Genomic DNA, 144179 nt, shown 5'->3' on the forward strand with positions numbered 1-144179 from the left:
TAAAGGCTGCGCCTTTATCACTGTTTATCTGTAGTGGGCATCCCCATCTAGGGATGATTTCTTGGGTTAAAATCCTTGCTACAGTCTTAGCATCTTCTGATTTTGTTGGAAATGCTTCTGGCCACCGTGAAAACATATCAACTATGACCAAGGCATATTCCTGTTTTCCTTTACCTGGTATGTGTGTAAAATCAATTTGCAAATGCGTAAAGGGTGTAGTAGGGTATTCAAGATGCTGATGTTTTGCTTTATCAGGATTATTTGGGTTGTTGCGTAGACAGGTAACACATCTACTGACGTAATGATCTACCAGTGTTTTAACATCAGTGATATAAAAGTCTTTGCTTAAAAGTAAGGCTGTGGTGTTCTTGCTATGATGTCCTACCCCATGGTAATGAGCAATGAACAAAGGGGCACTTGTTTGGGGTATACAAGGTTTCCCCTCTTTGCAGATTAATCCTGATTTGGGATTTTTCTGCAATACAGGATATATCCAGTCATCCAAATCCTTGTTGGAGGCTGTGGCCTGTAGCTCCGTGATAAGATATTGATCATTTATGGCAGGGGGGGTCATGACAGCCATATGGGACTGGGCAATGGGTTGTAGAGCTGCTTCTTTGGCAGTTTTGTCAGCAAGGGCATTGCCTTTGGATATGTCGTCCTTGCCACCAGTATGGGCCCTGCAGTGCAAAATTGCAATATCAGAGGGCAGTGTGATGGCATGGAGGAGGTTTGTGATAAGCTGTGCATGGGAAATGCCTTTTCCATCGGCTCCTACAAAGCCTCTTCTTGCCCAAATAACTCCATGGTCGTGGACAACGCCATGGGCATATTTGGAGTCTGTGTAAATTGTAACGGGTTTGTTTTGGTACATTTGGCAGGCTCTGGTAAGGGCTATGAGCTCTGCAGCCTGTGCCGACTGGTAAGGTATGGGCTTTGCTTCAAGAATGTCATTGGGCAGGCGCACAACGGCATAACCTGCTTGGTATGTGGAGTCATTTGGTCTGCTACAGGAGCCATCAACAAAGACATTGTCCGAACCGGGTATGGGTACAGGGGACATGTCTTATCTCGGGGAGGTCTCTGATTCTATTGATGCTGAGCAGTCATGGTTGTCAGGTATGTCATCTTGGGGACCCTTTAGTCCTAGGAGTGCATTAAGAATGGGTGCTGGGCCTGATGACGTGTTTGCATATTTGATGATGAGGGATGGGTTGCTTTGCAATAGGACTTCATATCCACTAAGGCGTTGGGCTGACATATGCTGTGTATGCAAGCCGTTAAGTATTGCTACTACATCATGTGTTGTGTGTAGAATTGTTGTGTGACCTAAGGTGAGTGTAGTTGCCATCTCAGCCACCATTGCACAAGCTGCCAGTGCTCTGAGGCAGGCAGGCATACCTTGGACCGGAACAGGCATTACTTTGGAAAAAAATGCCACGGGGCGCAGTTTGCTTCCATGAAATTGAGTCAGTACCCCCGCCATGGTTTTACAGTTGTCCCTTGCATATAAATGAAACGGCAGTACATAGTTTGGGAGGCCCAGTGCCGGACTTTTTACCAACATACATTTTAGACTTTCATATGCAGTTAACATTTCTTGTGACCATTGAATCTGTTTAGGTTTGTCATTGAGAGTGGCTTGTCTCAAGATATTGTCATAGTAGGAACAATCAGATATCCACTGTCTGCAATAATTAATCATGCCCAGAAAGGATAGCATTTCCTTCTGAGTAGTTGGGGTGACCAGGCCCAATACAGACTGAATGCGTTGTGGACTGATTTTCCTTTCTCCCTGTGTGAGCACAAAACCCAAATAGTTAACATGCTTTTTACACCATTGCATTTTTGTTTTAGACACCTTGTGTCCACATTCACAGAGCCAGTTTAACAGTGATATACCATCCTGTCGGCAGGCCTCCTCCGTTTGACTACAGAGAAGCAGATCATCTGCATACTGTAGCAGGACAGAACCATAGGGGGGGTGCCAGGGAGCCAATGTGGCTTGGAGTACAATGCTATACACAACAGGTGAATCAATCCATCCCTGTGGTAATCTGCACCATGTTAACTGCTTGCCCTCAAAAGAAAAGGCAAAAAGTAACTGTGTTTGGGGGTCCACTGGTATGCTGAAAAATGCATTTTTTAAATCAATCACTGAGAAAAATGCAGCATCTACAGGGATGGCTGAGAGGAGTGAGTTTACATCAGGTACAATTGGTGCAATGGGAACAATTAGTTGATTGATTGCTCTGAGATCTTGTACAAATCTCACAGACCCATCTGCTTTTGCTACAGGGTTGACTGGTGTGCAGTATGGGGATACTACATGTCTAAGAATGCCTTGTTCTAAAAATTGCTGTACCATAGGTCTAAGACCTTCTATTTTTTCTTTTGACAAAGGGTATTGTTTGTGGTACACGGGTTGTGAGTCAGGTTTGAGTGTAGCTTTGTATGGTGTACATGATATTAGGCCAGTGTCATAGGGCCCTTCTGACCATACCTGGGGGTTTACAGTTTCTAACTCAGGTGGTGTGTCAAGGTTTACCCACACAGGTAAATGAGGTGATACAACATCCATGCCGCTACTTGAGGCAGAGGGACTAATTGTGATTTCGAGACGGCTGAGAAGATCCCTTCCCAGTAGGTTTATTGGGCATTCAGGTATTACAGTGAAGTTGTGTCTTCCCATATAAACGCCCTTCAAAGTTTCTATACTGATGGCGTCGGTAATATAGGCTTTTGTGGGTATCCCATTAATTCCCATTGAAGGAGCAGTCCTTTCCAGGTGACCATTGTACAGGTCCTTACACAAAACACTGGTAGTAGCACCACTGTCCACTAAGAAGGGGACGGTTTTTCCTCCCACAATTAGAGTGAGCAGCGGTGGGTCCTTCCAATGCTTTGTGATTTGGGCAAAGGCTGAGATACCCTCCTCCGGGCCCCGTCAATGGGTTTGTTCCTGCCAGTCAACTCGAAAACGGGGAAAGTCTTTAATCTGGTCTCTGGGTTGGCTGCGGGGTGGTGCATCGTTGTGCATAGGGTCATGGGCCTGTCGGGGTCTGCTGGGGGGATATGGACAATCCCTTGCCCAGTGGTCATTTTTCCCGCAGTTGTAACATGTATTGGTCTGTCTCCTAGAAATAGGTGGAGGTCCCATAGGGCCCCTCTGGAACCTATTGTCTTGGGGTGGGCGGAAAGACCTATTCGGCTTTCCCGGGGGGTTCTGGTAGTTATGTGAGGGTATAGTACTGACAGATTTCCTCATTTCAAAACAACCCGCTGCTTCTTTCTCATATAAATGTTTCTCAAATTTTTCTACAGTGTCAGAGGTCCAGCTAGAAACACTCTGTTTTACTGTGAGGCCAATAGAGGGCAGCAGATTATTAACAAATGTGGAAACAAGAAGATTATCATTGTTTACCAGGCTCAACCCTGCTTCCTCGGTCCAACACTTCTTAAATCTTTTCCAGAACTCTGTTACTGATTCACTAGGTTTCTGTTTACATGCTACGGCAATCGGGAGAGATGAACGGGTTTTAAATACCACATTCATGTGATCACTAAGTTCCTTCCACATTTTGTCTATTCCATCCTGCGTATTTAAAGGATAATTAGTGGCAGTTTGATTATCTGCTGTTATGGGGGTGTTAATTGTGGGTACTTTTGTCCAATCCCACCCATTGTAGTGATCTATGACCCCATCTATGATGAGTCTCATGTCTTCTTGTGTGAAACTCCGTCCCTTAGAAGCCTTTTTTAAGTAAGCAATACATCCTAAAGGGGTGATCATTGGTTTAGGACAATTTTTAATTATTCTGTCTAGATCCTCAACTTCAATTGGCTTTTTTAACAATTGGTCTCCCACTGTCATAAAAGGTAGATGTAGGGCTGTTACTTGTTGGCTGCCTTCGGAAAGTGAGATAGGTCTACCGGAACGGGTGTGTGAGGGACTAGTGATTTCGTTGGTGACTATGGTGGAATCTGCTGACTGACGGCTGGTTGTGAAAGGGCGAAGGGGTGATGTTAAAATATTGGATAGAGTATCCCAAGATGATGTGGGTAGGGGGGCGGGTGGTGATTGGGACGGTAATGTCCTGTTAGAGACCGGGGTCACTTGGGTTGTGATGACTGTCTCACGAGGGGCAGTCGGCAGTGGAACATGGGCGGGAGTGGGATTGGAAGCCTGTGGTCGGGTTAAAGCAACGGCTGCCATGATGTCTTCATTAGTTAGTGAAGGATACAGTGGACCATAGGGGGGCGGACAAGTATTTTTAATTATCTTACTTGTTCTGTCTTCTTCTGCCTTATGTAATTGGGTAGTTATATTTTTTAGTTTTCTTTGTTTCTTATTAGTGGAACTATCATACCAATAGGGTGCTATAGTAAGCCACTGTTCCCCTCCTGCTCTCATGTATGTCATATCCCATTGTGGATCATGATCATACCATGGCCAGGCTGTTTTATCTTCTAAACATAGTCCCTTAACCATATCCATATAGAAGGGAAAATTTGTTCCATCCCGTGGGAAAGGTTTGGGACTTCCTACGGCTTCTGTCCAGCCTGCCAGATTATCTACCCATGGGTTAACAAGATAAAAATTTGTAGGAGAAACACGGCCGACATAGTCTTTACATGTTTCTCTGGGGAGGGGCGGGGGATATTCAGTCTTTTTACTCTGACTTGCTCCCATCTCTTAAATAAACTTTCAAAACAAACTAACAACAGATTATACAAGTATATATATGCGATTATATAAAAAAGTCACTGAGGGGGAATATCAGTTTACGTATGCATTCAGCTGATCTGATCATAGATCATTGGTAACATGTTGGATTACACATTCCTACATAAACCAAAGGGACATTGGGTATACAAAATGTTTTTATGATATCAACCATACGTACACTTACCACCCGTATAATTGATATTTTGCAAATAAAGTACAATTTTCTTGCATGAAATAACTGTAAATAGCAATGTTATATGACATTCAGTGTCCGTACACTTACCACCCGTACACTGAATATCCTAATACAAATAAACAATATAATTTTTACAAATATATGGCCATATTCAAACTAACTAGGCGATCAGATCGAGGAGGCGTTGTTATTTGGACCCCTGGTCCATCTATGGTATCCCGGATACCTGTGCCTTTAAAGATTATATGGACCCCTGGTCCTTCTATGGTATCCCTGATACCTTTATGTGGCGCCCGGCGCCTTTAAGAAAACAAGTTTCTTTTCTGCCAAGTCCCGGACTTGGATTGTATTTCTTGTCACGTGTTCCCGGAACACGAAATGAGTTCAGATCTAGTAGTAATCGCAATCCCTGAACGGAAAAGACAGACAATAAAATTCTCTATCTTACCGGGCAGGGGACGATCGCCTAGATCCCGGACTTCGAGCCCCCAAACTGTTGGGAAATCTGCTTAGGTCCCCTCGATATGATGGCCCCTTTGGTACCAGTGAGAGCAAGGCTTAACGTAATATGAAACACACGAGTCAATGGTTAAGAATTACTCTGTTTATTATAAAAATTACAGCGTACTATATAGATAAGAAACATGGGTGTATACAATATGTGCAAGCATATGATTGGATAAATAGAAGTAGCATACGACATTACATGCAGGATATTTAGTAACACACAGAAGTAACAGTTTTGATCTGGTATGTAATTGTCCTTGAAGATAAGACACAAACAAGCCTTATATTATATGAACAGACAAGGGCATCTTGTAGAGAGTGCGTACGTGTCTATTCAAGCACATAACAGTTCATATAGTATGTTTAACCCTTCACTAATATAGACATTACTCAACCTATTTGCCAGATTTAACAACTAGTGGTATTCTTGTCAGTACAGGTTGAGTATCCCATATCCAAATATTCCGAAATACAGAATTTTTTGAGCGAGACTGAGATAGTGAAACCTTTGTTTTCTGATGGCTCAATGTACACAAACTTTGTTTAATACACAAAGTTATTAAAACTATTGTATTTAATGGCCTTCAGGCTGTGTGTATAATGTGTATATAAAACATAAATGCATTCTGTGCTTAGACTTGGGTCCCATCACCATGATATCTCATTATGGTATGCAATTATTCCAAAATACGGAAAACTCTGATATCCAAAATACTTCTGGTTCCAAGCATTTTGGATATGAGATACTCAACCTGTAATGATAAATGGTGCTCCAGCCAATCAGCTCCTGTCATGTGTTTGAAAAATGACAGTAGGGAGCTAATTGGCTGGTACACCATTTAACACTTGTAACAGGGGATGACAAGAATAGCACTTTTCGTTAAATCTGCCCCTATAAATACTTATAAATACTAGCGGATCCATTTATCAATAAGTTTTAGCTATTTAAAACCCATTGAATATGATAACTGGTGCTCCAGCCTGGGGCGGGTTTAGGGGTGATGGCGCCCCTCCCACATACACCTGCAGAGTTGTTGTATTATTTTTATTGATTGGTTATATGACCTCATTTGATGATAGCCCATTTAATAGCATAATTAAAAAAGCCACTATGATTTTCTTTTTGTTATTATATATAAATATTTACTACCAGCTTACAGGAGCAGTATGTGCATGTCCAACCCATTTACACTACATTCACGATGATATATGGTACAGTTACTGGTACTTTTGGGGCTGACCGTACCAACACAAGCGCCCAAATGCCACCCCTAGGCACATGCCTAATTGGAAATTCGCTACTGGCTCCAGCCAAACAACTCCCAACTGTCACATGTTTGAAAATGTCAGGAGCTGACAGGCTAGAGCACCATGTATCATATACAAAGCGTTTTAAACAGCTAACACTGATAAAAGTGCTATATAACACAAAAACCGCAAACCAGCAGCTTATTACATACTGTAGGAGACATGTGACTTGTGACGACACGAACGGACCGCTGAGCGCAGCACAGAGAGAGCTGCAGGAGGAGGAGAGCGCCCAGCTGCTGCCTGGTAACAGAAACAAAGGGAACGTGTGTGCGCTGGTAGAGGGCGGGCTCTGCGACCTGATTGGCCGCTTGGAAAAGTGGTATCCCGCCTATTGATGACATCACCGTTTCAGACAACGGTTGTGTGGAAGACTAAAAGTCCACGAGCGCATGAGCACCGGCACCACTCTAGCGCTTGATTGGTCGCTAGCAGTCTGGGCGGGTAAGAGGAGTTTTTTCGCTGACGCTATTGGTCGAGCATGGTGGCCGTTCGTCCTGTAGCCTGCTGGCCTACGGGTGACGACACGCATGTGGGTGGTGCCGCTGCTGGAAGTGAGGGGGTGTGGATGGTTGTTGTTGTAGCCGGGGATAGAGCGATGGATCCGGGCAGTGCTGTGCACAGTGCCAGGGAGAAGCTCTCCGGAGTCTCCGGTACCCGGCGGGATCACCAGGGCAGTGCGGCCGTGCCGGTGCCCTCCGTGCGGGACATGAAGCTGGAGCAGGAGAAGCTGTCAGGGGTGGTGAAGAGCGTGCACCGGAGCCTGCGGAGGAAGTATCTGGAAGGTACGGCTGGGGGCAGGCCCCGCTGGGGGAGAGTCCCGGTAACCCCCGGCAGCGGTGCACCGATCCGCCTCAGTTCCAGTGAGTGTCAGGGTGTCCGGGCTCAATGCCATCAGAGGCCGCTGCTCCGGGGCTCTGGCAGCGGGTTCATGTCAGTAGCTCTGCCGACACTGGCTGCTGCTGCTCCCCGGGGCTCTGGTGTCCCCTCCCTCCTCTTCCCCAGTGATTTTCCTTCTTCCTCTCCTCAGTGTATGCGCTGCCGCTACAGGAGGGCGCTGATCCTTTCCCCGAGCTTGTTTCTGGTACTCAGGGCTGTAGTCTCCACGGGGTCTGCGTGTTTATCCCCCGCAAAGGGGGCGAACACTCGATTGAATGAATCCCTGTGAGGGTTACACAGCCAGCGGCATCCATCTGTCATGTGCCAGTGATTAGCGCTGCTGCTGCCCAGCATTAGGCCTCTGGGTTCAGTTCCAAGCAGGGCACCATCTGTGCGCGGAGTGAGTCTGTTGCCCTATGAATGTGTGGGTTTCCCCCGACCAGTGGCATGGCTCCACCGGCACATACTGTGTTTTCCTGCTGAGTGTGACTCTGGCTTACAGCAGCAGCTAATAGGGGGATGCAGTCATTGCTGGGTACAGGGGCAAGGGGTGAGCATGACCTCGCAAAGCAGTTAGCACTGTCCTGTTGGGTAGATTGTTGTTCATAATGTTGTCATTCGATATGTTAACACTGCTGCAATAGTGATATTGTTGACATGACAGTGTCGGCATACTGCCAATATCGTAATTTTTGCCAATGATGAACTGTGCTTAAACAGTCAGTTAAATATAGGGAAAATCAATTATAAATATTATGATATTGCTGAAATAGCAAAGAACAAAATAAAATATATAAATATGACTTGGTCAAAAACCTGTAAATGTATTTGTTCTACTGTACTACGTGCTAATAAATAATATGATCAAAAAAATAAATACAATAATAAATTGACCACGTATTCTTGATTAGGACCAAATGCAGTTCAAATCAGTAAGAAACTTGTCACATTCCAAGTAGTTGAACAGTCTCAGTATTGAGTATCAAGACTATTGACTAGCAATAAATTTGACATTACAAGTTTTGATGACTAGAGAGTCTGCAAATGTGTATAGCAATGACGGTAGGTGATGGATCCAAAGTGTTGGGCCAGATGAGCAGAAGTTATGGTTCAAAGATATCCAAGGTGTCCAAATGGGGTGACCACCTTAACTTGTTTCCTTGTGGTAAGGACCCACAGCTTCCTCAGAAGAATATGCTTCTATTCACTGCTGCTCTAACTTCCACCGTACGTCCTTTGGTGGTACACAGGCAGTCTGCAATGACATGCCCTTGTACCAACAGTGAAGGCCGGCGGTGCCTATGCTGGTGTAGACCCCACAAAGCTTCACGCCTCTTTGCCAAACCTTGGTCTTGCATCTAAAACATAATCTCGGGCAATGGAGCCTGCAAGAGGACTCGCTGCCAGGATGCCACTGTTGGTATAGTGATAGCTGGCACCCCGTCTGCCGAGATATCATATGTATTCCTCATCTACATGTGTGCCACGTAGTTATACATTTTAGGAATGCCTTTTTCATTTCAACCACAACATTTTCTTATTTCACAAAATGCAGAAGGAGCAAGATATTTTAAAATCTTAAGAGCAGTATAAATATATAAATGTGTACCTGTAGCAACTTGTTGAGAAAACGTTTAAGCTCTTATACTGTAGTTTAAAACTTTAAGCTCTTATAGTTTAGTTCAGGGTGTGCTGGAAAACTACATCAAAGGGCTCAAAGGTGACTTAAAACTCGTTGGAAAGAATACAATTATAATAAGTACCATTGTGCTGAAATGGTGTTGAGGTAAACCTCCAGCATTATTAATCAATGACATTTGTTAGCAAAAAATTAAGTAGATTTCTTCTAAAAATGTGCACTATAATTTAGATTTGAAGAAGTTTATAGACTGTATGTTTTGTTAAAAAAAATTTTTTTACCACCACACTTCATAGTAATATTCCTATTATCTAATAGGAAAGATTAAACTAAAAAAAAATCATGTTATATACGTGTTATAACAAAAAATAAAGATAGCAATTACTTGTTATGTGTATATTCACATATATGCTGGGAATATGTATTCATACGCATGAAAATGCTCGTTTTGACTATGTATTTGCTCTTCATGTTTTGCGCTTTCAGCAATGCAGTCTCCTGTATTAGTCTTTAATGCAGGGGCGGGGAACCTTTTTTCTACCAAGGGCCATTGGGATATTTATAAAATCCTTCGGGGGCCATACAAAAATTCTCAACTTAAAAAATGACCCTGCCCCCCAGTAGGTCTGCCCCTTAGAGGTACTTTGTGCGCGCGCCGGAGGTGCACGCACCAAAAAAATGGGTGTGGCCAATTAAAATGGGACGTGATACACATATGCCCCCAATAGTGCAGTGCCAGATCCACAAATGCCCCCAATAGTGCAGTGCCAGATCCACAAATGCCCCCAATAGTGCAGTGCCAGATCCACAAATGCCCCCAATAGTGCAGTCAGTGCCAGATCCACAAATGCCCCCAATAGTGCCAGATCCACAAATGCAGTTGAAAAAAATTCTGTTGTTAAATTGACTCCTCAGTGGAATATATTTAATTACACAATCTTTTTATTCATTCATATACCACAAAAAGTACATCATGTGAAACTGTGGTTTACAGCCTATTTTTCTTCATCAGCTCTTTAGTTGCCTGAGGTTTCTCTAAAAATAAAAAAACAGGTCAAAGTTTGAAAATTCTGTTATTATCACACACACAGAAAACATGCTGGCTCTGCAAGAAAGCTAAACAAGTGTTGCACTACAGAAATTGTCACACTAGAGAATTATTCTGTAACCTTCTTTATCTAAGAGATAAAGTTGTTCATAACAAAATTTAGTGTGAAGATGAAATCATGATAACGTGGCTAGTCACAGGTCTGCTAACACTCGGAAGTAAAGGGCAGTACACACGGGGAGAGATGTGTGCCGAGCGATCTGTCACAGACCGCTCAGCACACATCTCGCCCCCCACTCGGCACATGGCGATGTGTGCTGAGGGAGGGTGGGTCGGGGGGCGCTCACTTCACACAGCAACGAAATGAGCGATGTGCTAGATTGTGCCTGCATGCAGGCCAGTCTAGCACCAGCGATAGCGGGGCCGTGCATCGCTATCACTGTGGGGCATACACACGAGAGATCCGTGCTTAAAATCTAAGCAATCTAGTCAGATTGCTTAGATTTTAAGAACGGATCTCTCAGTGTGTATTCCCCTTTATAGCTTGGCAATGCAGTTTTGTTTGACCAATTTTCTGAATTTCCATGTGTGTTCCAGTTATGCCAGATAACTACTGGGTCAACAGTGATCAAGGGGGGGGGGGGATCTGTAAGAAGAGGTAAAGGCCAGTACTCACGGCCCGATTTGGGAGAGATGTGTGCTGAGCGAACCGCTCAGCACACATCTCTCCCGGCGCTCAGCACAGCGCGATCTGTGCTGAGCGTGCGGGGGGAGACGGGGGGGGGGCGCTCATTTCACCCAGCGGGTGAAGTGAGCGACCCGCTAGATTGGCCTGCATGCAGGCCAATCTAGCGATAGCGATGTGCGGGGTCGCGCATCGCAATAGCTGAGGGGTCTACACACGGAGCGATGTTGCTGGAAATCTAAGCAATCTAGTCAGATTGCTTAGATTATCGCTCCGTGTGTACCCCCCTTAAGGGCCGTACAGACTGGGAGGTGTGTGATGAGCGGCCTAGCACAGACCGCTCAGCACACATCTTCCCCCCCCCCCCCTGCTCTGCACAGCGCGATGTGTGCTGAGCGAGGGGGGGGGGGGGGCGGACAGGGAGGCCACTCACTTCACCCAGCGGTGAAATGAGCAACCTGCTAGATTGTGCCTGCACAATCTAGCAACAGCGATAGTGACGCGCGGGACCGCGCATCACTATCGCTGGCACCCCTACACACGTGTGTACACCTCTGTAGTAAGTGCCATGCTCCATAACCATTGCTATTGGACGCAACCAGGTTCCGCATGTATGAAAGCAGATACTGTAGAGAAAATGTACTTTTCTCTACAGAAAATCATTGATATGTGTTAAAAAATGCTAAGCGCACTTTTGTGGGGGGTTTTTTAACATTTTTTTTACTTAATTTTATTTTAACATGTCAGCAGGATTACCTGCCGGTATGTGTGATAACAAGTGGCAGCTGCAGGTAGTCTGGCTACACAGGGGACATCCCACGATTGTTGTAAGATCTGTGCACGTGCAGTGGAGCTGGCTAGGAGGTATGACACAGCACTTCGGCAGTAGGCTGATGTGCTTAGAGCAGAGGTTCTCAAATGCGGATCTCAAGCCACATCAACGGTTCAGGTTTTAAGAATATCCATGCTTGGCCACGGTTGACTTAATTAGTACCTCAGTCAGTTTGATTTAACCATCTGTGCTGAGCCTTGGATATACTTAAAACCTGGACCACTGGGGTGCCTTGAGGACTGCGTTTGAGAACTTCTGGCTTAAGATGGGTACACAATGGCAATATCTGTAGTTCAATCGATCTGAAGATGGTGGTTGGTTGTTCATACACAGAAAGGTACATCAATATATCTGCAGATATATTGGCCATCTGCTATGCTGTACAGCAGATGCAATATATCTGTGAAAGACATCTTTCACAGACATATTGCTTGTACACACCTGCAGATCAGCAAAAGATATATTGGCCGATCAATTGATTGGCCAATATATCTGCCAGTGTATACCCAACATATTGCCGGGTACACACTGGGCGACCTCGCCTAGTTAGCAATCGGCACTATATCACTGATTGCTAATTAGAGGAGATCGCCAGTTCATACACACTGAACAATATCCATGTACGATATTGTCAGTGACGTCATCCCCCTCACTCCCCAAACATGAAGCTCAAAGATATTGTTAACATTGAGCTGCATGTTCGGTAGATAATGGATGAACGAGAACGACCCGCGGGTGCGCGCATCGTTCATCCATACACACTGGCCGATATGAACGACAGATCTTTAAAAAAAAAAAAAAAAAAAAAGATTTTTATTGTTCATATCTTCTATTATGCCGTCCTGTGTGTACGGGGCTTTAGAGTCTGACAGGGTTTGCTGAAAAGGGGAGTTTTCCATCCCCCCACTCTGAGGGCCAGGATGTTAATACATTCTCCTCAACAAGAAACGGAGCAGAAAGAGCTATAGCAGCACAATGAGTGCCGCTGTAGTACATGTTCCCCAAAGTGTCAGATGGAATACAAGTGTGCACATGTGTGTTTACTGTTCACAAGTACTAGTCGGTGCATATGTTCCTAGGTTTTTCTACATATATTTTCCCCTTAGTGCATCATGATGGTCAACAGTGAAACGTCCAACATCTATGCAGAGAAAAATACTGCTTATGTCCATACTTCTTGAAAGCTCGTCCGTGGCGTATAAATATTAATGCATAGCTAATAAGTGTTCTCCATTGCTGAAGTGGTTATAATCCTCGTGTTGTAAAACATATGTGAGCAAGACGTAAACAACTACATTGTAGTATGCGCTCTAACTTCTGTGTTCTTTACATAAGATGGTGGTTAATAAGCCTGCATGGTGTGTTGAAAAAAGACAGGGGGCGTCTTTACATTTAAAAAATGGTCGGGGTGCAGCATCCTGCTGAAACAGCCAATCCGGAATACTAGTGTGCGATCCATGATTAAATTGTAAGTGAAGCAAAGAACAGCTTTAATGTGGCTAGTCTGTGTTGGTTACAGACTGGATTTTCTGTTGCGGGGTACACTGGGCTCCAGAAGGATTGGGCAATGGGGTGTAGAGTAGGATCTTGATCCGAGGCACCAACAGGCTCAAAGCTTTGACTGTTGCCAGAATGCACAGCTCCGCCTCCTCTATAACCCCGCCTCTCCGCACAGGAGCTCAGTTTTGTAAGTTGGTGCTGCAGTAAGCAGGCACTTAACAGAGGGGCTGCTCCAGGCAGCCCTAAGAAAAGCTTTTTATGAAGAAAAAGTGAAGACTTCAAGGGCAGCAGCGGTGGTAAATGTCAGAAGACATTCACTGCTGCAGCTCCAGCTCTCCCCCAGCGGCGCTGTACACTCCCGAGCCCTGGTTGCCGGGTACCTACAGCGGAGGCTCCGGTTTTCTTCACGTTAGACACACACGGCTGGGGCTCTCCAGGATCGGGAGGTGGTGAGTGGGTCCCGCTTGCGCGACCCGGTCTTTATAGCGATCCGGCGCGGTCAGTGGGAGGCGGGCCGCGCGCGCTGGCGGTGGACACTGTGGCAGTACAGGCGATCCCACTAGATCACCAGGGCATGGGCGCAGGTCAGGTTTTCTCTCTAAACCGGTTGTTATATCGCCCACAGTACCCTGTGGTTTTGCCAGCAGGGGGATAAGGCTTAGACCTGAAGCCACAGAGCGCCATTTCCAGCAAGTGTTCCCGCCCTGGAGATGCATTTCTGTCTTTCCCTCACTCCCTGTCAGTGTCTGCGGAGCCATTATCCCTCAGCTCACTGTTCCTGGGACTGCTTGGGCAAATCCTCCTATGTAAAGCCGCCTGGTTGTCAGCGCTGTGCTTAAGTATTCTACCTGCCTTTTTAGACAGTGATAGTTAAGAAAGAGTGCATTTAGTCAGGGTTTTATAGTACAATTACCCTGTGATATACATCCAGTTTCTTACTGTGTAGTGTTATATCTATTGACTATATAGGTGTGTAAGCTAGTCCAGTGCAGTATTATTGTCAGTAATAACCTCTGCATTGTACAAACTGTGACTTTCTGTGTGTGCATTTGATAGCTGAGTGTTGTCCATTTCGTGTCTTTCACTTAACTTGCTATCCCTATATTCTATAACCTGAGGGGGCTTGGTGCGTCAGGTTTTATCTAATATAGGATTTTCACAAAGATATAGGGGTATATGCAATTAGCGGCGAATCGCGGCAATTTTTCGCCCGTTTTTTAATTCGACACAATTCGACCGTCGAATTTCGGCAAGTGGGTGCCGAAATTTACCATATTCAATACAAAACAGATTCGACAGTCCCGCTGTCGAAAAACGGCCGATTTGACGGATTTTGATCCGATTTTTAAAAAACGGGAAAAAACCCGGAAAAAAATGGCGTGGGGTCCCCCCTCCAAAGCATAACCAGCCTCGGGCTTTTCGAGCCGATCCTGGTTCTAAAAATCCGGGGGGGGAAATGACAGGGGATCCCCCGTATTTTTAAAACCAGCACCGGTCTCTGCACCTGGTACGGGGGACAAAGAGTAGGGGTCCCCCGTATTTTTTACACCAGCATCGGGCTCCACTAGCTGGACAGATAATGCCACAGCCGGGGGTCACTTTTATACAGCGCCCTGCGGCCGTGGCATTATATATCCAACTAGTCACCACTGGCCGGGGTACCCTGGGGGAGTGGGGACCCCTTCAATCAAGGGGTCCCCCCCCCAGCCACCCAAGGGCCAGGGGTGAAGCCCGAGGCTGTCCCCCCCATCCAAGGGCAAGTCCCAGCAAGCCTCCCCCGCAAGCTGGTACTTGGAGAACCACAAGTAAAAGCATGAGGGAGAAAAACGGGCCCGCTGGGCCAGGGATGAAGCCCAAGGCTGTCTCCCCCCCCCATCCAAGGGCTGCGGATGGGGGGCTGATAGCCTTGAGAAATTTTAAAGAATATTGGTTTTTCCAGTAGTACTACAAGTCCCAGCAAGCCTCCCCCGCAAGCTGGTACTTGGAGAACCACAAGTACCAGCATGCGGGAGAAAAACGGGCCCGCTGGTACCTGTAGTTCTACTGGGAAAAAAATACCCAAATAAAAACAGGACACGCACACCGTGATAGTAAAACTTTATTACACACATGTCGACACACACATACTTACCTATGTTCACACGCCGACCTCTGTCCACTTGTCCAAGTAGAATCCACGTGTACCTGTGAATAAAATTATACTCGCCTGATCCAGTGTCCAGGTTATAATCCACGTACTTGCAAAAAAATAAAACGAACACCCGGACCAAACGGACTGAAAGGGGTCCCATGTTTACACATGGGACCCCTTTCCAAGAATGCCGGGACCCCATGTGACTGCTGTCACAGAAGGTCCCTTCAGCCAATCAGGAAGCGCTACTTCGTGGCACTCACCTGATTGACCGCAGACGCGCATACAGCCAGACAGCGCATCGCACAGCTCCCTCCATTAGTTTCAATGGTGGGAACTTTGCGGGTAGCGGTGGGGTTACCCGCGGTCAGCGGCTGACCGCGGGTGACCTCACCGCTGACGCAAAGTTCCCACCATTGAATATAATGGAGAGGCTTTGCGATGCGCTGTCTGACAGCTCAGACGCGCATAGCCAATCAGCAGAGTGCCAGGACGTTGCGCTCGCTGATTGGCTGAAGAGACCTTTCTGTGACAGCAGTCACGGGGGGGTCTCTGCATTCGGGGGAAAGGGGTTGGTTCGGGTGTTCGTTTTTTTTTTTTTTTTTGCCAAGTACGAGGATTATTTTAAAAGATCCGGACACTGGATTGAGGTGAGTATAATTTTTTTCACAGGTACCCCGGATTCTTCAGTGACGAGGGGGGCGTGGCAGTCGGCGGGTCAACATAGGTAAGTATGTATGTGTCGGCATGAATGAAATAAAGTTTTACTTTCACGGTGTGTGTCTCCTGTTTTTTATTTGGGTATTTTTTTTTCCAGTAGAACTACAGGTACCAGCGGGCCCGTTTTTCTCCCTCATGCTTTTACTTGTGGTTCTCCAAGTACCAGCTTGCGGGGGAGGCTTGCTGGGACTTGCCCTTGGATGGGGGGGACAGCCTCGGGCTTCACCCCTGGCCCTTGGGTGGCTGGGGGGGGGACCCCTTGATTGAAGGGGTCCCCACTCCCCCAGGGTACCCCGGCCAGTGGTGACTAGTTGGATATTTAATGCCACGGCCGCAGGGCGCTGTATAAAAGTGACCCCCGGCTGTGGCATTATCTGTCCAGCTAGTGGAGCCCGATGCTGGTGTAAAAAATACGGGGGACCCCTACTCTTTTTGTCCCCCATATTTTTTGCACCAGGCGCAGAGCCCGGTGCTGGTTTTAAAAATACGGGTTATCCCCTGTCCGTTTTCCACCTGGATTTTTAGAACCAGGACCGGCTCGAAGAGCCCGAGGCTGGTTATGCTTTGGAGGGGGCACCCCACGCCATTTTTTTTCGTGATTTTACCATTTCATTTAAAAAAAATTATATTTTAAAAATATATAGAAATAATACTTGTGCCTCCAAAATAGACAAACCAATTACCTAATCCCTTCTAATATAAATAAATATGCTATTACCAATAAAAAAAACACCAAAAAAAACATGTTTTAAAATTTTTTTTATTAGATTCCCCCACCAAAGTGTGGCGGATTGAAAATGACGAATTTACTGTCTAAAAGCACTGTTGTCGAATTTCCAAACTTCAATTGAATATACTTTTGGCGAATTGCCGCATTTGTACCATTGCAGAAATGTCGAATTTCAAAAAGTCGAATTTTGAAAGTCCGTTTTTTTGACGGAAAGTACTGAATTGCATTGTCGATATTTTTATTTTATTTATTCATTTTTTTTGGCGAAAAAGTCCCGTTATTCGACAATTTCGGGAATTCGACCGCAATTGCATATACCCCATACTGTATTACGTGTTTTTTCTATGATTTAGTCACCATATCTCTCCTTTATCTCTGCTAGTGCTGACTACACTGTGCAGGGGTTTGGGTTTAGAGGTATAGTGCTGCTGATAATTGTACTGTGTTACCTCATACTGCAAGTTATATCATGTCTGCTTCTGAGGGTAACGGTTCTGGGGCTGAACACACTACAGGTGTTGCTGAAGCCACAGACCCATATGAGGAGAATATAGCAGCTGTGGGCTCTGGTTCTGGGGGCTCCTTGCCTCCCAGTGGGACTGTGGCAACGGAGGCACATTCTGACCCACCGTGGGCCGCTTTTTCCACGCTTCTGCATACGCTAGTTCATAAACTAACACCCCCCTATGGGACACCCAATGCCGGTACACCCGTATGTGGTCCCTGCAGCTAACTTGCCGTGGGCGGATGATTTATCTGCTCAATTGAAGAAGTTGAACCAGTCCTTAACTACTAAAAAGTCTGACCAACGCTCGCCTAAGTCCAAGGGGTCCTCTAAGCGAGCGCTTGTCTCCGCACAATCCACTGCTGTCACTGACACCTCGTCTGATGAAGACGGCACGTACACTGACCCCACAGGTTCTGACTCTGATACGGCTGATGGGGAGGGTAGTTCACATGTGGATGTTCCTGATCTTTTGGAGGCTATTAAATTAATTCTACAGATTACGGGTGATCCCGAGCCATTCGTCCCTCCTAAGACACCAGATAGGTTCAAGCGTCAGAAGGTGGTTAAACAAGTTTTACCTCACTCTGACCACCTAGTGTATATACATCAGGAACCCTGGGAAAATCCGGGAAAGAAGTTTGTGCCTCAAAAGAAGATGCTGGCTCGCTATCCCCTCGTGCCAGAGCTGTCTAAGAATTAGGAAACGCCTCCTCCAGTGGACTCGCATGTGGCTAGGATGGTGGTTTCCTCAGCTCTACCTGTCACTACCGTCACGTCTCTAAAAGAGCCTACGGATGAACGTGTGGATGGTTGTCTAAAAGCGATTTACACCCTCACGGGTGCTGCGCAAAGGCCCACTATTGCAGCTACATGGGCTGCCGAGGCTATTGAAGCATGGGCCTTGGAGTTAGAAGCTGAAATCTCCTCTGACCATGCTAGACAATGCTTGTCATATATTGTCACAGCTTCTCGATATATTAAAGAGTCGGCTTCTGATGCCGGTATCCTAGCAGCCAAGGCCTCTACTACGTCAGTCCTGGCTCATATTGTGGATGAGATCCTGGTCTGTGGATCTGGACTCTAGAAAAACCCTGGAGGTACTCCCTTTCAAGGAAGATATTCTGTTTGGGGAGGACTTAAATAAGATAGTGGCTGACTTGGCTACTGCCAAAACTGCCTGTCTGCCAAATACCGCTCCTTCTGTGTCGAAGGCTAAAGGTACGTCCTTTCGCCCCTTTCGTCCTTCAGGTAAAGCAAAAGGTCAGGCGTACCACAAGCAGGCCCGTACTTCCAAACCAAGAGCCTTGGCTGCCCGTCAGCCAGCTTCCAAGACCGATAAGCCTGCCGCATGACGAGGCGGGCCTCCCACTGGGGGATCCCAGGGTGGGGGGCCGGCTTCTAGGGTATACCCGGGAATGATTGAAGACCACTTCATATGCCTAAGTACGGGAAGTCGTCACTCGAGGTTACGCCATAGCCTTCAAAAACCGACCCCCCTCATCCATTTTGCCGGACAGACGTCCCGTCGGACCAGACATAGGCAAACACTCTGCATTCGGTGGTACAGACCCTCCTGGATACAGGAGTTGTAGTACAGGTGCCTCTTGCTCAGAGAGGTCGGAGGTACTATTTTCCGCTGTTTCTAGTCCCGAAACCGAATGGGTCCTCACTGCCCATTCTCAACCTCAAGGCATTGAACAGGTTTGTGAAGGTTTCCAAGTTCCGTATGGAAACCCTTCGCTCTATGGTTCTGGCTTTGGAACCTGGGGACTACATGGTCTCCCTGGACATACAGGATGCTTACCTGCATATTCCTATAGCAGCGTCACATCAGCAATATCTGAGGTTTGCTATTGGCAACCTCCATTACCAGTTTCAGGCGTTACCTTTTGGTTTAACAACGGCTCCGCGAGTCTTCACCAAAGTAATGGCGGTGGAGACGGTGGTACTCCGCCGTCACGGGGTCAGGATACTGCCGTATCTGGACGACTTGTTAATCCTGGCAAATTCCCCAGAACTACTCCTACATCTGGATATGACGGTCCGGTTTCTACAAGCCCACGGGTGGCTCATCAACTGAAAGAAATCCTCCCTGGTCCCTGCTCAGAGCATGGTGCACCTGGGAGCGCTATTGGACACTCGCAACCAGAGGTTGTTCTTGTCTCAGGAGAAAGTCTTGAAACTTCAGGACAGGATTCGTTGCTTCCTTTCTCGTCCGCAAGTGTCGATACATTCGGCGATGCAGGTGCTGAGCCTCATTGTATCAGCTTTCGACATGGTGGAGTATGCTCAATTCCATTCTCGCCCCCTCCAGAGGCTGATTCTAGCCAAGTGGGACGGCCTGCCTCACCGGATCAGATCTCAAATGATCTCATTGACTCCGAAGGTCCGTCAGTCGCTGCTTTGGTGGCTCCGGGACCAACAATTGTGCAGGGGTCGTCCCTCCTGGATATCCAACTGGGTCCTGTTGACGACAGATGCCAGTCTAAGAGGTTGGGGCGTGGTGCTGGAGCAACACTCCCTTCAGAGTCGGTGGACCAAGGAGGAATCTTTCCTCTCGATCAACATTCTGGAATTGCGGGCGGTCTTCAATGCGTTGAACCTGGGCCAGCATTTAATTCAGAACCGTCCTGTTCAAGTACAGTCGGACAACGCCACACAGTGGCTTACATAAATCATCAAGGTGGCACTCAAAGCCGTTTGGCAATGAAGGAAGTCTCACGGATTCTACGTTGGGCGGAACGCCATCTACCGGCCATATCGGCAATATTCATTCCGTGAGTCCTGATTTGGGAAGCGGACTTTCTCAGTCGTCAGGACGTGCATGTCGGCGAGTGGGGCCTCCATCCAGAAATGTTTCAACTCCTAGTGGAAAAGTGGGGTCTTCCAGATGTAGATATGATGGCGTCTCAACACAATCACAAGGTTCCGGTCTTCGGAGCAAGAACAAGGGATCCTCAAGCAGCATTCGTGGATGCGCTGGCGGTACCGTGGAGGTTTCGGCTGCCGTACGTGTTCCCTCCGGTATCACTCCTGCCCAGGGTAATTCGGAAGTTCAAGCAAGAAAGAGGATATCTGCTTCTCATAGCTCCGGCGTGGCTCAGACGGCACTGGTTCTCAGACCTGCAAGGCCTGTCGTCGGACTGTCCACTTCTACTTCCACAACGCCCAGACCTCCTCGTTCAGAGCCCTTGTGTTTACCAGGATCTAGCCCGGCTATCTTTGACGGCGTGGCTCTTGAAGCTTCCGTCTTGAGGGCTAAGGGTTTTTCTGAAGAGGGCATTAAAACTATGTTGCGGGCCCGGAAACCGGCTTCTGCTCGGATTTATCATAGGGTCTGGCATTCCTACTTTGTTTGGTGCGCATCTAACAATTATGATGCTTCCAAGTTTAGTACAGCCAAACTTTTGGCTTTTCTGCAGCAAGGCCTAGATTTAGGCCTGCGTCTGGCCTCCCTCAAGGTTCATATTCCTGCCTTGTCGGTGTGGTTTCAGAGAAAAATTGCGACTTTGCCTGATGTTCATACTTTCACTCAGGGTGTGTTGCGTATCCAACCTCCCTATGTCCCGCCTGTGGCTCCTTGGGACTTGTCGGTGGTTCTTGCTGGCTATTTCCTCTGCTAGAAGAGTGTCTGATCTGGGTGCCTTATCTTGTAGTTCCCCATATCTGATTTTTCACCGTGACCGGGCAGTTCTTAGGACTCGTCCAGGTTATTTACCTAAGGTGGTTTCTTCGTTCCACCTTAATCAGGAGATTGTGGTTCCGGCCTTTGTCTCTCCTGATTTGTCTCCCAAAGAGAGGTCTTTGGATGTGGTACGGGCTCTCTGTATCTATGTGAAGAGAACTGCTTCTTCTATTCGAAAATCTGATTCTCTCTTTGTTTTGTTTGGATTTCACAAACGTGGCTGGCCTGCTCACAAGCAGACCCTGGCCAGATGGATTAGAATGGTGATTGCACATGCTTATGTGAGGGCTGGTCTGTCAGCTCCTGCTCACATCACAGCCCATTCTACTCTGTCTGTTGGACCTTCTTGGGCGGACCAACGTGGTGCGACCCTTGATCAATTGTGCAAGGCGGCTACGTGGTCCTCAGGGAACACGTTCATAAGGTTCTATGCCTTCGATACTGACGCTTCCCAGGATGCTTCCTTTGGACGCCGGGTTCTTGTGCCCGCTACAGTGCGTCCCCTCCCATAAGAACTGCTTTAGGACATCCCCATTGTCCAATCCTTGTGGAGCCCAGCAGAAAACGAGTTTTATGGTAAGAACTTACCTTTGTTAAAACTTTCTGCGAGGTACACTGGGCTCCACAAGGCACCCACCCTGACGTACTTAGCTTCTTCGGGTTGGTATGGCATTAGCCGCTGACACTTCTCTTGTCGTGAGAGTGTGGTGTATGTGGCTACTAACCGTTGTCGTCTCTTTTCCTGCTACTGCATTGGGCTGGTTAACTAAAAACTGAGCTCCTGTGCAGGGAGGCGGGGTTATAGAGGAGGCGGCGCTGTGCATTTTGGGAACAGTCAAAGCTTTGAGCCTGTTGGTGCCTCGGATCAAGATCCTACTCTACACCCCATTGTTTAATCCTTGTGGAGCCCAGTGTACCTCGCAGAAAGAGTTTTAACAAATGTAAGTTCTTACCATAAAACTCGTTTTTTTGTGAGGGGGAGGAAGGGTCGTCCTTAGGTGTTGAGCGCAGCATAGATTTTGTGGTTCAGTGTAAACTCTGAATCCCTTTGGCCCAGACCACTGAAGATTGGCCATACACAGATGTAGGACGAAACAACATAGTGTTCCGCCCTTCATTTACACTTCACGGGGTCGCTAGCAATATATCTGTCGGCCCTGCTGCAGGGCTGGCTGGAAGATATCGCTAACGTCCCACAGGAGTGCGCAATTATGCATGCACGATGTAGACTTATTACGAAATGGCAAATCGTCATAAGACTAAGTCATAGTGTGTGTGCCTTAGGTATTGCTTTAGCCATTATATCAAACATTCATGCCTATGCAGCCATTCAGACTTATTAACATGGCCAGAAACTGTTGAGCAAGTAACTGTAAAGGAATGTAAACCATATTATAAAATAAATATACATGTTTCTTCAGGATTAGCCATTACGGACAGGCTGAATAGGCCAGACCTCCTTTTTGTTTGCCTTCGGCATAGTTTAAGATGAGATGTTGCATATCTTCAGTTTTGGCTGTTGGCATAACACACCCCAACTTTTCAAACAGCTTTATGCTTAAAATTATTGGTCATATTTTGCAGAAAATACCATACCCTCTAAATCCTTCTTTGAGTGACAGAGGTCCTTTAGTACATAATGTAGGTGTTTACTTAAGTATTTACAGTAGATGGATATAAATATATAGATGTATTGTCACAATATCCTGGTAGGGGATCGGTATGAGATCCCTACGCCTGGGATGCCGAACGTCAGGATTCTGACATCGGCATCCTGTGTGGTGGATTGCCAGCAGGGGGGTGAGCGCAATGAAGCCCCTTGCAGGCTCTGTGGCTGCATGCAGGCTCAATCTAGCACCGGCGATAGCGATTTGCGGGGCCGCGCGTCGCTATTGCTGAGAGGGGTACACACGAGTGATCTGTGCTTAATATCTAAGCAATTTAGTCAGATTGCTTAGATCTTAAGCATGGATCTCTCCGTGAGTACCCCCCTTTACATAAAATTTGGGACCGTTTTAGTGAGGATTCTTACTTGAAGCTTAACCATTTTATGCATAGAGGAATCTACAGTGGACAGCTGTTTTTAAGTAATTGGGGGCAATTCAATGAAATGTGGTATTGAATAGTTCTGGGAATAAGTGCCTGGAGCAATTTAATTAACTGCTCTGTAAACATGCAACTAGAGGATTTCTGCATTATTATATTATATATTATTATATTTTTTTTCTTTGCATATACTTACAACAAGCCTTCATTGTCTTATGTCTTAGTCTCATACTGGAGTTCTAGAAGAGTGGTCAGATTGTATAATAGAGTGAATCTCTGTTTTAGTTAGCCACTGAAAATACCACATAACTACCTTCTGTTTAAGGTACCTATAATAACAATGGTTGTGCCAGTTATCCACTCAGTGCAATGCTTCCCAAACCGTATCCCCACTATGTTATATTTAGAGGGGCCACTAGGCATGACAGTTTGTAGAAAGTGCTTTGCTGAAATTCGCAGTCTTTTACACAACAAAGTGTTGTACCCTCATTGTGGGCCTTATTCTGAATTGGTCGCCGCTCCTGCTGCAGACATTTCTCACGATTAGCAGCAGACTGTCCATGTGCCACGTGCCACAGAAAGCACTTGCACTAAGAGCCAGCCCAGAATCATGCCATATATCTACATACCTACATCCTAGTGGGGTAGGCAGTTGGAGACTCTGTATGGTATCTTATTACTGGGCTAGGCATGTGTGACCGCCGGTTACAATACCGATGCCGGGATCCCACTGTGAGATGGCTGGGGGTGGAGGCGAGTACAACAAAGTCCCTTGGAGGCTCACTACGCTCGCCACGCAGCGGTCACATAACTACATCCCTTATTACTTATAATGCTCCGTTTCATGTTAGGTAACAACAACATTGTTGTTGTTGTTATATTTTTAATAAAATTCTGTCAGCCTTGAGTTTGTCTGTGTTTGATTAATATTAACCTGTGAGGGTTCGACATGGAGCTTATTAGTAATTCATTTTCCCCCATCCACTTTTATGTCATTGTTTAGCAAGCCGCATGACTAAACAGATTGCAAAAACATGTTTGCAGTGAGCCAGGAAATGCCCTTGTGACTGGTTTAATTAGAGTCCTGTTTAAAGGGAAGAGTGTTTTAAAATCAGTAGTGTATATAATCATCAGAAAATCTACTCCTAAATAGGCATTATGTTCTCCCACAAACATTGGTGACTGAAAGGTCCTAAACCTGCTAAAGTTGGACTATTTGCATGAGTTATGTAATAGACTACAAATTATTTTTGGTATAAAAGGGGGGGGTGGAGGGGCTATTCTTTGGTCAGTAAAATGTAGGCATATGTCGGTTTATCTGCTTGTTTGCATTTATTGTGCGTGAGAGCTGCCACGCTTCATTATAGTATAATAAAATATTAGCGACTAGTTTGTACAGGTTGAGTATCCCATATCCAAATATTCCGACATACAGAATTTTGGAGAGAAAGTGAGATAGTGAAACCTTTGTTTTCTGATAGGTCAATGTACACAAACTTTGTTTAATACACAGTTATTAAAAATATTGTATTACATGACCTTCAGGCTGTGTGTATAAGGTGTATATGAAACATAAATGCATTCTGTGCTTAGACTTGGGTCCCATCGCCATGATATCTCATTATGGTATGCAATTATTCCAAAATACGGAAAAATCCAATATCCAAAATACTTCTGGTCCCGAGCATTTTGGATAAGGGATACTATACCTGTACTGTAAATGAAAATATTACACTGTCTATGTCGACAACTGTATGTGTCCATCTAAACAACGGTATGTCCTTGTTTATTTCTCTTTTAAATTCTGTGTTTTCCCAAGTGGGAATGGCATAGTGATGATACAAGATGTCATGTCATACCTTACCAAATTTAACATGGCAATCAGGAAAGTGAGAATGCTCTGCTTAGGAAGCACTATACACCCCCATCCACCGTATTCACTTATATTGTTGACCAGGGCACATCTCCTACCAGTCATCAAGCGTCCGGACTGCTCAATTCTCAAAGAAGTTAATGAAATCCACCAGTCTGGTAATCCAGGAAAACATTCCAAAATGTGGGATTCTTTGGGACATTCCAGTAGAGAAGGTAAGTATGCATCCCTTACATGCCCATCAGACTCTCCCATGTGCCCCCCCCCCCCCCACCTCCCATATATTTACACAAATTTCATATATTTACAGCTGTATCCAGCAGACAATGGTGGTGAGGAAGGAGAAAAAGCTGCATTCCCTCTTCCTCCTCTGATTGGTTGTGCTGTGGGACCACCATGTATGTAGTTTGCAGAGAGGGTCACATGATGTGAAAGCAAGCTGTGCATCAATAGTCTTTTATTCTCTACTTTATACCAAAGCAGAGAATAAATATCTGATTTAGAAGCAGCCATCTGGGGAATAATCTGTCCTTGCCAGCAGCTGCAGCTGGGAGCATCATTTAAGTTTAAAGAACCACAGGGTGGCCACCACTACCTTAGTGGATTTTAATACACAAAGAACACTTACAGTGAACATCTGACTGAATGGCAGAGCAATACATTTTCTAACTGACTTGTGCTAAAATACAGACACATGGTTCTACTGAAAAAAACTATTAACTCAAGTGTATCCTGACTGATAGACTAAAGGCCCATACACATTTAGCGATCTAGTAAACGATAGCGCTCATTTTCCACCTCCTGAGGGATATCGTTTACTATGTCGCCCAGTGTGTATGCAGCGGACGACGGCCAGTGTACAGCCCCGCAGGTCGTTAATAACCCTCTGTGTCGGCCATACCTGCAGCACAATTTGGACTCATCGCCCAAAGCTGCGTGTACAGCCCTGCTGCGACATGATGTCACTGTGTAATATCACTATAGATATCGCACAATGTGTGCCCGCAGAACACATCACCTAGTGTGTACCCACCTTAATTTCTCTGACGTCCTAGTGGATGCTGGGTACTCCGTAAGGACCATGGGGAATAGACGGGCTCCGCAGGAGACTGGGCACGCTTAAAAGAAAGATTAGGTACTATATCTGGTGTGCACTGGCTCCTCCCTCTATGCCCCTCCTCCAGACCTCAGTTAGAATCTGTGCCCGGCCAGAGCTGGTTGCACACTAGGGGCTCTCCTGAGCTCACTAGAAAAGAAAGTATTTGTTAGGTTTTTTATTTTCAGTGAGATCGTCCGTTCCCGGAGCCGCGCCGCCGTCCCCCTTGCAGAGCCAGAAGACGGAAGATAAAGATGAAAAACGGCGGCTGAAGACTCCTGTCTTCATTAAGGTAGCGCACAGCACTGCAGCTGTGCGCCATTGCTCCCATAGCACACCACACACTCCGGTCACTGTTGGGTGCAGGGGGGGGGGGGGGCGCGCCCTGGGCAGCAATTAGTTTACCTTTTTGGCACAAATAGCACATAATACAGTGTATAACACTGTATATGTGCAAAAAACCCCGCCATTAACATTATAAAACGCGGGAGAAGCCCGCCGCTGAGGGGGCGGGGCTATCTTCCTCAGCACAGCCAGCGCCATTCTCTCTTCACAGCTCCGCTGGAAGGACGCTCCCCAGGCTCTCCCCTGCAGTATCCAGTACAACAAGGGTAAAAAAGAGAGGGGGGGCACATAAATTTAGGCGCAATTTGTGTTAATAAGCAGCTATTGGGAAAAATCACTCAGTATAGTGAAAATCCCTGTGTTATATAGTGCTGTGGTGTGTGCTGACATACTCTCTCTCTGTCTCCCCAAAGGACTATCCCTGTGTGTGTGCGGTGTGTCGGTACGGCTGTGTCGACATGTTTGATGAGGAGGGCTACGTGGAGGCGGAGCAGGAGCCGATAAGTGTGATGTCGCCCCCTACGGGGCCGACACCGGAGTGGATGGATATGTGGAAGGTATTAACCGACAGTGTCAACTCTTTTTACATAAAAGGTTCGATGACGTAACAGCCTTGGGACAGCCGGCATCTCAGCCCGCGCCTGCCCAGGTGTCTCAGAGGCCATCAGGGGCTCAAAAACGCCCGCTAGCTCAGATGGCAGACACAGATGTCGACACGGAGTCTGACTCCAGTGTAGACGAGGATGAGACAAATGTACAGTCCACAAGGGCCATCCGATGCATGATTACGGCAATGAAAAATGTGTTGCACATTTCTGACATTAACCCGGTTACCACTAAAAAGGGTATTATGTTTGGGGAGAAAAAGCAGCCAGTGACTTTTCCCCCATCTGATGAATTAAATGAATTGTGTGAAGAAGCGTGGTGTTCCCCGGATAAGAAACTAGTGATTTCTAAGAGGTTACTGATGGCGTACCCTTTCCCGCCAACGGATAGGTTACGCTGGGAGACATCCCCTAGGGTGGACAAGGCGCTAACACGCTTATCTAAAAGGCCGCCCTAAAGGAGCCTGCGGATAGAAAGCAGGAAGCAATCCTGAAGTCTGTATATACACACTCAGGTACTATACTGAGACCTGCTATTGCTTCAGCATGGATGTGTAGTGCTGCAGCAGCATGGTCTGATACCCTGTCAGACAACATTGATACCCTCGACAGGGATGCTATTTTGCTAACCATAGAGCATATAAAGGACGTCGTCTTGTATATGAGGGATGCACAGAGGGACATTTGCCGGCTGGCATCTAGAATTAATGCAATGTCCATTTCTGCCAGGAGAGTATTATGGACTCAGCAGTGGACAGGTGATGCTAATTCTAAAAGGCACATGGAGGTTTTGCCTTATAAGGGTGAGGAATTGTTTGGGGACGGTCTCTCGGATTTCGTATCCACAGCAACAGCTGGGAAGTCGACTTTTTTACCTCAGGTTCCCTCACAGCCTAAGAAAGCACCGTATTATCAAGTACAGTCCTTTCGGCTTCAGAAAGGCAAACGGGTCAGAGGCGCATCTTTTCTGCCCAGAGGCAGGGGTAGAGGAAAAAAGCTGCACCAGACAGCCAGTTCCCAGGAACAAAAATCCTCCCCTGCTTCCACTAAGTCCACCGCATGACGCTGGGGCTCCACAGGTGGAGCCAGGTGCGGTGGGGGCGCGTCTCCGGAACTTCAGCGACCAGTGGGTTCGCTCACAGGTGGATCTCTGGGTTCTACAAGTGGTATCTCAGGGATACAAGCTGGAGTTCGAGGCGACTCCCCCTCGCCGTTACCTCAAATCAGCCTTGCCAGCGGCTCCCAGGGAAAGGGAGGTAGTACTGGCGGCTATTCACAAGCTGTACCTTCAGCTGGTGATAATCAAGGTTCCCCTCCTTCAACAGGGACGGGGTTACTATTCCACAATGTTTGTGGTACCGAAACCAGACGGTTCGGTGAGACCCATTCTAAATTTAAAATCCTTGAACACTTATGTAAGCAAGTTCAAGTTCAAAATGGAATCGCTCAGGGCGGTTATTGCAAGCCTGGAAGAGGGGGATTTTATGGTGTCGCTGGACATCAAGGACGCTTATCTGCATGTCCCCATTTACCCACCTCACCAGGAGTACCTCAGGTTTGTGGTACAGGACTGTCATTACCAATTCCAGACGTTGCCGTTTGGTCTGTCCACGGCACCGAGGGTATTTACCAAGGTAATGGCCGAAATGATGTTACTCCTTCGGAAGAAGGGAGTTATAATTATCCCGTACTTGGACGATCTCCTTATAAAGGTGAGGTCCAAGGAGCAGTTGTTAGTCAACGTAGCACTATCTCGGGAAGTGCTGCAACAGCACGGCTGGATTCTGAATATCCCAAAGTCGCAGCTGATTCCTGCGACGCGTCTGCTGTTCTTGGGCATGATTCTGGACACAGAACAGAAGAAAGTGTTTCTCCCGGTGGAGAAGGCCCAGGAATTGTCATCTCTGGTCAGGGACCTCCTGAAACCAAAACAGGTGTCGGTGCATCACTGCACGCGAGTCCTGGGAAAGATGGTAGCTTCTTACGAAGCAATTCCCTTCGGCAGGTTCCATGCAAGGATCTTTCAGTGGGATCTGTTAGACAAGTGGTCCGGATCGCATCTTCAGATGCATCGGCTGATCACCCTGTCCCCGAGGGCCAGGGTGTCTCTGCTGTGGTGGCTGCAGAGTGCTCATCTTCTCGAGGGCCGCAGATTCGGCATACAGGACTGGGTCCTTGTGACCACGGATGCAAGCCTCCGAGGTTGGGGGGCAGTCACTCAGGGAAGGAACTTCCATGGACAGTGGTCAAGTCAGGAGACTTCCCTTCACATAAATATTCTGGAACTAAGGGCCATTTACAACGCCCTGAGTCAAGCAGAACCCCTGCTTCAAAACCAACCGGTGCTGATTCAGTCAGACAACATCACGGCGGTCGCCCATGTAAACCGCCAGGGCGGCACAAGAAGCAGGATGGCAATGGCAGAAGCCACAAGGATTCTTCGATGGGCGGAGAATCACGTGCTAGCACTGTCAGCAGTGTTCATTCCGGGAGTGGACAACTGGGAAGCAGACTTCCTCAGCAGGCACGACCTCCACCCGGGAGAGTGGGGACTTCATCCAGAAGTCTTCACGCTGATTGTAAATCGTTGGGAACGGCCACAGGTAGACATGATGGCGTCCCGCCTCAACAAAAAGCTAAAAAGATATTGCGCCAGGTCAAGGGACTCTCAGGCGATAGCTGTGGACGCCCTGGTGACACCGTGGGTGTACCAGTCGGTTTATGTGTTCCCTCCTCTTCCTCTCATACCCAAGGTACTGAGGATAATAAGAAAGAGAGGAGTAAGAACTATACTCCTCGTTCCGGATTGGCCAAGAAGAACTTGGTACCCAGAACTACAAGAAGTGATCTCAGAGGACCCATGGCCTCTGCCGCTCCGACAGGACCTGCTGCAGCAGGGGCGCTGTCTGTTCCAAGACTTACCGCGGCTGCGTTTGACGGCATGGCGGTTGAACGCCGGATCCTAACGGAAAAGGGCATTCCAGATGAAGTGATTCCTATGCTGATAAAAGCTAGGAAGGATGTGACAGCAAAACATTATCACCGCATATGGCGAAAATATGTTGCTTGGTGTGAGGCCAGGAAGGCCCCAACAGAGGAATTCCAGCTGGGTCGATTTCTGCACTTCCTACAGTCAGGAGTGACTATGGGCCTAAAATTGGGATCCATTAAAGTCCAGATTTCGGCCCTGTCTATTTTCTTTCAAAAAGAACTGGCTTCACTGCCTGAAGTTCAGACGTTTGTTAAGGGAGTGCTGCATATTCAGCCCCCTTTTGTGCCTCCAGTGGCACCTTGGGATCTCAACGTTGTGTTGGATTTCCTGAAATCACATTGGTTTGAGCCACTTAAGACCGTGGAGTTGAAGTATCTCACGTGGAAGGTAGTCATGCTGTTGGCCTTGGCCTCAGCTAGGCGTGTGTCAGAATTGGCGGCTTTGTCATGTAAAAGCCCATATCTGATTTTCCATATGGACAGGGCAGAATTGAGGACTCGTCCACAATTTCTCCCAAAGGTGGTGTCAGCGTTTCATTTGAACCAACCTATTGTGGTGCCTGCGGCTACTCGGGACTTGGAGGCTTCCAAGTTGCTGGACGTAGTCCGGGGCCTGAAAATCTACGTTTCCAGGACGGCTAGAGTCAGAAAAACTGACTTGCTATTTATCCTGCATGCACCCAACAAGCTAGGTGCTCCTGCTTCAAAGCAGACTATTGCTCGCTGGATCTGTAGCACGATTCAGCTTGCGCATTCTGCGGCTGGACTGCCGCATCCTAAATCAGTAAAAGCCCATTCCACGAGGATGGTGGGCTCTTCTTGGGCGGCTGCCCGAGGGGTCTCGGCTTTACAACTTTGCCGAGCTGCTACTTGGTCGGGTTCAAACACTTTTGCAAAATTCTACAAGTTTGATACCCTGGCTGAGGAGGACCTTGAGTTTGCTCATTCGGTGCTGCAGAGTCATCCGCACTCTCCCGCCCGTTTGGGAGCTTTGGTATAATCCCCATGGTCCTTACAGAGTACCCAGCATCCACTAGGACGTCAGAGAAAATAAGAATTTACTCACCGGTAATTCTATTTCTCGTAGTCCGTAGTGGATGCTGGGAGCCCGTCCCAAAGTGCGGACACTCTGCAACACATGTATATAGTTATTGCTTAACTAAAGGGTTATTGTTATGAGCCATCTGTTGACTGAGGCTCAGTTGTTGTTCATACTGTTAACTGGGTATAGTTATCACAAGTTGTACAGTGTGATTGGTGTGGCTGGTATGAGTCTTACCCTGGATTCCAAATCCTTTCCTAGTAATGTCAGCTCTTCCGGGTACAGTTTCCCTAACTGAGGTCTGGAGGAGGGGCATAGAGGGAGGAGCCAGTGCACACCAGATATAGTACCTAATCTTTCTTTTAAGAGTGCCCAGTCTCCTGCGGAGCCCGTCTATTCCCCATGGTCCTTACGGAGTACCCAGCATCCACTACGGACTACGAGAAATAGAATTACCGGTGAGTAAATTCTTTTTTTTTGGTGTTGGAACAAGTATTTCTGGTGCTTCTCTAGATTTCAAACAAAAGACAGTTTTTAACTGTAAAATTTGAAAAAAGCCGCCCATCCTTTTTAAAATAGCACTTGGTCCGCAAGAGTCACTCACATGTTCTTCCAAAGGAATCAGAAGTCCTGCTAAAGTATTTAGAAACTGATTTATTCATATAGCAAAGTCCTTAAAAATAATTTATTTTGTCTGAATATTAGTTTGTAAAATTAGGTTTGCTATTTATTGTTCTGCTAATTCATTTGAGAGCATCTGTGTTGGCTACTTGGCAGCCATTTTAATATCCATTCATCATTGACTTCATTATTAATTTACAAAACAGTCTGCATCCAGATAACAGACAGCAAATTCCCTTTTGTTGGAATGTGGTAGATGAAGTGTTTTACACTAGTATATCCTGTGAATGTCTGAAACCCTTTGGGCTAAATTCAGTAAACAGAGGGTATGGTGTCATTTAGAAGCTGCCAGAAACCGCCACAGATTGAAGGCTGTTTTCATATCTGATTGCTAGCCACCACTAAAGGGTGGTTTTGATTTCTAAATATAACATGCCTTCGATCCTCATTGTATTATAAATTACAATGGCATGTTCTATGGAAGCAGTTTCTAATGAAACCACTGTGGATTAGAAGATACTCATGTTCATAGTCATTTATTGGTGCTTTTATGAAGACAACATTCAACTGGCATTATTCTATTCATATGCATGTACTTTTGCTACTCTATTTGTTACATAAAGCACAATACAATTGTTATCATACAAACAGACAGCTGGATAATTTCACTTTTTTGGGTTTGTGAGGAGTTTAAGTGGGGAAGATGTCATTGTGAGCAGGTGTTTTTGTTTTTTCAAAGATGTCGTGTGTGTGGTGATTTTTAAAAAAAAAAAAATTTTTTATGTTTTTGTTTGTGTATTTGTGTTAAAGTCCAGCCATGACTGGTGAAAGACATCATAATCCTCTATAGCCCTATTGGAGGATATTCCTGACAATCAATCTTGCCTGTCAAAATCAATTCATTTACTTTGTCTCACCAGTCACACCTATCTGAGGCTAGTGTTGTGTTTTGGGTTTTTTTGTTTGTTTTTAGGGGTAGGTTTTACTGTGGTTTTCAAAGCTGCTGCTTGATAGATCCTTGGTTTCTGTTCTTTCCATGGTCTAAAACATCGATGGTGGTTTGATAATCTATTCTAAAGTGTGCTGTCTCTGCGGCTTTGCAGATTGATAAGCCGCCACAAAACATCTGGGATTTAGAACCCGCCACTTAGTAAATTAAGCCCTTTGTCTTCAAAACACTGGTACCTGATCCTAATAGCATTTTTAATTGTACATCACAATCTTGTTATAATTAAGCATCACTGACGATGATAAAAAAAAATGATCTGGTAAACACCCATATGAACTGTTTAATGTAAAGCTAGGTACAACCTACACGATGGGGCGATTTTATGTAACTATCGCATCACCATACACACTACACAATGGATCATCTGAAAACGAGACATATCGTTACATGATTCATGTAACAATAGTGTGTTGTCAATGAAATTGACCAGTTGGACGTGCAGAACATCCAATGGGATGATGCCACCATCTAATTTGTCAAACAATTAGTTTGTCTCCTAAACCAGTTTGTTGGCTATAACTCTTGTAATTGCAGAGGATTATGTTTTGCTTAAAACAAAAAACTTAAAATTATAAGTAGACTAGAAACTATAAACAAAAATAAGTTTACTTCTAGGTTGACCTTTAACCTGGAACACTGGTTCTGTGGCTGCTTAAAACCAGGTGAAATGCAGGCTTGTAGTCAGTCAGCCACAGAACCTGTGTAATTCATGAGTGTCCCAGGTTAAAGGGATAATATGGTCAGCCTAACTTAACCAATTGGTAAGAAGAAAAAATAATATACCCATATATGAAAAAACGTAAGCCCTGCACCATCAATTTTGACCAAAAATGAAAATTTCAAGTGTCCCGATTTTTGCTTTAAACTTTAGGTACGTATCCAAAATTTATCACCAAGGTGACAGAAGTTAATTCTGGTGCATGGTTTTCCAATGGGAGTCAGAATTGTGTATGGCACAAAAGAAATAATTAGAATCACCTGTGGATCTTTTGAAATGTGTCAGTGAATAATGAATACACCTGTGTACTTGCTAGGTGACCTGGAAATGTATTGGTGGTACAAGCTTTGGTCAGTCTGAGTAATAGCCTGTTCCGCAGCAAGGATTTACTGCAAGAGGAGAGGGCATGGTCCAGACAGTGCAGGGTTAAAATTACAAGAGAAATGAGATCCAAGATGGAGGAGATCTGGAAGGCAGGCATGGGAATGTTCAGGAATGTAATACTACATCGATCATCTGCATCGTGCCCAGATATCGATTGGGCCCTCCTTCTGCATGAACTGTTGTGGGTCAGAGGACCAAGTTTGGGAACCACTGATTTCGATCAAACTTAATAGCACATGCGTTTTTTTGTTATCAAAGCAAATGCTAATTTTACATTGCTTATTAGAGCTTACCTCATTACCGCATATTTGGCTAACTCCGATAGTCTCCCTGAAAGAGTATCAGATGTATTAAGTGTTTAGTGCTTCATACTTTCTACATAATTTATCTTTATCAGGGGAAGCAACCGCTGGAGTTGTGCAGAGTTCACTAGCTAAGTATAAAGGATCTTTTGGGTAATGTGTGTTCTGATATGTTTCGTGAAATTCATAAAATAATGCTATAGTGGCCTTCCTTTTTTAATTGACTGTAGACATCAGTTGAGGTGCCATATCTTGGTAATTGAAAATGTATTAGGGTTTGTATTTCACTGTACTTTATAACACTTTATTTTATTTGTTATTTTAGCTGTCGATTTTGATAAAATTTGGAAAGAACACTGTAAAGATGAAGAAAGACTTTGTGAATATGCTGCTGCAATGAAAAACTTAGCTGATAATCATTGGGCAAAGAAGTGCGAAGGAGAAGGACGAATTGAATGGTGCCTCGGGTAACTAGCACGTTGCACTTATTATATTGCGGAAATAGACTTGGCAATAAGGCTTTTCAATCTTCTTGTCCCTTGTGGATTTTGCTTGTTTAAGAAAAAGAAACATTTAAAGACTCTTAGAAAAAAATACTGTTTTTAATTAAATGACCATTTAGCATCCCTTAATAATTGTGCATCTTTTAGATGTATGTTATGTAGGAAAGATATGCTTCTAAGTACATTTTATTTTTTCTTATTCACAGTGTTTGTCAAGAATATTTCTTCAATGGTGGAAAGAGAAAAGCAATTGAAAAAGATGCAAGAAGAGCGATGCTAAATAACCACCAGCATCCTAGTTGTGACCAAGTACTTGTTTCTGGGCTTGATATTTCAAATGTCACCACCCCAAACCAAGAGTACGTATGCTTATGTATTCACCTAGTGGCTTTAATCAAGCATCTATCTATTTATCTCCGTCAAAACATTGTAGGCATACTTCCCAACTGTCCCGACTTTGGCAGATCAGTCTGTATTTTATGTCGTTACCATGTAGTCGGGACTCTTCACAGGGCTGTGTCTGGATATGTCTCAGTCATGGTGTCCTAGTGCAATGCATATTGTATTTCCTTCAGGGAGGGTGTGTCTTCAAATGCATCTTGAAGGGCTTGGTACACACTCAGGGAATATGAAATGCCTTTTCTGTGGCGCTGCACAGCAATAATACAGTGCTATGTGTTGGGAGGTATGGTGCAGGAGAGAGGTAGTAAATGAGTCCATGTCTTATGTCAGATTGACGTAGAGTGCTCGCCCTGGTTTTCTGAGGTACAGGTGGAATTACATGTGCACTGCTCCGATTTCATCTCTTATGTGGAATATGCTCTTGCCATTATATGCCTGACCCACACCCCTACTCTCCCAGAATGTTTGGGAAGCTACAACGTATCGAGGAGTCCTCACAGACTCCCTGCAATGTAAACCTCTTTCTTATGTGTGTGAAATAGACAGGCCATAAGGAAATGATTTGTGTATGTTCCTCTTTGTTATTTAAAAAAAAAAATAATAACAGGAATATATTTTCTCTAACGTCCTAAGTGGATGCTGGGGACTCCGTAAGGACCATGGGGATTAGCGGCTCCGCAGGAGACTGGGCACAACTATAAAGAAAGCTTTTAGACTACTGGTGTGCACTGGCTCCTCCCACTAAGACCCTCCTCCAGACCTCAGTTAGATTCTTGTGCCCGGCTGAGCTGGATGCACACTAGGGGCTCTCCTGAGCACCTAGAAAGAAAGTATATTTAGGTTTTTTATTTTCAGTGAGATCTGCTGGCAACAGACTCACTGCAGCGAGGGACTAAGGGGAGAAGAAGCGAACCTACCTAACAGGTGGTAGTTTGGGCTTCTTAGGCTACTGGACACCATTAGCTCCAGAGGGATCGACCGCAGGACCCGACCTTGGTATTCGTTCCCGGAGCCGCGCCGCCGTCCCCCTTACAGAGCCAGAAGCACGAAGAAGGTCCGGAAAATCGGCGGCAGAAGACTTCGGTCTTCACCAAGGTAGCGCACAGCACTGCAGCTGTGCGCCATTGCTCCTCATGTACACCTCACACTTCGGTCACTGATGGGTGCAGGGCGCTGGGGGGGGGGGCGCCCTGAGGGCAATAAATAACACCTTGGCTGGCAAAATATACATCATATATAGTCCTAGAGGCTATATAGATGTAAAATTACCCCTGCCAGTATTACAGAAAAAGCGGGAGAAAGTCCGACGAAAAGGGGGCGGGGCTTCTCCCTCAGCACACTGGCGCCATTTTTTCCTCACAGTTCCGCTGGAAGGAAGCTCCCTGGCTCTCCCCTGCAGTCTGAATACTACAGAAGGGTAAAAAAGAGAGGGGGGGCACTAAATTTAGGCGCAGTATAGATATTTTATATATATATATATATATATATATATATATATATATATATATATATATATAAAAAAGCAGCTATAGGGAAAACACTCATTGATAGTGGGATCCCAGTGTTATATAGCGCTCTGGTGTGTGCTGGCATACTCTCTCTCTGTCTCCCCAAAGGGCTTTGTGGGGTCCTGTCCTCTGTCAGAGCATTCCCTGTGTGTTTGCGGTGTGTCGGTACGGCTGTGTCGACATGTTAGATGAGGAGGCTTATGTGGAGGCGGAGCAGATGCCTGTTAATGTGATGTCACCCCCTGCGGGGTCGACACCTGAGTGGATGGTGCTGTGGAAGGAATTACGTGATAGTGTCGACTCCTTACATAAAAGGTTTGACGACATACCAAATGTGGGACAGCCGGCTTCTCAGCCTGTGCCTGCCCAGGAGTCTCAAAAACCATCAGGGGCTCTAAAACGCCTGCTACCTCAGATGGTTGACACAGATGTCGACACGGATACTGATTCCAGTGTCGACGACGAAGAGACTAATGTAACTTCCAGTAGGGCCACACGTTACATGATTGAGGCAATGAAAAATGTGTTGCACATTTCTGATGTTACCCCCGGTACCACAAAAAAGGGTATAATGTTTGGAGAGAAAAAACTACCAGTAGCTTTTCCTCCATCTGAAGAGTTAAATGAAGTGTGTGAAGAAGCGTGGGCTTCCCCTGATAAAAAGCTGGTAATTTCTAAGAGGTTACTAATGGCGTACCCTTTCCCGCCAGAGGATAGGTCACGCTGGGAAACATCCCCTAGGGTGGATAAAGCGCTCACACGCTTGTCAAAGAAGGTGGCACTACCGTCTCCGGATACGGCCGCCCTGAAGGAATCTGCTGATAGAAAGCAGGAGGCTATCCTGAAATCTATATATACACACACAGGTGTTATACTGAGACCGGCTATATCTTCAGCCTGGATGTGCAGTGCTGCTGCTGCGTGGTCAGATTCCCTGTCAGAAAATATAGATACCCTAGACAGGGACACTATTTTGCTAAACGTAGAGCATAATATAAAAGACGCACTTTTATACATGAGGGATGCACAGAGGGATATTTGCCGGCTGGCATCCAAAATTAGTGCAATGTCCATTTCTGCCAGGAGAGGGTTATGGACTCGGCAGTGGACAAGTGATGCAGATTCCAAACGACACATGGAAGTTCTGCCTTATAAGGGTGAGGAATTGTTCGGGGATGGTCTCTCGGACCTCGTTTCCACAGCAACAGCTGGGAAGTCTACATTTTTGCCCCATGTTCCCTCACAACCAAAGAAAGCACCGTATTATCAGGTACAGTCCTTTCGGCCCAATAGGGGCAAGCGGGTTAAAGGCGCGTCCTTTCCGCCCAGAGGCAGAGGTAGAGGGAAAAAGCTGCAGCATACAGCCAGTTCCCAGGAGCAAAAGTCCTCCCCTGCTTCTTCTAAGTCCACAGCATGACGCTGGGGCTCCACAGGCGGAGCCAGGTACGGTGGGGGCCCGTCTCAAAAATTTCAGCGATCAGTGGGCTCGCTCACGGGTGGATCCCTGGATCCTTCAAATAGTATCTCAGGGGTACAAATTGGAATTCGAGACATCTCCCCCCCGCCGTTTCCTCAAATCTGCCTTGCCAACCACTCCCTCAGGCAGGGAGGCAGTGTTACAGGCAATTCAAAAGCTGTATTCACAACAAGTGATAGTAAAGGTGCCCCTACTTCAACAAGGAAGGGGTTACTATTCCACAATGTTTGTGGTACCGAAACTGGACGGTTCGGTGAGACCCATTTTAAATTTGAAATCCTTGAACACATATATAAAAAAATTCAAGTTCAAGATGGAATCGCTCAGGGCGGTTATTGCAAGCCTGGATGAGGGAGATTACATGGTATCGCTGGACATCAAGGATGCTTACCTACATGTCCCCATTTACCATCCTCACCAGGAGTACCTCAGGTTTGTGATACAAGATTGTCATTACCAATTCCAGACGTTGCCGTTCGGTCTCTCCACGGCTCCGAGGGTCTTTACCAAGGTAATGGCGGAAATGATGATACTCCTTCGAAGGAAGGGAGTTTTAATTATCCCGTACTTGGACGATCTCCTGATAAAGGCGAGGTCCAGAGAGCAGTTGTTGGTAGGGGTAGCACTATCTCGGGAAGTGCTACAACAGCACGGCTGGATTCTAAACATTCCAAAGTCACAGCTGGTCCCTAGGACACGCCTGCTGTTCCTAGGGATGGTTCTGGACACAGAACAGAGAAAAGTGTTTGTTTCTCCCGGAGGAAAAGACCAAGGAGCTGTCATTTCTAGTCAGAGGCCTCCTAAAACCAAAACAGGTGTCGGTGCATCATTGCACGCGGATCCTGGGAAAAATGGTAGCTTCCTACGAAGCGATTCCATTCGGCAGGTTTCATGCAAGAACCTTTCAGTGGGACCTGTTGGACAAGTGGTCCGGATCGCATCTTCAAATGCATCGTCTGATAACCCTGTCTCCGAGGACAAGGGTGTCTCTGCTGTGGTGGCTGCAGAGTGCTCATCTTCAAGAGGGCCGCAGATTCGGCATACAGGACTGGGTCCTGGTGACCACGGATGCCAGCCTTCGAGGCTGGGGAGCAGTCATACAGGGAAGAAACTTCCAAGGACTATGGTCAAGTCAGGAGACTTCCCTGCACATAAATATTCTGGAACTAAGGGCCATTTACAATGCCCTGTCAGGCAAAACCCCTGCTTCAAAACCAGCCGGTACTGATCCAGTCAGACAACATCACGGCGGTCGCCCATGTAAATCGACAGGGCGGCACGAGAAGCAGGACGGCGATGGCAGAAGCCACAAGGATTCTCCGATGGGCGGAAAATCACGTGTTAGCACTGTCAGCAGTGTTCATTCCGGGAGTGGACAACTGGGAAGCAGACTTCCTCAGCAGGCACGACCTCCACCCGGGAGAGTGGGGACTTCATCCAGAAGTCTTTCAAATGATTGTAAACCAGTGGGAAAAACCACAGGTGGACATGATGGCGTCCCGCCTAAACAAAAAGCTAGAAAAATATTGCGCCAGGTCGAGAGACCCGCAGGCGATAGCTGTGGACGCTCTGGTAACACCGTGGGTGTACCGATCGGTTTATGTGTTCCCTCCTCTTCCTCTCATACCAAAGGTACTGAGGATAATAAGGAGAAGAGGAGTAAGAACTATACTCATTGTTCCGGATTGGCCAAGAAGAGCGTGGTATCCGGAACTTCAAGAAATGATGTCAGAGGACCCATGGCCTCTACCGCTCAGACAAGACCTGCTGCAGCAGGGGCCCTGTCTGTTCCAAGACTTACCGCGGCTGCGTTTGACGGCATGGCGGTTGAACACCGGATCCTGAAGGAAAAGGGCATTCCGGAGGAAGTCATTCCTACGCTGATAAAAGCTAGGAAAGAAGTAACCGCAAACCATTATCACCGCATATGGCGTAAATATGTTGCGTGGTGTGAGGCCAGGAAGGCTCCAACGGAAGAATTTCAGCTGGGCCGGTTCCTGCACTTCCTACAGTCAGGGGTGACTATGGGCCTTAAATTGGGTTCCATTAAGGTCCAGATTTCGGCTCTTATCGATTTTCTTCCAGAGAGAACTGGCTTCACTACCTGAAGTTCAAACTTTTGTTAAGGGAGTGCTGCATATTCAGCCCCCTTTTGTGCCTCCAGTGGCACCTTGGGATCTCAACGTGGTGTTGGATTTCCTAAAGTCACATTGGTTTGAGCCACTGAAAACCGTGGATTTGAAATATCTCACGTGGAAAGTGGTCATGTTGTTGGCCTTGGCTTCGGCCAGGCGTGTTTCAGAATTGGCGGCTTTGTCATGTAAAAGCCCTTATCTGATTTTCCATATGGATAGGGCAGAATTGAGGACTCGTCCCCAGTTTCTCCCCAAAGTGGTATCAGCTTTTCATCTGAACCAACCTATCGTGGTGCCTGCGGCTACAAATAACTTGGAGGCTTCAAAGTTGTTGGATGTAGTCAGGGCCCTAAAAATTTATGTTTCCAGGACAGCTGGAGTCAGGAAGACTGACTCGCTCTTTTATCCTGTATGCGCCCAACAAGTTGGGTGCACCTGCTTCTAAGCAGACTATTGCTCGCTGGATCTGTAGTACGATTCAGCTTGCACATTCTGCGGCTGTGCTGCCGCATCCTAAATCAGTGAAATCCCATTCCACGAGGAAAGTGGGCTGCTCTTGGGCGGCTGCCCGAGGGGTCTCGGCTCTTCAACTTTGCCGAGCTGCGACTTGGTCAGGGGCAAACACGTTTGCAAAATTCTACAAATTTGATACCCTGGCTGAGGAGGACCTTGAGTTCTCTCATTCGGTGCTGCAGAGTCATCCGCACTCTCCCGCCCGTTTGGGAGCTTTGGTATAATCCCCATGGTCCTTACGGAGTCCCCAGCATCCACTTAGGACGTTAGAGAAAATAAGAATTTACTCACCGGTAATTCTATTTCTCATAGTCCGTAGTGGATGCTGGGCGCCCATCCCAAGTGCGGATTGTCTGCAATACTTGTATATAGTTATTGCTTAACTAAAGGGTTATTGTTGAGCTATCTGTTGAGAGGCTCAGTTGTTATCATGCTGTTAACTGGGTATTGTATCACGAGTTATACGGTGTGATTGGTGTGGCTGGTATGAGTCTTACCCGGGATTCAAAATCCTTCCTAATTGTGTCAGCTCTTCCGGGCACAGTATCCTAACTGAGGTCTGGAGGAGGGTCTTAGTGGGAGGAGCCAGTGCACACCAGTAGTCTAAAAGCTTTCTTTATAGTTGTGCCCAGTCTCCTGCGGAGCCACTAATCCCCATGGTCCTTACGGAGTCCCCAGCATCCACTACGGACTATGAGAAATAGAATTACCGATGAGTAAATTCTTATTTTACATGTTAAGTTGGTGGTACAGTTGTTTGCTGCTTCTGTAAGCCACCAGAAGGCATCAGCATCACTGAGAATAATTATAGTAGCAGTGTACACAGCAGTGTTATCAACCAACAGTAATATGTTGGTGTAAAGTACCTGGGTATATTTTAGGGTTCAGGATCGCATAGATGAGACCACCAGGAACATACAACTGTATCTTGATAATATTATGCACCAATATCTCTAAATGATAACTTAACTTTCTGCTGCGGGGTACACTGGGCTTCACAGGGAATGACATTGGGGTGTTAGAGTAGGATCTTGATCCGAGGCACCAACAAGCTCAAAGCTTTGACTTTCTTCCCAGAATGCCTAGCACCGCCGCCTCTATAACCCCGCCTCTGTGCACAGGAACTCAGTTTTGTAGTTGGTGCCATGCAGCAAACGGGCATACAACAGGGGGGCTGCACCAGCAGCCCTGAGAAGAAGCTTTTAATGAAAAATGAAGACTTCAAGGGCTGCAGCAGAGACACTGACTCTGTTATATGTCAGTCAGACATCTCCTGCTGTAGCTCCATCACCTCCCTCAGCAGCGCTGTATACTCCCGCGCCCTGGTTGCCGGGTACTTACAGCGGAGGCGCCGATTTCTTCCAGTTAGTCACACACACTACCGCTGTTCTCCTGGATCGCGTGGCTGCACTCAGGGAGGAGGTAAGTGGATCCCCTCGGTGGGACCCACTGTAAATCGCGATCCCGCGCGGCATGGACACTGTGGCAGTACAGGGACCCCACTAGACCACCAGGGCAAGGGCACAGGTCGGTTTCCTCTCATAAACCGTTTTTATATACCCACAGTACCCGGTGGTGAAGTCCAGCAGGGGGATAAGGCTTTGACCTGTAGCCCCTCCCCCAGCCCCAGGGCGCCATTTAGAGTAAATGTTCCCACCCTGGAGCTGCATCTCTCTCTCTCCCTGTCAGCGTTTGGGCGCCATTATAACAAGCTGAGCTGATCTCGGGACTGTTTGGGCAAATCCTCCTCTGTATAGCCGCCTGCATGTCAGCGCTGTGCATTTTACAGGACACTTAAGTATTCTACATGTCTGCTGACAGTGTTAGTTAAGAAAGAGTGCATTTAGTCAGGGTTATATAGTACAAGTACCCTGTGATGCACATCCACTATTTATTGCGCATTGATATATACATTGAATGTATAGCTATACTTAGTACTACTTCGTATTGCTAGTCCAGTGCAGTTTGATTGCATGTCATAATTTCTGCATTGTGTAATGTGACTGTGTGTGCATATAGCTGTTGTGTGACCTCCATTTTGTGTATCTCGCTCAGATTGCTATCCTTATATTCTATAACCTGAGGGGGCTAAGGGGGTCATTCCGACCCGCTCGCTGCAGTTTGTCGCAGCGATCGGGTCGTAACTGCGCATGCGCCGGCGCCGCAGTGTGCCGGCGCATGGCAGCTTTCGTTACCTAGCGGACGCTTCTGAGACAGAGGCGGTAGCTAGGCGGGAGGGGACTGAACGGCGGCGTTAAGCCACTGTTTAGGGGGAGCAGTCCGGCCAACACAGGCGTGGCCGGACCGTTGCGGGGTCGGGCCGCGGCGGCTGCGTCACGTGTCACGCAACCGCTGCGGCCAGCGGGAGCGACGAGCAACTCCCGGCCAGTTGCAGGAGCTGCGCTGGCCGGGAGTTACTTCTCAAATACAAAGGCGATGCTTTTGTATTTGTGCGGGGGGGCCGTCACTGACATGCGGGGCGGACTAGCCCTGTGCTGGGTGTCCCCCCACATGTCTGAGTTAACGATCGCAGCTGTGCTAAATTTAGCACAGCTACGATCAACTCGGAATGACCCCCTAAGTGCGTCGGGTTTATCATTTAATATAGGTGTTTCATAAGATATACTCAGTGTGTATTTTTCTCTGTGAATTTTAGTCACCGTATACCTCTTGAATTCCCTGTTTGTGCTGTTACACTGCACAGGGGGTTCTTGTCAGGTATTGTGCTGCTGATATTGTACTGGGTTGCCCTGCATTGAGCTTTTGGATATGTCAGCTACAAGGGGCAACGGAGCTGGGGCTGATCCCACATTGTGTGGTGGTGACGCTGCAGACACATTTGAGGAAAATATAGCATCTGATGGTTCTGGTTCTGGGGGCTCCTTACCCCCCAGTGGGATCGTAGCAACAGGGGTTCAAAATGACCTGCCTTGGGCTACTTTCTCCACGCTTTTGAATACGCTGGTAACTAGATTAATGCTCCCTATGGGACCTCCTGTGCCGGTACAACCGCTTGTGGTCCCCGCGGTTAACCCGCCATGGGCAGATCAACTGTCTACTCAGTTACAGCAATTGAACCAATCACTGACTACTCAGAAGACTAACCCTCACCCGCCTAAGACCAAGGGGTCCTCTAAGCGGCCATTACTTCCTCACAATCCACCAACGTCCCAGACACCTCGTCTGATGAGGATGGCATTTATACTGACCCCACAGATTCTGATCCTGACTCATCTGATGGGGAATCTGCTTCACAGGTGGATGTTCCTGACTTGTTGGAGGCTATCAGGCTCATTCTTCTAATTACTGATGACCCGGAGCCTGATGCTGCCCCTAAGAAACTGGACGGATTTAAACGTCAGAAAGTGGTTTAATGAGTTTTACCTCATTCTGACTATTTAGTTGACATACGTCAGGAGTCCTGGGAAAATCCGGGAAAGAAATTCACGCCTCACATGAAGATGCTGGCTCGCTATCCCCTCGCTGCGGAGCTAAGTAAAAATTGGGAAACACCTCCTGCCAGTGGATTCGCAGGTGGCGCGGCTGGTGGTATCCTCAGCTCTGCCAGTAACTGAAAGAAAGAACCGACGGATAAGCGTGTGGAGGGTTGTTTAAAGGCAATTTACACCCTAGCAGGTGCTGCGCATCGGCCCACCATTGCAGCGACATGGGCTGCAGAGGCTATTGAAGCGTGGGTTCAGGAGTTGGAAGCTGAGATGTCTTCCAACGCTTCTGATCATGCTAGACAATGCTTATCGTATATTGAGGGGGTCATTCCGAGTTGTTCGCTCGTTGCCGATTTTCGCTATATTGCGATTAGTCGCTTACTGCGCATGCGCAAGGTTCGCAGAGCGCATGCGCTTAGTTATTTTACACAAAAGTTAGGTATTTTACTCAAGGCATAACGAGGATTTTTCATCGTTCTGTTGATCGTACTGTGATTGACAGGAAGTGGGTGTTTCTGGGCGGAAACTTGCCGTTTTCTGGGCGTGTGCGAAAAAACGCTGGCGTTTCTGGGAAAAACGCAGGAGTGTCTGAAGAAACGGGGGAGTGTCTGGGCGAACGCTGGGTGTGTTTGTGACGTCAAACCAGGAACGAAACTGACTGAACTGATCGCAATGGCTGAGTAAGTCTGGAGCTACTCAAACTGCTAAGAAATTTCTATTCGCAATTCTGCGATTCTTTCGTTCGCAATTCTGCTAAGCTAAGATACACTCCCAGAGGGCGGTGGCTTAGCGTGTGCAATGCTGCTAAAAGCAGCTAGCGAGCGAACAACTCTGAATGAGGGCCATTGTCACAGCTTCTCATTACATTAAAGAGGCGGCTTCTGCTGCCGGTATTCTGGCGGCCAAGGCTTCTACTGCGTCCATACTGACTCGCCGGATTCTCTGGTTACGGTCCTGGTCTGTGGATCTGGACTCTAAGAAAACCCTGGAGGTACTCCCTTTTAAGGGAGACATCCTTTTCGGAGAAGACCTCAACAAGATAGTGGCTGACTTAGCTTCTGCTAAAACAGCTTGTCTACCTAGTACTGCTACTTCTGTACCGAAGGCTAAGAGTACTTCCTTTTGCTCCTTTCATCCTTCAGGGAAAGCAAAGTGTCAGGCGTACCCGAAACAGGCTCACACTTCCAAATCCAGTAAGCCCAAACGGGCCTGGGCTGCCCGGTCAGCCTGCTTCCAAGACTGACAAGCCTGCCGCATGGCGGGGCGGGCCTCCCTCTGGGGGATCCCACGGTGGGGCGCCGACTTCTAGGGTATACCCAGGAATGGTTGAAGACCACTTCCGATGCCTGGGTACGGGAAGTTGTCACTCGAGGTTACGCCGTAACCTTCAAGAATCGTCTCCCTCATCGATTTTGCCCGACAAACGTCCCTTCGCATCAGGTGAAGGCAAAAACTCTACATTCGGTGGTACAGTCCCTCCTGGACACATGAGTGGTAGTACAGGTGCCTCTAACTCAGAGAGGCAAGTGGTACTATTCACCGCTGTTACTAGTCCCGAAACCGAATGGGTCCTCCCGGCCCATTCTCAACCATTTGTGAGGGTCTCCAAGTTTTGTATGGAAACTCTTCGCTCTGTTGTCCTGGCATTGGAACTTGGGGATTATATGGTCTCCCTGGACATACAGGATGCTTACCTGCATATTCCCACTGCAATGTCGCATCAGTAATACCTGAAGTTTGCGGTTGGCAACCTCCATTACCAATTTTGTGCGTTACATTTTGGTTTGACCACGGCTCCGCGAGTCTTCACCAAGGTCATGGCGGTAATGACGGCGGTATTCCGCCGTCAAGGGGTCAGGATCCTACCGTACTTGGACGACTTGTTGATCCTGGCAAATTCCCCAGAAGTTCTCCTACGCCATCTGGATCTGACCATCCAGTTTCTGCAAGCCAACGGGTGGCTCATCAACTGGAAGAAATCTTCCCTGGTCCCTGCTCAGAGCATGGTGCACCTGGGGGCATTGTTGGACACTCACAACCAGCGGTTGTTCTTGTCTCAGGAGAAAGTCCTGAAGCTTCAGGACAGGATTTGATGCTTCCTATCTCGTCCACAAGTGTCGATACATTCGGGGAAGCAAGTGCTAGGTCTCATGGTGTCGTCCTTCAACATGGTGGAGTACACTCCATTCCATTCCCACCCTCTACAGAAATTGATTCTTGCCAAGTGGGATGGCCTGCCTCACCGGATCAGGTCTCACATGATGTCCTTGTCTCCGGAGGTCCATCTGTCACTGAGCTGGTGGCTTCAGGACCAACGTTTGAGCAGGGGTCGTCCCTGCTGGATCTCCAACTGGGTCCTTCTGACAACGGATGCCAGTCTCAGACGTTGGGTCGCAGTGTTGGAGCAACACTCCCTTCATGGTCGGTGGACCAAGGAGGAGTCTCTCCTCCCGATAAACATTCTGGAACTGCAGGCGGTGTTCAATGCTCTGAACTTGGCCCAGCATTTAATACAGAACAGACCTGTTCAAGTACAGTATGACAACGCCACCACGGTGGCGTACATAAATCATCAAGGCGGCACTCGAAGCCACATGGCAATGAGGGAACTATCCAGAATTCTTCAGTGGGCAGAACGCCATCTGCCAGCCATATCGGCAGTGTTCATCCCGTGAGTCCTAAACTGGAATGCAGATTTACCCAGTCGTCGGGACGTACACGCTGGAGAGTGGAGCCTCCATCCAGAAGTATTTCAACTCCTAGTGGACAAGTGGGGCCTCCCAGATGTGGACCTGATGGCGTCTCGACACAATCACAAGGTTCTGGTCTTCGGAGCAAGGTCAAGGGATCCTCAAGCAGCATTCGTGGACGCTCTGGCAATTCCATGTAACTTTCGGCTGCCGTACATGTTCCCTCTGGTGTCACTCCTGTCCAGAGTAATAAGGAAGTTCAACCAAGAAGAAGGAATCCTACTTCTGATCGCTCCAGCATGGCCCAGACGGCATTGGTTCTCAGACCTCCAGGGTCTCTCGCTGGAGCGTCCTCTTCTGCTTCCACAACAACCAGACTTCCTTGTTCAGGGCCCTTGTGTTTACCAGGATTTGGCCCGTCTGGCTTTGACGGCGTGGCTCTTGAATCTTCCGTACTAAGGGCCAATGGTTTTTCTGAGGCGGTAATAGGGTCTGGAATGCTTACTTTGCTTAGTGCGCATCTAATAATCATGACATTTACAAGTTTAGTACGGCCAAACTTTTGGGTTTTCTGCAACAGGGCCTGGACTTAGGCCTTCGTCTGGCCTCCATCAAGGTTCATATTTCTGCCTTGTCGGTTTGATTTCAGAGAAAAATTGCCACTCTGCCTGATGTTCATACATTCACTCAGGGTGTGTTACGGATTCAACCTCCTTACGTCCCGCCTGTGGCTCCTTGGGATTTGTCCGTGGTCTGGAGGCTTTACAAGAGTCTCTGTTTGAGCCTATTGAATCTGCAGACTTTAAGTGGCTTTCCCTTAAGGTATTGTTTCTGCTGGCTATTGCCTCTGCTAGGCGGGTGTCGGATTTGGGTGCCTTGTCGTGTAGGTCCCCTTATCTAATTTTTCACCGTGATCGGGCGGTTCTTAGAACACACCCCAGGTATTTACCTAAGATGGAGTCTTCTTTCTACCTTAATCAGGAGATTGTGGTTCCGGCCTTTGCCTCTCCTGAGTTGTCTTCCAAAGAGCGGTCTTTGGATGTGGTACGGGCTCTTCGTATCTATGTGAAGAGAACTGCATCCCTTCGGAAGTCTGATTCTCTCTAAGTACTGTTTTCACAAACGTGGCTGGCCTCACAAGCAGACCCTGGACAGATGGATTAGAATGGTGATTGTCCTGCTACCATTCTATTCGGCCAATTCTATTCGGTCGGTTGGACCTTCTTGGGCGGCCCGCCGTGGTGCGACCCTTGAACAATTGTGCAAGGCGGTTACGTGGTCCTCAGTGAACACATTCATAAGGTTCTATGCCTTCGATACTTCCGCCTCCCAGGATGCTTCCTTTGGACGCCGGGTTCTTGTGCACGCTACAGTGCGTCCCCTCCCATGAGGAACTGCTTTAGGACATCACCAATGTCATTCCCTGTGGAGCCCAGTGTACCCCGCAGCAGAAAACAAGATTTATGGTAAGAACTTACCGTTGTTAAATCTTTCTGTGAGGTACACTGGGCTCCACAGGGCGCCCACCCTGACGCACTTAGCTTCTTTGGGTTGGTATGGCTTTAGCCGCTGACACTTTCTCCTGTCGTGAGAGTGTGGTGTATGTGGCTACTAACCGTTGTCGTCTCTTTTCCTGCTACTGCATTGAGCTGGTTAACTAAAAACTGAGTTCCTGTGCACGGAGGCGGGGTTATAGAGGAGGCGGCGCTAGGCATTCTGGGAAGAAGGTCAAAGCTTTGAGCCTGTTGATGCCTCGGATCAAGATACTACTCTACACCCCAATGTCATTCCCTGTGGAGCCCAGTGTACCTCGCAGAAAGAGATTTAACAACGGTAAGTTCTTACCATAAATCTCATTTTTCAGATTAATAACCAAAACCGCTAGGTCAGATCTTACCCACACAGTGTTCCTTGGAGGAGACAGCACTCCACACCCCAAGGTCTGACTGATGTCAGTCACATCAACCACATTTCTCCTCAGAAAATATCTATCTATTCTGTGCTTACACTAGGCTCTTATTAACATAAATCCTGAGAGTGGCTATATCCTCTAGAGGTCTCTATGTGACGTGTAGAGACCATTTTGTCATAGGTAGCTCCTGTTCTGGATCTCTCTGACGTGTGTGTGTGTGTGTGTGTGTGTGTGTGTGTGTGTGTGTGTCCATTCATGTTTTAATATTATGGCACCCATTTCAGCTTGATTGACAGCAAATTCTGCAATGTCTTCAAAATTGAGATCTATTGAAAGCGTATTTTTAGGGTATGCAGTCTATTTTGAAGGGAAAATAACGTGCATTTTGTATAGAAAATACGGTAGTGTCATGCAGTCTTCTATGATGAAAAGTGTCTTTTTCTCATACACTTGAAGTCAATATAATGTGTTAGACCAGTGGTTCCCAAACTGTGTGCCGTGGCTCCCTGGGGTGCCTCGGGACACTTGCAGGGGTGCCTTGAATTGGTGGTCCAGGACCAATTCAAATTATTTATGGTCAATATAATAGGCAAAACTAGTGCTGGTGGCTGCCAGTCATAAAATATGGGGACAAACAGAAGCAAATCTCGACCCTCACCACACAATTGAGCCCAAGGATGATATATAAACACAATCCACTTAATGTAATATTTCTTTCTAAATTTCTCAATAAGAAATGTTTGTCCCAGGGGTGCCGTGAAAAAAATTCTGATACTCTAGGGCGCCGTAACTCAAAAAAGTTTGGGAACCACTGTGTTAGACTAAGAAATTACTTTTGTTGAATAATTTTTTTCTCACTAAAATGTCAATCCAGTGAAAACCCCACTCCTAAACAGTGCGTCTCTCAAACTGTGTGCTTTTCTCTGTTTCACAGGCAGCCTAACGCTGCTGGCGAAACCTTTTTGTAGTATACTTATGCGTGCCCAAGCATATTTTGCCGAGAGGGACCGTAAGGATTGCTCTGCAAAAATTCTATAATTTAGCTTATAGGTGGTCTTCGCTAATGGGGCCCGGCTCCAAAATGTTAAGCTTTTCGATGCTTGTTGAATAGGGTAGAATAATGGGCATCACTGTCTGCAGCATTATTTAGCCTATTGCAAGAACTGTAGCTGGTATGTCCTGCTTTAGGCTCTTCTTAAAAGCCCCAGTACCGAAATCCTGTAGAAGCTATAGTTTTTCAGCTTTTCAAAAATACATTATCAAATATAGCAATAGCATGGTAAACTGCATGTTTTTAATGGAGCATCACTTAGGAGAGTTTCCTAGCTTTCAAAAGTGTGACCGATGTCTTGATAATCGGGTCATCAGGACAGTCCCGCTTAAAATGGAACAGTTGGGAGTTTTGGACTTGGATAAAGCTCCTGCTATATTTGCAATCTTCTCAGGCATATTCTGTGAGCCTTACTTGAAACCTCGCACATTTTTGCAAAAGTAGCTGCAGATTTTGTACCACAAATCTGTTCATAAAATTGTGTGTAAAATTTAGACACAGCCTGAATTCAGAGATGACAGAGTATTTGGTTTGAAGTTATTATACCTGTAGTATGTTTCACATTACCTGATTTAGCTCATATAATATGGATATGAAAGCAGAAGTAAGATACTGATGTGTCCTCATACATTTTTGTTGCAGTCATGCCAAACAGCCCATCTCTGAGTGCTAGGTCCCGTGAGACTGTGCTAGTGCCAGGTGTCATATTTTGCTGAAAATGCGTCTTAGTCACAACATGATGCTACTAAGACAAATCAGGAATCTGTACTGATTAATTTGATATTCAACACTTTTATTTCTGTGTGCGACTAAGTCTCTGGATCTGTATACAAAGTGCTACGATGCTGCAGCTTTTTAACCCACCAAGTTCTGTTGTGCTTCATATACAGACTCTGTTGCATACAGATATGCAAGTGCCTCATATAAATGAATCTGCAGTCTCCTGGTGCATCCTAGTCGCATCACATTGCATCTAAGGCAGGCATGTCCAAACTGCGGCCCTCCAGTTGTTGAGAAACTACACATCCCAGCATGCCCTGACACAGCTTTAGCATTACAAAAAAAGAAGGGAAAGGGGCTGGGGAAGGCCGCACAGGATTAATAATTGAACAAATTGTAATTACCTCAGAAAAACTGATACTCTTGGGATATTTTTCCCTTTTATTGATCAGTTGTATACCTATAACCCAATGGTATAATGGTAACAATAAATTATGACGGTCAGTGGTGCTCCCAAGGGTATGGAGACACAAATCATAAAAATGACTACAAGGAAGACAAGATAACCCTGGTAGGAAGCACTCTTATCTGAGGTAACAAGAAAAATTAATATGTACTAATGAAGAAATAATAATAATCTTAAAATTGCAAATTTTATTAGGTATGCCTTAAAAATTATTTATACAACATCCATATGAATAAACTGATAAATATGTGATCTTATTGCAAAAATATGTTGAAAGAATATGGTCTTATCTAGATGACCTCAGTCAAAACAATTAAATATGTTTAAGTCAGTCTGTGTGATAATTCCCTTCTCATAAATGTAAGATTAAATCAAAATGTATCAAAAATTTGATAATGTGACCATCATCTTTATCATTTATGTGCCCATGTATAAATTCTCAGGGCAGTAATTTTGAATCATAGGTCACTTGAGGGATTATTTTGAGTTGGGTCACTTATGTATCAGTGTGTGGCCCAGTTAACGAGGAGAGATGTCTGTGTAGCCGTTACTCTGACAGCAAAACTGTGTCAGGGCATTCTGGGATATGTAGTTTCACAACAGCTAGAGGGCCGCAGTTTGGACATGCCTGATCTAAGGGGTGTATTCAATAAGTGTTGCATCCATTCCGACATGCATTTGTCGGAATGGATCCGACAAGGGCTATTCGACTGTAATCCGACTGTCGGATTTGGGCGTACTCTGAGTCCTGTCCTGCTGCTGTTAGCGGCTGCCAGTTGCGCTGACAGCGGCGGCGGGGAGAGCTGGACGGTGCGGGGGGAGCTGCCAGCAGCGACCTGCGGAGGGAAAAGTCTGCGGCAGTGAGGGTGGCGGGGGGAGGCGCTTCCGGGAGTGAGGAGCCTGACCGAGGGGACGCCCTGCTCAATCCGACTTTTTAAAAAAAGTTGGATTAAGGTTGTCAGAAAGGGGGCCAAAACCTGTCTGATTTGTCCCCGTTTCCGACAGAAGCACACGAATCGACGCCTATTCCGCCGAACCACGATTTTTCCGACAAGTTGGGAAAAAAATGCTCTTTTTGAATAGGTCGGAACCCCTTCCGACCGAAATCTGTTGGAAGCTGACGTCTTTCCGACAAGACAGCGGCTTCCGATAGTTATTGAATACACCCCTAAGTGTCTGTACCCAACAATAGAAGAGTTGTACAGGACATGACAGCTTACTTACATCAGGCATCTCCATCTGTGTGCTGTATTGACACCGCTGTATGCAACTTCATTAGAGCTTAATTGATGCCTTGTGATAGAAGATGAATGGTCCCTATTCATGTTACTCAGTTAGCACAGGAGCAGTTGAGTTCTGTGAACGCTTCACTTGTCTAGCTGCAAAAGCACCAGTATTCAAAGCACGCATTTGATACCACCTACAAGAGGATAATTAGCATGGAGAAAGAGACCGAGAAAGAATAGTGAGAATTGTTGTGGTATGGTATTGCCAATCTATGGGAATATTTGACACAGTACTGAATATTGTGATCCGCATTGTGTCTGCAGTGCTATTTGGGAAGTTTTAACCAAAAATTTCAGGAATAGAAAGATAAAGTGTTGCCCAATAAAAGCTACCTGCAAATGTGACCCCTAATCTTGACTACATGTTACAAATGTGAATTTTCTGCCCAATTAGAATAAACCAATATTTACCTCTCCATTGTAAAGAGATGCATCATCTTATCATTTATTTATTCTTTTCCCATTAGATTTCATCATCCTGGTAAGCTCAGATTGCTTGATGTTGGGAGCTGCTATAATCCATTTATGAAGTATGAAGACTTTCTGGCTGTTGGTATTGACATTGTGCCTGCGGTCGAGGTAATCTGCCTTCACTATTGTGACTTAATTTACATTTTGTCTTTAATAACTTACAACATTTTACTGGTTTTATGTAGGACTTCAATATATTTTGTAATATCCTGCTTGAATTGACTACTTAAAAATATTGGCGTATTTTACAGTTGTTTTGAGTTGTTTTAGAGTGAGATTGATGGCATAATATGATTCCTGTCTTTAGGAATTAGTATAAATATGTTAGACTTAATCCAGTCACATTAACCAATAGATGATACAATACAGTATGTAACTTGTACATGGTTGCATCACATTGTACAGTAAAATATGTTTAAATAATACACTGGGGTTTTTTTTACATTTTCAACTTTCATGAACTTTTTCAGTCATTTTGGATACTTTTATAAATCTCCATTTATAACCTAAGTTTTGTCAAGCACACCTACAGTAAACACGTGAAGAAAAGGCAAAATTTTCCACTAAAGTGTGTCAGAGCTCAAGGTTTCCAAAATTTCACCATTACAGTCCAGGTTTTAAGGATATCCATGCTTGAGGCACAGGTGACTTAATTAGTATTCAAGCATGGATAGCCTTAAACCCTGCACTGTAATGGCAGACTTTGGGAAACTCGGCCTTAGCTTGAATACTCCCCGTAGCACAACTACCTTACTCGGGGGACTTAATAGTTATTTTAGATATAAATTCAGATTCTCGCTTGTTAGAAAATAATGCGTGGTAGAAGTCAGATGCACAATAGAAAGAGCTACACATTTTATAATTAATATAACGAATATCGTAGGAAATTTCATAATAGTATCAATTTAAAAACCGGTAAGTTACTGTGTCGCAACGAGTAATTCATAAATGAGGAGAATGTTGAAGTGATTTAACACAGAATATTGTAAAGTGCTTAACAACCTGTGAGAGTACTGTAGTACGGCTATATAGAGCGAATAGGTTCCACGCTTTGATTATAGATAGATAGTTATAGATAGATGTATGTGTGTATATGTGTGTGTATGTATGTATATGTGTATATATATATATATATATATATATATATATATATATATATACATACATACATACACACACACACACACACACACACACACACACACACACACACACACACACACGTGTTGAGTATCCCTTATCCAAAATCCCAAAATTTGTGGGTTCCCTACTGAGATAGTAACAAATATTATATATTTCTCTAACGTCCTAGTGGATGCTGGGGACTCCGAAAGGACCATGGGGAATAGCGGCTCCGCAGGAGACTGGGCACAAAGTAAAAGCTTTAGGACTAGCTGGTGTGCACTGGCTCCTCCCCCTATGACCCTCCTCCAAGCCTCAGTTAAGATTTTGTGCCCGAACGAGAAGGGTGCAATCTAGGTGGCTCTCCTGAGCTGCTTAGAGTAAAAGTTTAAATAGGTTTTTTTATTTTCAGTGAGACCTGCTGGCAACAGGCTCACTGCATCGAGGGACTAAGGGGAGAAGAAGCGAACTCACCTGCGTGCAGAGTGGATTGGGCTTCTTAGGCTACTGGACATTAGCTCCAGAGGGACGATCACAGGCCCAGCCATGGATGGGTCCCGGAGCCGCGCCGCCGGCCCCCTTACAGAGCCAGAAGAGTGAAGAGTGTTGATTTATGGAATCTTATATAACATATATTTATTATATCATATATTGATATAATGGTTTATGTATTTTATATCTGCAAATATATTATAATAGGCTTACAAATAGGTGGGCTCATAACAAAAGGGGTGATGTTTAGTACTGGTCCAATCACACAATATGTAATGCGTGGACGTTCCTATTTTCATACCTGTGATTGGCTCAGATTAAAGGAGCTATATCTCTACTGTCCAGGAAATATTTCCAGGCAAAGCCTAAATATACTTTACAGAGATATATAATCCTGGCTCATTGAACATGTAAGTACTATACTTTGACTACAAGTCAGTTGTCCCAACTTGCAGAGCCTTATATAATATATGCAGATTTCATGTATAACTTTAGTGATTCCGAAAATGAGTTCAAGACTTGGAATACCAGCTCTATTTTGTCTAGTACATTTATTATAGGTGATACAAATTACAAGATAAGATAACACAATGATAATAAATCTTATAATTTATCTAAACTTCCTTAACCATGGTACATACATAAAACACAAACAGTTTTACAAACTTAAACAATTAATACACATACTATACACTTGCAAGAATATGTGAGGGCATAATTCATAGCTACCGTCTTAGGATCCTGACTCCCTCTGGACTTTGTTCCTTCCTCCTCTCCTTCTAACTCTCTATATATCAGACTGCCCCTTATATCCTATATTCTACCAATTCAAAACTAGTATATGCCCACAGTTTCCAATGGAGTACATAATTATAGGTTTTGACAGATTCCAAAGTGTAATAAAACGTTCTCTGCTAACTCCGTCCCACGGTGGTGAGCATGTAGAGAATTTTGGGATCATAAAGTTTGGTATTCCTTTATCCATCAGAGATCTACCTTTGTATGGATGTGTAAACGATCTATTTCGCCTAGGCCCTAGGGTGTTAGCATAAATGATTGTGACCTGTTTATAGTGCGTTTGATCCTATATTATCATTGCCTCTGGCCAGCAGTATAACTGGACAATAGGCCAGCTGGTTGATGTACTCTCTAAAGGTATGAAGATCTTTGATTGTGAATTCCAATGTACCCTGTTCATACCAGTAACTGTTTGCATATTATGAGACCTGAGCTAGGTGACCTATTGACTTTATCCACCAAGTTATGATTATTTATTTGCTGTGTGTGAATCAAGTATACAGTATACATATATCTACATATCATGTAAACTTTGATTTAATTGTACTTGGTATAGCGCAGATCAGACGTTAATCCTTTGATTAATACAGATATGAATAATGGCATGGAAGGGATGAATTTGTGTAATGCTCAATGTATTGTGTATTCTGGCTATATGGCTTACACAGAGAAAACCTGTCTCTTACATAATGACCCATAATCTTGCAGTAAAACACACAGAAATACATGCTACTAAATTCTCAAAACATAAGACTAATACATTCAAACCTATTTAAGTTATACCTTACAATAATATATATATACACACACTCTTAACTGGTTAAAATCACATTGGGTAATAAATCATATTATTTAATTTACATAATTTGTTCTAACTTTGGTACCTACTAAATTATATTGTTATGTAATGGTCTATATGGCAACAGTCGCCCCCTTGTGGCCGTGAGAATTGATGATGATGGCCACACATACATTAACATAATAATTGCTTATATCTTGCATCTACCAGTTTTTCTAGCTTACTGCGTTCCTGCCTTATAAGGCGCTTAAGCCACAATATCAGTGAAATTAAAATGATTAGCAAGATTGTTTGACCGATCAGCAAGCCCTTTAAACCAATCTCCAGCCAGGTGTTTGTCATGGTTATTTCAAAATCTCCATCATGCAGTAATTTATTTAGTGTGGCATCTGCCTTCTCAACCATGTTATTAATTTGAACTATGTGTGTGTCTTTCCTATCCAGGAGTTTCTGTAAATCTAAGGTTAAACTATCTATGTGTATGTTGAACACAGGTATATATTCTCCAAGGTTTGAGATTTCTGGTTCACTATCTATATTTATGTCCTCTTCATAAACGGGGATTGGGGTGATAACCGTCTGACCAATGGTGGTATACTCATGTGGGCTAAAGCAGAAATTTGGGTTTGGCACTGGACATGACTTTTCCCCATACAAGAACTCTCCGTGATTTGTGACTATGCAGTACTGTCCATTCATGTTGTATGTAACCTTCACCGCTGGAGTTCTCCATTTTGTTAGCTGCACTGGACAAGCAATGTCTCTGGCTGTATAGCTGGTTGATGTATTTGGCTTTGCACTGTGTTCAGGTCCTCCCATATCCATATCTTTGCTGGGAATGGTGGCAAGTTCATTTATATCTGTGATTAGGGTACTTGGTTTACTTGATTCTAGGCCGCAGATTGGCGTCTCAATTTCGAAAACATTGCAGCGACACAAGTATTGGTTTCCCTTGACTGCACAGCAAGCAGTATGTGGAACTTTCCAGATGTCGTCGACTCGGACCAGTAGTTCTGGTAGGTCCAGCCGCTCTTTGTAAATGTCCTTTTCCAAATATCCAATGGAGTGAACTGTAGACAGTTTGTCAAATAAAGACTTGCTTGGGTCGAACACAGGTAGAGAAATGGTAAAGGAGACATATAGGATATCGCTGACTGCACAAGGTTGCTGCTTGTTGTAACAACGGGGTGAACCTCTATTTGGGTGGGGGGTCACAGTGCCTAAATTCCTAATTGTGGAGATGGGCAGAGGTCTGCAACCATCTCTTGGGGTATTTTCCCCATGCCCAATGTCAGATTGTGAGCAATACCAATTGGTCAGGTCATTATCTCTTAAAATGTCAGGTATTCTACCAGATTGTAGGTCTCTAATTACATGTGTGATTGCGTTGAGGACATAATTACCATATGCAGTGCATATTATTTCTTTCCCCACCTGATTTTGTCTGGCTTCTCTATTGTTCAGTTCAATGATTTCGTTTATCTTGGCTTGGGTCTCTGAAAACAATCTTGCTATATCATGCATGTTATAAACAGTAAATTTTTCTTCACTGGCCAGACCCTCAATGCCCTGCAGGACAGGCTTCAAAACATATTGCCCCTCTTTCTGCTCAAAATTGCCTATGTGTCTGCGGATGACTTCCAAATCCGCCCTATTCCAAATTGACATCCCGGAACCAAACAGTCCAGGGATGGATCCAATGATCCCATCTAAGCTTTGTAATTTCCTGGATCTAAAAATACCTTTTTGGTTAGGGGTTGCCTGTCCTGTGTATGGGTCTTGAGTTCTGCTCTGGTGAGAAGCAACAATATCTACTAGTAATGAAGCATAGAATAAAGAAACATTACTATTTACACAATAACCAAATTCTGCCATATTCCATTTTGATAGATTTAGGACTACTGGTACATGTATATATTGTACATTGTTTATCAAGGAACCAGGAATGGAGGTGGCAGTAAGGCCACTTGTGGGTCCTTCACTTGTTGGTGGGCACTCAGCTGTTTTAGTAGATGGCAGTGATTTAGCCTTTGTTGTGGTACTTGGGGGAGTAGGGTCTCTTTTCTGGGACACATTCAGTGTGATGCTCCCAGGAACATAAGTCCTCTTTACTGTGGGTGGATTCCCATACATGGGAATGGGGATGATAAAACCATATATCCAGGTTCCTGTGTCTGTAGGGTTTGCATGGCTAAGCAATAGTGATCCATTTGGAAAAACATGTATTCTACCCATGTAATGTGGTGAGTTTCCTGCGTTTCCATTATCCCAGGCTTTAATTTCTTTGTCTGCTGGGCCCCACCAGGATACCTGTTTCCCTGTTGTGCCTTGTACTGACACTGGAAGGAGGATGGATTCTCCCTCTTTACAGTGAATCGGATTGGCTTCCACTCTAATTGAAATGTTGACCTCACTGGTACACTGGATCTGGAGGCTCACCACGAAGGACAGGACCAAAGTCGGGATTCTCATTTTTCTGTAAAACCAAAACAAAACAAAATAAAATTATAAGAAAGAAAGAGAGATGCGCTACTCAGTTGACCCTTCTCCTTTGTACAGTTTAATCTGATTGGCATGTACCCATTTGTCCTGCACTTTCTTTGCATCGTTGATTCTTAATTTGTATACTGAGGGACTCAGTCTGTCCACTATTGAAAATGGTCCTCTCCATTTCTTGCCCAGACCATGGTCTGTGGGTCGGAGTTCTAGAAACATGACCCTTTCTCCAACTTCCCAACAATTTTCTCTTACACCTTTGTCAAAATAAGCCTTTGCTTTTCTCTGTGCTTTCCCTAACTGCTGTGCTGCAAACAGATGAACCTCTGTGAGTGCTTTTTGCAGTTTTGTAAGGTACTGATCCATTGATAGTCTATCAATAGTAGGGGTGTGTAGATCTATCCAAAGGTGCTCTGGCAATCTCATTTGCCTGCCTGTCATTAATTCAAAGGGGGTCAATCGGGTCGCTGATGAAGGTGTGGCCCTTATTGCCATTGCCACTAGGGGTAACAAATTATCCCAGTTCTTACCATTTATGCCAACAAACTTTCTCAACATAGTTTTGATCTGTCTGTTGGCACGTTCCACCTGTCCAGAAGATTCAGGATGAAAAGGGACATGGAAGCTTTGTTTTATTCCCAGCATTTCCAGGCATGTTTGCATCACATTACCTGTGAAATGTGAACCTTGGTCTGATTCAACCGATGTTGGAAGGCCCCACCGTGTGAATATCTGATCAACCAGAATTTTTGCTGTGCTCAGAGCTGTGTTACTTTTAGAGGGAAAAATTTCTACCCATTTTGAAAATAGGTCAGTCACAACCAACACGTATTTGTTATTTTTAGCTGTGGCAGGCAGAGGGCCCATGTAATCAATTTGTAAGGCATTCCAGGGACCTTCCCTTCTCTGGATTCTCAGTGGAGCATTTATCTTTCTAGGTGCTGGGTTAACTTGGGCACATACCACACAGTTGTCACAGTATTGCTGTACATCTTTTACCATATCTGGCCACCAACCTATTGTTTTTAGTCTCTGCTGTGTCTTTTCTACACCCTGGTGTCCACCTGTGGGGAGGTCGTGTACAAGATATATCATTTCATTCCTGTACTCTTTTGGGACTACCCATGTTGTATCTTCCCCATTGTGGATAAGCATTTCCTTGTCCTCTGTTAGTGTTAGATTTGGTGTGTGTTTTGCCAATGTATTTCCCTCTGTTAAGTCCAACTCCTCATTCCTCAACTTTTGTATGATTTCTTTAATTTCAGGGTCCTGCATTTGGATCTCTGAAATGTCTGGTGCATTTATCATCTCTGGCCTTTTTGCCACTGCACATACAAGAGGGCACACTTTTGGCTCTGGGCTTGCTTTCGGTATCTGCCACAGCTCCCCCTCTTGTGCCCCTTGTTTGGCTAAAAGGTCAGACATTTCATTCTGTTCATGGTGTGGTGATGCAGGTGAATGCCCTTTGACTTTACAGACCCAGGGGACATGTGTTAGACTCTGTGCCAGGGAAACTATGTACTGGAGAAGGTCTGCATATTTAAGAGGGCTTCCATCAGATGAGGTATACTGATGAGTTTGCCAAAAGGGCAAAAATTCAGTAAGGGCATTACACACCCATGCTGAGTCCGAGTACAATGCGATTTCATGTTTGTGGTCTTGGAATAATTCAAGGGCATGTGCTACTGCTGCCAGCTCAGCGTACTGTGCAGACTTTACATCACAAGATCGAAAAACAGATTGTGGTGTGGTTTGGGGATGCATTATGTACAGACCAAAACCTGCATGGGGTGACCCATGTACATAAAAACATGAACCATCTGTAAAGATCTGGGTGGTTTGTTCAGGGGCTGTAGCCTCCTGTGGCATTGCTCTAAACAAATGTTTTGAATGGTCAGCTGGGAGTAAGTCACATGTGTGTGTCAGTCCCTGGTATATTAGTCCATATGCACAGGTGGATGGACTGTTAGTTGCCTTCACTGTTATATCTCGATCCTGCAACAAAAGGGCCCAATGTGCTAACCTGGCATTAGAGACATTCCCATCTTTGATTCTGTCTGTGAGGAGGAACCTTGTTGGTGTGTGCGTGGAATGTAAGATGATAGGGTTCAGGCCTATCATGTATGTGAACTGTTTTACTGCCCAAAATGTGGCAAGAAGGTGTTTTTCACACACAGAGTATTTTAATTCCACTGGTGTCAGTAACTTTGATGCATAAGCTATGGGCCTTTGCTGTGCATGTATTTCCTGTGACAGGACTGCAGACATGGCTGTTTCTGTTGCTGCTGTCTCTAAGTGAAAGGGTAACTGTGGGTCTGGATTTGCAAGGGCAGGGGCACTAGCTAGTGCTTCTTTTAATGTTTCTACTGCCTTTGTGTGACTGGGGGTCCATTCCCATTTTATATCCTTTTTGAGGAGAGAATAGAGAGGTGCAGATATTTGTGAAAAATCAGAAATGAAGGACCTAGAGTAATTTACCAACCCCAGGAAGGATCTCAGTGTAGGTATGCTGACAGGAAGGGGTAAACGAAGGATGGTTTTTACCTTATCTGCCGATATTGTTCTCCCATCAGCCGTAACACTGATCCCCAGGAAGGAAACAGATTCCCGTAAAATCTGAGCTTTAGATGGGTTACACTTCAAACCTGCGTCTTTGAGGATGCCAAGGAGTTCTCCCAGTAGCTGAAGATGCTCTTCCTTTGTCTCTGTTGCTAGTAAGAGATCATCTACATACTGCAATAAATTCTTGTGGGAAGAAAAATCAGTTAAAATTTCTCTCATCGTAGTATGGAAAAATGATGGAGAATTATGGAAGCCCTGTGGAAGACATGTAAACGTGTATTGCTTTCCCAGAAATGTGAAGGCAAATTTGTATTGACACTCTTCAGATAGAGGCAGAGACCAAAACCCATTTGAAATATCTAAAACTGTGAACCATTTATGCTCTGGGCTTAACATTTTTAGAATGTCTGGCATTGACGCAACAGTGGGTGCGCAGCTAAGCGTAAGGCCATTAAGTTTGCGGTAGTCAATTGTGAGCCGCCAGGAACCATCCGGTTTCCGTACTGGCCATATTGGCGCATTGTTAGTGGATACACATGGTCTGATTACACGCTGCTCTAACAGAGAGTCAATTGTTTCTTGAATGAAGCTTATGGCCTCCTGTGGGAAATTGTACTGCTTCTGTGGGGGAGGGTCAAGACCACTGACTTCAATCACCTTGTTTACCTTCCCACAGTCATGTTTGTGTTTAGCAAAAGCATCCTGAAACTGTTCAAGTAATGGTAATACCAAATCTTTGTCAGGATGATCAACATTAGCCTTAAGCACATCATATTTCGCATTATTGGGTTTTACAGCAGCAATTACATGGGAATCTGGTATAATTACAACCTCAGGTGTTACATTAGGAGAACTCTGCAGAAGTAAAAGGTTAGTCAGATCCAATATACACCCATTAGGGATCATAAAGTCAGACCCTAATAAATTAGTTTCACTTGGCAGTGAGGCTAATGCAAATGTGTGAATTGCAGATACATCTCCTATTTGTATTTGGAGAGGGTTTGACAGCACTGTATCTACCTTATTCCCTGCAAAGCTTTGGAGATGTATTGTTTTTCCTGCTGACAGAGGAGAGTGATGTGGCTGATCATCATGTAGGATTGATATGGCGGCACCGGTGTCTAGTAACATTGTGTGCTGGTGGCCCCTGACCAGAACCGAGACTTGAGGGCGCCCGCACCTATCTAAAGTGATTGGTGCAACTATCCTTGGGGCCACTGACTGTCAATTTTTCTCCTTTTGTGTGTCAGCTTGCTGCACTTTGTTTGCTTTTTCTAAATTCTCATACTTCTCTTTTATGGCCTGTAGCTGGTGTCTTAGCTCTGTGTAAGTGGGACCCTGGTGTTTAAACTCTGTGTCCTTTCCTCTGTTCCCAAAATGTTGTGAGTAACCCATGTGTCTATTCCAAGCTCCATCATTTGAATGTCCTTGGTATCCTCTACCTCCACCTCTAAAAATGGATCTCTCTTTAAACATTCCCCCTCTCCTTTGTGACCCTGTGTTCCATCGTGGGTTAAATGGTGTGTTTACCTCCCCTGGAATGTGGGGCCCTTCAACCACCATTGGTTTACCTTCTGACTCTAATGCTGCAACCCTCTTTATAACACATTTCTCATTCCTTTCTGCCATCTTACGTTGCTTACTGGCCTGTACTGCTTGAAAGGACCGCTGCATTAATCCCATTATTTTATCATAGCTATGCTTTACGGTATCTATCAAGTGTTCACACTTAGCTTTAATTGTGGGGTGCGAGTTATGCACCAACAAGTTTTTGAAATCTTTGCTGTTTTTCTGACTGTTGTCATTTTTGCTGTTTCCTGCACTATATGCTGCCCACAATCTATTTGCATATATTAATGGGTTCTCCTCACTTTGCTGTTTGATTTCATATGCAACCATTGTGCCTGCTACTGAAGGGTTAATTATCTTTTGTAGCTCCTCTACAGTTTCTTCATATGTACCTTTACCTTCTTTAATCAGATCTGGCAAAGCGCTCCAAGCAGCTAATGGAATTGTTAATTGCAGTACCTTAACCTGATCAGTGAGATTTCTAATTCCTAGAAGTTCACACCTCTGCTGAACATTAGCTGCATGGGAGGTGATGTGTTCTCCTGAACTCATTTTTCCAATCATATCTGCCACTCCCATAAGTGTTTTTATGGGTTGTGGGGGATGATTGGCACTAGGGGCCCTTGAGTGAATGGCCTCTCCTTCACTATTGAATCCCAATAGGGTGTTCCTACTCTCAGTGAGGAATGCTGGCTGTTTATGAGCCCTGTGTGCCTCAATTTCTGTCTGTACTTCTTCATCACTACTATCTGTGCCTATTAATATAGAGCACTCCCTATTCGCTGCTGATTCTGCAAACTCTCCCATTGCTATGGGTACCCTGAGGGTAGATTCAGTAGAATTCCCCTCTCCCCAGCAGTCCTCTCTGTCCTCATGATTTGTGTCCCATTGTTCTCTTTCATATGCATAGATAGGATATGGGGCAGTGGCTGCAGTTCCTATCCTAATGTTTGCAGCAATATGTCCTTTCAGAACAGATATCTCTTGCATAAGCTGCATCTCCCTGTCCACACAAGGGGTATGGTCAATTGCTTTCCCTTTCATACATTCTGTGAGCTGTCCCTGCATAACTTTATATGCACTTATTATCTCATCTCTCTCTGTTGTAACCTCTGTTAGAGCTCTCCTACATTCTGTGGATTCCCTCTGAGCATTTTTATGTTTCTGTAACACTTCATCCTGGGAGATTTTACCCATGTCATTAAGTGTTGTTAAAGTTTTAATTTGGATATTTAGCTGATCTATTTTTTCTTTGCTTTCTGTTTCTTTTAAATTAGATTCTTCTCTACATTTTTGTAGGGTTTTAGCTAAACTGCTTAATTTAGCATCCATAGCCAAACAGGCTGCATACAAGCCTGCAATGGCTATTCCTTTCTGTTTCCTTTTCTTTGATGATTTAATTTCATCATCAAACAAACCCTGGACATAGTTCCATGGGTTTTCTTTTAATTTGGCATCACAAGCAAAGTCTGTACACTTTTGCTTTGTGATGTATTTCACTACCAAGCTGTCTATATTTGACATTGTAGCCATTTTACAGATTTATTCCCTTTCGTTATATGTATTCTATCACTGAGAATTACAAATTTTAGTCTTTGGGAACAATATTTCCTATATTTTGCACGTGGTATCCTCCCTTATCTGTTCGCTAGCCTGATAAGTTAAACTCTAACACCCGTGTTTTTTAATTTCTTACTTTAGGCCTTTTTTAGAAAATAAAATTCTCTAGTCATTTGCAACTTATTCCACTGTGATCTTGTATTTTGCCCAGCGGGCTTATAGCCCTTGCGCTGCCCCTAAATATTGTATTTAGTCAAAATTGATACTGAATAATTCCAAGTCCCTTCCGTGGTCGCCAATGTCGATTTATGGAATCTTATATAACATATATTTATTATATCATATATTGATATAATGGTTTATGTATTTTATATCTGCAAATATATTATAATAGGCTTACAAATAGGTGGGCTCATAACAAAAGGGGTGATGTTTAGTACTGGTCCAATCACACAATATGTAATGCGTGGACGTTCCTATTTTCATACCTGTGATTGGCTCAGATTAAAGGAGCTATATCTCTACTGTCCAGGAAATATTTCCAGGCAAAGCCTAAATATACTTTACAGAGATATATAATCCTGGCTCATTGAACATGTAAGTACTATACTTTGACTACAAGTCAGTTGTCCCAACTTGCAGAGCCTTATATAATATATGCAGATTTCATGTATAACTTTAGTGATTCCGAAAATGAGTTCAAGACTTGGAATACCAGCTCTATTTTGTCTAGTACATTTATTATAGGTGATACAAATTACAAGATAAGATAACACAATGATAATAAATCTTATAATTTATCTAAACTTCCTTAACCATGGTACATACATAAAACACAAACAGTTTTACAAACTTAAACAATTAATACACATACTATACACTTGCAAGAATATGTGAGGGCATAATTCATAGCTACCGTCTTAGGATCCTGACTCCCTCTGGACTTTGTTCCTTCCTCCTCTCCTTCTAACTCTCTATATATCAGACTGCCCCTTATATCCTATATTCTACCAATTCAAAACTAGTATATGCCCACAGTTTCCAATGGAGTACATAATTATAGGTTTTGACAGATTCCAAAGTGTAATAAAACGTTCTCTGCTAACTCCGTCCCACGGTGGTGAGCATGTAGAGAATTTTGGGATCATAAAGTTTGGTATTCCTTTATCCATCAGAGATCTACCTTTGTATGGATGTGTAAACGATCTATTTCGCCTAGGCCCTAGGGTGTTAGCATAAATGATTGTGACCTGTTTATAGTGCGTTTGATCCTATATTATCATTGCCTCTGGCCAGCAGTATAACTGGACAATAGGCCAGCTGGTTGATGTACTCTCTAAAGGTATGAAGATCTTTGATTGTGAATTCCAATGTACCCTGTTCATACCAGTAACTGTTTGCATATTATGAGACCTGAGCTAGGTGACCTATTGACTTTATCCACCAAGTTATGATTATTTATTTGCTGTGTGTGAATCAAGTATACAGTATACATATATCTACATATCATGTAAACTTTGATTTAATTGTACTTGGTATAGCGCAGATCAGACGTTAATCCTTTGATTAATACAGATATGAATAATGGCATGGAAGGGATGAATTTGTGTAATGCTCAATGTATTGTGTATTCTGGCTATATGGCTTACACAGAGAAAACCTGTCTCTTACATAATGACCCATAATCTTGCAGTAAAACACACAGAAATACATGCTACTAAATTCTCAAAACATAAGACTAATACATTCAAACCTATTTAAGTTATACCTTACAATAATATATATATACACACACTCTTAACTGGTTAAAATCACATTGGGTAATAAATCATATTATTTAATTTACATAATTTGTTCTAACTTTGGTACCTACTAAATTATATTGTTATGTAATGGTCTATATGGCAACAAGAGGTCCGGAAAATCTGCGGCAGAAGACGTCCTGTCTTCAATAAGGTAGCGCACAGCACCGCAGCTGTGCGCCATTGCTCTCAGCACACTTCACACTCCGGTCACTGAGGGTGCAGGGCGCTGGGGGGGGGGCGCCCTGGGACGCAATGAAAATACCTTAAATGGCTAAAAATACATCACATATAGCTCCTGGGCTATATGGATGTATTTAACCCCTGCCAGTTTTCCACAAAAAAGCGGGAGAAAGGCTGCCGAAAAAGGGGCGGAGCCTATCTCCTCAGCACACAAGCGCCATTTTTTCCTCACAGCTCCGTTGGAGGAAGGCTCCCTGACTCTCCCCTGCAGTCCTGCACTACAGAAACAGGGTAAAACAAGAGAGGGGGGGCACTAAATTGGCATTTTAATATTTCTCTATCGTCCTAGTGGATGCTGGGGTTCCTGAAAGGACCATGGGGAATAGCGGCTCCGCAGGAGACAGGGCACAAAAAGTAAAGCTTTCCGATCAGGTGGTGTGCACTGGCTCCTCCCCCTATGACCCTCCTCCAAGCCTCAGTTAGATTTTTGTGCCCGGCCGAGAAGGGTGCAATCTAGGTGGCTCTCCTAAAGAGCTGCTTAGAGAAAGTTTAGCTTAGGTTTTTTATTTTACAGTGAGTCCTGCTGGCAACAGGATCACTGCAACGAGGGACTTAGGGGAGAAGAAGTGAACTCACCTGCGTGCAGGATGGATTGGCTTCTTGGCTACTGGACATCAGCTCCAGAGGGACGATCACAGGTACAGCCTGGATGGTCACCGGAGCCTCGCCGCCGGCCCCCTTGCAGATGCTGAAACATGAAGAGGTCCAGAATCGGCGGCAGAAGACTCCTCAGTCTTCTAAAGGTAGCGCACAGCACTGCAGCTGTGCGCCATTTTCCTCTCAGCACACTTCACACGGCAGTCACTGAGGGTGCAGGGCGCTGGGAGGGGAGCGCCCTGGGAGGCAAATGAAAACCTATTTGGCTAAAAAATACCTCACATATAGCCTCCGGGGGCTATATGGAGATATTTAACCCCTGACAGAATACACTAAAGAGCGGGAGACGAGCCCGCCGGAAAAGGGGCGGGGCCTATCTCCTCAGCACACAGCGCCATTTTCCAGACACAGCTCCGCTGGTCAGGACGGCTCCCAGGTCTCTCCCCTGCACTGCACTACAGAAACAGGGTAAAACAAGAGAGGGGGGGCAAAATAGTGGCAAAAATTATATTATAAAAGCAGCTATACAGGGAGCACTTATTATAAGGCTATCCCTGTCATATATAGTGCTTTTGGTGTGTGCTGGCAAACTCTCCCTCTGTCTCCCCAAAGGGCTAGTGGGGTCCTGTCTTCGTTAAGAGCATTCCCTGTGTGTCTGCTGTGTGTCGGTACGTGTGTGTCGACATGTATGAGGACGATATTGGTGTGGAGGCGGAGCAATTGCCAAATATGGGGATGTCACCTCCTAGGGGGTCGACACCAGAATGGATGCCTTTATTTATGGAATTACGGGATAGTGTCAACACGCTAAAGCAGTCGTTTGACGACATGAGACGGCCGGACAATCAGTTAGTGCCTGTCCAGGCGCCTCAAACACCGTCAGGGGCTGTAAAACGCCCTTTGCCTCAGTCGGTCGACACAGACCCAGACACAGGCACTGATTCCAGTGGCGACGGTGACGAATCAACCGTATTTTCCAGTAGGGCCACACGTTATATGATTTTGGCAATGAAGGAGGCGTTACATTTAGCTGATACTACAGGTACCACTAAACGGTATTATGTGGGGTGTGAAAAAACTACCTATAGTTTTTCCTGAATCAGAAGAACTAAATGATGTATGTGATGAAGCGTGGGTTGCCCCCGATAAAAAGATGCTAATTTCAAAGAAGTTATTAGCTTTATACCCTTTCCCGTCAGAGGTTAGGGCGCGCTGGGAAACACCTCCTAGGGTGGACAAGGCGCTCACACGCTTATCTAAACAAGTGGCGTTACCCTCTCCTGAGACGGCCGCACTTAAAGATCCAGCAGATAGGAGGATGGAAAATATCCAAAAAAGTATATACACACATACAGGTGTTATACTACGACCAGCTATAGCGACAGCCTGGATGTGCAGTGCTGGAGTAGCTTGGTCAGAGTCCCTGATTGAAAATATTGATACCCTGGATAGGGACAATGTTTTACTGTCTTTAGAGCAAATAAAGGATGCATTTCTTTATATGCGTGATGCACAGAGGGATATCTGCACACTGGCATCACGGGTAAGTGCTATGTCCATTTCGGCCAGAAGAAGTTTATGGACGCGACAGTGGTCAGGCGATGCGGACTCAAAACGGCATATGGAAGTTTTGCCGTATAAAGGGGAGGAGTTATTTGGAGTCGGTCTATCAGATTTGGTGGCCACGGCTACAGCCGGGAAATCCACCTTTTTACCTCAAGCTACTCCCCAACAGAAAAAGACACCGACTTTTCAACCGCAGCCCTTTCGTTCCTTTAAAAACAAGAGAGCAAAGGGATATTCAGATCTGCCAAGAGGCAGAGGAAGGGGGAAGAGACACCAACAGGCAGCTCCTTCCCAGGAACAGAAGCCCTCCCCCGCTTCTACAAAAGCCTCAGCATGACGCTGGGGCTTCTCAAGCGGACTCGGGGGCGGTGGGCGGTCGTCTCAAGAATTTCAGCGCGCAGTGGGCTCACTCGCAGGTAGATCCCTGGATCCTGCAGATAATATCTCAGGGGTACAGGTTGGAACTAGAGACAGATCCGCCTCGCCGTTTCCTGAAGTCTGCTTTACCAACGTCCCCCTCCGAAAGGGAGACGGTTTTGGAAGCCATTCACAAGCTGTACTCTCAGCAGGTGATAGTCAAGGTACCTCTTCTACAACAGGGAAAGGGGTATTATTCCACTCTATTTGTGGTACCGAAGCCGGACGGCTCGGTAAGACCTATTCTAAATCTGAAGTCCTTGAACCTGTACATAAAGAAGTTCAAGTTCAAAATGGAGTCACTCAGAGCAGTGATAGCGAACCTGGAAGAAGGGGACTTTATGGTGTCCTTGGACATCAAGGATGCGTACCTCCACGTTCCAATTTACCCCTCACACCAGGGGTACCTCAGGTTCGTTGTACAAAACTGTCACTATCAGTTTCAGACGCTGCCGTTCGGATTGTCCACGGCACCTCGGGTCAAAGGGCAAGGTCCAGAGAACACAAGAAGTGCTAAAACAGCACGGCTGGATTCTGAATATTCCAAAATCCCAGTTAATGCCGACAACTCGTCTGCTGTTCCTAGGGATGATTCTGGACACGGTTCAGAAAAAGGTTTTTCTCCCGGAGGAAAAAGCCAAGGAGTTATCCGAGCTTGTCAGGAACCTCCTAAAACCAGGAAAGGTGTCTGTACATCAATGCACAAGAGTCCTGGGAAAAATGGTGGCTTCTTACGAAGCAATTCCATTCGGCAGATTCCATGCACGAATTTTCCAGAGGGATCTGTTGGACAAATGGTCAGGGTCGCATCTTCAGATGCACCAGCGGATAACCCTGTCTCCAAGGACAAGGGTATCTCTTCTGTGGTGGTTGCAGAGTGCTCATCTATTGGAGGGCCGCAGATTCGGCATACAGGATTGGATCCTGGTGACCACGGACGCCAGCCTGAGAGGCTGGGGAGCAGTCACACAAGGAAGAAACTTCCAGGGAGTGTGGACGAGCCTGGAAACGTCTCTTCACATAAACATTCTGGAACTAAGAGCAATCTACAATGCTCTAAGCCAGGCAGAACCTCTGCTTCAAGGAAAACCGGTGTTGATCCAGTCGGACAACATCACGGCAGTCGCCCATGTAAACAGACAGGGCGGCACAAGAAGCAGGAGTGCAATGGCAGAAGCTGCAAGAATTCTTCGCTGGGCAGAGAATCATGTGATAGCACTGTCAGCAGTGTTCATCCCGGGAGTGGACAACTGGGAAGCAGACTTCCTCAGCAGACACGACCTTCACCCGGGAGAGTGGGGACTTCATCCGGAAGTCTTCCACATGCTGGTAACCCGTTGGGAAAGACCAATGGTGGACATGATGGCGTCTCGCCTCAACAAAAAACTGGACAGGTATTGCGCCAGGTCAAGAGATCCGCAGGCAATAGCTGTGGACGCGCTGGTAACGCCTTGGGTGTACCAGTCGGTGTATGTGTTTCCTCCTCTGCCTCTCATACCAAAAGTATTGAGAATTATACGGCAAAGAGGCGTAAGAACGATACTAGTGGTTCCTGATTGGCCAAGAAGGACTTGGTACCCGGAACTTCAAGAGATGATCACGGAAGATCCGTGGCCTCTACCTCTAAGGAGGGACTTGCTTCAGCAGGGTCCCTGTCTGTTTCAAGACTTACCGCGGCTGCGTTTGACGGCATGGCGGTTGAACGCCGGATCCTAAAGGAAAAAGGCATGCCGGAAGAAGTCATTCCTACTTTGATTAAAGCAAGGAAGGAAGTAACCGTGCAACACTATCACCGCATTTGGCGAAGATATGTTGCGTGGTGCGAGGATCGGAGTGCTCCAACGGAGGAATTTCAACTGGGTCGATTCCTACATTTCCTGCAATCAGGATTGTCTATGGGTCTCAAATTGGGATCTATTAAGGTTCAAATTTCGGCCCTGTCGATTTTCTTTCAAAAAGAATTGGCTTCAGTTCCTGAAGTCCAGACTTTTGTTAAGGGAGTGCTGCATATACAGCCTCCTGTGGTGCCTCCAGTGGCACCGTGGGATCTCAATGTGGTTTTGGAATTTCTAAAATCTCATTGGTTTGAACCACTAAAAAAGGTGGATTTAAAATATCTCACATGGAAAGTGACCATGTTACTAGCCCTGGCTTCGGCCAGGAGAGTGTCAGAACTGGCAGCTTTATCTTACAAAAGCCCATATCTGATTTTCCATTCGGACAGGGCAGAACTGCGGACTCGTCCGCATTTTCTCCCTAAGGTGGTGTCAGCATTTCATCTGAACCAGCCTATTGTAGTGCCTGCGGCTACAAGTGACTTGGAGGACTCCAAGTTACTGGACGTTGTCAGAGCATTAAAAATATATATTGCAAGGACAGCTGGAGTCAGAAAATCTGACTCGTTGTTTATATTGTATGCACCCAACAAGATGGGTGCTCCTGCGTCTAAGCAGACGATTGCTCGTTGGATCTGTAGCACAATCCAACTTGCACATTCTGTGGCAGGCCTGCCACAGCCTAAATCTGTAAAGGCCCACTCCACAAGGAAGGTGGGCTCATCTTGGGCGGCTGCCCGAGGGGTCTCGGCATTACAACTTTGCCGAGCAGCTACGTGGTCAGGGGAGAACACGTTTGTAAAATTTTACAAATTTGATACTCTGGCTAAGGAGGACCTGGAGTTCTCTCATTCGGTGCTGCAGAGTCATCCGCACTCTCCCGCCCGTTTGGGAGCTTTGGTATAATCCCCATGGTCCTTTCAGGAACCCCAGCATCCACTAGGACGATAGAGAAAATAAGAATTTACTTACCGATAATTCTATTTCTCGGAGTCCGTAGTGGATGCTGGGCGCCCATCCCAAGTGCGGATTATCTGCAATAATTGTACATAGTTATTGTTAACTAATTCGGGTTATTGTTTAGGAAGCCATCTTTCAGAGGCTCCTCTGTTATCATACTGTTAACTGGGTTTGATCACAAGTTGTACGGTGTGATTGGTGTGGCTGGTATGAGTCTTACCCGGGATTCAAAATTCCTCCCTTATTGTGTACGCTCGTCCGGGCACAGTACCTAACTGAGGCTTGGAGGAGGGTCATAGGGGGAGGAGCCAGTGCACACCACCTGATCGGAAAGCTTTACTTTTTGTGCCCTGTCTCCTGCGGAGCCGCTATTCCCCATGGTCCTTTCAGGAACCCCAGCATCCACTACGGACTCCGAGAAATAGAATTATCGGTAAGTAAATTCTTATTATACAGCAGCTATATTAGGGAAAAACACTTATATAAGGTTATCCCTGTGTATATATATATATATATATAGCGCTCTGGTGTGTGCTGGCAAACTCTCCCTCTGTCTCCCCAAAGGGCTAGTGGGGTCCTGTCCTCTATCAGAGCATTCCCTGTGTGTGTGCTGTGTGTCGGTACGCTGTGTCGACATGTATGAGGAGGAAAATGGTGTGGAGGCGGAGCAATTGCCTGTGTTAGTGATGTCACCCCCTAGGGAGTCGACACCTGACTGGATGGTCTTATGGAAAGAATTACGTGATAGTGTCGACACTTTACAAAAGACTGTTGACGACATGAGACAGCCGGCAAATCAGTTAATACCTGTACAGGCGTCTCAAACACCGTCAGGGGCTATAAAACGCCCGTTACCTCAGGTCGATACAGACACTGACACGGACACTGACTCCAGTGTCGACGGTGAGGAAACAAACGTATTTTCCAGTAGGGCCACACGTTACATGATCACGGCAATGAAGGAGGTTTTGAACATTTCTGATACTACAAGTACCACAAAAAAGGGTATTATGTGGGGGGTGAAAAAACTACCCGTAGTTTTTCCTGAATCAGATGAATTAAATGAGGTGTGTGATGAAGCGTGGGTTTCCCCCGATAAAAAACTGCTAATTTCGAAAAAATTATTGGCATTATACCCTTTCCCGCCAGAGGTTAGGGCGCGTTGGGAAACACCCCCTAGCGTAGATAAGGCGCTCACACGCTTATCAAAACAAGTGGCGTTACCGTCTCCTGATACGGCCGCCCTCAAGGAACCAGCTGATAGGAAGCTGGAAAATATCCTTAAAAGTATATACACACATACTGGTATTATACTGCGACCAGCAATCGCCTCAGCCTGGATGTGCAGTGCTGGGGTGGCTTGGTCGGATTCCCTGACTGAAAATATTGATACCCTGGACAGGGACAATATATTATTGACTATAGAGCATTTAAAGGATGCATTTCTATATATGCGAGATGCACAGAGGGATATTTGCACTCTGGCATCAAGAGTAAGTGCGATGTCCATTTCTGCCAGAAGAGGATTATGGACGCGACAGTGGTCAGGGGATGCGGATTCCAAACGGCATATGGAAGTATTGCCGTATAAAGGGGAGGAGTTATTTGGGGGCGGTCTATCGGACCTGGTGGCCACGGCAACGGCTGGAAAATCCACCTTTTTACCCCAAGTCACCTCGCAGCAGAAAAAGATACCGTCTTTTCAGGCTCAGTCCTTTCGTCCCCATAAGGGCAAGCGGGCAAAAGGCCACTCATATCTGCCCCGGGGCAGAGGAAGGGGAAAAAGACTGCAGCAAACAGCCTCTTCCCACGAACAGAAGCCCTCCCCCGCTTCTGCCAAGTCCTCAGCATGACGCTGGGGCCTTACAAGCGGACTCAGGCACGGTGGGGGCCCGTCTCAAGAATTTCAGCGCGCAGTGGGCTCACTCGCAAGTGGACCCCTGGATCCTGCAGGTAGTATCTCAGGGGTACAAATTGGAATTCGAGACGTCTCCCCCTCGCCGGTTCCTGAAGTCTGCTTTACCAACGTCTCCCCCCCGACAGGGAGGCGGTATTGGAAGCCATTCACAAGCTGTATTCCCAGCAGGTGATAATCAAGGTACCCCTCCTACAACAGGGAAAGGGGTATTATTCCACGCTGTTTGTGGTACCGAAGCCGGACGGCTCGGTGAGACCCATTTTAAATCTGAAATCCTTGAACACTTACATAAAAAGGTTCAAGTTCAAGATGGAGTCACTCAGAGCAGTGATAGCGAACCTGGAAGAAGGGGACTATATGGTGTCTCTGGACATCAAGGATGCTTACCTCCATGTCCCAATTTGCCCTTCTCACCAAGGGTACCTCAGGTTTGTGGTACAGAACTGTCACTATCAGTTTCAGACGCTGCCGTTTGGATTGTCCACGGCACCCCGGGTCTTTACCAAGGTAATGGCCGAAATGATGATTCTTCTTCGAAGAAAAGGCGTCTTAATTATCCCTTACTTGGACGATCTCCTGATAAGGGCAAGGTCCAGAGAACAGTTAGAGGTCGGAGTAGCACTATCTCAAGTAGTACTACGACAGCACGGATGGATTCTAAATATTCCAAAATCGCAGCTGATTCCGACGACACGTCTGCTGTTCCTAGGGATGATTCTGGACACAGTACAGAAAAAGGTGTTTCTCCCGGAGGAGAAAGCCAAGGAGTTATCCGACCTAGTCAGGAACCTCCTAAGACCAGGCCAAGTGTCAGTACATCAATGCACAAGGGTCCTGGGAAAGATGGTGGCTTCTTACGAAGCGATTCCATTCGGCAGATTCCACGCAAGAACTTTTCAGTGGGATCTGCTGGACAAATGGTCCGGATCGCATCTTCAAATGCATCAACGGATAACCCTGTCTCCAAGGACAAGGGTGTCTCTCCTGTGGTGGTTACAGAGTGCTCATCTCCTAGAGGGCCGCAGATTCGGCATTCAGGATTGGGTCCTGGTGACCACGGATGCCAGCCTGAGAGGCTGGGGAGCAGTCACACAGGGAAGAAATTTCCAGGGCTTGTGGTCAAGCATGGAAACGTCACTTCACATAAATATCATGGAACTAAGGGCCATTTACAATGCCCTAAGTCAGGCAAGACCTCTGCTTCAGGGTCAGCCGGTGTTGATCCAGTCGGACAACATCACGGCAGTCGCCCACGTAAACAGACAGGGCGGCACAAGAAGCAGGAGGGCAATGATGGAAGTGGCAAGGATTCTTCGCTGGGCGGAGAATCATGTGATAGCACTGTCAGCAGTGTTCATTCCGGGAGTGGACAACTGGGAAGCAGACTTCCTCAGCAGACACGATCTTCACCCGGGGGAGTGGGGACTTCACCCAGAAGTCTTCCACATGATTGTGAACCGTTGGGAAAAACCAAAGGTGGACATGATGGCGTCCCGCCTCAACAAAAAACTGGACAGATATTGCGCCAGGTCAAGGGACCCTCAGGCAATAGCTGTGGACGCTCTGGTAACACCGTGGGTGTACCAGTCAGTGTATGTGTTCCCTCCTCTTCCTCTCATACCAAAAGTACTGAGAATCATAAGAAGGAGAGGAGTAAAGACTATACTCGTGGCTCCGGATTGGCCAAGAAGGACTTGGTACCCGGAAATTCAAGAGATGCTCACGGAAGACCCGTGGCCTCTACCTCTAAGAAAGGACCTGCTCCAGCAGGGACCATGTCTGTTCCAAGACTTACCACGGCTGCGTTTGACGGCATGGCGGTTGAACGCCGGATCCTGAAGGAAAAAGGCATTCCGGATGAAGTCATCCCTACCCTGATCAAAGCCAGGAAGGATGTAACCATACAACATTATCACCGTATTTGGCGTAAATATGTTGCGTGGTGCGAGGCCAGGAAGGCCCCTACAGAGGAATTTCAACTGGGTCGTTTCCTGCATTTCCTGCAAACAGGACTGTCTATGGGCCTCAAATTAGGGTCCATTAAGGTTCAAATTTCGGCCCTGTCAATATTCTTCCAAAAAGAACTGGCTTCTGTTCCTGAAGTTCAGACGTTTGTCAAGGGAGTACTGCATATACAGCCTCCTTTTGTGCCTCCAGTGGCACCTTGGGATCTCAATGTAGTTTTGGGATTCCTAAAATCACATTGGTTTGAACCACTCACCACTGTGGACTTAAAATATCTCACATGGAAAGTGGTAATGCTGTTAGCCCTGGCTTCAGCCAGGCGTGTCTCAGAATTGGCGGCTTTATCCTATAAAAGCCCTTACCTAATTTTTCATACGGACAGGGCAGAATTGAGGACTCGTCCTCAATTTCTTCCTAAGGTGGTTTCAGCATTTCACTTAAACCAGCCTATTGTGGTGCCTGCGGCTACTAGGGACTTGGAGGATTCCAAGTTGCTGGACGTAGTCAGGGCCCTGAAAATATATGTTTCCAGGACGGCTGGAGTCAGAAAATCTGATTCGCTGTTTATCCTGTATGCACCCAACAAGCTGGGTGCTCCTGCTTCTAAGCAGACGATTGCTCGTTGGATTTGTAGTACAATTCAGCTTGCACATTCTGTGGCAGGCCTGCCACAGCCAAAATCTGTAAAAGCCCATTCCACACGGAAAGTGGGCTCATCTTGGGCGGCTGCCCGAGGGGTCTCGGCTTTACAACTTTGCCGAGCAGCTACTTGGTCAGGGGCAAACACGTTTGCTAAATTCTACAAATTTGATACCCTGGCTGAGGAGGACCTGGAGTTCTCTCATTCGGTGCTGCAGAGTCATCCGCACTCTCCCGCCCGTTTGGGAGCTTTGGTATAATCCCCATGGTCCTTTCGGAGTCCCCAGCATCCACTAGGACGTTAGAGAAAATAAGAATTTACTTACCGATAATTCTATTTCTCATAGTCCGTAGTGGATGCTGGGCGCCCATCCCAAGTGCGGTTTGTCTGCATTACTTGTACATAGTTATTGTTACAAAAATCGGGTTATTGTTGTTGTGAGCCATCTTTTCAGAGGCTCCTTCTGTTATCATGCTGTTAACTGGGTTCAGATCACAAGTTGTACGGTGTGATTGGTGTGGCTGGTATGAGTCTTACCCGGGATTCAAAATCCTTCCTTATTGTGTACGCTCGTCCGGGCACAGTATCCTAACTGAGGCTTGGAGGAGGGTCATAGGGGGAGGAGCCAGTGCACACCAGCTAGTCCTAAAGCTTTTACTTTGTGCCCAGTCTCCTGCGGAGCCGCTAATCCCCATGGTCCTTTCGGAGTCCCCAGCATCCACTACGGACTATGAGAAATAGAATTATCGGTAAGTAAATTCTTATTATTATTCATATATATATTTATTTATAGATAATTTATATAATGCATATGTCAATAAATATGTCAAGTCTCAATTTAGCATAATAACCTCTGGTGTTGATATTCAAAAGTGAACTGCCTAGACTCCGGAACCACAATGACTTTAAGTGATAGCTCATGCTTTTATGTTGGCCCCTATCATTGATACCCCGAGAGGGCCCTTCATGTCCCAGAACTACAGTGATTTCACAGCTAAGCTTTTCCATAAACTGGGCCACATTTATTTTACAATTACCTGACCTGAAGTCTACATCTAATTGAAATGTTTCATGCAGTAGAGGTAATGGAATCCCCAGGGAAGGGGAGCGATGCAAGAAATAGCTGGTTTTATGTTACTGTTTACAAAAAGCCCTGGAACATAGATTAGTTGTCTGTATGTCCCTGTAAATATATAATAGTGTTAGATATTTTAGGCTACAAGAAAAAAAAATTAATTCCTGTTTTTTTTTTTTTTTTTTTTTTATAGACTGTATATAAATGTGACTTCCTTAACCTACAAATACAAAGGCCGCTTCAACTTGCAGCTGATGCTCTCGATGCGTTCCTGAAGCAGCTGAAAAGCCCCATAGATTATCTACCTGCTGAACTTTTCCATGTGGTAGTTTTTTCTCTCCTCTTGTCTTACTTCCCTTCACGGTATCAGCGATGGATTTGCTGTAAGAAAGCCCATGAACTCCTTGCACTGAACGGTTTGCTGCTCATTATTACCCCAGATTCTTCTAATCAGAATCGGCATGCGATGATGATGAAGAGCTGGAAAATTGCCATTGAGTCTCTTGGATTTAAGCGTATGACTTATTCAAAATTTTCACATATGCATCTGATGGCATTTAGGAAAACCTCCCTGAAAACTACCAGTGATCTGATTACACGGAACTATCCAGATATGCTCTATATCCCCCAGGATTTCAATTATGTGGCAGAAGAGGAATATTCCAGCTCTTATTATGCCAGGTCTGAACTGGAAGATGAACAGTTGGCATACACATTTTCCGAGCTGCCAGACACTCCTTATGATTCAGATTCTGGAGAAAGCCATACAAGCGCAATGTCTTTCTATGAGTTTGAAGATCCCATTCTTCTTTTGAGCTAAATGAACTCTGTGGCGTTCTAATGCCTATTGCCAAAACAAGGCAAAGACTTGAATTAGAAAAAAAAAAAAAAGTTTACAAAGTTTGTTATTTTTCCTACACCTGTATTTTAGAGATTTTTACTGTTATGCAGAACTGGATGAAGCTTTGTAGTCATTGCTAAATGGTTTGTTTTTGTTTTGTTTTTCTACACAAGGTACTTACTACACCTGGAGCATCACCTCATTACATGCATATATTTTCTACTCACATGGTACATCGAGTGCGCTGAATAGTGTTAATAAGCAGAGAGAACATTAGTGTGTTTTCATTTCCTAAATTCTGGTTTCCTACAACAAAAACTTGGTCTACCCTGCTGGGTAATAATGCTTTTAAGTGGAATTATATTTAATAGATAGATCTATCTGATTTACCATTTAAGAGCAAATCAAACTAATGGGAGCCATATTTGCACCTACAGAAAAAAACATTTTGTGCTGGAAAGAGGATGGCCAGTCAAATTCACAAACCGATTGGGAGCTTTGATGGACTACCAAATAAAAAGAAAAGGTTAATTTGCACTATTTTATTTCTTTACTCATTTAAAACAATTATAATTGATACTGACTTGTCTGCAAATGTCAAAAGCATTAGTCATCCAGAATTATTTGAAATCAAGATTTTAATTACCGGTAGTTTATGCAGCTGTTTCAGCTTTGCTAAAATATTGTCTTCCTAATAAAACTGCAGACTGTATTAAGCAATCATAACCCTGTTTTTCTTCCTAACGGTTAATTTACATAATTACAAGAAAGCCTGTTTCTAGTTCTGTTTCAGAATTCATCCCACAAGAGAGACACGTTTTTATAGCTGCTTTCAAGAAAAACGCAAAACAAAATCCCGCCTCAAACAGTAAAATGATAATACCCATATTTGTTGCCAGCTGTCTTTTAGTATGTTTGTGTCACAATGCTGTACAGGCAGGGATTTATGTGATTGCAGTTACATCTCTGGGTATATTGTTGGTAACAGTTTTCAGTTTGCCTTATCTTGGTGCAAAATGTATTTTTAGTTTTACACACTTGTTCAGATTAACAAATGAAAAAAAAAACCCTTTTTCAAACATACCTCTGCTGTACATTTTCAGAATGTGTTTACAAACGTCGCTATTAGAATTTATTGGACTTTTCAGCCTGTTTTACCTGTCCTTGCTGCCAGATTGCACTGGGACAGGTGTTGCAGTAAAAACTGAGCATGAATGTATTACATTCTTTTTGCTGCCACAGCTGTCTTCCTGGCACACATCTGGAATTACTATATTTAAAAATAACACTGGTTAATACAATTGTAATCACTTTCTGTGCCATCATTTAAAATAGGTGAAACGTAGTATTTTAGATGCTGAATTCAAATCTGGTTTTACAATTTATCGATCAGACATAGTCTGAGAAACTGATGAATTAAATGTTATAAACTGTACTTTTTTTCGCCAATATGGCTATTACATGTAAAATATGTATAAATCTACCTTTCTCTAACGTCCTAAGTGGATGCTGGGGACTCCGTAAGGACCATGGGGATTAGCGGCTCCGCAGGAGACTGGGCACAACTATAAAGAAAGCTTTTAGACTACTGGTGTGCACTGGCTCCTCCCACTAAGACCCTACTCCAGACCTCAGTTAGATTCTTGTGCCCGGCCAAGCTGGATGCACACTAGGGGCTCTCCTGAGCACCTAGAAAGAAAGTATATTTAGGTTTTTTATTTTCAGTGAGATCTGCTGGCAACAGACTCACTGCAGCGAAGGGACTAAGGGGAGAAGCAGCGAACCTACCTAACAGGTGGTAGTTTGGGCTTCTTAGGCTACTGGACACCATTAGCTCCAGAGGGATCGACCGCAGGACCCGACCTTGGTGTTCGTTCCCGGAGCCGCGCCGCCGTCCCCCTTACAGAGCCAGAAGCACGAAGAAGGTCCGGAAAATCGGCGGCAGAAGACTTCAGTCTTCACCAAGGTAGCGCACAGCACTGCAGCTGTGCGCCATTGCTCCTCATGTACACCTCATACTTCGGTCACTGATGGGTGCAGGGCGCTGGGGGGGGGGGCGCCCTGAGGGCAATAAATAACACCTTGGCTGGCAAAATATACATCATATATAGTCCCAGAGGCTATATAGATGTAAAATTACCCCTGCCAGTATCACAGAAAAAGCGTGAGAAAGTCAGCCGAAAAGGGGGCGGGGCTTCTCCCTCAGCACACTGGCGCCATTTTTCCCTCACAGTTCCGCTGGAAGGAAGCTCCCTGGCTCTCCCCTGCAGTCTGAGAATACTACAGAAGGGTAAAAAAGAGAGGGGGGGCACTAAATTTAGGCGCAGTATAGATATATATATATATATGTAATATATATAAAAAAGCAGCTATAGGGAAAACACTCATTGATAGTGGGATCCCAGTGTTATATAGCGCTCTGGTGTGTGCTGGCATACTCTCTCTCTGTCTCCCCAAAGGGCTTTGTGGGGTCCTGTCCTCTGTCAGAGCATTCCCTGGGTGTTTGCGGTGTGTCGGTACGGCTGTGTCGACATGTTTGATGAGGAGGCTTATGTGGAGGCGGAGCAGATGCCTGTAAATGTGATGTCACCCCCTGCGGGGTCGACACCTGATGGTGCTGTGGAAGGAATTACGTGATAGTGTCGACTCCTTACATAAAAGGTTTGACGACATACCTAATGTGGGACAGCCGGCTTCTCAGCCTGTGCCTGCCCAGGCGTCTCAAAAACCATTAGGGGCTCTAAAACGCCCGCTACCTCAGATGGTTGACACAGATGTCGACACGGATACTGACTCCAGTGTCGACGACGAAGAGACTAATGTAACTTCCAGTAGGGCCACACGTTACATGATTGAGGCAATGAAAAATGTGTTGCACATTTCTGATGTTACCCCCGGTACCACAAAAAAGGGTATAATGTTTGGAGAGAAAAAACTACCAGTAGCTTTTCCTCCATCTGAAGAGTTAAATGAAGTGTGTGAAGAAGCGTGGGCTTCCCCTGATAAAAAGATGGTAATTTCTAAGAGGTTACTAATGGCGTACCCTTTCCCGCCAGAGGATAGGTCACGCTGGGAAACATCCCCTAGGGTGGATAAAGCGCTCACACGCTTGTCAAAGAAGGTGGCACTACCGTCTCCGGATACGGCCGACCTGAAGGAATCTGCTGATAGAAAGCAGGAGGCTATCCTGAAATCTATATATACACACACAGGTGTGATACTGAGACCGGCTATAGCTGCAGCCTGGATGTGCAGCGCTGCTGCTGCGTGGTCAGATTCCCTGTCAGAAAATATAGATACCCTAGACAGGGACACTATTTTGCTGAACGTAGAGCATATAAAAGATGCACTTTTATACATGAAGGATGCACAGAGGGATATTTGCCGGCTGGCATCCAAAATTAGTGCAATGTCCATTTCTGCCAGGAGAGGGTTATGGACTCGGCAGTGGACAGGTGATGCAGATTCCAAACGACACATGGAAGTTCTGCCTTATAAGGGTGAGGAATTGTTCGGGGATGGTCTCTCGGACCTCGTTTCCACAGCAACAGCTGGGAAGTCTACATTTTTGCCCCATGTTCCCTCACAACCAAAGAAAGCACCGTATTATCCGGTACAGTCCTTTCGGCCCAATAGGGGCAAGCGGGTAAAAGGCACGTCCTTTCTGCCCAGAGGCAGAGGTAGAGGGAAAAAGCTGCAGCATACAGCCAGTTCCCAGGAGCAAATGTCCTTCCCCGCTTCCTCTAAGTCCACAGCATGACGCTGGGGCTCCACAGGCAGAGCCAGGTACGGTGGGGGCCCTTCTCAAGCATTTCAGCAATCAGTGGGCTCGCTCACGGGTGGATCCCTGGATCCTTCAAATAGTATCTCAGGGGTACAAACTGGAATTCGAGACGTCTCCCCCCCGCCGTTTCCTCAAATCTGCCTTGCCAACCACTCCCTCAGGCAGGGAGGCAGTGTTACAGGCAATTCAAAAGCTGTATTCACAACAAGTGATAGTAAAGGTGCCCCTACTTCAACAAGGAAGGGGTTACTATTCCACAATGTTTGTGGTACCGAAACCAGACGGTTCGGTGAGACCCATTTTAAATTTGAAATCCTTGAACACATATATCAAAAAAATTCAAGTTCAAGATGGAATCGCTCAGGGCGGTTATTGCAAGCCTGGACGAGGGAGATTACATGGTATCGCTGGACATCAAGGATGCTTACCTACATGTCCCCATTTACCATCCTCACCAGGAGTACCTCAGGTTTGTGGTACAAGATTGTCATTACCAATTCCAGACGTTGCCGTTCGGTCTCTCCACGGCTCCGAGGGTCTTTACCAAGGTAATGGCAGAAATGATGATACTCCTTCGACGGAAGGGAGTTTTAATTATCCCGTACTTGGACGATCTCCTGATAAAGGCGAGGTCCAGAGAGCAGTTGTTGGTAGGGGTAGCACTATCTCGGGAAGTGCTACAACAGCACGGCTGGATTCTAAACATTCCAAAGTCACAGCTGGTCCCTACGACACGCCTGCTGTTCCTAGGGATGGTTCTGGACACAGAACAAAGAAAAGTGTTTCTCCCGGAGGAGAAGGCCAAGGAGCTGTCATCTCTAGTCAGAGGCCTCCTAAAACCAAAACAGGTGTCGGTGCATCACTGCACGCGGATCCTGGGAAAAATGGTAGCTTCCTACGAAGCGATTCCATTCGGCAGGTTTCATGCAAGAACCTTTCAGTGGGACCTGTTGGACAAGTGGTCCGGATCGCATCTTCAGATGCATCGTCTGATAACCCTGTCTCCAAGGACAAGGGTGTCTCTGCTGTGGTGGCTGCAGAGTGCTCATCTTCAAGAGGGCCGCAGATTTGGCATACAGGACTGGGTCCTGGTGACCACGGATGCCAGCCTTCGAGGCTGGGGAGCAGTCACACAGGGAAGAAACTTCCAAGGACTATGGTCAAGTCAGGAGACTTCCCTGCACATAAATATTCTGGAACTAAGGGCCATTTACAATGCCCTATGTCAGGCAAAACCCCTGCTTCAAAACCAGCCGGTACTGATCCAGTCAGACAACATCACGGCAGTCGCCCATGTAAATCGACAGGGCGGCACGAGAAGCAGGACGGCGATGGCAGAAGCCACAAGGATTCTCCGATGGGCGGAAAATCACGTGTTAGCACTGTCAGCAGTGTTCATTCCGGGAGTGGACAACTGGGAAGCAGACTTCCTCAGCAGGCACGACCTCCACCCGGGAGAGTGGGGACTTCATCCAGAAGTCTTTCAAATGATTGTAAACCAGTGGGAAAAACCACAGGTGGACATCATGGCGTCCCGCCTAAACAAAAAGCTAGAAAAATATTGCGCCAGGTCAAGAGACCCGCAGGCGATAGCTGTGGACGCTCTGGTAACACTGTGGGTGTACCGATCGGTTTATGTGTTCCTTCCTCTTCCTCTCATACCAAAGGTACTGAGGATAATAAGGAGAAGAGGAGTAAGAACTATACTCATTGTTCCGGATTGGCCAAGAAGAGAGTGGTATCCGGAACTTCAAGAAATGATGTCAGAGGACCCATGGCCTCTACCACTCAGACAGGACCTGCTGCAGCAGGGGCCCTGTCTGTTCCAAGACTTACAGCGGCTGCGTTTGACGGCATGGCGGTTGAACACCGGATCCTGAAGGAAAAGGGCATTCCGGAGGAAGTCATTCCTACGCTGATAAAAGCTAGGAAAGAAGTAACCGCGAACCATTATCACCGCATATGGCGAAAATATGTTGCGTGGTGTGAGGCCAGGAAGGCCCCAACGGAAGAATTTTAGCTGGGCCGGTTCCTGCACTTCCTACAGTCAGGGGTGACTATGGGCCTTAAATTGGGTTCCATTAAAGTCCAGATTTCGGCTCTATTGATTTTCTTCCAGAGAGAATTGGCTTCACTACCTGAAGTTCAGACTTTTGTTAAGGGAGTGCTGCATATTCAGCCCCCTTTTGTGCCTCCAGTGGCACCTTGGGATCTCAACGTAGTGTTGGATTTCCTAAAGTCACATTGGTTTGAGCCACTGAAAACCGTGGATTTAAAATATCTCACGTGGAAAGTGGTCATGTTGTTGGCCTTGGCTTCGGCCAGGCGTGTTTCAGAATTGGCGGCTTTGTCATGTAAAAGCCCTTATCTGATTTTCCATATGGATAGGGCAGAATTGAGGACTCGTCCCCAGTTTCTCCCCAAAGTGGTATCAGCTTTTCATCTGAACCAACCTATCGTGGTGCCTGCGGCTACGAATGACTTGGAGGCTTCCAAGTTGTTGGATGTAGTCAGGGCCCTAAAAATTTATGTTTCCAGGACAGCTGGAGTCAGGAAGACTGACTCGCTTTTTATCCTGTATGCGCCCAACAAGTTGGGTGCACCTGCTTCTAAGCAGACTATTGCTCGCTGGATCTGTAGTACGATTCAGCTTGCACATTCTGCGGCTGGACTGCCGCATCCTAAATCAGTGAAAGCCCATTCCACGAGGAAAGTGGGCTCTTCTTGGGCGGCTGCCCGAGGGGTCTCGGCTCTTCAACTTTGCCGAGCTGCTACTTGGTCAGGGGCAAACACGTTTGCTAAATTCTACAAATTTGATACCCTGGCTGAGGAGGACCTTGAGTTCTCTCATTCGGTGCTGCAGAGTCATCCGCACTCTCCCGCCCGTTTGGGAGCTTTGGTATAATCCCCATGGTCCTTACGGAGTCCCCAGCATCCACTTAGGACGTTAGAGAAAATAAGAATTTACTCACCGGTAATTCTATTTCTCATAGTCCGTAGTGGATGCTGGGCGCCCATCCCAAGTGCGGATTGTCTGCAATACTTGTATATAGTTATTGCTTAACTAAAGGGTTATTGTTGAGCTATCTGTTGAGAGGCTCAGTTGTTATCATGCTGTTAACTGGGTATTGTATCACCAGTTATACGGTGTGATTGGTGTGGCTGGTATGAGTCTTACCCGGGATTCAAAATCCTTCCTAATTGTGTCAGCTCTTCCGGGCACAGTATCCTAACTGAGGTCTGGAGGAGGGTCTTAGTGGGAGGAGCCAGTGCACACCAGTAGTCTAAAAGCTTTCTTTATAGTTGTGCCCAGTCTCCTGCGGAGCCGCTAATCCCCATGGTCCTTACGGAGTCCCCAGCATCCACTACGGACTATGAGAAATAGAATTACCGGTGAGTAAATTCTTATTTTTAAAATGAAGACGCGTACAATTTTGGCTATATATTGCTGCAGGAACATCTCTTCAGTGTCGTGCAATAGTCTGTCAACATAGATGGGCTCCACTTTCCTTTGTACTGCTTTTCCATGTTGAAGATAACCTGATGAAATTGCTTGCCGTATTCATCTCTGATTGCCCCAAGATTTTCTGGTAAGCATATGCTAAGCGCCTGCAATCAGGGCTCAGCGTATTCTGTACAGTAGGGTAGGGCGGAGGCTGATAAATGCTGGTACCTGTGCAGGAAGGTTACCACGTGCAGTATACAGTGGTGTGAGTTAGACACATTTAGGGGTCTATTCATGTAGCATTGAAAAGCCCTGTTTTGCGTTAAACAGGGCTTTTCTCTGCCTACTGCAATTCACAGAGCGGGTTACCGTGGAGAAGTCTCTGACTTCTCCAGCGGTACCCCTGCTCTGTGCCTGAATCGCATCACCATAGCTTTGTATGGTGAGTGCGATTCATGAAGGTGCGGAAAGGTCTGCTTTCCGCTTCTCCATGGAGTTCAGGTTCGCCATCTCAGGACGGCGTAACCTGAACTGTGGTGTGGAGACAGCAGGGAAGCTCAATGCTTCCCTGATCGCTGCTCGGTACCTTGCGCTGGCTCTGCCCCCCGACCTCCCTGCAACCACTGCGGCCTGCCGGGAGGACAACACAACACATTGCGCATGCGCAAAGGGACCCGCCGCTGGACTCAGCACATCGCTGGGAAGGGCCGCTGGAGATCACCTCACCGCAGGAGCCCCAGACACCGCAGCGCATCGTCGGGAGGGTAAGTATACATGAATTGCTACTTATTACAGCTATACATCGCATCGAAGCGATGCGATGTATAGTGATAAGTAACAATTCTGTTTTCGTTTTCTACATGAATAGACCCCTTAGAGTATTACAGATGAGCTATGGACTGTGGTCAGGTCATCTGAGAATATAGCGATCATTCTATTTCAGGTGTATGATATCAGTGTCTATCAGGTGTGTGTTATTAGTGTGGCCTGTGTATACTGATACGTGTGTATCAGTTGTGTATATTATCAATGGATTGGAGGAGGGGTTCCTTTGCCATTATAGGCCTTCATTCCGATCACTCGCTAGCTGCTTTTAGCAGCAGTGCAAACGCTAAGCCGCTGCCCTCTGGGAGTGTATCTTAGCTTAGCAGAAGTGCGAACGAAAGATTAGCAGAACTGCACAGGAAAAATTTCATGCCGTTTCTGAGTAGCTCCAGACCTACTCCTACTCCTACCTTGCGATCACTTCAGTCAGTTTAGTTCCTGCTTTGATGTCACAAACATGCCCTACGTTCGGCCAGCCACTCCCCCGTTTCCCGAGCCACTCCTGCGTTTTTGCCTGGCACGTCTGTGTTTTTTAGCACACTCCCTGAAAACGCCAAGTTGCCGCCCAGAAACACCCACTTCCTGTCAATCATACTACGAACACTCGAGCGACTGACAAACGTTGCTTGAGCTTGGGTAAAACGACAAAGTTTTGTGTGAAAGTACTTAGCGTATGCGCAGAATTGCCGCTTTTTCACTTGATCGCTGCGCTGCAAAAAACGGCAGCGAGCGATCAACTCAGAATGAGGGCCATAGGGCCTAGGGCCCCATGAGGTCTTAATCTGGCTCTAAGCACTGACCAACAGGGAACAGCTTCTCACAGGTGTGGGTTGTTTGCATGTTTCAACATGTCGAGTCATTTTTATGTAGGCTTCTAGTGAGTCGTGTGTTTTGTATCTCTTGTATTTAATAATACTTCTCTTCCATTATAATCGATTATACATTTTAATCAATTTCAAACTAATTATTTTAATTTAAAATCGATTAAACAAACTACAAAACAGCTATGTTTTCTACTTTTTTGATTCCAGATGATCTAAAGAGCTTTTGCTAGAACAGAAAAACTGGGTGATTGCAGAATTATGAAACCATATTTGAATTCAGTATGAAAAAGTATATAAGAATCAAGTTGTTTTTTGGGGTTTTTTTTTTTTTTTTACGTGGGACAAAATCTTTGTTAACCAGTGTAATCCTTCCTTATGCATAGTAAATAGGACTCCTTAATGCCGCAATTAAAACAAGCCCGCTACAAGCTGGCCATCAATTATGAGTAATAGTGCTTACAGCTGGCTCCCCAGTTTTGGTGTCTGGAAGAGCTCCTCACTTGCTTTACCATCAGTGAATGTTTTATAAAGAAGGGATTGTCCAAAGTGGCAAAACTAATTTTAAGAAGTGTGTAATTTGGTCTGATCTAAAAACGGGCGGCTCCTTGAACAACGACCAGTGAGGGGAGGGAGAGATGGAGGAGGGAGGGGTAGGCGTCATCCAGGACCCCACAATTTCTAATGCTAGCCTTTTTCAGCTGCACATAAATAGATCACAGTCTATATTCCCTACCATATGTGCACACGCACACATTCACACTAGAGTTAATTTTGTTAGGAGCCAATTACCCTACCAGTATATTTTTGGATTGTAAGGACAAGATACAGTATAAGATGGGGAAAGGAGCCATGTGATGATGAGGTAGATGCTATATAGCCTCATAGGGAGCTCACTGTTCTGATGTCACAGATGAATGGGCAGACAATCCTCAAACAGAAGGATGCCAGCACAGTTATTAGAGAAAAAGCTAGAGACCTAGTGTGTTGATTTTGGGTATTTATTGAATGTATTTTCCATGGTCACCAGAAGAGCTCTCCGGTTGTGGCTATAAGGACTGGGTCTATGTTTCCTTTTGAAGGCACTTTCCAGTGATAAACTTAATTGTATGACTCAATAAAGCACTGTAGGTAAAATTTTAATTTGCAGCAAGAATTGAGAACAAGGTATTTCTCTTCCACTCGAAAGCACTTCAGGAAGAAAGGAGCTATTGGCCGGGGGGGCGGTATTTTAAACCGTAAGTGATAACGTTTCGAAGCTGCTTTTTCGGCCCTTCAGAATTAAAGATGAGAGGCCATGGCAAAAAGACCCTTAATGACCATACCCCAGCTCTTCCTTCATGGAGTCATGTGACAGGATTTAAAATTATAGAGGTCTGGATGTTTACTGCTCAAAATTGTTCAGTTCATGATATCGCCATCAAATGGCTACTAAATAAAATGAGTTTCTAGAGGAAATAGTTTTGTGCGTTCCACCTCTACATTATCTCCAGTGAATTTTAAGTCCACGGTCCACATTCAAGTCCACAGACTTCACTAAAAGCATAAGTGATTTTTACAGTTACATCTAATTAGAGACATGCTAGCACTTACTCAGAAAATTCAACAGATAATTTTTGAGTAATCCTTGATTTTCAGAAGCTCAGTCAATTTGTTGGCACAAAGATTTTACACATGAAACTTATTCTCAACACAATAGAAAAGGGAAACTTCCGTACCTTTTATGAATCTGGAGATTGTGTATCAATTCCTTAGGTATGTGTGCTGGGTTGTGGAGATCATGGTCACATGTCTAAATAATAAATATACTATATTATCAATAGCCCTCCTGCTCCTGATAGGGTATGTCGTTGTGTCGACACAATTTAGGTCGACCACTATTGGTTAACATGTACTAGGTCAACAGGCCGACGTGACCTTTTTTTTTGTACTTTTTTTTGTATTTTCTTTGTAAAGTGACGGGGAACCCCAATTAGTGCACTGTGTCCCCTCGCATGGCTTGTGAGCTTCGGGCAAGGTGCCTCACTCCGCTACCGCTGCGCTTGGCACAGGTTATCGTTCCCAATTGTAGTCCACGTGGATCGTAAAGTATGAAAAATGTAAAAAAAATTTTTAAAAAACTCATGTCAACCTTTTGAACTGTTGACCTAGTACATGTCGACCAATAGTGGTCGACCTAATGACTGTATCCCCCTGAAAGGTTCTTATCTGGCTTAAACCCAGAGCTGGATATCTGCATTGGAAGGCCATTTTTACATATAAGAACAGTTCCTGGCTCAGGTTCAGCTTCAAAGGATTTCTCACACCACAGTTCAGTCAGGATATCTGCAAAACGAGCAAAAGGTCCCATTTGCTCTTGGGAACCATTTGAAAGAATAAGATTAACATTGAGAACAGAATGTATTATTCCACTAAAATTCACAATTAAAATAAACATTGGAACACCAAATGTAATACAGTGTATTTCAAACAGAGCGACCTAACACATGAGAGCCGAGGTATGAAAGGACTTGCTCAACTAGGGTTCCTATGACATTAATGCTTTTTGGTACCTCCTTATAGACAAAGTGGCGCTGAGAAAGAATATGTGGAGCCACATAAGCCTTTAAAAGTATTTTCCTTTTAAGATTTCCGGCATAGACAATGGGGGCAGGAGCTAAAGTCACACTACAGATGACCTGACCTATCAGCTGTTAGCTGCACAAGAAAGGGGAGAGAAAGAATAGACCTTATTAAAGGACATGAAGCCCAAATGTCTGTGTTCATTGAGGTGCAAAGATAATAGGATTTATGGTCTTACCTGGGTAAATTATTTTCTTTTAGTCCATAAGGGGCACAGGGCTCAACGTGGGGTATAGGCTGGAAGAGCTGGAGCCTAGGAACCAGAGTGTTACATTTTTGTACTCAGCAGCCCTCAGTCCTGTCCCCTATAGCCCAGCCGAGGCCGATGAGTTTAGTTAGCAAGCCCACAGCAGCAGCGAGGCAGGAAGACCATCACACACACAGACATGCACCAGAGAGTTGAACACAAACTCACCAATATAGCACCCGCAAGTCAGGTACGTAAGGGAGGGTGCCCTGTGCCCCTTATGGACTCGGATTTACCCATTTAAGCCAATAAATCCTTAATGAATGCTGGGATGCCCTGAAGCTGTCCCCTCAAGGTTAGGGACGCTTTTTGACTGCGCTAAGGACCCTACACCCGAAGATGGCATCAGCAGATGCAAAGGTGTCAAATGTATAAAACCTGATGAAGGTATGGGCAGAAGACCACGTGGCCACCTTGCAAAGCTGCTCTGCAGAGCCCCACGCTGAGCTGCCCAAGAAGCTTCAATTGATCGTGTAGAGTGAGCTGTCACCCTGGCAGGTTTAGGAAGGTTTGCCGCAGAATAGGCCTGGCGAATAATCAAATGAAGCCACCTGGTTAAGGTCTGTTTTGAAGCTGGCCAGCCCCATTTGTAAGAATCATATAAAACAAATAGGGTATTCGACTTGTGAACAGCCCTGGTTCTGTCCACATATATGCAGAGAGCCCACACAACATCTAGAATGGCCTCTGTCACAACGCCCGGTGCGCAGATCCTCCAGATACGCCAATCTGAGAATCGCTGCCTATGACACTCTCTAATTACCTCAGCACTTGTGGTTAATCAACACGGTCGCTGCCATCAGCTGAAGTGATTTCTTTATATATGCCCAGGGCGAGCTTCAGCTCTCACCCACACACATAATTATTTATACTTAAAAAATAGGTAACATGGGCCGCTTGCGACTTGAAAACACAGAACCAGAACTGAAATTATGGTATTTAATTCAAGAATATTTTCAAAGCTTATAGTTCCAAAAAAAAAAAAAAGGTTTGCAAGATTCTAATAGTTTAAGTAGTTACTCAAATAATTACAATTTCAAGAAATAAAATAGTGAAAAAATGGCAACACTCAGGTCACCTGCAGTGTAGAATGCTGGAGAAGTGAGGCCTCTTCAGATTGCCTGGTGTCATTATAGGATCAAGTCTCTCATTTGATCCACCTCATGACAATGAACATTTTGCATTGCATGTTTCTCATATTTAAACCCACTGCAGCCCCCTTTCCCCACCACCACCCGCTTTGGAGGTATCTTAACCCTCCCAAAGCCAGAATGGAGTGAATGTTGGATTACTCTATTGCTGTTTAAAGCTTGGAGATTTGGTCTGTAATCAGCCTGGATTAGGTTCTACAATATACTCCAGGAAGGACAGTTCACACTTTTCCGGCCACAGTGTCTCTGAGGGGTTCTCCAAGCAAACTCTTTTTCCCTACATCAAAAGAGATGTGACACCTCTGGGCTGTATTGTAAACAAGCTGTGTCCCAACAAAGTGAGCCTAATACATTTTCCACAAAACAATATACATTGATACATCACCCAATGCGAATAATAATTTTTAAATCATGCCCATTCCGATATAAAATTGGGTGTCACCTACAGCCTCTGCCTGTGAACTATCTGCAAAAGATGAGACAACTATCTCCTGGTTGACGTGAAATCTCAAGACAACCTTAGGCACATAATTCAAGCAAGTAGAAAGGACTGCCCTGTCCACATGAAACACCAGAAAAGGAGAGCGGTAGGATAAGGCCCTGAGATCTGACAGTCTACGGGCTGAGGAGCTAGCGGGGAGGAAAAAAAGGTATTCCACGTGAGCTAACGTAGATCTGCCTCCGGCGACTGGGCCATAAGTAGGAGATCATCTAGATAAGGTAAGATTCTGACCCCCCTGTGGCGCAGGTGTGCTGTCATGACTGCCATCATTTTGGTAAACACTTGCAGTGCTGTTGACAAACCGAATGGTAATGCTTGAAATTGGTAATTGTCCATTTGAATGGCAAATCTGAGGAAACATTGATGGCTGGGCTGAAGAGGAATGTGTGAATATACACCATGAATGTCCAGGGATGCCATAAAGTCCCTCGGGTCCAGAGCCACAATGATGGATCGAAGAGACTTCATACAAAACTTGGGGATACAAAGATACCCGTTCAGTGTCTTCAAATTGAGAATAGGGCGGTATGAGCCATCCGGCTTCTGCACTAGAAAAAGGGTGGTATAAAAACACTGACCCCTTTGAGATGGGGAGGGACCAGGATAATGAAGTTGAAGGCCAGAAGGGAGCGTACTGATTCCCTGAGAGCTGCCTTTTCATGATCCCAGGCAGACCCTTGGTAAAGAACCGCCGAGGCGGACTCTTTCGAAACGTGAGAGGGTATCCCTGGGAGATAACTCCTCTGTGGTCTCCATCCACTGCAGAGCAAAAGACAGAAGTCTGCCTCCTACCCTGGAGTCCCCCAGCAGGAGGTCCACCCTGTCACACTGCAGGTTTGTCCACCTGCTTGGGAGCTGGCCGTCAGGTAGCCCAGAGTTGTTTTGTGCAAGGCTTTGAACATCTGGATGGAGACTGGAACCGTGAAGATGCCTGACCTTTAACTCTGCCCTGCAGTGTTGGGTCTTGCTGGTGCAGCTGAAGGAAGAAATTCTGTCTGGGATGCCACCAATTTTGAGACTATCTTGTCCAGTTCTTGTCCAAAAAGTGTGTCTCCAGCAAAAGGAAACGCTTCTAAGACCTTCTTAGAGTTTGTGTCTGCCCTCCAGGAATGGAGCCGCAGGGTCCTCCTGGCCGCTATTGATGAAGCTGACACCTTGGATGTTAAAACTCCCATGTCCATGGTTGCCTCTCCTAGATAGGTACTCGCTCTCTGGATGTTTAATACATAAGTCAGCAACTCTTTCCTACTTGTACTAGAAGAGAGGCCGTGTTCTAGCTTCTCAGTCCAGGTAGCAATGGTTTTGGCTACCCAAGCCGATGCCAGGGCTTTACGAGCAGTAGTTCCATTATGCAAATAACTGTCTTCTGAAAATTTTCCAGCTTTCTATCCGTAGGATTCTTGAGGGAAGATGAAACTGCAATAAGAATGATCGAGGACCTGTCTAATCTTGCAACTTGTGCATCCACCGGAGGTGTTGATTCCCACTTAACCCGCTCCTTTGGTGGACGTGGATAAAAAAACAAAACATGCACTTAGATACCTGAAAACGCTTAGTGGGTTGTGTTCATGCCACCTCCAGCAGATCTTCTAGCTGATCCGAAGGAGGAAACATTATTGTTTTCTTCTTTTCTGCTTGAAGAGAGGAGCCTTGTCCCGAGGAGCTGGGTCTGTCTCCTCAATCTGGAGCACAGTTCTAATGAACCTGATAAGAGCTTCCATGTCAGTAAGGGACATAGAATCCTTTGGTACTGAGGGTGCAATGTCCGACATGACAGTACCACTATCCTCCTGGTCTGACAGGAGCTCTGGCTCAGATTCTCCCTCAGATATTGCAGTAGAAATCTCCCGCACAAGAGGTCTGTGTGCTATATATATATATATATATATATATATATATATATATATATATATGAAAAAATGTATGAGCGCAAAGGACAAGGAAAAGTTAAAAGTCCCGTGGAACTACAAGTCCCAGGCTGGACAAGAATCAACAGTTTCTCACAATCACTGACACCCAGTCTCACTGGTCGTTTAGTCTTTATCAGTGTACACCTCTGGGATTTCCAGCTGTCGCTTCCCCACCAGAGACCCGATTCCGGACGGGTAATGATCCTGCCGAGAAATTTTGAAAGAAGCAGGGAGCGCCAATAGTGCATTAAAAGTGTAACAATTTATTTATAAAACATCCAAATACGGTGATCAAATAAAACCCGTACCATAAAAGGCGGCTAAACCACCGCTTGTATAACCAGCATGAAATTACCCCACAATACAACTCAGCATACGTGATTCAGTATCCATACGTCAGACCACGCCCATACGCGTTTCGTCATCAGACTTCGTCAGTGGGCTATATATATATATATATAGAATGGAGCAGCCCGGCACTCCCTAAATGTATCCAGTGACATGCCCAGGTGCCCTCCGGAATAATGCAGCAATAAATGAAGAAAGATCGGCGGCACTCCAGGACTTCAAAGTAGTAATAAAGATGTGTATTAAAACATCACAAAATACAAACTGTGACCGACGTTTCGGGGCCCGTAGCCCCTTTTTCAAGGTGTATGTGATGGATGCAGTGAGCTTACCTTCTATATTGTGAGAAGACCCGCCAAGTGTGATGAGGACGGACGCCTCCGGCCTCTCACTGGGCCTGTCACTGGACACATTTAGGGAGTGCCGGGCTGCTCCATTCTATACATTTTCTGAAGCATTGCTTGCTTCTCTCGAGCCATGGCACCCCTTACCAATTATAACTTTTTATTGAAGCACAAGCATCAGTTACAGATATTACACATAGTAGGTACAGTGTAACAGTTGCAACATTTTGACATAAGTATATTAATCTCAGAGACAATATTGTTACTGTTACAAGCTGATCAGAAGGATGGTGAGAAAAATGCGTAACAGCGAAAAACAAAATCTACTTGAGAAGAGAAAGAAATAAAAATCAGATACCCAATATGTTGGTATTGCTTGATGCTCAGCTTCACCACTACTATTTCTACATTTTCCAAACCAAACAAACTGGGAGGCAGCTGCTGGCCAGCAGTCTACGTCCCTGGAAAATAAAAGGGAACTCAACCCAAAACAAAACTTGAAAGTAATAAAGAAGAAAGAAAAAATAGGGGAGAAGGTGTAGATGTAGGGGTAGATGTGTGTGTGTGTGCGCGTGAGGGGGGGAATACTAAACCAGCCTACGTGAACTGTATTAGCTCAGAAGTAAACCGGAATGGAAGAGAAAGGGACAGGGAAGGTGAACTACTAGAAGACTAGCCACACTAATCTAGACAAGTTGAAATAATTAATTTGAGGGGAGTATGTTATTGATCATAAAGCAGTATGTGTGACTCACAAAACCTAGTGGGTACTCAAACGACTATAACAAAGATGGTTTGTGCATGAAAGATTAACACCGTAATCAAGACACATATGTTTAGCAAAAAAAAACACGAGTAAACATGTCCATTGCACAACAGTGTCCCGAGGTAGTCATATCCAGAAGAACCTATGTATTTGTATAAAGTAGCATAGTGTCCATATTGCAGAACCCACAAGGCCCTGGTACAACAATAAAATATATAATATAGCATGGGACTGAGGCAAGAATATGGAAAACTGAAGTAAGTAAACAATGTGAGAAATATGAAAAAAAAATTATAGTGTGAACCATTCACTAATAATCCTAGATGTCTAGTGTAATCTAAATAAAGTAACTGTTGAAGACGATCGATAGTCACGTCTTAGGTATCCAGTATCATGGTCTATATCATATAAATGTGTCTGACTTTGGTAAAACAAAAGAGCAGAGAGAAATTAAGAGATCAATCATGTAACTGCCCCCGAGAGATCCTGAAAAAAAGGTAGAGCATACACAACGGGGGGGAGATAAGTTGCCGGGAAAGTAATGGTCGCATTCCATAAACCGGGGAACCCAACCAAAAACTGCAGGGGACAAAATAACACTTGCAAATGGCAATCAATGATTTCAACATGAGATCAATATCACGGGTTGAGGGATTTGTAACATGCATTGGGAAAGCCTCCAGATCGCTAGATAAACCCTGTGCAGCAAAATAGAGAGTAGCAGAGCTAATCTGCAATATAGAAGCAGTGAAGTGGCTGGAAGGTGTCATTGTGAGAATATCACTAGCCTCTCCAAGGGGGGGCATGGACACGATGGCAACAGACAGAGAGCCGGGACCAAGCATACTTACAGAATTTGCTGGTGACACCCCTGTGGGAAGAGCAGCATCTATTTGTGATGTGATGTTATCTATCCGTCTATCAATCTGAGGCAGTAGAAGCTTGGCAATGGCTTCCGCCAGCTCCGTTGCCAAAGAGGAGTGTACAGGTAGCATCGTGAAAACACGATTAGTAAAAACAGACTTTATGTCCTAATGACCTGATTTAAGAGACAATAGGCCCGGGCAGTCAGTAGTAAAACATGAAATGACATACAATGGGTAACAAGTAAAAATGCACAAGGTGGTGCTGATAAAATACAGATCGTAAGGGCTCGACTAGAATAATATATTATAAAACTACGAAGCAGTGAGAGAAGATATTACAAAATTCCAATAGTAAATAAAAGTGATATCAATGACAATCAGTCAGATCAATAGCTAAATTAACATGCAATCAGGTTCTTTATAAATCAGCCGATATATAATTAAAGAGAATGCACTGTTAATGTCATGGTGTCAAACAATAGTAAACTATGAAAAAGTACAAGTGTCACCCAGGCGTAGGGGGAGTAAGTATGTCTCAGAAGCACCACTTGAGCGTAAGGTAGGTTCGGGGGAGTACCAGGAATGTCAGCTGGTTCGTGTCCTCAGGCGGCAGCAGGTCCCGTTTAGTAAGATAAATCCTCAGGAAGGTGTTAGCAGCCAGGCTTGCTAAGGAAGGTGGTGAATTATCCTGCAACGGTCTCCCTGCCCGGAAAGCTCCAAGCGCCCAGTGGATGGTCCAGGACAGGCCTCAGGGGGCGATTCCGTGACAACTGTAAAGGGTCGCTGCAGATCCACAGCAAACCCCAGGGTCCGCAGCCGGCAAACAACCACAACTAAAGGGATTCCACGAGGCAGCGTCTGTCCACGCGTCCCCAAGGGTCTTAACGGCAGCGGCTGCAGAAGCAGGTGTACGGCCGCTCCAGTTCCAACAGCAATCCTCAGCGGCAGGGACAGGGATGGAGCACCATGATCTACAGATATCCAAGCAGGGATGGATTCACAGTCCCGCCAGCTTCGGCGTCCACAGACGAAAACACAGGTAAGAGCGGAAGACAGCGTCTCCAGTGAGCTCGAAGCTCTTTGTAGGGAAAGCACGGGTGAGTATACAGCCGCGGTGATCCGTGCAGGTACCTCAGGCGGCACTGATCCAGGCAGGTTACAGAGGTCTCAGCCGCGGTCTCCACAGGCACCTTCGGCGGCACAGAAGCGGATTCTCAGCTGTCACAGCCCTCCCAGCTGGGCCTCCACTGCGCGGCGGACCCGGCACACGGCAGGGGGGGAGCGTACGCCGCGCTGCAGTCCCTGATGGAGAGAGGCGGCATGGGCTCAGAAGGACCTTCCCGCCCGGGGGGCTGTAACTGCGCAAAGGTCAGTCTACCCCGCGGCGATGCTCCAGCAGCGATGCCATCTGTCCAGCGGTCCGAGCCACCAGAGATCAGCCGTGGGAATCCACGGGTCACGAGTCGGGCTTACACGGCGGGAACGTTACCTCCTGAGGTACCTTGAGAGGCGTCCCTTGCTTTAATGCCTTAGATGACGTGGGTCAGCAATATGAGGGAGTAGGGGGGGAGAAGGGAGCAGGGAGATCGGCGCTCCGATTCTTCAGGCACATTCCCCTCGAGGTTCGCGCCAGAAGCAGGCAGCCATCCACGCCATTTATATAAACGGCTCTACTTCGGTGAATAATAGGTCCACAGGGGCGAGTAGGTTAGCAAATTGTTCCTCAGCATATGGGGAACACACTCCCACATGTAAAGTATTCCCAAGGAGGTAGGGAAAGGAGGATTGTTATGGATTACTCGAGCCCCTGTGCAGAGAGAGATTAAAAAGCGGACATGCTGGATGCCCCGCCCACCGGAAGTCGTCGGATCTCATACTTTTAGTTGTAGAAGAGGTGGGTCGGGAGCTGAGAAGCACTAGAGACAAGATTGCTGAGTTTGAACGTGTAAACCTTCCAATTCTCCAGCAGGACCAAACCCAGGACTGGATTTCTAAGTTGCAAAACCGATGTGAGACCTACAGAAGGGAATTGATCCGCTTTAAACGCAACAAACAAGACCTTGTTAAAACTGATTACGAGGAAAATAAAGTGTATAAGTGGATCATGGGGGGAGATCGCTCTACCCCGGGACAAAGACAATCCAGATTTAACCCTGGCTGGAGAAGGCGGAGGGAAGGGCAATCGCTTAGAAAAGCCTCCACCACCAGTGACAGTGAGTTTGCAGCGGGGGACTCAGAAGAGTCGGCACGGGCCACCGACATCCCTTTAGAAAAAGAACAGGGGGCTTTGAAATCAAGCCACCCAAAAGATCTACCACCCGCAGGGGTGGCCAAAACAAGAGGCAACAGAAATCCGGCTGCCAAGAAGAAACCTTAGTTTTTAATTTGTCCACCAGAACATTTAGTGATACCGAAATGGTGGTTCTTAACAAGGGGCTCTCCTTCGTGCCTACAAACCCACATGACAATTTCACATGGAACCTTGATTTGCACAGATTCTCCAGAAAGTTGCGTCTGCAAGAATTTTATCAGGACAGATATCCTGATCAAGCACCAGACAATTTCTCTGATTTCTTATATAATAGATCACGCTCTACGTTCGACCCCCCTTCAACAAACGCTTCAATTAAGACTTTCTCGCGACTCTTGGACGCCTCAGTAGATAAATATTCTAAAGCATCCAAGGCAGTGCAGTATAATATGTCTAGGGCAGAGAAAGCAGCCCTCAAAGATCTAAGTGGCTATACCGACGTGGTATTCAGACCAGCGGATAAGGGAGGGGGGATCGTAATTCAAAATCTGTCTGATTATGTCAGAGAGATTGATAGGCAACTGGCGGACCCTCAAACTTACTCCCTATTGGAAGGGGATCCTACCTCCAAATATAAACTGGAATTGGATGACATCCTGAATAGAGCCAAAGAAGATCACTATATTTCGGACAAACTCCATAACGCACTTATTCATCAATTCCCGGTGGTACCGATTTTGTTTACAACTCCAAAAATTCACAAAAACTTAGATAACCCCCCTGGGTGCTCCATAATTTCATCAAGAGCTTCATTATATCAGACAATATCTCAATTTCTGGACTTTATTTTGCAACCTCTAGTTATGAAACAACCTACATTCATCAAGGATACTACGGAATTTCTAAACGCACTCAAGAGTTTACAAAACATCCCCTCTAATATCCTGTTGTGCGTGATGGATGTTTGTAATTTATATACGAGCATCCCCCATGGAGAGGGATTAGATGCCATGAAGAGGTTTCTGATACAGGAAAACGTCCAATGTATTGAACATGCATTGTTCTTACAATTACTGGAACTGACGTTGCGGAGAAATTATTTCCTTTTTAATGGGAAATTTTATGAGCAACAGTCGGGCTGTGCTATGGGGAATTCGGTCGCCCCGTCCTATGCGAACATTTTTATGTTCCAGGAAGAAAATACATTTTTCTTTAATGATAACAGCATATCAGAACATATTTTGCTATATACAAGATTTATCGATGATATCTTCATGCTGTGGACGGGGGGTGAAGACAAGTTCACACAGTTGATGAGACACATCAACGCTAGCAATTCACCGATCAAGTTTACCTTCAAGTGTAGTGATACAGCGGCTGACTACCTGGACGTCCATATTTCGCTTTCGAATCAGGTCATATCTACAACGGTATATACAAAACCGACTGATAAAAACAATCTTTTGAGGGCTAATAGCCATCACCCAAAATCCCTGATTAAAGGACTACCAACGTCCCAAATGCTGAGGACGGCCAGGATCAATAGTGATCAGGCAACATTGGCGGCCCAACTTGATTTGGTAGTAAACAAATTCGTCCAGAGAGGATATGACTTATCTCTATTAAAACATCAGAAGGAAGAAGTCCTATCCATGGACAGAGGGTCCATATTGTCCATCAAGACCAAAGAATCAGCTCAACAGGTGATTCCATGGAAGACCACATACACCACATCTAGCCCTGTGGTTCAAAGAGCGGTTAGAGCACTTTGGCCTATAGTGGCGACAGATGAGAATCTCAAGTGTTTTAGATCTAAGAGACCTATGTCTTGCTTCATGAGAGGAAGGAACATAAAGAACAGCATAGTTCATTCGGACATAACAGGGTTTAACAACAAATCCCCTTCCAATTTTCTAACGAAAGCCCCTGGGTGCTATAGGTGCCTGGGGTGCACTACATGCACGCACATGCTGACCGGGTCTTCCTTTAAATTTCCCCTGTCTGAACAAGTGGGACATATTAGACATGTCCTAACCTGTACCTCCAAGTTCATAGTCTATTTAATTGTATGTCCATGCGGCAAAGGCTATGTGGGTAAAACCACCAGGACGGTCAGAGAACGTATATGGCCTTACACAGATCAGCCATTAACCAAGCTCTGACGGGTAAGAAAACGGACCAACTGATAGCTAGACATTTTGCCGAGATGAAACAGCCACTTAACTCTTTTAAACACATCATTATAGACCATGTACCAGATTCTATACGTGGAGGAGACAGAGGAGGGAAACTTCTCAAAATGGAAGCAAGATGGATTTTTAAACTTAAAACGCCAAGCCCCATTGGTCTGAATGAAAAAATTGCTTGGAATTGTCTCCATTAACTGGATAGACCATGTGGGATACATGAAGGCCCGAGTGAGATGGACTCTTATAAAGATTCTACTGTATAGGAGATGTGCTGGATTTAGCTGCCTTTTAAGAATTATGCTTTGTGTTCACCCTATGGTGTCTCTATCTTTGTGGTGATAACGTAATCTTTCCACACACAGCGGTGCTTCGGTATAGGGGCATCAGCAATTATGTGTTGTGGATTGTAACCATGATCCGTATACTTTCACACCGAGTTTCTCAAAAAAAAAATTTAAACACAGCAGTCATGTTTGTGACAGCTGTCTATTAGACATAACATCGGTAGTGTGCAATCATCATGTTTACAGTCCCATCAAAACATTCTTGCAATACACTCCTTTTAGTGTGATTCCTTTTCCATGCTCTTGCACTATAGTTAGTCTACTATATTGTGTTTATTAGGTCAAGCTTGATCATCTATTTATGAACGGGTTCGGTTTTACTCGGATTTACTCGGTTCTCAAAACGGCATTTTATTGGCTCACGGATGTCACGTGTTTTGAATAGCCAATAAGATGCCGTTTTGAGAACCGAGTAAAACCGAACCCGCTCATCTCTACTATTTATAGCATGGATGCTCCGTATCTTAGTATTTTGTTATATCTCACTTGTTTGTTTTTCTATCTGACAGCCCCGGCCAGCGCGACCTGACGCGGCAGCTGCTACTATGGCAACCCAATGCACGGACGCGTGACGTCATCTGTAGCGGACCCCGGAAGTCCAGGGAGCGCAGCGGAGACGGAGTGGCCGGAGGCGTTCGTCCTCATCACACTTGGCGGGTCTTCTCACGGTATATAAGGTAAGCTCACTGCACCCTTCACATACACCTTGAAAAAGGGGCTACGGACCCCGAAACGTCGGTCACAGTTTGTATTTTGTGATGTTTTAATACACATCTTTATTACTACTTTGAAGTCCTGGAGTGCCGCCGATCTTTCTTCATTCGCAGCGCAGCGATCAGGCTAAAAATGGCATTTCTGCGCATGCGTATAGTGCGCACTGCGCACGCGCAAAGTACTTTCACAAAAGCCGAAGCAGTTTCACACAAGGTCTAGCGACGCTTTTCAGTCGCACTGCTGATCGGTGAGTGATTGACAGGAATGGGGCATTTCTGGGAGGTACCTGACCGTTTTCCGGGAGTATGCTGAAAAACGCAGGTGTGTCAGATACAAACGTAGGCGTGCCTGGGGAAACGGGGGAGTGGCTGGCCAAACGCAGGGCGTGTTTGTGACGTCAAAACAGGAACTAAATATTCTGAAGTGATCGCAAGGTAGGAGTAGGTCTGCAGCTACTCTGAAACTGCTTGAAAATATTTTGCCGCCATTCTGCGATCCTTTCGTTCGCACTTCTGCTAAGCTAAGATACACTCCCAGAGGGCGGCGGCTTAGCGTTTGCACTGATGCTAAAAGCAGCTAGCGAGCGATCAACTCGGAATGAGGGCCTATGTCTCTGTGCGCTAATATGTACAGGACTGTAGATTCAGTTTAGTAGTGCATCCATCAACCAAATCGATGTTCAGACCATCAGGGGTTAATTGTTCAATGGGTCAGGTACAGTGTCCCCTACAAGAAACCCACTAATCAAAATATCACCCAGATAAAAGAAAGAATTAGGTAAACATATGGATTTTTGGTGTTATATTAAAAAAAGATGGATTTTTGGTGTTATATTAAAGAACGCATGTCTTTTTAACATTTTTACAAGTAAAAGAATATTTGTTTTAACGAATATGTTTACCTAATTCTTTCTTTTATCTGGGTGATATTTTGGTGAGAGGGTTTCTTGTAGGGGACACTGTACTTGACCCATTGAGCAATTAACCCCTGATGGTCTGGGGACTTCCGGTTCCGGGTGCATGGAGTGAGCATCGTGACTACTCAGCTCCGCTCCGTGCCCTGCTCACTGTGACCTTTACACGGCTATTCCTAGCCTCCAACCGCTGGACACTGCTTGTTTCCAGTACCGGGGCACATCATGGACAAGTATGTGACAGCGTCTCAGCCACCACGCTCTCAGCAGCAAACGCTGAGACAGGTGAAGCGTGGGGTGGAACCGGCAATGGCGCCGGACCAGGAGACACTCGCGGCATCCCCAGCTAGCAAAAAATATGTTATAGAGACAAAAGATACTGCTCTTACGCAACCTCCTGGACCCACAGAGATCCCGCTTACTTATAATGTCATGGTTGAAGCGATCACGTCCACGGTCGGCCCCCTGCTCTCCAAGGCGGTGAGTGACATTACAATGCAAATCCAGCACTTGAATACTCACGTCACAGGCGCTGAAAACAGGATAGGTTCCCTTGCTCATAACATGGCAGATTTACAGTGTGTGTTTAAACGCCTTGAGAAGGATAATTATCATTTGATTAACCGTATGGAAGATATTGAAAATTGCACAAGGCGAAATAATATACGTATAGTTGGGCTCCCGGTATCGTTTAAGGGCCCCGCTCTGGATCAGTTTGTTAAACAGACTTTGCCCCAATTATTAGGTATACAAGATGTGTGCAAAGACATGATTATAGAAAGGGTGCATAGAGTGGGCCCTCCCCCATGCCCTAATGACCGCCGGCCGAGGGTTACGCATTTTAAGTGCCTGAGTTATACACATAAATTGGAGATATGGAAAGCCTCACGGAAGATTCCACTAATGCTATGGGAAGGGAAGAAGTTGCGACTTTTCCAGGATTTTTCAGCGGAGCTGACAAAGGCTAGAAAGGCATTTTCCCCTATCTGCTCCCAGCTGGTTGCCAACAAACAGAAAATCGCTTTGATATACCCTGCAAAATTACGTTTGTTCATTAAGGATAAACATTATGGGGTATATGCAATTGCCGGCGAATCGTGGCAATTTTTCGCCCGTTTTTTAATTCGACACAATTCGACCGTCGAATTCCGGCAAGTGGGTGCCGGAATTCAACATATTCAATAAAAAACGGATTCAACAGTCCCGCTGTCGAAAAACGGCCGATTTGACGGATTTTGATTAGATTTAAAAAAAACGGGGAAAAACCTGAAAAAAAATTGCGTGGGGTTCCCCCTCCAAAGCATAACCAGCCTCAGGCTCTTCGAGCCGGTCCTGGTTCTAAAAATCCGGGGGGAAAACTGACAGGGGATCCCCCGTATTTTTAAAACCAGCACCGGGCTCTGCGCCTGGTGCTGGTGCAAAAAATACGGGGGACAAAAAGAGTAGGGGTCCCCCGTATTTTTTACATCAGCATCGGGCTCCACTAGCTGGACAGATAATGCCACAGCCGGGGGTCACTTTTATACAGCGCCCTGCGGCCGTGGCATTAAATATCCAACTAGTCACCCCTGGCCGGGGTACCCTGGGGGAGTGGGGACCCCTTCAATCAAGGGGTCCCCCCCAGCCACCCAAGGGCCAGGGGTGAAGCCCTAGGCTGTCTCCCCCATCCAAGGGCTGCGGATGGGGGGCTGATAGTCTTGAGAAAAATGAAAGAATATTGTTTTTTCCAGTAGTACTACAAGTCCCAGCAAGCCTCCCCCGCAAGCTGGTACTTGGAGAACCACAAGTACCAGCATGCGGGAGAAAAACGGGCCCGCTGGTACCTGTAGTTCTACTGGAAAAAAAATACCCAAATAAAAACAGGAGACACACACCGTGAAAGTAAAACTTTATTTCACACCTGCCGACACACACATACTTACCTATGTTGATCCGCCGACTGCCACGCCCCCCTCGTCACTGAAGAATCCGGGGTACCTGTGAAAAAAATTATACTCACCTGATCCAGTGTCCAGATTATAATCCACGTACTTGGCAAAAAAAAAAAAAACGAACACCCGGACCAGGCGGACCTAAAGGCAGAGACCCCCCCGTGACTCCTGTCACAGAAAGGTCTCTTCAGCCAATCAGGAAGCGCCACTTCGTGGCACTCACCTGATTGGCTCTGCGCGTCTAAGCTCAGACGCGCATTGCACAGCTCCCTCCATTACTTTCAATGGTGGGAACTTTGCGGTCAGCGGTGGGGTCACCCGCGGTCAGCCGCTGACCGCGGGTAACCCCACCGCTGACCGCAAAGTTCCCACCATTGAAACTAATAAAGGGAGCTGTGCGATGCGCTGTCTGAGCTCAGACGCGCATACAGCCAATCAAGAGAGTGCAACGAAGTGGCGCTTCCTGATTGGCTGAAGAGACCTTTCTGTGACAGGAGTCACGGGGGGGTCTCTGTATTCGGCCACCAAAGTGTGGCGGATTGAAAATGACGAATTTACTGTCTAAAAGCACTGTTGTCGAATTCCCAAACTTCAATTGAATATACTTTTGTCGAATTGACGCATTTGTACCATTGCAGAAATGTCGAATTTGACAAATGACGAATTTCAAAAAGTCGAATTTGGAAAGTCCGTTTTTTTGACGAAAAGTACTGAATTGCATTGTCGAATTATTATTTTTTTGGCGAAAATGTCCCGTTTTTCGTCATTTTCGGGAATTCGACCGCAATTGCATATACCCCTATGACTTCCTCTCTCCGACTGATGCTGCCGATTTCCTGCAGGAGATAGATAAAGACCTGCTGCTGATATTACTGATACATCTTAATGTGTATGCTGAATTCCTTATAGAATTTCCTTTCCGGTGCCAGATATTTGCCCCTCCTGGTATACACTGATGTATACGGTGGATGTTATTTCATGTCGGGCTCGGACGGATTGTTGCTCCGGGTTTGATAGTTGGGACTTCCCAAATCCCTTTACTATTGTTGTTTTTGGTTACTCTCCAGAAGTTGTGTGATTTTTCATATTGTGATTGACACGCGGCGCGTGTTGTACAATGTTTCAGATGTACCATATTTCTCTCTTTCTATGTTTGTTTTTGTGTCTTCCTACCCCTCGTGTTTCCCCTCCCTCCCCCCTCCATAGCCTATCTTTTCTGGTATTCTTGAATTCATTTTATGGATGTGTATGGCTGGGGACGCATTACTTTGAATACCCTCCCTAACTTGTTATGTCAGGACTCCGTATAGGTTCAATTAATGTTGGAGGGGTTAATTCTACTGCAAAGAGGAGGAAACTATTGGTCTACTTTAATACATTGAAATTGGATTTAGTCTTTATACAGGAGGCACACCTTATACCTTCTGAAATGTTAAAGCTCCAAATGCTGGGGTGGAAACTACTTTCTTCTGCCTCCTACACGTCAAAAGCTCGAGGTGTAGCTATATTAATTTAGCACACGGTCCCTTTTGATCTGATCAAAACGATAGAATCTTTATATTCCCAAGTGTTTACCTTTTGTAATATTTATGCCCCCACAGCATATGATGGGTGTAGTATGGCTGACCGGCGGTCTCCTGACCGCCGGTCAGCTTACCGACGCCGGGATCCAGGCAGCATACCAACGCCGGGATCCCGGCGGGGAGGGGCGAGTGCAGCAAGCCTGCGGTCGCCACGGTTTCTATTCCCACTCTATGGGTGTCGTGGACACCCACGAGTGGAAATAGTCCCTGTTGGTCGGCATGCCGACCATCGGGATACTGAGCCGGCGGGATGGTGGAGGAGGTCATGTGACTGTCGGTCAGCAGACCGCCGGTCACATGAATACCACCCCATATGATAAACGGTTCTTTCAGTCTATGCTGGCACATCTTATGCCTTTTGCGGATGGTCCCCTCATAGTGTGCGGAGACTTTAACCTGATTTCAGATATATATTTAGACAGGTCTTACCCTCCCAGATCTTCACTCTCCTTACCCAAATTAGGTGTCCCCCAGTTCGCAGCACAACTTTCACTCATTGACATATGGAGGGCCTCCAACCCCTGATGGTCTGAACATCGATTTGGTCGATGGATGCACTACTAAACTGAATCTACCGTCCTGAACATATTAGCACACAGAGTTATAAGGGGTCATTCCAAGTTGATCGCTAGCTAATTTTAGCAGCCATGCAAACGCTATGCCGCCGCCCACTGGGGAGTGTATTTTAGATTAGCGGAAGTGCGAACGCTTGTGCAGCCGAGCTCTGCAAAAACAATTTGTGCAGTTTCAGAGTAGCTCAAAACTTACTCAGCGCTTGCGATCACTTCAGCCTATTCGTGTCCAGATTTGACATCTCACACACACGCCCAGCGTTCGCCCAGCCACGCCTGCGTTTTCCCTGACACGCCTGCGTTTTTCCAAACACTCCCTGAAAACGGTCAGTTTACACCCAGAAACACCCACTTCAAGTCAATCACTCTGCGGCCGTAAATCTTCGCTAGAGACTGTGCAAAACCACATCGGTCGTTGTAACCGTACGTCGCGCGTGCACATTGCGGGGCATACGCATGCTCATAAATGCCGGGTTTTGCCCTCATCTCTGTGCTGCAAAAATCGTCAGCGAGCGATCAACTCGGAATGACCCCCATTGTTTGTAACTGTATGACTATTCCAGGGATCCACTAACAGGGGTTCCATCTCCCGTGCAGTTTACAGTTCAGCGCAAATTAAGAGTATCATTATCATAATTTTTCTTACATCCTAGAGGATACTGGGGTTCCATTTAGTACCATGGGGTATAGACTGGTCCACTAGGAGCCATGGGCACTTTAAGAATTTGATAGTGTGGGCTGGCTCCTCCGTCTATGCCCCTCCTACCATACTCAGTTTAGAAAATGTGCCCAGAGGAGCTGGTCACGCTTATGGAAGCTCCTGAAGAGTTTTCTGTGTTTATTTTATATGTTTGTTATTTTCAGGCAGGGCTGGTTGGCACCAGCCTGCCTGCTTCGTGGGACATAGGAGAGGGGGGGGCAACCTCATGAAGGGTTAATGGTCCTGTTCCCTGCTGACAGGACACTGAGCTCCTGAGGGAACTATTCCCAAGCCCCACCACGGCGAGCGTACATTTCCACAGCACGCCGACACCCCTAACAGAGCCAGAAGAAAAAAGAGTGGTGGGTACTAAGCCGGCGTCCCGACTAGCGGGTTGCCGGCCATTATGGTGGCATGAGGGTACGGAGACACATGGCTTGTAACCGGGGCGGAATGCGTCTCCAGACACAGTACACAACTGCATCTCAGTACACTGTACACAGTACCCACACTGGCAAAAATAGCCTTAAAATGGTTTTCTCTCCATTTTAAGCACCAGATTACCTCAGCCAGTATAAAAAAAGCAGGAAGACCGCATGCCATTAAAGTGGCAGGGCCTTCACTATGAGCGGATCCAGCAGCTAACCAGCGCCATTTTCCCTCTGCAGTGGACGCTGACTGACAGGGACGTGCAGGTCCTCTGGAGAGACTCCACATTACCTCAGCAGTATCAGCGGGGGGGAAGCGATTCTTAGTGTACTAAGTCCCCTATCAGGGTACTTAGTCTGCGACCCGGCTAAGCTTGGCATTAGCGATAAGGGTGCGGTGGGGGCTGGCTCCAAAATAACTCTGTGTCTCCCTGAAGGGCTCTATGTGGGTTGATTGTGCTTAACCTTTGTGTGTGTGTGTGTGTGTGTGTGTGTGTGTGTGTGTGTGTGTGTGTGTGTGTGTGTGTGTGTGTGTGTGTGTGTGTGTGTGTGTGTGCTGTCACATTTACATTATGGGGGTAATTCTGAGTTGATCGCAGCAGGAACTTTGTTAGCAGTTGGGCAAAACCACGTGCACTGCAGGGGAGGCAGATATAACATTTGCAGAGAGAGTTAGGTTTGGGTGGGTTATTTTGTTTCTGTGCAGGGTAAATACTGGCTGCTTTATTTTTACACTGCAATTTAGATTGCAGATTGAACACACCACACCCAAATCTAACTCTCTCTGCACATGTTATATCTGCCCCCCCTGCAGTGCACATGGTTTTGCGCAACTGCTAACAAAGTTCCTGCTGCGATCAACTCAGAATTACCCCCCATGTCAGGCAAAGAGTGTGTTTCTTGTACAGCGGAGTGTTCCTCTTCACCAGGGGCCTCACTACTGGGTACTCAGGGCAGTGCACCTTCCCAGAATAGCGGGGCTGAACCGGATTAGGTTACTTCCATTAAAGGAATGATCTCAAATATTTCTACAAAGCTATCCTGCAATGAGAATGAGATGCAATACTTAAGACAGACTGAATGAGTTTATGATTAGCGACTCAGTCCCCAAACCAGCGTCTCAATCCCCCCCCCCATTGTCTGCAAAATTGATCTCTGGCCCATATCCTGCAGTCTGACTCTGAAGCTGACGGGTCAGACATGGAGGAGGGTGAGGTGGATTTGGAGGGGGGGATGCTACTCCGTCACAGGGAATAGAGGCTCTTATAGAGGATATCAGAGATGTTCTGCAAATTCCTGATAAGGTGTCAGAGGAGTGTGAGGAATCTTATTTTAATGTAAAAAAGAAGTCCTCAGTCACTTTTCCTGCGTCAAAGAAATTGAATACCCTGTTTGAAGAACCGTGGGTTAATCCTGATAAGGAATTTCAAATCCCTAAAAGGTTGCTCTCATCTTTTCCTTTTCCCCTAAAGGATAGGAAAAAATGGGAAAATCCACCAATAGTGGACGCATCAGTCTCTAGGCTGTCACATAAAATTGTATTGCCTGTCCCTGATGCAGCCTCCCTAAAAGATACGGCTGATCGTAAAATTGAGACTACACTCAAATCATTGTACACAGCTGCTGGGGTGGCCCAAAGACCCACTATTGCAGTGCGTGGATCACAAAAGCCATTGCTAAATGGTCAGGTAACCTAATTGAGGGGTTAGTTTCCTTGTGTAGAGGGGATGTTGTTTTACTCCTGCAGCATATGCAGGACTCTGCGAACTTTATGGTGGAAGCCATAAAAGAGATTGGTTTGCTTAATGCACGCACCACCGCTATGGCAGTGTCAGCACGCAGGGGCTTGTGGCTAAACCAGTGGACTGCTGATGCGGACTTCAGGAAAGGCGTGGAAGGCCTGCCATTCACAGGAGTGGCCTTGTTTACAGACGAACTAGACAAATGGATCTCCAAAGCTACTGCGGGTAAGTCTACGTATCTTCCTTCCGCAGCTGCCCTAGCCAGGAAAGCTATTCAGCATTGCCAGTCCTTTCGGAAAGCCAAGTTGAAGGGAAAATTCAGAGGTGCTTCTATGTCTTCCGGAGGTGCAAGAGGTAAACCAAACAAACCAGCAACTGCAGGAGCTCAGGAACAGAGCTCAGGCTCTGCTTCCTCCAAGCCTTCAGCATGACGATGGACCGCGATGCCTGGAGGGCTGTCAGGTTAGAGCCCAACTAAAATTCTTCAGTCACATCTGGTCAAGTTCGTGCTGGGATCCCTGGGTCATAGATCCTATTTCCCAGGGCTACAGACTGATGTTCCAAGACCTCCCCCTCACAAATTCTTCAAATCAGGCTTACCAGCTTCACAAAAGGCAAGTATAACTTTACAGCAGGCCATCCAAACACTGGTACAGACTCAAGTCATTGTTCCAGTTCCACTTCATCTGCACAACAAGGGGTACCAGTCCAACTTGTTTGTCGTACCAAAACCGAACGGTTCGGTACGACCAATTCTGAACCTCAAGTCCTTGAATCCGTTCTTAAGAGTGTTCAAGTTCAAGATGGAGTCTCTGGGAGCGTTGATCTCAGGTCTGGAGGAAGGGGAATTCCTTGTATCTCTGGATATCAAGGATGCGTACCTTCACATTCCGATCTGGCCGCCTCATCAGGCTTATCTACGGTTTGCACTGCACGACTGTCACTACCAGTTCCAGGCCCTGCCATTTGGTCTCTCCACGGCACTGACGGTATTCACCAAAGTGATGGCAGAGATGATGTTTCTCCTTCGCAAGCAGGGAGTGAAAATAATTCCGTACCTGGACGATCTTCTGATAAAGGCGCCATCCAGGGAGAGGTTGCTGGACAGCATTGGCCTCTCATCCAAATTTCTCCAGGATCACGGGTGGATTCTGAACCTTCCAAAATCTCACCTATAGCCAACACGGAGGCTCCCATTCCTGGGAATGATACTGGACATGGTGTCACAGAGTGTTCATTCCATTGGAAAAGGCATTGGTAATCCAGTCGATGGTTCGGGTTGTCCTGAAGCCAACCCGGATATTGGTGCATCTATGCATTCGACTTCTGGGGAAAATGGTGGCCTCTTACGAGGCACTTCAATACGGGAGGTTTCACGCAAGACCCTTCCAGCTCAATCTATTGGACAAATGGTTCGGATTGCATCTTCACATGCACCAGAGGATCTGTCTGTTGCCAAAAGCCAAGATCTTCCATCTGTGATGGCTACAGATTTCTCACCTCATCGAGGGTCGGAAGTTCGGAATTCAGGACTGGATCCTGTTAACCACGGACGCAAGCCTCAGAGGTTGGGGAGCAGTCACCCAGGGGGTGCAGTTTCAAGGAAGATGGTCAAGTCAGGAAGTCACCCTTCCAATCAACATTCTGGAACTCAGGGCCATATACAACGCCCTTCTGCAGGCCTCTTATCTTCTTCAGGATCGGGCCATTCATGTCCAGTCGGACAATGTGATGGCAGTGACGTACATAAACCGACAGGGCAGAACGAAAAGCAGAGCAGAAATGTCAGAGGTGTCAAGAATTCTCCTCTGGGCAGAAAAAAAATGCTGTGGCGTTGTCAGCGGTCTTCATTCCAGGAGTAGACAACTGGGAAGCAGACTTCCTCAGCAGACATGACCTGCACCCGGGGGAGTGGGGCCTTCACCCGGAAGTGTTCAGGTGCTTGACACATTGGTGGGGATATCCACACATCGACATGATGGCCTCTCGTCTCAACAAGAAGCTCAAGCGGTATTTTTCAAGGTCAAAAGACCCATAGGCAGTGGCGGCAGACGCTCTGACTCCATGGGTCTATCAGATATTGTACGTGTTTCCTCCACTTCCTCTGATCCCAAGAATTATGAAAAGAATAAAAAGGGAAAAGGTTCAAGCAATTCTCATTGCTCTGGACTGGCCAAGAAGGGCCTGGTACGCAGACCTCCTGGAGATGGTCCTCGAAGATTTGTGGCCTCTACCTCTTCGTGAGGATCTACTGCAACAGTGCCCGTTTGTCTATCAGGACTTACCACGGCTACATTTGGCGGCATGGAAGTTGAACGGCTGATCTAGCCAGAAAAGGGATCCCTAACAAAGTTATCCCAACTATGATTCAAGCCAGGAAGGGGGTAACGTCTAAACATTACCACCATATTTGGAAGAAATACGTCTATTGGTGTGAGGGCAAAAAATATTCTGCTGTGGAATTTCACCTGGGACATTTCCTACTTTTTCTGCAGGCAGGTGTGGATGTGGGCCTACGTCTGGGCTCCATAAAAGTCCAGATTTCAGCCTTATCCATTTAAAAAAAAAACAATTGGCCTCTCTCCCTGAGGTCCAGACCTTTTTGAAAGGTGTTCTGTGCATCCAACCTCCCTTTATGCCTCTCATGGCACTTTGGGATCTCAATTTGGTGCTGCAGTTCCTTCAATCGGACTGGTTTGAACCGTTACAGGAGGTTGACGTAAAGTATTTTACGTGGAAGACCGTCACACTGTTGGCCTTGGCTTCAGCAAGACATGTGTCGGAGCTAGGAGAGTTGTCTCACAAGAGTCCCTACTTAATTTTTCATGATGACAGAGCTGAACTCAGAACTCGTCAGCAATTTCTTCCTAGAGTGGTGTCCGCGTTTCGCATCAACCAACCTAATGTGGTTCCGGTTGTCACCGACACCTCTGCTACTTCAAAGTCTTTGGATGTTGTGAGGGCTTTGTAGGTGTATGTAAAGAGAAAAGCTCGTCACAGGAAATCCGACTCGCTGTTCATTCTATATGATTCCAATAAAATTGGGTGTCTTGCTTCAAAGCAGACAATTGCACGCTGGATCAGGTTCACTATCCAGCATGCTCATTCCACGGCAGGTTTGCCGGTTCCGAAATCTGTACAGGCCCACTCTACTAGGTCGGTGGGTTCTTTCTGGTCGGCTGCCCGGGGTGTCTCGGCTTTACAGCTCTGCTGAGCAGCGACTTGGTCAGGTTCGAACACGTTTGCTAAGTTCTACAAGTTCGATACTTTGGCCTCTGAGGACCTTCAGTTTGGTCAATCAGTTCTGCAGGAACCTCAGCACTCTCCCACCCAGCTTGGGAGCTTTGGTACATCCCCATGGTACTAAATGGAACTCCAGTATCCTCTAGGATGTAAGAGAAAATAGGATTTTAATTACCTACCGGTAAATCCTTTTCTCGTAGTCCGTAGAGGATACTGGGCGTCCGTCCGGTGATTTGTTCTTCCTGCACTGTTACTTGGCTAAGCATTGTTGGTTCACCTGTTGCTGTTCCTGTTTAAAGTTGGGTTAGCACAGTTTTCCTCTGTTTTGTGTGTGCTGGTTCAGAATCTCACCACTATCTTTATCTATCCCTCTCTCAAAGTATGTCCATCTCCTCTGTCACAGTTTCCTAGACTGAGTTTGGTAGGAGGGGCATAGAGGGAGGAGCCAGACCACACTATCAAATTCTTAAAGTGCCCATGGCTCCTAGTGTACTCATCTATACCCCATGGTACTAAATGGAACCCCAGTATCCTCTACGGACTACGAGAAAAGGATTTACCAGTAGGTAATTAAAATCCTACTATATAAAAAAAAAAATATATATATATATATATATATATATATATATACACACATATATATATATATATATACATACACAAACAGAAAGTTCAGCACTCACCACAGCAAGCTCACTTATTTTCACAACATCAATAAATAAATGATGGGGGTTTAGTTAGTGAATTGGCCAATGCACGGAAGCCTGCAAACCGCTCGCCAAGGTACCCCATCTTCATGCAGGTCCTACACTATCACAGAGTCTCAAAAATTAAAACCTAGCAACTGTATCACACATAATATAACTGCAAATATGCCCACTTGGTTTACTGTGTATCTGCCAAATACTCCATGGCTTTTAAAGGTACACTAGTCACCTGACACTGGCTGATAAATTACTAAAGAACAGCTGACTCAGGTTTAAGATAATTGGGCTTGCATAGGGGTGCATGAACAAAGCTTGTGGCCACAGTTAATATGAGTTAACCAAAGATTAACCCTACAATATACCAACAAATATAAAACCACAGCACTCACCACCCCAGAAGCGGGTGCAGTGTCTGCACTCACCACTCATAGGGTGGGGTGCATGTAGCCCATGGCCACCTACTTAAAATTATACAAACAGAAAGTTCAGCACTCACCAAAGCAAGCTCACTTATTTTCACAACATCAATAAATAAATGATGGGGGTTTAGTTAGTGAATTGGCCAATGCACGGAAGCCTGCAAACCGCTCGCCAAGGTACCCCATCTTCATGCAGGTCCTACACTATCACAGAGTCTCAAAAATTAAAACCTAGCAACTGTATCACACATAATATAACTGCAAATATGCCCACTTGGTTTACTGTGTATCTGCCTAATACTCCATGGCTTTTAAAGGTACACTAGTCACCTGACACTGGCTGATAAATTACTATGACACGCTGAGGAAGACTTTTCAGTTAACTTGAGCGCCGGAAATTTTTCGGGTTTTGTGTTTTGGTTTTGGGTTCGGTTCCGCGGCCGTGTTTTGGGTTCGACCGCGTTTTGGCAAAACCTCACCGAATTTTTTTTGTCGGATTCGGGTGTGTTTTGGAATCGGGTGTTTTTTTCAAAAAACACTAAAAAACAGCTTAAATCATAGAATTTGGGGGTCAATTTGATCCCAAAGTATTATTAACCTCAAAAACCATAATTTACACTCATTTTCAGTCTATTCTGAATACCTCACACCTCACAATATTATTTTTAGTCCTAAAATTTGCACCTAGGTCGCTGGATGACTAAGCTAAGCGACCCTAGTGGCCGACACAAACACCGGGCCCATCTAGGAGTGTCACTGCAGTGTCACGCAGGATGGCCCTTCCAAAAAATACTCCCCAAACAGCACATGACGCAAAGAAAAAAAGAGGCGCAATGAGGTAGCTGTGTGAGTAAGATAAGCGACCCTAGTGGCCGACACAAACACCGGGCCCATCTAGGAGTGTCACTGCAGTGTCACGCAGGATGTCCCTTCCAAAAAAACCTCCCCAAACAGCACATGACGCAAAGAAAAAAAGAGGCGCAATGAGGTAGCTGTGTGAGTAAGATAAGCGACCCTAGTGGCCGACACAAACACCGGGCCCATCTAGGAGTGTCACTGCAGTGTCACGCAGGATGTCCCTTCCAAAAAACCCTCCCCAAACAGCACATGACGCAAAGAAAAAAAGAGGCGCAATGAGGTAGCTGTGTGAGTAAGATAAGCGACCCTAGTGGCCGACACAAACACCGGGCCCATCTAGGAGTGTCACTGCAGTGTCACGCAGGATGTCCCTTCCAAAAAACCCTCCCCAAACAGCACATGACGCAAAGAAAAAAAGAGGCGCAATGAGGTAGCTGTGTGAGTAAGATAAGCGACCCTAGTGGCCGACACAAACACCAGGCCCATCTAGGAGTGTCACTGCAGTGTCACGCAGGATGTCCCTTCCAAAAAACCCTCTCCAAACAGCACATGACGCAAAGAAAAAAAGAGGCGCAATGAGGTAGCTGTGTGAGTAAGATAAGCGACCCTAGTGGCCGACACAAACACCGGGCCCATCTAGGAGTGTCACGCAGGATGTCCCTTCCAAAAAACCCTCCCCAAACAGCACATGACGCAAAGAAAAAAAGAGGCGCAATGAGGTAGCTGTGTGAGTAAGATAAGCGACCCTAGTGGCCGACACAAACACCGGGCCCATCTAGGAGTGTCACTGCAGTGTCACGCAGGATGTCCCTTCCAAAAAACCCTCCCCAAACAGCACATGACGCAAAGAAAAAAAGAGGCGCAATGAGGTAGCTGTGTGAGTAAGATAAGCGACCCTAGTGGCCGACACAAACACCGGGCCCATCTAGGAGTGGCACTGCAGTGTCACGCAGGATGTCCCTTCCAAAAAAACCTCCCCAAACAGCACATGACGCAAAGAAAAATTAAAGAAAAAAGAGGTGCAAGATGGAATTGTCCTTGGGCCCTCCCACCCACCCTTATGTTGTATAAACAGGACATGCACACTTTAACCAACCCATCATTTCAGTGACAGTGTCTGCCACACGACTGTGACTGAAATGACGGGTTGGTTTGGACCCCCACCAAAAAAGAAGCAATTAATCTCTCCTTGCACAAACTGGCTCTACAGAGGCAAGATGTCCACCTCATCATCATCCTCCGATATATCACCGTGTACATCCCCCTCCTCACAGATTATCAATTCGTCCCCACTGGAATCCACCATCTCAGCTCCCTGTGTACTTTGTGGAGGCAATTGCTGCTGGTCAATGTCTCCACGGAGGAATTGATTATAATTCATTTTAATGAACATCATCTTCTCCACATTTTCTGGATGTAACCTCGTACGCCGATTGCTGACAAGGTGAGCGGCGGCACTAAACACTCTTTCGGAGTACACACTTGTGGGAGGGCAACTTAGGTAGAATAAAGCCAGTTTGTGCAAGGGCCTCCAAATTGCCTCTTTTTCCTGCCAGTATAAGTACGGACTGTGTGACGTGCCTACTTGGATGCGGTCACTCATATAATCCTCCACCATTCTTTCAATGTTGAGAGAATCATATGCAGTGACAGTAGACGACATGTCCGTAATCGTTGTCAGGTCCTTCAGTCCGGACCAGATGTCAGCATCAGCAGTCGCTCCAGACTGCCCTGCATCACCGCCAGCGGGTGGGCTCGGAATTCTGAGCCTTTTCCTCGCACCCCCAGTTGCGGGAGAATGTGAAGGAGGAGATGTTGACAGGTCGCGTTCCGCTTGACTTGACAATTTTCTCACCAGCAGGTCTTTCAACCCCAGCAGACTTGTGTCTGCCGGAAAGAGAGATCCAAGGTAGGCTTTAAATCTAGGATCGAGCACGGTGGCCAAAATGTAGTGCTCTGATTTCAACAGATTGACCACCCGTGAATCCTTGTTAAGCGAATTAAGGGCTCCATCCACAAGTCCCACATGCCTAGCGGAATCGCTCCGTGTTAGCTCCTCCTTCAATGTCTCCAGCTTCTTCTGCAAAAGCCTGATGAGGGGAATGACCTGACTCAGGCTGGCAGTGTCTGAACTGACTTCACGTGTGGCAAGTTCAAAGGGCATCAGAACCTTGCACAACGTTGAAATCATTCTCCACTGCACTTGAGACAGGTGCATTCCACCTCCTATATCGTGCTCAATTGTATAGGCTTGAATGGCCTTTTGCTGCTCCTCCAACCTCTGAAGCATATAGAGGGTTGAATTCCACCTCGTTACCACTTCTTGCTTCAGATGATGGCAGGGCAGGTTCAGTAGTTTTTGGTGGTGCTCCAGTCTTCTGTACGTGGTGCCTGTACGCCGAAAGTGTCCCGCAATTCTTCTGGCCACCGACAGCATCTCTTGCACGCCCCTGTCGTTTTTTAAAAAATTCTGCACCACCAAATTCAAGGTATGTGCAAAACATGGGACGTGCTGGAATTTGCCCATATTTAATGCACACACAATATTGCTGGCGTTGTCCGATGCCACAAATCCACAGGAGAGTCCAATTGGGGTAAGCCATTCCGCGATGATCTTCCTCAGTTGCCGTAAGAGGTTTTCAGCTGTGTGCGTATTCTGGAAAGCGGTGATACAAAGCGTAGCCTGCCTAGGAAAGAGTTGGCGTTTGCGAGATGCTGCTACTGGTGCCGCCGCTGCTGTTCTTGCGGCGGGAGTCCATACATCTACCCAGTGGGCTGTCACAGTCATATAGTCCTGACCCTGCCCTGCTCCACTTGTCCACATGTCCGTGGTTAAGTGGACATTGGGTACAGCTGCATTTTTTAGGACACTGGTGACTCTTTTTCTGAGGTCTGTGTACATTTTCGGTATCGCCTGCCTAGAGAAATGGAACCTAGATGGTATTTGGTACCGGGGACACAGTACCTCCAACAAGTCTCTAGTTGGCTCTGCAGTAATGATGGATACCGGAACCACGTTTCTCACCACCCAGGATGCCAAGGCCTCAGTTATCCGCTTTGCAGCAGGATGACTGCTGTGATATTTCATCTTCCTCGCAAAGGACTGTTGGACAGTCAATTGCTTGGTGGAAGTAGTAAAAGTGGGCTTACGAGTACGACTTCCCCTCTGGGATGACCATCGACTCCCAGCAGCAACAACAGCAGCGCCAGCAGCAGTAGGCGTTACACGCAAGGATGCATCGGAGGAATCCCAGGCAGGAGAGGACTCGTCAGAATTGCCAGTGACATGGCCTGCAGGACTATTGGCATTCCTGGGGAAGGAGGAAATTGACACTGAGGGAGTTGGTGGGGTGGTTTGCGTGAGCTTGGTTACAAGAGGAAGGGATTTACTGGTCAGTGGACTGCTTCCGCTGTCGCCCAAAGTTTTTGAACTTGTCACTGACTTATTATGAATGCGCTGCAGGTGACGTATAAGGGAGGATGTTCCGAGGTGGTTAACGTCCTTACCCCTACTTATTACAGCTTGACAAAGGCAACACACGGCTTGACAAATGTTGTCCGCATTTCTGTTGAAATACTTCCACACCGAAGAGCTGATTTTTTTGGTATTTTCACCAGGCATGTCAACGGCCATATTCCTCCCACGGACAACAGGTGTCTCCCCGGGTGCCTGACTTAAACAAACCACCTCACCATCAGAATCCTCCTTGTCAATTTCCTCCCCAGCGCCAGCAACACCCATATCCTCCTCATCCTGGTGTACTTCAACACTGACATCTTCAATCTGACTATCAGGAACTGGACTGCGGGTGCTCCTTCCAGCACTTGCAGGGGGCGTGCAAATGGTGGAAGGCGCATGCTCTTCACGTCCAGTGTTGGGAAGGTCAGGCATCGCAACCGACACAATTGGACTCTCCTTGTGGATTTGGGATTTTGAAGAATGCACAGTTCTTTGCGGTGCTTTTGCCAGCTTGAGTCTTTTCAGTTTTCTAGCGAGAGGCTGAGTGCTTCCATCCTCCTGTGAAGCTGAACCACTAGCCATGAACATAGGCCAGGGCCTCAGCCGTTCCTTGCCACTCCGTGTGGTAAATGGCATATTGGCAAGTTTACGCTTCTCCGACAATTTTATTTTAGGTTTTGGAGTCCTTTTTTTACTGATATTTGGTGTTTTGGATTTGACATGCTCTGTACTATGCCATTGGGCATCGGCCTTGGCAGACGACGTTGCTGGCATTTCATCGTCTCGGCCATGACTAGTGGCAGCAGCTTCAGCACGAGGTGGAAGTGGATCTTGATCTTTCCCTAATTTTGGAACCTCAACATTTTTGTTCTCCATATTTTAATAGGCACAACTAAAAGGCACCTCAGGTAAACAATGGAGATGGATGGATACTAGTATACAATTATGGATGGACTGCCGAGTGCCGACACAGAGGTAGCTACAGCCGTGGACTACCGTACTGTGTCTGCTGCTAATATAGACTGGATGATTGATAATGAGATGAAATCAATATATATATGTATGTATATATAATATCACTAGTACTGCAGCCGGACAGGTAGATAATATATTTATTAGGTATTGGTAATGATGACTGATGACGGACCTGCTGGACACTGTCAGCTCAGCAGCACCGCAGACTGCTACAGTAAGCTACTATACTATAGTAGTATGTACAAAGAAGAAAGAAAAAAAAAACCACGGGTAGGTGGTATACAATATTATATATATATATATATATTATATACAATTATATATATTAAACTGGTGGTGATTGATTATTAAACTGGTGGTCAGGTCACGTTGCAACTTGCAACTAGTACTCCGAGTCCTAAGCAGACAATCACAAAATATATTATTATACTGGTGGTCAGTGTGGTCACAACAATGGCAGTGTGGCACTGACTCTGGCAGCAAAAGTGTGCACTGTACGTTATATGTACTCCTGAGTCCTGCTCTCAGACTCTAACTGCTCCCCACTGTCAGTGTCTCCCCCACAAGTCAGATAATACACTTACAGTCACACTATCTAATCTATAAATATCACTTCAGCAAGTAGTATAGTAGTATACAGTATAGTAGTACTCCTCCTAATAATGCTCCCCAAAATACTGTGTCTCTCTCTTCTCTAAACGGAGAGGACGCCAGCCACGTCCTCTCCCTATGACTCTATAAATATCACTTCAGCAAGTAGTATAGTAGTATACAGTATAGTAGTACTCCTCCTAATAATGCTCCCCAAAATAGTATACTGTGTCTCTCTCTTCTCTAAACGGAGAGGACGCCAGCCACGTCCTCTCCCTATGACTCTATAAATATCACTTCAGCAAGTAGTATAGTAGTGTACAGTATAGTAGTACTCCTCCTAATAATGCTCCCAAAAATACTGTGTCTCTCTCTTCTCTAAACGGAGAGGACGCCAGCCACGTCCTCTCCCTATGACTCTATAAATATCACTTCAGCAAGTAGTATAGTAGTATACAGTATAGTAGTACTCCTCCTAATAATGCTCCCCAAAATAGTATACTGTGTCTCTCTCTTCTCTAAACGGAGAGGACGCCAGCCACGTCCTCTCCCTATTACTCTATAAATATCACTTCAGCAAGTAGTATAGTAGTATACAGTATAGTAGTACTCCTCCTAATAATGCTCCCCAAAATACTGTGTCTCTCTCTTCTCTAAACGGAGAGGACGCCAGCCACGTCCTCTCCCTATGACTCTATAAATATCACTTCAGCAAGTAGTATAGTAGTATACAGTATAGTAGTACTCCTCCTAATAATGCTCCCCAAAATAGCATACTGTGTCTCTCTCTTCTCTAAACGGAGAGGACGCCAGCCACGTCCTCTCCCTATGACTCTATAAATATCACTTCAGCAAGTAGTATAGTAGTATACAGTATAGTAGTACTCCTCCTAATAATGCTCCTCAAAATACTGTGTCTCTCTCTTCTCTAAACGGAGAGGACGCCAGCCACGTCCTCTCCCTATGACTCTATAAATATCACTTCAGCAAGTAGTATAGTAGTATACAGTATAGTAGTACTCCTCCTAATAATGCTCCCCAAAATAGTATACTGTGTCTCTCTCTTCTCTAAACGGAGAGGACGCCAGCCACGTCCTCTCCCTATGACTCTATAAATATCACTTCAGCAAGTAGTATAGTAGTATACAGTATAGTAGTACTCCTCCTAATAATGCTCCCCAAAATACTGTGTCTCTCTCTTCTCTAAATGGAGAGGACGCCAGCCACGTCCTCTCCCTATGACTCTATAAATATCACTTCAGCAAGTAGTATAGTAGTATACAGTATAGTAGTACTCCTCCTAATAATGCTCCCCAAAATAGTATACTGTGTCTCTCTCTTCTCTAAACGGAGAGGACGCCAGCCACGTCCTCTCCCTATGACTCTATAAATATCACTTCAGCAAGTAGTATAGTAGTATACAGTATAGTAGTACTCCTCCTAATAATGCTCCCCAAAATACTGTGTCTCTCTCTTCTCTAAACGGAGAGGACGCCAGCCACGTCCTCTCCCTATGACTCTATAAATATCACTTCAGCAAGTAGTAGAGTAGTATACAGTATAGTAGTACTCCTCCTAATAATGCTCCCCAAAATACTGTGTCTGAGTAGTATACAGTATAGTAGTACTCCTCCTAATAATGCTCCCCAAAATAGTATACTGTGTCTCTCTCTTCTCTAAACGGAGAGGACGCCAGCCACGTCCTCTCCCTATGACTCTATAAATATCACTTCAGCAAGTAGTATAGTAGTATACAGTATAGTAGTACTCCTCCTAATAATGCTCCCCAAAATACTGTGTCTCTCTCTTCTCTAAACGGAGAGGACGCCAGCCACGTCCTCTCCCTATGACTCTATAAATATCACTTCAGCAAGTAGTATAGTAGTATACAGTATAGTAGTACTCCTCCTAATAATGCTCCCCAAAATAGTATACTGTGTCTCTCTCTTCTCTAAACGGAGAGGACGCCAGCCACGTCCTCTCCCTATGACTCTATAAATATCACTTCAGCAAGTAGTATAGTAGTATACAGTATAGTAGTACTCCTCCTAATAATGCTCCCCAAAATACTGTGTCTCTCTCTTCTCTAAACGGAGAGGACGCCAGCCACGTCCTCTCCCTATGACTCTATAAATATCACTTCAGCAAGTAGTAGAGTAGTATACAGTATAGTAGTACTCCTCCTAATAATGCTCCCCAAAATAGTATACTGTGTCTCTCTCTTCTCTAAACGGAGAGGACGCCAGCCACGTCCTCTCCCTATGACTCTATAAATATCACTTCAGCAAGTAGTATAGTAGTATACAGTATAGTAGTACTCCTCCTAATAATGCTCCCCAAAATACTGTGTCTCTCTCTTCTCTAAACGGAGAGGACGCCAGCCACGTCCTCTCCCTATGACTCTATAATATCACTTCAGCAAGTAGTATAGTAGTATACAGTATAGTAGTACTCCTCCTAATAATGCTCCCCAAAATACTGTGTCTCTCTCTTCTCTAAACGGAGAGGACGCCAGCCACGTCCTCTCCCTATGACTCTATAAATATCACTTCAGCAAGTAGTAGAGTAGTATACAGTATAGTAGTACTCCTCCTAATAATGCTCCCCAAAATAGTATACTGTGTCTCTCTCTTCTCTAAACGGAGAGGACGCCAGCCACGTCCTCTCCCTATGACTCTATAAATATCACTTCAGCAAGTAGTAGAGTAGTATACAGTATAGTAGTACTCCTCCTAATAATGCTCCCCAAAATACTGTGTCTCTCTCTTCTCTAAACGGAGAGGACGCCAGCCACGTCCTCTCCCCCTATGACTCTATAAATATCACTTCAGCAAGTAGTATAGTAGTATACAGTATAGTAGTACTCCTCCTAATAATGCTCCCCAAAATAGTATACTGTGTCTCTCTCTTCTCTAAACGGAGAGGACGCCAGCCACGTCCTCTCCCTATGACTCTATAAATATCACTTCAGCAAGTAGTATAGTAGTATACAGTATAGTAGTACTCCTCCTAATAATGCTCCCCAAAATACTGTGTCTCTCTCTTCTCTAAACGGAGAGGACGCCAGCCACGTCCTCTCCCTATGACTCTATAAATATCACTTCAGCAAGTAGTAGAGTAGTATACAGTATAGTAGTACTCCTCCTAATAATGCTCCCCAAAATACTGTGTCTCTCTCTTCTCTAAACGGAGAGGACGCCAGCCACGTCCTCTCCCTATGACTCTATAAATATCACTTCAGCAAGTAGTAGAGTAGTATACAGTATAGTAGTACTCCTCCTAATAATGCTCCCCAAAATACTGTGTCTCTCTCTTCTCTAAACGGAGAGGACGCCAGCCACGTCCTCTCCCTATGACTCTATAAATATCACTTCAGCAAGTAGTAGAGTAGTATACAGTATAGTAGTACTCCTAATAATGCTCCCCAAAATACTGTGTCTGAGTAGTATACAGTATAGTAGTACTCCTCCTAATAATGCTCCCCAAAATACTGTGTCTCTCTCTTCTCTAAACGGAGAGGACGCCAGCCACGTCCTCTCCCTATGACTCTATAAATATCACTTCAGCAAGTAGTAGAGTAGTATACAGTATAGTAGTACTCCTCCTAATAATGCTCCCCAAAATACTGTGTCTGAGTAGTATACAGTATAGTAGTACTCCTCCTAATAATGCTCCCCAAAATACTGTGTCTCTCTCTTCTCTAAACGGAGAGGACGCCAGCCACGTCCTCTCCCTATGACTCTATAAATATCACTTCAGCAAGTAGTATAGTAGTATACAGTATAGTAGTACTCCTCCTAATAATGCTCCCCAAAATAGTATACTGTGTCTCTCTCTTCTCTAAACGGAGAGGACGCCAGCCACGTCCTCTCCCTATGACTCTATAAATATCACTTCAGCAAGTAGTATAGTAGTATACAGTATAGTAGTACTCCTCCTAATAATGCTCCCCAAAATACTGTGTCTCTCTCTTCTCTAAACGGAGAGGACGCCAGCCACGTCCTCTCCCTATGACTCTCAATGCACGTGTGAAAATGGCGGCGACGCGCGGCTCCTTATATAGAATCCGAGTCTCGCGAGAATCCGACAGCGGGATGATGACGTTCGGGCGTGCTCGGGTTAACCGAGCAAGGCGGGAGGATCCGAGCCTGCTCGGACCCGTGGAAAAAAGCTGAAGTTCGGGCGGGTTCGGATTCAGATTCAGAGGAACCGAACCCGCTCATCCCTAGTTGAAACGCGTTAGTGTTTTGGAGGAGTTGTCTTTTGGACCTGGCAGGACCTGATAGTCCGACACCTATTCAGCGGCAGAGAGGTTTGCAACCCGGGGTTAACCATCCATCCTTTCTGCTGTTGTCTATGCCTTACCTGCACGGTACTAAGCCAATTCTTTCATTTTATGGCCAGTTTGTTTGTTTACTTAAATAAATGTTACGATTTTACACTATGAGAGGCCATTCTACATTTTTGTTTAGGTTTAAATCGGATGAAAATGTCGATGGGTTAAAGAAGCTGGAAATAAGCATGGAAGATTAAACATTTTCTATCCTGTTGACAATGATATTGGCCTAATTGAGGTCAAAAGATGGTACATGGTAAATTGGCTTGAGTGTTTGTTATGTTTTATTATTGACCCACTGATGTGCACCATATATAGTGGTCCATTTGTGTTTTTGAGGATATCAAGAAATTGAGCACGGAGGACCATAAATTGTCTATCCTATATGCAATGTTAGTGGCCTAATTAAGGCCAAAAGATGGTATGGAGTAAACTGGATTGGGAATCTGTTATGGTTTATATCTGACCCACTGAGGTGCCCAATATATAGTGGTCCATTTGTGTTTTTGAGGTTATCAAGAAATTGAGCACGGAGGACAACAAATTGTCTATGCTGTATGCAATGTTATTGGCCTAATCAAGGCCAAAAAATGGTACGGAGTAAATTGGATTGGGTATCTATGGTTTATATCTGACCAACTGATGTGCACCATATATAGTGGTCTTTTTGTGTTTTTGAGGAAATCAAGAAAATTAGACCGAAGAGAAAGATTGAGGAGACTACATTAGAAGAAACAAAAAGTGTGCTTTTTAAACGACTGCTTTATAAAAACTTTGTATATATAACAGATCATAATTATTCCAATTGGGAGCCCATAGTCTACATTGTTTTTATATGTTCATTTGTAACGATTAGTCATTTAGATTTTTCAGCACCTTCTGCAGAGCGCAGGATATTACTAGACATACAAATATTTTGGTGGTGGTAGATATTTGAGATGTACTGTTTACAGTCATACGTAATCCTATTTGTGTAGTTAGTGACAAAACATTATTTAGTTCCCTGATAGTATCATTAATTCCAGGCTAGAACATATTGTTAACTGCACAGAGGTTTGTGCTTCAATAGCTGTAGCTAGTCTGCTTAGGGCTGCATTAGTGGCAGAATGCTGGTGGTGTTGCCTTATTTGGTTAAGTCTTTCATTGTTTTGCCATGTTTGAGTGTCCATAAGCTGTCTTTGTGTTTATTGAAATGCAGAAATTACTTCCACCATCTCAAGCGCAGGATCCCTTGTTTGAAGTAGACTTGGAGGAGGTGCATTAGGGACATGAGCAGTCTCGTGTGCTCCTGGGGGTGAACAGGTTGTGTCTAAGTTCAGGGTCACCAGTTTTTGCTCTGCTGCAGGCAGTGGAGGACCATGGAGCCGTCAGGACCTGGAGAAGGGGAAGGCAGAAGCAGCTCATCAGTAACACTAGCCCTGCTAACATCATTTATTGATGTGGGTAGCGGGGCAGGCTTTTCTGTTGGAATTACTGTGCATTGCATTGGCAGAGGCAGGACTAGTTCCATCTACCATTACATGTGCTGGAACTCTGTTCCACCCCATTACCCCCACTTTAACCCCTGGTTACAGCCATCGGCCGCAGTGTGTGTTTGTGTGGGGGGGGGGGGGGGGGTTGGGAGGCCTCCTTTCACTCACTGCCCTGCTTAGCAGAGCAAACGATAAATAGATGCCGTGCACATGCATGCAGCATCTATTCACTGGAGAAAGGGACTGGGTGTATGCATAGCACCCCCTGGTGCACTGGACATGCTGCTAGCATGTAAAAAAAATGGAGAAATAGAGGTTACTGATCGAGCACTTGTACCCTGCTCTTCCCAAATATACTAGAGACTAGATGGGTGACTTGCAACTTGAGTTGGACGACGATGAGTGGACTATGATTTTCCAGAATACATTTTCTAGCTCTGTGAGTTATTCTGTGATTTTAGACTTAATTTAAGGTTCTTTCACGCAGATGTCAATTAACGCTAGAAAAGATGTTCCTTGGTGTGCCTGATACATGTTGGCGCTGTAATACAGAGTTTGGCTCCCCACTCCATATTTGGTGGGATTGTCGCCTCCTGTGGCCTTTTTGGGACCAAGTGAGGGTATCATCATACAACCCACTAAGAACCTAGCAATCTGGGGAACCATTATGTAACAGGTAGCATCTATCCTTGTGTATCCATGCCTATTTCCCTATAGATTGTAAGCTTACGAGCAGGGCCTTCCTACCTCTATGTCTGTCTGTCTTTGCCCAGTTTTGTTCTATAACTGTTGTTATAATTGTAAAGCGCAACGGAATATGCTGTGCTATATAAGAAACTGCTAATAAATAACAAATAATATCCATTTTCAGACTGATAACAGATATCGAGATCCCTTTCACTCCCTCTTTCTGGCTTTTTAATTCATACTCTAGCTCCCTGGCCCTTTATAAGAAATATTTATCAAAATTCCTCAACAGTGCAGCGAAGGCCGTGATACCGGTTTGCTGGTGGTCTAGATCACCTCCTACAATAAAGGAATGGTTCACTCGTATTGATATGTACATGTCAATGGAGAATGTTTGAGTGACTCTGGAGTGGAACCGAGATTTCCTGGCACCCCTGGCTGGATTTCCTGGCACCCCTGGCTGGATTTCCTGGCACCCCTGGCTGGATTTCCTGGCACCCCTGGCTGGAATTTAAAGCCTCACAAACATATTTTAGATATATTGCATGAGCATGGATTACTTTTTTGTAGTTTCATACTTAGCCGTGTGGTAGGATGCTCTGTTTATAGTAATCCTTTCAATATATACTATGGGCCTCTAACTCTTCCTACTTGTCACCCTTTTTCCTCTCTTTTGACCCAGTCCCCTCAATGTTTACTTCTATCCTTTGGTGTGTTGTTTTTGTTTCTGTTTATTTGTTTGACTTGCATTATGTGTTTTATTTACATGTTTTGTTTGAATAGTGATGGATACTGTTTTGGACACTTTTGATACATGTTATACATTATTTTCTGATGTATCCATATCATTTACAGTTTTTATACTGCAGTTGCTGTCTTTTTTCCTTACCAAATGGGTCCGTGTTTTTTAAAAGAATAAACATACAGTATATTGAAAAAAAAATGGAGAAATGGAGAATGTGGCTTGCAGGTCTGACATTTCCAGCAAGTTCCAGGGGCAACCTGGACCTGAGGAAAGTTTGTAAATATATGTTTAAATGCTGTTTGCCACAATTTGGCCTATAGCAGTTAGTTTCAAAATCCTTTCATAGTGTCTTTTTTTTTTTTTTTTTTATGGGTACCGAAGTCCATTTATGAACAATGGCCCTCATTCCGAGTTGTTCGCTCGGTAAAAATCTTCGCATCGCAGCGATTTTCCGCTTAATGCGCATGCGCAATGTCCGCACTGCGACTGCGCCAAGTAAATTTGCTATGTAGTTAGGATTTTTACTCACGGCTTTTTCATCGTTCTGGCGATCGTAATGTGATTGACAGGAAATGGGTGTTACTGGGCGGAAACAGGCCGTTTTATGGGCGTGCGGGAAAAAACGCTACCGTTTCTGGAAAAAACGCAGGAGTGGCCGGAGAAACGGGGGAGTGTCTGGGCGAACGCTGGGTGTGTTTGTGACGTCAAACCAGGAACGACAAGCACTGAACTGATCGCAGATGCCGAGTAAGTCTGGAGCTACTCAGAAACTGCTACGAGGTGTGTAATCGCAATATTGCGAATACATCGTTCGCAATTTTAAGATGCTAAGATTCACTCCCAGTAGGCGGCGGCTTAGCATGAGCAAATCTGCTAAAATCCGCTTGCGAGCGAACAACTCGGAATGAGGGCCAATGAGTCTAATTCAGATGTGTTCGCAAAGTGGCTATTGTAAGCAAATCTGTAGAAGTTTTATTACAGCACATGCATCTGTGCACAGTGAATTCCGTATGCAGTCGCAATAATGGATTAGTCGCAAAGTGAGTGACAAGAAGATAGTGTTTGGGGGTGGGAACAGGGAGTGGTCAGGTAAACGCAGGCGTGTCATGGTTTTATCTGGGCGTGCATACATTAGCAGTTGCCATCTTTCTTGCTACTGGAGAGCCTCTGCATTCCAGGAGACCAGCTCAGCCTGTGCATCTACAGAGGCACTCAGAATCCCAATTTACAACAATGGTACCGATGTATCAACAGTTGTATGCCGTCAGATCGAAATGATACAACAGCCGTGGGCATCACTATGATCAGGTTAGCTTCTGCCCATATAATCGCAATTGCATACGGCAAAAGATTGCAAGCTGAGGAGAAAATTGCCCAGCCAGTGGGTAAAGGAGGCAAAACTTTTTTTAGGTATATAAGCGAAAGGAGAAAAACAAAAGGCGGAATTATAAAACTAAAGACAGAGACTGGGAGTCTTGTTGAGGGAGACAATGTAATAGCAAATCATCTTAATAATTATTTTTTCTTAGTATTCACTACTGAAAGAGAGGGGAAGGGGCCACAGTTAAGTTGCAGCGATATTCAGGAAAATGAAACAAGTACATTTACAGAGGAGAAAGTCCTAACAGAACTCTCAAAGCTGAAAGTGGACAAATCTATGGGGCCAGATGGGACACATCCAAGGATACTAAAAGAACTTAAAGAGGTGCTGGTAGCACCATTGACAGAATTATTCAACCAGTCATTAGCTACAGGAGTAATTCCAGAGGACTGGAAAAGATCAAACGCAGTCCCACTGCACAAAAGTGGAAGCAAGGAAGAGGCAAACAACTACAGACCAGTGGTCTGTGGTAGACCGCGAGGTTAAGTGGGGCCAACCACAAGAGTGACCCCACTTAACCTCGCGGTCTACCGCAGACCACAAAGTTCCCACCATTGGATACAAAGGAGCGCCTATGCGCTACATTATATCTACAGTGCGCAGCCTGACTGACAGCTCAGGAGCGCACAGCCAATCAGGAGAGTGCCATGACGTGGCGCTCCCTGATTGGCTGAAGGGACCCTCTTTGACAGCAGTCACGGGGGGTCCCGCCAGTCGGCGAAAGGGGATCTATGTGTAAACATGGATCCCCTTTTAGTGCGTGGTTCGGGTAATCTGTTTTTTTTATTTTACCAAGTCCCTGGATTATAATTTATAAGAAGAGGACCAATCTACCCCAGATTTTTTGTAAGTATAATTTTATTTACAGGTATCCCGGGATTCTATTGGACAAGGGGACCGACTGCTTCGTGTCAACATAGGTAAGTAAGTATGTATGTAAGTGTGCATGTATGTTTAATAAAATTTTACTATCACGGTGTGTGTGTGTTTTGTTTTTATTTGTTTTTTCCCCACATGCTGGTACTTATGGTTCTCCAAGTACCAGCTTGCGAAGGAGGCTTGCTGGGACTTGTAGTTCTGCTACAAAAAACAATATTCTTTTTTTTACACAAAAGGCTATTAGCCTCCCATCCACCGCCCTTGGATGGGGGGGAGAGCCTCGGGCTACACCCCTGGCCCTTGGGTGGCTGGAGGGGGGGATCCCTTGATTTAAAGGGTCCCCACTCCTCCAGGGTACCCCGGCCAGGGGTGACTAGTTGGTGATTTAATGCTAGGGCCGCAGGGACCAATAAAAAAGTATCCCCCGGCTGTGGCATTATCTCTCTGACTAGTGGAGCCCGGTGCTGGTGTTAAAAATAAGAGGGACCCCTACGTCTTTTGTCCCCCATATTTTTTGCACCAGGACCAGGCGCAGAGCCCAGTGCTGGTTGTTAAATATGGGGGAACCCCTGTCAATTTTTTCCCTGTATTTTCACAACCAGGACCAGCTCAAAGAGCCCGAGGCTGGTTATGCTTAGGAGGGGGAACCCAACGCAATTTTTTTTCCAGATTTTTAACTCTTTCACACCCCTTCCCACTGATAAACATGCACGGATCTCACGGATCCATGCATGCCTATCAGAACACGGTAAAAAAAGCAGATCTATTTGAAAACTGCTTTTTTTACGATTTGTATTTTTTCACGGCAGTGTTTGGCTATTGCCGGCAGTGATTGTGAATTCGATTTTTTAGTAAATTACCGAGTTGTATAAAATAACAGTCGTATTTGACCGATTGTGTATTCATTCGTATTTTTTTCTTTGCCGTCAAAAAAATAGGATTTTGATAACCTACCGGTAAATCCTTTTCTCCTAGTAGAGGATGCTGGGGACGACATCAAGACCATGGGGTATAGACGGGATCCGAAGGAGACATGGGCACTCCAAAGACTTTTCATTGGGTGTGAACTGGCTCCTCCCTCTATGCCCCTCCTCCAGACCTCAGTTGTAGGAACTGTGCCCAGGGAGACTGACATTTCGAGGAAAGGAATTACTTAACTAGTGGTGAGATATCTACCAACTCACACCCTCAACCATGCCGCACACATGGCATTCAACATAACACACGCCAACAGGCATGAACTAATTGCAGCAACATGCTGAAACCAAGATAACACAACTTGTGTGACTATAATAACTAAACTGCAGGTAAAGTACACACTGGGACGGGCGTCCATCATCCTCTACGGACTAGGAGAAAAGGATTTACCGGTAGGTTATCAAAATCCTATTTTCTCATACGTCCTAGAGGATGCTGGGGACGACATCAAGACCATGGGGTCTATACTAAAGCTCCAGTACGGGCGGGAGAGTGCGGATGACCCTGCAGCACCGATTGACCAAACTTTAGGTCCTCATCGGCCAAGGTGTCAAACATGTAGAACTTAGCAAATGTGTTTGACCCTGACCAAGTAGCTGTTCGGCAAAGTTGTAATGCCGAGACCCCCCGGGCAGCCGCCCAGGATGAGCCCACCTTCCTAGTGGAGTGGGCCTTTACCGACGTCGGTAACGGCAATCTAGCCGTAGTATGAGCTTGCTGAATCATATTTCTAATCCAATGTGCAATAGTCTGCTTGGAAGCAGGACAGCCAATCTTGTTGTGATCATACAGGACAAACAGAGCCTCTGTTTTCCGTATATGAGCTGTTCTAGCAACATAGATTTTCAAAGCTCTAACCACATCTAGAGACTTTGAATCAGTGAATGTGTCAGTAACTACTTGCACCACAATAGGTTGGTTTATGTGAAAAGCAGAAACCACCTTTGGAAGAAAATGTTGGCGAGTTCGCAACTCTGCCCTATCTTCATGGAAAATTAGGTAAGGGCTCTTGTGAGACAAGGCCTCCAATTCCGACACCCGCCTTGTGGATGCCAATGCCAAAAGCATCACCACTTTCCAAGTGAGAAACTTCAACTCTATCTTTTGTAGAGGCTCAAACCAATCTGACTGAAGGAACTGCAATACCACGTTAAGGTCCCATGGTGCCACTGGAGGCACGAATGGAGGCTCGATGTGCAGAACCCCTTTCACGAAGGTCTGAACCTTTGGAAGAGAAGCCAATTGTTTTTGGAAGAACACTGACAAGGCCGAAATCTGGACCTTGATTGATCCCAATCGTAGGCCCGTCTCCACACCATCCTGCAAAAAATGGAGAAAATGTCCTTAGTGAAACTCTTCCGTAGGAGCTTTCTTGGATTCACACCAAGACACATATTTTCTCCAAATACGGTGGTTATGTTTTGACGTTACTCCCTTTCTGGCCTGAATAAGGGTGGGGATGACCTCCTTAGGAATACCCTTCCTGGCTAGGATACGGCGCTCAATAGCCATGCCGTTAAACGTAGCCGCGGTAAGTCTTAGTACACACACGGCCCCTGCTGCAGCAGGTCCTCCCGATGAGGAAGAGGCCGAGGATCTCCTATGAGTAACTGCTGAAGATCTGGGTACCAAGCCCTTCTTGGCCAGTCTGGGGCAATGAAGATTGCTCGAACCCTTGTCTTTCTTATGATCCTGAGTACTTTTGCGATCAGCGAAAGTGGAGGGAAAACATACACTGACGGAAACACCCACTGGGTCATCAGTGCATCCACTGCTACTGCTTGAGGGTCTCTCGACTTGGAACAGTATCTCTGTAGCTTCTTGTTGAGACGAGACGCCATCATGTCTATTTGAGGAACTCCCCAAAGACTTGTCACCTCTGCGAAGACTTCTTGGTGGAGGCCCCACTCTCCTGGATGGAGATTGTGTCTGCTGAGGAAGTCTGCTTCCCAGTTGTCTACTCCCGGAATGAATATTGCCGACAGAGCTTGTAGATGTTTTTCAGCCCAGCGGAGGATTTTTGTCGCCTCTGCCATTGCTGCTCTGCTTTTCGTTCCGCCCTGCCTGTTTATGTATGCGACTGCTGTTACATTGTCCGCCTGGATCTGCACGGGACGGTCTTGAAGAAGATGTACCGCTTGTTGAAGGCCGTTGTAAATGGCTCTTAGCTCCAGAACGTTTATGTGAAGGCAGGCTTCCTGTTGTGACCAACGTCCCTGGAAGTTTTCTCCCTGAGAGACTGCTCTCCAGCCTCAGAGACTTGCATCCGTGGTTACTAGGACCCAGTCCTGAATCCCGAACCTGCGTCCCTCTAGCAGGTGAGAGCTGTGCAACCACCACAGGAGCGAAATCCTGGTTTTTGACGACAGGATTATCTTTCTGTGCATGTGTAGGTGTGACCCTGACCACTTGTCCAAAAGGTCCCACTGGAATACTCTGGCATGGAACCTGCCAAACTGTATGGCCTCGTAGGCCGCCACCATCTTCCCCAACAACCGAATGCACTGATGGATCGACACACTTGATGGTTTCAATATCTGTTTTACAATTTTATGGATTTCCAGAGCCTTTTCCAGCGGAAGAAATACTCTCTGAACTTCTGTGTCCAGAATCATCCCAAGGAAAGACAACCTTGTCGTCGGTTCCAACTGTAACTTTGGGTAAGTTATGGTCCACCCGTGATGTTGGAGTATTGACAGGGAGAGGGATATGTTTTGTAATAACTGCTCCCTGGATCTCACCTTTAACAGGAGGTCATCCAGATAAGGGATTATATTGACTCCTTTCTGACGAAGGAGGACCATCATCTCCACCATCACCTTGGTGAATACCCTCGGCGCTGTGGAGAGACCGAAAGGTAACGTCTGGAATTGGTAATGGCAATCCTGAATCGCGAATCTCAGATAAGCCTGGTGAGAAGGATAAATGGGAACATGCAGGTAAGCATCCTTTATGTCCACCGACACTAAGTAGTCCCCCTCCTCCAAACTGGCAATCACTGCCCGAAGTGATTCCATCTTGAACTTGAACCTTTTCAGGAAGAAATTCAGATCTTTTAGATTTAGTATCGGTCTGACCGAGCCGTCCGGCTTCGGAACCACAAAGAGGCTTGAATAAAAACCCCGCCCTTGTTGTGACCATGGTACCAGGACTATAACCTGGTCTTGACATAATTTTTGGATTGCTGCTGTTACTGCTTCTCTCTCTGGCGGAGAAGCTGGCAAGGTCGATTTGAAAAATCGGCATGGGGGAACGTCTTGAAACTCTAGTTTGTATCCCTGGGATACTATTTGCAACACCAAGGGATCCAGGCCAGACAGAATCCAATCCTGGCTGAAGAGTTTGAGACGTGCCCCCACCCGAGCGGCCTCCCGCAAGGGAGTTCCAGCATCATGCTGGGGATTTGGCAGAATTAGGGGTAGACTTCTACTCTTGGGAACCTGGAGCCGGTGTGGGCTTCTTTCCCCTTCTCCTTCCCCTACCTGCAAAGAAGGGGGAAACCTCTCGCCTTTCTGTATTTATTGGGCCGAAAGGACTGCATTTGCAGGTGATAGGTCTTTTTTGCTGGTGCAGGCGCAGAGGGCAAAAATGTTGACTTACCTGCGGTAGCCGCCGAGACTAACGCATCCAGGCCATCGCCACATAAGGCCTCACCTTTATATGGGAGAGCCTCCATGTTTCTTTTGGAATCTGCATCCACGTTCCACTGGCGAATCCATAACGCCCACCTAGCCGATACTGCCATGGTAGCGGCTTGTGAACTCAAGAGTCCAATATCCTTCATTGCTTCCAGCATGTAGGCGGCAGCGTCGTTGATATTCCCTAACTTAAGGAGTATCTCATCTTTATCAATCGTGTCAATTTCTGCTGACACGCTTTCTGACCATTTTTCAATAGCGTGACTCACCCATGCGCAGGCAATAGTGGGCCTGAGCAGTGTACCATTGGTAACATAAATGGATTTCAATGTCGTTTCCATTTTGCGGTCTGCCGGCTCTTTAAGAGAAGCCGTGCCAGGAGCAGGGAGAATTACCTTCTTTGTCAACCTGGAAAGTGCACTGTCTAACACAGGGGGTGACTCCCATTTTTTCCTGTCTTCAACCGGGAAAGGATAAGCTATGTGAATCCTTTTGGGAATACAAATTTTTTTTATCAGGATTCACCCACATCCCTTCAAACAGAGCATTTAGTTCGTGTGAAGGAGAGAACATGACCTTGGATTTCTTTTCCTTACATAAATAAGCTTTCTCCTGAGGTAACCTCCAACAACACGTCCCTTATAGCCATAATCATATATTGTATACTTTTTGCCAATTTATGATCTATCTCTCTGGATTCACTATTGTCGACACAAGAATCAGAATCCGTGTCGGTATCAGTGTTTACAACATTTGCAAATGGTCTCTTATGTGACCCAGAGGGGCCGCCCGCATAAGGAATAACAGCATCCTGAAAAATCACATCTTCCACAGATTTTCTCCAGCATGCAGCCTTAAGGCCCGTACACACTGGTCGATATATCGGCCGTTCTCTTGAACGGACGATATATCGCGGGACTGTCGGCCAGTATGTACGGCCGATACGTCTGTGAACTCCATCGTTCACAGACGTATCGCGTCGGCCGCGCAGCACAGCCGACGGCCAATATATCTACCGATATATTGGCGCGTCGCCGTGTGTGTACGGGGCGGTCGATCAATTGATCTGCAGATATATCTATTAGTGTGTACCCACCTTTAGATTCAGACTTATCTAATCTACGGTTAATCAGATGCATACTGTCATGTTGCTCTTTCACCCATGCAGGCTCTTGGTGTGCCGGTAGCGCCACCACATTACAATTCTGTGTCCCTAAAATGGCTTCCTCCGGGGAGGAACTCCCTGCCTCAGACATGCCTCACACGTGTACACCACACTTACAGACACACTGGGACTTATTTTGGGGACAGACTCACAGTAAAATCTGTCAGAGGAACACAGGATAGGAGCAGCCAGTCCACAAACCCAGCGCCAGTATTGCCTGTGAACACAGTATGTCCACAGCTTAAAAGCGCTTTTAAATAGTAATATACACTATCAAATGCACCACAATCGCTTTGTGCCCCCCCTTTATAGCACCCTGTACTTGTCAGAAGTGGAGGAGAGGACCAGCGTGTTCTCTGCAGCCTGAGGAGAGAGAGAAAATGGTGCTGAGTAGTGTGCTGGCTGCCTGAGGAAGAAGCTCCGCCCCTCAGTATCCATGACAATATTTATACTGGCGGGAGTAGGGCTGTGCCAGCGGCATCTTATGCCCCCTTTTAGCCAGTTTGAGGTATTTTTCTTGCTGCCCAGGGCGCCCCCCCCCCTCCCCGTGCCCTGCACCCTGCAATGCCTGTGTGTGTGGGCAGCAATGGCGCCCTGCGCTCCCGCCAGCCGCGCCGCACCTCATCCGTCACTTACTTGATTGAAGATCATTCTTCTCATACTCACCTGTCTTCTGACTGCTGGCTCTGTGAGGGGGGTGACGGCGTGCTGTGGGAGTGAGCATCTAGACACAGCTAGCGTTCAGTTCCCTTCAGGAGCTAATGGTGTCCTGTCAGCCAGAAACAGAGCCATGAAACTCTGAGGAAGTTGGTTCTGCTTCTGCCCCCTCAGTCCTACGAAGCAGGGAGTCTGATGCCAGCAGATCTCACTGAAAATAAAAAACCTAACATAAGTCTTTTCAGAGAAACTCAGTAGAGCTCCTCAGAGTGCATCCAGTCGACCTGGGCACATTTCTAAAACTGAGGTCTGGAGGAGGGGCATAGAGGGAGGAGCCAGTTCACACCCAATGAAAAGTCTTTGGAGTGCCCATGTCTCCTGCGGATCCCGTCTATACCCCATGGTCTTGATGTCGTCCCCAGCATCCTCTAGGACGTATGAGAAAAATACGAATGCCCTCATCACTGCCGAGATTTGTGTTTAGTAAATTCCCGAGATGACACTTTGAAGAAAAAACACCAAATCGGTCAAAATCGGGAGCTTAGTAAATATACTCCCAAATCTTCAAAAGGATATTAATACATTAGAGACTGTACAGAGAAGGACAACTAAAATGGTGCATGGCCTACATCACAATACATACCCAGAAAGACTAAAAAATCTCAATGGGGGTAATTCCAAGTTGATCGCAGCAGGATTTTTTTTAGCAGTTGGGCAAAACCATGTGCACTGCAGGGGCAGCAGATATAACATGTGCAGAAAGAGTTAGATTTGGGTGTGGTGTGTTCAATCTGCAATCTAATTTGCAGTGTAAAAATAAAGCAGCCAGTATTTACCCTGCACAGAAATAAAATAACCCACCCAAATCTAACTCTTTCTGCACATTATATCTGCCTCCCCTGCAGTGCACATGGTTTTGCCCAACTGCTAAAAAAAATCCTGCTGCGATCAACTTGGAATTACCCCCAATATGTATAGTTTGGAGCAGAGAAGGGAAAGGGGGGACATGATAGAAACTTTCAAATATATCAAGGGTTTTAATAAAGTCCAGGAGGGAAACATTCTCCAAATGAGGAGAAGCAATAGGACACGAGGACTTGCACTGAGACTGGGAGGGGGGAGGTTCAGGGGAAATTTGCGGAAAAATTACCTCACAGAAAGGGTAGTGGACAAGTGGAATAGACTGCCATCAGAGGTGGTAGAGGCTAAGACAGTAGAGCAATTTAAACATACATGGGATAGACATAAGGATATCCTTACAAATAAATAAGGATTGAGCTAAAAATATGGTAAAAAAAAAAAAAGGGCAGACTAGATGGGCCAAGTGGTTCTTATCTGCCATCAAATTCTATGTTTTTATGTTTAAATCGTAAGAACAACCATACCTGAATTAGGCCAATTGTGACATAATTTTCCATTTAACGAGTAAAATACAGAAGTCTGTGTATACGCAAGTTATAATGCTTGTTTTGTTTCAAATAATTCAGTAAGTCATTTCTAAAGTTGTATGGCCCATTAACACTAAAAACAGTTGGAAATATTAAATTTCAGAGCAACACAGATAAATGGTAAAATAAGAACACTAAAACTTTTTTTACTCAAACCTTATTTTTGTGTAGGTCCACAAAAATGATTATCAATGGAAAATCATTCCAGGTAATCTTAAGGGCTATTGTCACATCTAAGGATACAGGGATGCGATTATGTGCTTTTTAATGTAATGCATTATTGTAACTGTTCTCCATCACAAACGTTCACAGTGATGCACTCACCAGAAACATCCTAATGGCCAGGAGCGGCAGGAGATATCTGACTGGCCTCTCACTTCCTCCCAAGCAGCACAGCTTGTTTGAGGGATGTGCTTGTGATCTTGAATGACCTGTTACAGAACATGACACCTGCTTAGGATATTTGCTTTTTACAGACTAGTGTCCACGACCTTAGCACTGAAATAAGCCTTGTGCAGGAGTACATTGGGGACTAAAAGTGACCCTGGAAAAATTTCTAGAAGTGACCTCACATGGGCGGCATTAAATCAACTGCAGGGGGAACCAACAACAAAGTAGGCAAGATTAGTTCATAACTATACTTGGAGGCATCGGTAATAGTCAAGGCTAAAGCAACAAGTAATGGTAGGCCGAGTTACACCAACAAAAGAGCAAGCATTTCACAGTACCGGATCTAACACACAGAAAGGTTATAAAGTATCATGCTGTACCACAAGTAGTTAAGAAATGAAAACTACACTCACCAAATATATTTTTTAGCTACTTCAAGCTATTCTACAAGGATTGTTAGTTGCATATATTACAATACATGTTAAACTGACCAACTCATGCCAAAGTCTTCCCCTTCTGGCCAATCCTACACTAAATATAAATATCAGCATTCTATGCTTTTTAATTGGGTTGGGTCTTAGCTGCACATATTTTCTAAAGGCAAGTGCTCACCAAGCAATAGCAGCTATTAGACTCCTGTGAATACACCAGTCGGACACAAAACTCATTTGAATAAAAAATGTAAAAAAATTAGGTAATAATACCCAAGTTTATATAATTATGTGGTAAATAAACGTAATGCTCATCATTTGCAAAACAACAACGTAAAAAAAATAAACTCTCTGGCAGTTCATGGGACCCATTGCACATGTACTTTGCCATTACAGGAAGACCAGCACTCCGGTCATATCTGCTCCCAACCACTTCATCTCCTGCACTGTAAAACAGAATGGTATCATGCAAAACGGATGGCGGTCATTACGTCGACATGAGTTAGGTCGCCATACATTGGGTCGACCGCGTATGGTCGACATACATTAGGACGACATGGAAAAAGATTGACATGATTTTTTCACAATTTGTTTACCTTTTTCATACTTAACGATCCACATGGACTACAATTGGGAACGGTAACCTGTGCCAAGCGCAGTTGTAGCGGAGTGAGGCACCTTGCCCGAAGCACAGCGAGCCATGCGAGGGGACACAGTACACTAATTGCGGTTCCCAGTCACTTTACGAAGAAAACAACACCAAAAAAAGTAAATAAAACTCATGTCAACCTTTTTCCATGTCGACCCAATGTATGTCGACCTAACTCATGTCGACCTAATGAACCACACCCATGCCAAACCATAACGTCATGTTACAGAGGACACATCACACAGACAGACAGACAGACAGACAGACAGACAGATAGATAGATAGATAGATAGATAGATAGATAGATAGATAGATAGATAGATAGATAGATAGATAGATCACATGCACTTGTACACACTATACTGTATATGTTATAAATGTGTGAGTAATTACTCATTCATCATGTAAAGTGCCTCTTTGACAAGCAGAGTATTTAGCACAATGTAGAACATTTAACTGTCTTACCTTTCTAGTAAAAGAAAAGAAGATGAGAAATGTAATGCTCCCTATGATTTCAAATACTGAGGAGAACATCCAGCGGCTGCCGACATGACTTCATCAAGGTACCTTTGCTTTCTCATTTCTTATTCCCCTCAGATATTCAGGACACTGTCCATAATGCTGATTAAGATGACATTTCAACAACTTTTGCAGCCTATTTTCAATCACTGACCTTTTTTAGTGGCACCAGATCAAAATGTAATTTGATGTCTGCCTTTCTCACGATGCGATTCTGTTTTCCATTTCATATTTAATGTACAGCTCTGTACTTTCTTTCTGGAAAATATACTGAATATACTGCACAATGGCCCTCATTCCGAGTTGTTCGCTCGGTAATTTTCTTCGCATCGCAGCGATTTTCCGCTAATTGCGCATGCGCAATGTTCGCACTGCGACTGCGCCAAGTAAATTTGCTAAGAAGTTTGGTATTTTACTCACGGCATTACGAGGTTTTTTCTTTGTTCTGGTGATCGTTGTGTGATTGACAGGAAGTGGGTGTTTCTGGGCGGAAACTGGCCGTTTTATGGGAGTGTGTGAAAAAACGCTGCCGTTTCTGGGAAAAACGCGGGAGTGGCTGGAGAAACAGGGGAGTGTCTGGGCGAACACTGGGTGTGTTTGTGACGTCAAACCAGGAACGAAACTGACTGAACTGATCGCAGTGGCAGAGTAAGTCTTGAGCTACTCAGAAACTGCTTAGAAATTTCTATTCGTAATTTTGAGAATCTTTCGTTCGCAATTTTGCTAAGCTAAGATTCACTCCCAGTAGGCAGCGGCTTAGCGTGTGCAATGCTGCTAAAAGCAGCTTGCGAGCGAACAACTCGGAATGAGGGCCAATGTAAGTTCTTGCCAGGGCAGTCTGTTTTCTTTATCTGTCTGTATCTCTCTATCTTGTGCTGCAGAAGGCTTGGGTTTCCAATAGGCAGAAGAGGATGGGGTGAAAAGTGTATAAAATCAGTAAGGATTCCAAGTCAGATATACAGTACTTGATATACTGTAGTCAGACACTAGCATATTAGATTTATGGGTGTTTGTGTCTGCATGCACATATGTGTGTGTCTTATCTACATTTAAATTATACTCCCTGAGAGATCCTGTATGGGACGTAGAAGTAGAGTACCTTGAGTAACGTCATCACAGCCCCCATCCAGGATTGGGGTATTAATTTTGCTATTCATCATGAACTGCATCAAGCCTCCAAAATCTAGTGAATGACTAATTCACTGGGGAAGTTGGTAGGACACAGGAGTGAGGGAACAGTCCCCAAAATTCTGGAGTCTCCCGGGCAGTACTTTTTACAGGCAGTACATTATGCACAATGGTTAGCATTGCTGCGTCACAGCATTGGTTTCATGGGTTTGATTCCAACCAGGGTGCGATCTGTGTGAAGTTTGTATGCTTGATTACGTAGTCTCTGTACAGTGCTGCTTAATAGGAGAGATGCTATATAAATACACAATGATAATGAGGGTAGAAGTAAAAGAAGTGCTAAATGTTAAATAACTGAGAAAAGGGATTAAGATCCTTTTAAAGTAATATTGACACTTTTCACATGCTATATGTCTACTATAATGGTCTTATAGTACATGTATCAAAGCATGGATTCTTAGTTCTTTACATTTCATATGAATGCTAAGTTAGACCATACTTGCCTACTTTTGAAAACACATTTCAGGGAGATTGTGAAAGTCACACCTATCAGCACAGACATATACTGCTACATCTGAGAGGCGTGTCATAAAAATTACTTGCATCCAAATGGTAATGTGCCCCAAAGTTAAAGAAAAGACACTGATATTTTTCAGGATTTGTTTGTGTATTGTGTTTTACAAGGGGTTCCATATACTGTAAGTGGCCACGAGAAATTGTGCCTTATAACCAATGCAGGGAGATGGCACTTATGAGCCCATTTGAATGTATGTATCTCTGATTTATTTTTTTCCCAAGAATGTAACAGCTGCATAATGGGGATAAGGTGCAATCAGGGAGATTGATGGATTATTCGGGGAGTCAGGGAGACTGTTGCCATTTCAGGGAGTCTCCTGCAGAATGCGGGAGGGTAGGCAACTATGAGCTAGACATATCCAATATTGCTTTTTCTTGACCTAGGGCAGTGCTGCTTTAGGGTGGAAATTAAAATATTGAAGTCCTAATATTCTGACACTTGTATAATGGTATCAGTAATTGTCTCTCCAACTACTGATACAGTTATACAGGTGTCAGAATATCAGGACTTCAATATTTTCACCATTAGACTAAATATGGGGTATATGCAATTGCAGTCGAATTTTTAAATTCGACACAATTCGACAGACACCCTCCCGCCAGGACCCAAATTCTACATATTCAATAAAAAACAGATTTGACAGTCCCGCTGTCGAAAAACGGACCAATTGACGATAGTGTGCGTCCTGGATTCGACTTCATGGACGGCACAAAAGTGTTTAAAAAATCCTGAAAAAAAATGCGTGGGGTCCCCTCTCCTAAGCATAACCAGCAGGGGTTAAAGTGGGGCGGAACTGCGTTCCGGCACTTGTAATTGGAGGCGGAACACGGTTCCGCCGCCGTCCCGCCCACATTTTCCAAGTCGCTATCTACAGAACAGTACTAACAGCAGCACTAGTACTGTGTACTGTCTGTCACTGTGCTACTGCTCTGCCGCGAGCGCCCCTCCCTAAGTGAGCTGCACTGTAGTCACAGCCAATCAGGGGCAGGGCTGCTGCTTACGGTCACCACGGACGTGATTCAGTGACATGGCTGGCACCCGTCCCCCGTCACCGTCTTACTGGCTGACAAAGTTCCCAACTCCGCCCCCTTCTCTCTCTGCTTATGGCTGCTGCGGGCGCTGATAGTAGCCGTATGCACATAGAATAGTCTCAATAAGCAGAGAGAGAAGGGGGCGGAGTCAGGCACTTCGGCAGCCAGTAATGTGGGGAGGGGGGCGGAGTAATATGGGGGGACGGAGTCGGGCACTTCGGCACTTCAGTAACACGGTAACACGGGAGGTGGGCGCCAGGTCGATGAGGTGAATCGCGTTTGTGCATGGTGAGCAGCCCTGAGTGACTGGGACTGCTCAGCTCACTGTCTCAGCCTGAGACAGAAGCTGAGCTGTATATAGTGTCTGTGTCTTTTTCACTTTGCGCAAGCTGATGCTGGCTTCTTCTGGGCGGGCTACCGTTATGGTTGATGCTAGATTCAAGTGGCCTAATGGACCTTTTACACCAGGGGGAGGAGCCATGACACAAGGGGGAGGAGCTAGGCCAGCAGGATAGGCCCTCTACTATCCACGCCATCAACTATTACCTTTAGTAATCAGGTGACGAGCGAATCGAGCCTGTGAGTGTACTTTTTGGGTACCCTGTTCGCCCGTAGCTCCTCCCCCTGGTGATGTGTCTCCTCCCCTAGTGACGTCAGAAGGTCCCTTCTCCCACTCCGATTTAGAACCAACCTTACCGTTATGGCTGTACTGTGGGTCTGCCCGCCCATGTCACTAGACGTGGTGAGAGGGGGTGGGCGGTACTAAAGATTAACCCGCCCCACCTCTAGTCCCTTTCTGACGGCGGGAAAGAGACGTGATGTCATCACGTCACCTCCTCCTCACGTATCCTTGTCTCCTGATGTGAGGAGAGGGAAAAGCCACACCGCCCTTACTGAGAGTACCCATGCGGACGCTGAATGAAGGGCGAGAGACTGGTAAAAGTTAAAACCAGGGGTTAAAGTGAGCCGGAACGGGACGAAACTGCGTTCCGTCAGTTCCACTTGGAGAACCACAAGGGGGCATAATTACAGGGGCTAAACTACAAGGGGGCAAACTACTTGGGGCATTACTACCGGGGGCAAACTACAGGGGGCTAAACTACTGGCGGCATAACTGCAGGGGGCATTACCACTGGGAGGCTAAACTAAAGGGGGGGTAAACTACTGGGGTCATAACTGCAGGGGCATTACCACTGGGGGATAATAAAGCCAGCCTGGTCCCAGATCCACTGCAGCCACACTCAGCCTCCTTTGCCGCCCTCAGGCCTCTGCATGCCCACAGCCTCCTCCTCCACAGTATCTCCGAGACCCACAGCCTCCTCCTCCCCACACCTACCACAGCCTCCTCATCCACCGCAGACCACTGCCGCTGCTAAACAGGTAATCTTACCCTGCTGCCTTTCTCTCCCCCTAGTCCCTACTGTATGCCCTGTATGCCCTTGCCCTCTCTCTGTCACTCTCCCTGTCCCTGCTGTCACTTTCCATGTCCCTGCTGTCACTCTCTCTGTCCCTCTGTCACTCTATAATGTGAATTTCGGCTCATACTGTGTGCTATAATGTGAATTTCGGCTCATACCATGTGCTATAATGTGAATTTCAACTCATACCGTGTGCTATAATGTGAATTTCGGCTCATACCGTGTGCTATAATGTGAATTTCGGCTCATACCCTGTGCTATAATGTGAATTTTGGCTCATTCTGTGTACTATAATGTTAATTTCGGCTCATTCTGTGTGCTATAATGTGAATTTCGGCTCATACTGTGTGCTATAATGTGAATTTCGGCTCCTACTGTTTGCTATAATGTGAATTTCAGCTCATACCATGTGCTATAATGTGACTTTTTGCTTATACTGTGTGCTATAATGTGAATTTTTGCTCATACCGTGTGCTATAATGTGAATTTTGGCTCATTATGTGTGCTATAATGTGAACTTCGGCTCATAACGTGTGGTATAATGTGAATTTCGGCTCATTCCGTGTGCTATAATGTGAATTTCGGCTCATACTGTGTGGTATAATGTGAATTTCGGCTCATACCGTGTGGTATAATGTGAATTTCGGCTCATTCCGTGTGCTATAATGTGATCTCGGCTCATACCGTGTGGTATAATGTGAATTTCAGCTCATACCGTTTGCTATAATGTGAATTTCGGCTCATACTGTTTGGTATAATATGGAAGGGGCACCAGTAAGGGGTGCATAATGTGTATTATAAGGCGTATATGGTGTGGTAAACTACACTGAAGGACATGCCCCCTTCTGAGTGGCCACCCCCCCCCCCCTCTTTTTCAGAGTGCGCGCGCCTTCGGCGCGCACATGATTGCAGCCTTCACTTGTCCATACTCACACTTCAAAATTTCCACATCAACCACTGGGTGCTACTACTGTGGGCATTATTACTATTGTGTGACCGCGCCCCTTTCTTTTCAAGACCACAGCCCTTTTTTTGCCGTGTGCGCCTTTATTGCTTTGGCGCCGTGGGGAGGGCGGGTGAGTTCCACCACCTCTCTAGGACCACTTTAAGCACTGATAACCAGCCTCGGGCTCTTTGAGCCGGTCCTGGTTGTAAAAATACGGGGGGAAAATTGACAGGGGATCCCCCGTATTTTAACAACCAGCACCGGGCTCTGCGTCCGGTCCTGGTGCAAAATATACGGGGGACAAAAGACGTAGGGGGTCACACCAGCACCGGGCTCCACTAGCTGGAGAGATAATGCCACAGCCGGAGGACACTTTTATATCAGTCCCTGCGGCCGTGGCATTAAATCCCCAACTAGTCACCACTGGCCGGGGTACCCTGGAGGAGTGGGACCCCTTAAATCAAGGGGTCCCCCCCTCCAGCCACCC

The 144179-nt window shown here is 45.7% G+C and overlaps 1 protein-coding gene across 4 annotated transcripts; it reads left to right on the forward strand.

Annotated features, from left to right (window-relative positions):
• Positions 1–7091: 7091 nt before the first annotated feature.
• On the forward strand, positions 7092–78692 carry BMT2 (base methyltransferase of 25S rRNA 2 homolog). Of its 4 annotated transcripts, XM_063927271.1 has the most exons (6): positions 25125–25231; positions 25327–25414; positions 34455–34596; positions 34839–34991; positions 52706–52817; positions 77319–78692. In XM_063927271.1, exons 1-6 carry the CDS (start codon positions 25157–25159, stop codon positions 77943–77945), a joined length of 1197 nt encoding a protein of 398 aa, XP_063783341.1. In that variant the 5' UTR covers positions 25125–25156; the 3' UTR covers positions 77946–78692. The 4 variants fall into 4 exon arrangements, with proteins under 4 accessions (XP_063783342.1, XP_063783339.1, XP_063783340.1 ...); XM_063927272.1 differs by lacking the exons at positions 25125–25231; positions 25327–25414 and adding an exon at positions 7092–7184; XM_063927269.1 differs by lacking the exons at positions 25125–25231; positions 25327–25414 and adding an exon at positions 7204–7603.
• The last annotated feature ends 65487 nt before the right edge of the window (positions 78693–144179 follow it).

This window comes from Pseudophryne corroboree, chromosome 6 (assembly GCF_028390025.1).
Source record: "Pseudophryne corroboree isolate aPseCor3 chromosome 6, aPseCor3.hap2, whole genome shotgun sequence".
In the NCBI taxonomy this organism is placed as follows: Eukaryota; Metazoa; Chordata; class Amphibia; order Anura; family Myobatrachidae; genus Pseudophryne; species Pseudophryne corroboree.

What these genes read in the sequence shown, in the direction of transcription:
- BMT2 (XM_063927269.1), top strand. Translation starts at nt 7,222, where the DNA reads ATGGTGGCCGTTCGTCCTGTAGCCTGCTGGCCTACGGGTGACGACACG. An exon ending in ACCGATCCGCCTCAGTTCCA is followed by an intron (nt 7,604 to 34,454) that starts GTGAGTGTCAGG and finishes TTGTTATTTTAG; the next exon opens with CTGTCGATTTTGATAAAATT. An exon ending in CGAATTGAATGGTGCCTCGG is followed by an intron (nt 34,597 to 34,838) that starts GTAACTAGCACG and finishes TCTTATTCACAG; the next exon opens with TGTTTGTCAAGAATATTTCT.